This window comes from Nerophis ophidion, linkage group LG23, assembly GCF_033978795.1.
Source record: "Nerophis ophidion isolate RoL-2023_Sa linkage group LG23, RoL_Noph_v1.0, whole genome shotgun sequence".
NCBI classification, from domain to species: domain Eukaryota; kingdom Metazoa; phylum Chordata; class Actinopteri; order Syngnathiformes; family Syngnathidae; genus Nerophis; species Nerophis ophidion.
This window is the reverse complement of record NC_084633.1, coordinates 31,863,022-31,995,521: the sequence shown is the minus strand read 5'-3', so window position 1 is coordinate 31,995,521 and position 132,500 is coordinate 31,863,022. Positions and strand designations below refer to the sequence as shown.

General features: G+C 39.7%; 2 protein-coding genes across 3 annotated transcripts in view; both read right to left on the bottom strand.

Moving 5' to 3' along the window:
* Nucleotides 1-27,971: 27,971 nt before the first annotated feature.
* Nucleotides 27,972-87,127, bottom strand: LOC133541076 (homeobox protein Dlx3b-like). The gene is made up of 3 exons (XM_061884162.1): nt 86,566-87,127; nt 53,700-53,884; nt 27,972-34,644 (listed from the first exon to the last, which is right to left on the bottom strand). Exons 1-3 carry the CDS (start codon nt 86,885-86,887, stop codon nt 34,201-34,203), a joined length of 951 nt encoding a protein of 316 aa, XP_061740146.1. The 5' UTR covers nt 86,888-87,127; the 3' UTR covers nt 27,972-34,200.
* Nucleotides 87,128-99,535: 12,408 nt separating this feature from the next.
* The window catches only part of LOC133541075 (26S proteasome non-ATPase regulatory subunit 11A-like), a 42,039-nt gene continuing 9,074 nt past the window's right edge, over nt 99,536-132,500 (bottom strand). The window contains exons 2-13 of one of the 2 annotated variants that reach the window (XM_061884160.1): nt 131,249-131,350; nt 127,784-127,980; nt 123,787-123,844; nt 123,461-123,655; nt 123,162-123,306; nt 112,577-112,637; nt 110,498-110,560; nt 108,990-109,115; nt 108,827-108,862; nt 108,669-108,720; nt 104,906-105,049; nt 99,536-100,419 (exon numbers count right to left, since the gene is read on the bottom strand). In XM_061884160.1, the coding sequence (XP_061740144.1) occupies nt 104,907-105,049; nt 108,669-108,720; nt 108,827-108,862; nt 108,990-109,115; nt 110,498-110,560; nt 112,577-112,637; nt 123,162-123,306; nt 123,461-123,655; nt 123,787-123,844; nt 127,784-127,980; nt 131,249-131,350 (1,178 nt within the window). In that variant the 3' untranslated portion in view covers nt 99,536-100,419; nt 104,906. The remainder of the gene's footprint in view (nt 100,420-104,905; nt 105,050-108,668; nt 108,721-108,826; nt 108,863-108,989; nt 109,116-110,497; nt 110,561-112,576; nt 112,638-123,161; nt 123,307-123,460; nt 123,656-123,786; nt 123,845-127,783; nt 127,981-131,248; nt 131,351-132,500) is intronic. The other variant, XM_061884161.1, reaches the window with a different exon arrangement.

The window sequence follows — 132,500 nt, the reverse complement described above, 5'->3', positions numbered from 1 at the left end:
CAGTCAGCCGCGATTCCCCTCTAGAGGATCGCCAAAAAATATCTATTTCTCGGCAGTGGTCAGTGAAAGCTGCAATGGCACTCTGTTGTAATACACTTTCCCACCACTCGGGGCAGTAATGACAATATCAAACAAACAGAAGAAGTCCGGAACTAAAAATGGCCATGTCTTGTGATCATGTTGTGTTTAGTTATGTTCGGTTTTGTTTAACACTCCATTGCTTCCTGTTTTTCACTCCCTTGTTTTGTTGCCATCGTTACTTATTGTGCTCACCTGAGCACAAATCAGAGGTAGTATTTAACGCTTTCATTTCCAGTCTGTCCTTCTGGCGTCACTGTGTTCTTTTCATGCTCTGTCCATGCTAGTTTTTCATGCCAAAGTTCATGCTGCTCTTGTCAAGCCACAGTAAGTGTTTTTTTTTTAGTTTCATGTCCAAAGTTTAGTCTTAGTGTTAGTTTTTGTTTCCTTCGTCAAGTTGTGCTTTCACCTTCTGCGCCTTTTTGTTTTCACCTTTTCGGAGTTAAAGATTCAATTATGTTTATACCTGCACGCCATGTCCCAAGTAGTCCGTCTGCTTTCCTGGGAGAACGACAACCCTGACAGAAAAAAAAACACTTACTGTGGCTTGACAAGAGCAGCATGGACTTTGGCATGAAAATATTACGCCTGTGTGGCATCGTGGTACCGGGTTCGATTCCCTCGAGGATGCGTCAAAATTGAACACAGCAAAGGTAAGTTTTAACAGATTTATTCTACAACAATGATCTAAGAAACAAAACACTGGAGCTAACAAAAGGAAACCAAAGAGGCTAGTATGAGAACTAAGTGATACAAAATGCAAACTAAACTGACCCGTAGGCACAAAAGACAAAACAAAACCTTCAGCATGAGAACTGGAATGAACAATGGCTAGCGTGAAAAGCTTAGCGAGAATATACATACATGAAAGTATTGCAGGCGTAACTCGTTGCGTGAAAAGCAAATCATGAACCCAGAAAAAATAATGAAAAGGGACGGGCTTAAATAGGGAAGTAATCAAAAGTGACAGGTGTGCAGAAACCGGGATTAGCAGGTGGGATCAATGAGCAACCATGGTGACTGACTAAACAGGAAGTAAGAGGGTAGAACGACGGAGTGATATAACAACTGGAAGTATAAACAATATGTGGTGATCCAAGAAGCGGATCGCAAAAGAAAAAATAGCATGGACAGAGCATGAAAAGAACACAATGACGCCAGAAGGACTGACTTGAAATGACATGCTTAAATACTGCCTCTGATTAGTGCTCAGGAAGCAGGTGAGCACAGGTGAGTGAAAAGCAGGAAGCAATGGAGAGTTAAACAAAACCCAACATAACTAAACAAAACATGATCACAAGACATGACAGAACCGAACATAACTAAACAATAAATGATCACAAGACATGACAAAAATCATAGAGAAGTTTCTTAAGCGCAAAAATTATGACTACAGGGGTGAAGATGTATTTCAATCAATCACTCAATCAATGTTTATTTATCACAATTGTCTCAAAGCCACAACATCCTTTTCATTTGCACTCTAATTTCATCGGCAGCCTATCGAAGAAAAATATATATTATTATTATTATTATTATAATTGTATCTCAATTGCATTTAATCAGTTTTTATGACTCCCCTTCTTTTGCAGTATATTTGGTCAGTACCTTTTTTTTTTTTTTTAAATCAGCCTGACCTAAGCGTTGACGAAGATCATTGTGACGAACACATGGTTTCATATCATTTGACAAAAGTTTAATCTGTTAAAGTGTAAGAAGGTCAGATATAACTATTGAATACGATTAAAAGCAGTAGTAAGATCACTAATTCAGTGTTAATATTTGAGTGGGCCCCGGAGCCTCTCTGTAGTGGAAATGTTTAGCCTTGAGGTCAAAAAGATTAAGAACCCCTGTTTTAACGTAAACCAATTGTTTCCAAAGTGCGGTCTAGGGGCGTTTTTTTTTTTTTAAACAACAAATAAAGTCAATGTATTATAATTGTTACATGTTACACTATAATTGTTTCATGTTACACTAACATGTGCTTTGTGGCCTATAACAGTGATTCCCAACCAATGTGTGCAGTGAGAGATTATCATTATCCAATTTCACTTAATTGGCCTGAGAATTATTTATTTACGAAAATTAATGGATCTTTGTTCATTCTTTAATGTCAGCTGTGAACGATTACATGCTCTGCCACTAAATGGCGGAACGTACATAATTAACTTTAATTGTTGTTTGTGTGGAGTGATTCCTGGGTTTGCCTTCGTAAGCCATTTCACAATGTCAGATGAATACCGAATGGTACGAAATACGGAAGCAATGTTTATACATGTTATATCTTATGGTTATATATTGCTATAATAATGTTAAACAGATTTGGGAAGGCGTGGCGCAGTTGGGAGAGTGGCCGTGCCAGCAACTTGAGGGTTCCTGGTTCGATCCCCACCTTCTACCAACCTCGTCCCGTCCGTTGTGTCCTTGAGCAAGACACTTCACCCTTTTTCCTGAAGGGTCGTGGTTAGAGCCTTGCATGGCAGCTCCCGCCATCAGTGTGTGAATGTGGAAATAGTGTCAAAGCCCTTTGAGTACCTTGAAGGTAGAAAAGCAAAGCGCTATACAAGTATAACCCATTTACAATTTACAAAACAAATGTAGATTTTAAATATACTTAGTGCAAAAGGGCCGTTTTCCACCTGGCACTAGTGTTTGACTTGTCTCCATTCAATAGTGTAACATTATTTCTTGATGTGCAAATTCTTTTGCCTTATTTCATGTCTCAAAATACTGAAAGAAAAAAAAAAAAGCATCGTTGTTGTTGTTTTTTTGACAGAATTTACCTGTTTTCAATTTTAAAGAAGTACTGATTTGGGGTTCAAATGCAAACCACGGCCATCCCTACTGTCCACTGATAGGTCCCTGTCAATGTTTTTATACCCGGTCTCTCCTCACACAGAGCGCGAGAAACCCACCACCGCACTAGAAAAGGGAGAGCTACGGCTCAACGGGAAGGGGAAGAAGTCCCGAAAGCCTCGGACTATTTACTCCAGCCTGCAGCTCCAGACCCTCAACCAGCACTTCCAGCAGACCCAGTACCTGGCTCTGCCTGACTAACTGGGCTTGTCTCAGGAGCAGATACAGCGCACTCTCACACAAAACATTTTGTTCCTTCCCTCGCTAATTACAATGATTGAGTCACATGCTGCCTTTGTTTGTGTATTTATAAACGCTCAGACATGCGTGGGTGCATTTTTTTGCAAAATGTCATCACACTCCCTTAATTGCCATGTCAGGGACATCAAAATAGTACATAGCTGTTACAACCAGCTGCCACTTCTACATACAGTTCAAAGGTAACAATGGAAAAAAAACAAAAAAAATGGGCAATGACTAATACCAGTGATGTGCGGTGAGGTTCATGGCTGGTGAGGCACTGACTTCTTCTTCAGTCAGATTTATAAACATATGAACCCCAAAGAGTATCTTATTCACCATTTGATTGGCAGCAGTTAACGGGTTATGTTTAAAAGCTTATACCAGCATTCTTTACACATACAAACTGTAGCACACAAAAAAGCACATTTAATAAAAAAATCATCATTATGGTCTTACCTTTACTTATAAATGAAGTCCATGTGCCGCTCTTTCTGAACAAAAACATCGATAACTTGTTTATAGAAGTCTACTTTATCTTTCTTCGGTTTTAAAAGTCTCTCCGTTTCGATGGAGATCACTGTCTGAAGAAATTCTTTTAGCTCCAGCGTTGGTCTTCCTTTAATTATTACCTCCTGCTTCGATTGAAAGTCCAGTTTTTTATTGTGTCGAGTGATGTACAAATTCAAAGTCGGAAATTTTGCGTTGTAGCACGGTGTGGCTAACACAGTCAAGCAAACACAATTTACGATTTGCTGTCCCAAGACTTTTACAGAGCTGATAATATCCTGCGATGGTGTATATTAGGAATGGGACTCATAACAATTTCTACAACAAAAAAAAGAAAAAAAATTTAAATACATTTTTTGAAAATTTTACATTTATTTGGGATTGAAGTATGTATGTATATATTATATATATTATATATATATATATATATAATATATATATATATATAAAATACATATATACATACATATATACATACATATATATATATATATATACACATGTATATATACACATATTATATATATATATATATATATATATATATATATATATATATATATATATAATACATTGATACATACATATGTATATATGTATATATACATGTATAAATACACATATTAATCATCAGGAGATTTAAAAAAAAAAATCTCCTGATGATTGAGGGAACCCCTCATGAAACAGTTCTGTAGAGATGAAGTAGTCTTGTGATTTTTCCCACACCTACATATTGCGCTCTACCACGGTATCGAGCACTATTCTCTGGATAATCCAATCAAGATATATATATATATATATATATATATATGTATATATATATATATATATATATATATATATATATATATATATATATACACATACATATACAGTATATATTGTATATACTTTATAGCACTATTAGTGTATATTAGTCAAATCCTAACAAACTAAGCTTCACAATGACACATAGTAAGAAGGGGATTCATAAGTCCCAATTCGTCGCAGTTTACCTGACACATGAAAAGTGACGAAATGGTATCACATGGTATCACAACCACACTTCAGCCGCCAGATGACTGTAGAGTGTTGAATCTGTTACCTGTGTCAATATTTGCCTGTACTTATTTGACTGATGCCTTTTATATATATATATATATATATATATACACTCAGTCAAAGGCTGGACTCCAGGGAGGGGTTCCAGACTGAGGCTAAGAAAAAAAAAGTCATAGCCATAGCACTCATAAACATGTTTTAATTTCCCCTCGGGGATTAATTAAGTATGTCTGATTCAGATTCTGATGTTACATAGAATCAACAAAACCTGCAACAGAGGGGAGGGAGCGGCAGCAATTGTTTAAGCGCTAGTCAGCCGTCCATCACTCCAAAGGGTAATCAAGCAATATGTCAAGAATCTAAAACACAAAAGCATAAAGAAAATAAAATAAAAAGTGTTCTGTGGCAATTCAGACTTTGACCACAGCGCCAGTTGCTATGTAGAGTGGCGCTTTCCATTATTTTCAGCAAACACGACCCCGAAAGGGTTTGATCTTGCGTGGAAAGATAAAAAACAATCAGCGCCATCCACAATGTCATTGATTGAAATGTGACGAAAGCGTGTACAGTATGTACTGTGTAATTATGCTCAGATGACGCTATCAAGGTGTGCAATCATTCTCCTGTTAACACTGAAAGCATTAGATTGTGTTTTTATAGAGTAAAGTAGGCGTGGTTGGGTGTCAGCGTCGTCGTGTCTGTTAAAAAATAATATGGGGAACCAGTACTTTTCAAACAGAGTATAGTACCGTTTTTGATGCATTAGTACCGCGATACTATACTAGTACCGGCATACCGTACAACCCTAGTTCAGTGTGTGCAAAATCAATCAATGTTTACTTATATAGCCCTAAATCACTAGTGTCTCAAAGGGCTGCACAAACAACAACACAACACAAACCACAACACAACACAAACCACTACGAAATCCTCGGTAGGCCCACATAAGGGCAAGGAAAACTCACACCCAGTGGGACGTCGGTGACAATAATGACTATGAGAACCTTGGAGAAGAGGAAAGCAATGGATGTCGAGCGGGTCTAACATGATACTGTGAAAGTTCAATCCACAATGGATCCACACAGTCGCGAGAGTCCAGTCCAAAACGGATCCGACAGCAGCGAGAGTCCCGTTCACAGCGGAGCCAGCAGGAAAACATCCCAAGCGGAGGCGGATCAGCAGCGCAGAGATGTCCCCAGCCGATACACAGGCAAGCGGTACATGGCCACCGGATCGGACCGGACCCCCTCCACAAGGGAGAGTGGGACATAGGAGAAAAAGAAAAGAAACGGCAGATCAACTGGTCTAAAAAGGGAGTCTATTTAAAGGCTAGAGTATACAAATGAGTTTTAAGGTGAGACTTAAATGCTTCTACTGAGGTAGCATCTCGAACTTTTACCGGGAGGGCATTCCAGAGTACTGGAGCCCGAAATGAAAACGCTCTGTAGCCCGCAGACTTTTTTTGGGCTTTGGGAATCACTAATAAGCCGGAGTCCTTTGAACGCAGATTTCTTGCCGGGACATATGGTACAATACAATCGGCAAGATAGGATGGAGCCAGACCGTGTCGTATTTTATATGTAAGTAGTAAAACCTTAAAGTCACATCTTAAGTGCACAGGAAGCCAGTGCAGGTGAGCCAGTACAGGCGTAATGTGATCAAACTTTCTTGTTCTTGTCAAAAGTCTAGCAGCCGCATTTTGTACCAACTGTAATCTTTTAATGCTAGACATGGGGAGACCCGAAAATAATACGTTACAGTAGTCAAGGCGAGACGTAACAAACGCATGGATAATGATCTCAGCGTCTTCAGTGGACAGAATGGAGCGAATTTTAGCGATATTACGGAGATGAAAGAAGGCCGTTTTAGTAACGCTTTTAATGTGTGACTCAAAGGAGAGAGTTGGGTCAAAGATAACACCCAGATTCTTTACCGTGTCGCCTTGTTTAATTGTTTGGTTGTCAAATGTTAAAGTTGTATTATTAAATAGAGGTCGGTGTCTAGCAGGACCGATAATCAGCATTTCCGTTTTTTGGGCGTTAAGTTGCAAAAAGTTAGCGGACATCCATTGTTTAATTTCATTAAGACACGCCTCCAGCTGACAACAATCCGGCGTGTTGGTCAGCTTTAGGGGCATGTAGAGTTGGGTGTCATCAGCATAACAGTGAAAGCTAACACCGTATTTGCGTATGATGTCACCTAGCGGCAGCATGTAGATGCTGAAGAGTGCAGGGCCAAGGACCGAACCCTGGGGAACTCCACATGTTACCTTAACGTAGTCCGAGGTCACACTGTTATGGGAGACACACTGCATGCTATCAGTAAGATAAGAGTTAAACCAAGACAGGGCTGAGTCTGACATACCAATTTGTGTTTTGATACGTTCTAATAAAATATTATGATCGACGGTATCGAAAGCAGCGCTAAGATCGAGGAGCAGCAACATAGATGACGCATCAGAATCCATCGTTAGCAATAGATCATTAGTCATTTTTGCGAGGGCTGTCTCCGTAGAGTGATTTGACCTGAAACCGGATTGAAAGGTTTCACATAGATTGTTAGACGCTAAGTGTTCATTTAACTGCTCCGCAACAATTTTTTCGAGGATTTTTGAAATAAAGGGAAGGTGAGACACCGGTCGGTAGTTTACCATGAGGTCAGGATCGAGGTTGTCATCATCATGTTGTCATATAGTCTATTGGGGTCTATGTGTGGGCCCTTAGATTAGTCACCCCCCCCCCCCCCGTGCAACGTCAATAAGCTCCTCCTTTTTCTCTACCCTCTTGTTGGGGGGCAGACTGGCTCGTACATGCACATGCATCCCCCGCTGTTGCCATACCTCACACACAGTTGGAACTTATACCTCTCAGTAGCCCGGCTACGTAAGCGCTAAAAACAAGGATGAAGCGGGAGAAGACGCTGTCACAGTGGAGGCACGTAAATAAGACCGTCCACACCCTATACTGGGGATTGATTAACGTGGACTTAAACAAGTTAAAAAACAAATTCGGGTGTTACCGTTTAGTGGTCAATTGTACGGAATATGTACTGTACTGTGCAATTTACTAATAAAAGTATCAATCAATCAATCAAAGTGGTCAGTAAAACATCATCTATGCAACATTTTCACCAAAACAACCACCTTTACATGTTATGTAGACCACCAGGACTGTGGAGGGTGGGGGTTGGGGGAGGATATCATAATAATACGACCCCACACGTGCATAAAAACATAAATACAGACATTTGAAGATTGCCATCATACATCACATCTTCACGCCATTAGGATGCCAGCCAAACACTGAACACTTTTCCTCCGCTGTTCCCAGGCGCAGCTGCAAAGTTAATGTTTCCATGAAACGTGTAGTCCCTCTGTTATTGTCCGTCACACACACACACACACACTCACACACACACACACACACACACACACACACACACACACACACACACACACACACACACACACACAACTCCCAAGCATATTGAGATTTCTTGTTTTTTGTAAAACAGCAAAGTGTTCAGATTAATGTGTTGAGGAACACCATTATCTTGGGTATACCCCCTCAACACACACACGCACACACACACACACACACACACACACACACACACACACACACACACACACACACACAGACCGTGATACCTGGCATCTTGGAGCAACGTGGGCGTCATTAGCCACTTATAGAGAGAAGCCGTCATGCTGCTGTTGGAATATGAAACCAATAATTAGAACACAATCCTCTCAGCGAGGCGGCGTTGAGCTAACGTGCTGGTGATTGACTCCATGGCACAAAAGCACCACTTAGCGCCGCTTGCTACTCGTTAGCGTTTCCACTTTATATCGGACTGCAGGCGACTGCTGTAAAAACTCCTGACAAATAGATTATGATAAGGACATGCTTGCAGTGATCTCGTAAGCGCGACTGTGACAGATGTGACAAATGTATTTGTTTCTCTCTTGGCTGCGTTAAGGACTAAGGCAGTGCTGGAACGGTGTTTATTCTGCAAGTATAATACAGAACAAGTATGATGGAAATCCACCAAAAATACAACCTCCAAGCAAAATGGCCATCTGTGTCAAACTTCTTGGATTGTTTTTGTGTGTCCTGACATTAACATGCAAGATATTCCCCTTTCTGATTATAATATGGACATGTTTGACAGGATATATATATATATATATATATATATATATATATATATATATATATGTATATATATATATATATATATATATATATATATATATATACATATAAACAAACTGACAGTTTGTGTTTTAGTTTCTCTTCTGTGTTTAGTATTTCCTGTCCTTAGTTCCTGTCTAGTGCTCTTATGTTGGTTCAGCTTCCTGTTTTCACTCAGCTGCGGCTGATTGGCATCTGGTCACACCTGATGTCAATCAGCCAGCTCCTAATTTACCTGCTTTGTTCCTGCAGTCATTGCTGGATCATTGTATTGTCAATCGGACTTGTCGTTGTCATATGTTGCCCTTGTCGTGTCTGTGATTCTTTTCATCTATTACCTGTCGTGCTACATTTTGTCCTGGTCGTCATAGCGGTAAGCTGTTCTTGTTAGCCATTAGTTATTTCCAGTTTTTCTGTTTGCTATCCTCTAGCTTCCATGCTAAAGTTCCTTTTTGTTTTCTAGCTTCCAGTGCTAGCTCCCTTAGTTTGTTATTCCGCCCACGTGCGTGCTTTTTGTTTGTTCTTGTTCTATTATTTATATTAAATAATGTCTTCATATCCAATGCCTGCCTCCATCTCTGCATCTTGGGGTTCAACAACAAATACCTCTGACACAAACCCCATTTCCATATGAGTTGGGAAATTGTGTTAGATATAAATATAAACAGAATACAATGATTTGAAAGACATTTTCAACCCATATACAGTTGAATATGCTACAAAGACAATATATTTGATGTTCAAACTGATAGACATTTATTTTTTTTGCAAATAATCATTATTTTTAGAACTTGATGCCAGCAACACGTAACAAAGAAGTTGGGAAAGGTGTCAAAAAATACTGATAAAGTTGAGGAATGCTCATCAAACACTTATATGGAACATCCCACAGGTGTGCAGGCTAATTGGGAACAGGTGGGTGCCATGATTGGGTATAAAAGCAGCTTCCATGAAATGCTAAGTAATGCACAAACAAGGATGGAGTGAGGGTCACCACTTTGTAAGCAAATTGTCGAATAATTTTAGAACAACATTTCTCAACAAGGAATTTAGGGATTGCAAGGAATTTAGGGATTTTAACATCTATGGTCCGTAAAATCATCAAAAAGTTCAGAGAATCTGGAGAAATCACTGCACGTAAGCGATGATATTACAGACTTTTGATCCCTCAGGCGGTACTGCATCAAAAACCGACATCGGTGTGTAAAGGATATCACCACATGGGCTCAGGAACACTTCATAAAACCACTGTCAGTAACTACAGTTGGTCGCTACATCTGTAAGTGCAAGTTAAAGGCCTACTGAAACCCACCACGCAGTCTGATAGTTTATATATCAATGATGAAATATTAACATTGCAACACATGCCAATACGGCTTTTTTAGTATACTAAATTACAATTTTAAATTTCCCGGGAGTTTCGTCTTGAAAACGTTGTGTAATGATGACTTGTACGCGTGACGTCACAGGGTTTTAGGAAGTGTGAGCGCTGCACACACACACAGCTAAAAGTCGTCTGCTTTAACCGCATAATTACACAGTATTTTGGAGATCTGTGTTGCTGAATCCTTTGCAATTTGTTCAATTAATGTTGGAGAAGTCACAGTAGTAAGATGGAGTTGAGAAGCTTTAGCCTTTAGCCACACAAACACACGGTGTTTCTTTGTTTAAAATTCCCAGGGGTGAAACTTTCCTTTGGATCAGAGCGCGGTCAAGCAGACATGGATCCCTACCAAATGTCAACCAGCAGGTTTCGGTGAGAAAATTGTGGTTAAAAAGTCAGTTCTTACCGGAGAAAAGCTGAGCTTGTGCCGTCCATAGCTGCCGTCGACTCGCCTGAGACATTGGCGTCAACACCCGGCCATGGACACACCCTTCCGACTATCAGGTACTATTAAACTCACTAAAACACTAGCAACACAATAGAAAGATAAGGGATTTCCCAGAATTATCCTAGTAAATGTCTTTAAAAAACTCGGAATACGTCCCAATGCTATCGCATTTTTTTTTTTAACTTTTTTTTTTTTTTGTAGTCCGCACTATCAATATCCTCAAACACGAATGTTTCATCCTCGCTCAAATTAATGGGGAAATTGTCGTTTTCTCGGTCCGAATAACTGTGCTTGTTGGAGACTCCCATTAAAATCAATGTGAATATGTGAGGAGCCATCAACATGCGACGTCATCGTCTGCGACTTCTGGTAAAGGCGAGGCTTTTTCAGGAAGTACCAAAATGGGCGAACTTTATTGTCAATTTTCTCTACTAAATCCTTTCAGCAAAAATATGGCAATATTGCGAAATGATCAAGTATGACACATAGAATGGACCTGCTGTTCCCGTTTAATTAAGAAAATCTAATTTCAGTAGGCCTTTAAAACTCTACTATGCAAAGCTCAACCCATTTATGAACAATATCCTGAAACGCCGCCGGCTTGGCTGGGCCCGAGCTCATCTCAGATGGACTGATGCAAAGTGGAAAGGTGTTCTGTGGTCTGACGAGTCCACATTTAAAATAATATTTGGAAACAGAGTCTGTGGTGTCCTCCAGAACAAAGATAAAAATAACCATTCGGATTGTTATAGGCGCAAAGTTCAAAAAAGCTAAACGTATTATTTTCGGGTCTCCCCATGTCTAGCATTAAAAGATTACAGTTGGTACAAAATGCGGCTGCTAGACTTTTGACAAGAACAAGAAAGTTTGATCACATTACGCCTGTACTGGCTCACCTGCACTGGCTTCCTGTGCACTTAAGATGTGACTTTAAGGTTTTACTCCTTACGTATAAAATACTACACAGTCTAGCTCAATCTTATCTTGCCGATTGTATTGTACCATATGTCCCGGCAAGAAATCTGCTTTCAAAGGACTCCGGCTTATTAGTGATTCCCAAAGCCCAAAAAAAGTCTGCGGGCTATAGAGCGTTTTCATTTCGGGCTCCAGTACTCTGGAATGCCCTCCCGGTAACAGTTCGCGATGCCACCTCAGTAGAAGCATTTAAGTCTCACCTTAAAACTCATTTGTATACTCTAGCCTTTAAATAGACTCCCTTTTTAGACCAGTTGATCTGCCGTTTCTTTTCTTTTTCTTCTATGTCCCACTCTCCCGTGTGGAGGGGGTCCGGTCCGATCCGGTGGCCATGTACTGCTCGCCTGTGTATCGGCTGGGGACATCTCTGCGCTGCTGCTCCGCCTCCGCTTGGGATGGTTTCCTGCTGGCTCCGCTGTGAACGGGACTCTCGCTGCTGTGTCTTGGATCCTCTTTGGACTGGACTCTCGCGACTGTGTTGTATCCATTGTGGATTGAACTTTCACAGTATCATGTTAGACCCGCTCGACATCCATTGCTTTCCTCCTCTCTAAGGTTCTCATAGTCATCATTGTCACCGACGTCCCACTGGGTGTGAGTTTTCCTTGCCCTTATGTGGGCCTACCGAGTATGTCGTGGTGGTCTGTGAAGCCCTTTGAGACACTAGTGATTTAGGGCTATATAAGTAAACATTGATTGATTGATTGATGTGATGGTATGGGGGTGAATAATTTCGCCACACCTAGTGTGTGTTTGACTATCATCCATCCATTTCCTACCGCGTGTCCCTATCTCTGCTGCATTCTGTCAAAACGTGGACTTGAGGGTTTGTTTTCTCAGAATGCAAAGGAAAGTTGGAGCGGGCAAGGCGTGAAGGTAAGGAGATATTTATTAATTAATATAAAAAAAGGAACAAAAGGTGCACACAAGGCGGAAGTACAAAAACTTGGCTAATAAAACCAAAACTTGCACGAAGGCAGAAACTATGAAGATGAAACAAAACTCGATAACTGTGACATGAAAAACAAAAACTTACGTGGCATGGCAAGAAGCATAACTATGGACCGTATCGGAGGTAAAGTCGCCAGGCTGATTTCCTGGCGACTTTCGGTTTAAATAAGTGACCTGGTTAGTGAAAACAGGTGCGGACTCCAAATGTGACACAGGTGAAACTAATGGTTGCTATGGTGACATAACAAGAGTGAAAAAGCAGGAACTGAGTGTCCAAAAACCAAACAAAACACTTAAACCAAAACATAATCACAGACATGACACATTCAGGGGGAAGGCGAAGTACACCCTGGACAAGTTGCCCGCTAATCACAGGGCCAACACATATAGACACAAATTCACACTCACATTCACACACTAGGGCCAATTTAGTGTTGCCAATTAACAAATATTCCCAGGTGCATGTGTTTGGAGGTGGGAGGAAGCCCGGGTACCCGGAGGGAACCCACGCAGTCACGGGGAGAACATGCAAACTCCACACAGAAAGATCCCGAGCCCGGGATTGAACTTGTTTTAGAAAGATGGCTCACGTCCGACTTGTTGGCTACGACTGGCTGTGACGGAGCAACCGATTTTCACAAGCACTAAAGCACCTTGCCTTTGTTTTGAAAATACCAGAGAAAAATGGGACAATTTGAGGATAAATGGTATACAAAAATATATACTAATATGCACATGTTTTTTGAGACTAAATTGAAAATATAAAAATGGATTTTATCATGCTGTTGTCTGTGTAAAAAGTTTGGACACCCCTGCACTGAAGGATAACTGACATGTTAGAAAGGGGAAAAAGAATAACAGTCAGCTTGTGATCATTATGGAAATAATGGGCACTTCCCTTTGACCCCCACTGCCCAAATACAGTGTTTTCTGTGCAGGGTATTTGCACTGTTTTCAGGGATTGTGTGCCTCACACCATGTTGCACTTCATTCATCGAGCGCTACATCTCATCCACAGCGCTTGTGAATCTCATTGTGTTTCTTTGTGATTTTCTATCATAATTACATGTGGAAACGGGCTTCTGTGAAGATTTTCTATTGTTTCACACTTTGGTTTTGGTGAAGTTTAAAAAAAAAAAAATCAAATTACAGAACCAAAGGGAAAAAAAATATCTAGGAATTACAATTTTTACTATTGTGAGTGTTTTTAATCATTCTAAATTATAAAGCCATATTATTATTTATGAGGGATAAGGAACTTCAAAGGCAACAGCTTCTCCTTCCTATGAGTTTTAATACTATCAAGGTCTATTTTAGTACTTGCTCAAAAATGTGGTTTAGAATCAAGAATGTGCCTTTTTCCTTGTTTGGGGTTGCACACAATGTTATTTTCTTATATTTGGACACTGTGACATATTGGGTCCTAAAGAACAAATAATACAATTATTTTTGGCTTAGTAACATTCTGCTTTCATTTTCTTTGTCAATGAACGCGCCTTTTAATTCTGGTACATTCAACACCGACGCCCAGGTGTGTCGGAAAAAGGTTGTTTACAAAGAGCGTGTTTTGCTTTTGATATTAGTGGCTGCTACACCTGTCGGTGATGAAATCACCCGCCTCGCACTGCAGAATTATCTGGAAATACTTTTATTTCAATTGATTTAATGAGTGTGAATGTTGTCTGTCTATCTGTATTGGCCCTGCGATGAGGTGGCGACTTGTCCAGGGTGTACCCCGCCTCCCGCCTGATTGTAGTTGAGATAGGCGCAAGCGACCCCCGCCACCCCAAAAGGGAATAAGCGGTAGAAAATAGATGGATGGATGGATACTTGTTTAAAGGAATATTGCACTTTTCGACCCTCTTTCACAATCCTTATGAGACAAGAATACGCATCTTTCCCTTTTATGTATTCGTGTTCCAAATATTGAAAAACTGCTAGCACGAGGTGGCTAACAACGCAGAGAATTAGCATAAGGGTCTTCTAAAGATCCCCAAAACTCGTTTTAAAACCTGTGAAGACCTGACATTCCAGGCTAGAGCTGCAAGACTCTGGAACAACTTGCAGCAGTCTCTCCGTGATCTTGACTGTGTTGAAACATTTGAAAACTTCTCTTTTTAGTATAGTTTTTAGTTAATGCACCTTTTAACGATCATTTTTTATCCAGTTCGTATCCTTTTTATGATGTTACCCCTGTTTGAATTAATTATTGTTTTACTTTACCTATGTTTTGTAAAGCGCTTTATAAATAAAATGTACTTAGTTACTTATATTAATCAATTCCGCCTATAAAGCGCTCTAAAATATAACCCAACAACGCTGTGTTGACATGCAGAGCGTCTTGCATATTGACCAAGCTGTAGCGACGTTGTTATTGTAGGAGCTAACACCGAGGAACTACTTTTCTGGCGTAGTGACACAGCGCCTACTAGTGAGTTTGCACCACTAATAACGTTGGTTAAATTAAAGGAAAAGAATAAGCTTGAGCTTTCGCCTCACTCCCTTTGAGTAATGAAAAGTTAATGGAAGGTTATAAATAGGGATGTCCGATAATGGCTTTTTTGCCGATATCCGATATTGTCCAACTCTTAATTACGGATACCAATATCAACTGATATCGATATATACCGTCGTGGAATTAACACATTATTCTGTTGCGATGCCCCGCTGGATGCATTAAACAATGTAACAAGGTTTTCCAAAATAAATCAACTCAAGTTATGGAAAAAAAAAAGGCCAACATGGCACTGCCATTTTTATTATTGAAGTCACAAAGTGTATACATTTTTTTAACAGGCCTCAAAACAGCAACTTGGAATTTGAGACATTTTGAGAGCATGAGGCGGTTGAAGTGGGCGGGGGGCGGGGATGGGGGGGGGGGGGGGTGTAAATTGTAGCATACCGGAAGAGTTAGTGCTGCAAAGAGTTGTGGGTATTTGCTCTGTTGTGTTTATGTTGTGTTACGGTGCGGATGTTCTCCCAAAATGTGTTTGTCACTCTTGTTTGGTGTGGGTTCACAGTGTGGCGCATATTTGTAACAGTGTTAAAGTTGTTTATACGGCCTCCTTCAGTGTGACCTGTATGGCTGTTGAGCAAGTGTGTCTTGCATTCACTTGTGTGTGTGAAAAGCCGTAGATATTATGTTACTGGGCCGGCATGCAAAGGCAGTTCCTTTAAGGTTTATTGGCGCTCTGTACTTCACCCTACGTCTGCGTACACAGCGGCGTTTTAAAAAGTCATATATTTTACTTTTTGAGACAGATACCGATAATTTCCGATATTACATTTGAAAGCGTTTAGCGGCCGATAATATCGGCAGTCCGATATTATCGGACATCCCTAGTGATAAATCAAGCATGGCGGAAATTTGTGGCAACAAGCCGGGAACTTGGTCAACTTTGAAATGTGAAAATCCCCTGAAGAGCAGGGATACCAGCCAAACAGGCTTGTAGGGATGAAATAGCCTCTGTGTTTTCCCCGACCTAACGTATATTCCGTTCTACTCTGGTATTTAGCACGGTATAACGGATAAAACACAGTAACCTTGAATATATATATATATATATATATATATATATATATATATATATATATACATACATACATATATATATATACATACATACATACATATATATATATATATATATATATATATGATATAGTCGCACCTTCTCATATAATGCATTTTATTTATTTTCATGACTATTTACATTGTAAATTGTCACTATTCAAAACTATGAACGAACACGTGTGTAGTTATGTACATAATAAAAAAAAAAAGGTGAAATAACTGAAACATATTTTATATTGTAGTTTCTTCAAAATAGCCACCCTTTGCTCTGATTACTGTTTTGCACACTCTTGGCATTCTCTACATGAGCTTCAAGAGGTAGTCACCTGAAAGGGTTTTCACTTCTGAGGTGTCATAGTTTTGATGCCTTCAGTGACAATCCACAATGTAAATAGTCAGGAAAAGAAAAGAAAACGCATTAAATGAGAAGGTGTGTCCAAACTTTTGGCCTGTACTATATATATATTTGAAGTTGTCTTTATTTTAAAGTTTTCATCCTGTGTGTGTGTGTGTGTATATATATATATATATATATATATATATATATATATATATATATACATATTCACTGTATGTACAAACATCATAGGGTTTATTCTGTACATACAAAGCATCATTTACTACAAAACGTGTGATTTTGCACAAATTTTATGAATCACACATGAAGTTAGAAAAGGCTACTTATTATATCAGCATATTTATGTGCACCCAGAAAAAGTGTCCCCAGTCATATAGATTATTTAAACATTGATTTGTGTAGAAATATAACAAGTTACATTACCAACAACTTTTCAATCAAGGCATGAACGTAACGATCCACATGTTGTAAACTATCACTAATCAGCAGCATAAGTGCTTATTAGTGTCCATTCATGCAAGTGTTGCCCCATGTGACAATTCGACACATAGCTCCGCCCCCTCTGAAGTGCGACATCCAGTGGATACATTTGGAACGGAAGTTGCTTTCATTTAAAAATGTCAGTTTATATTTGTATTTAGAAAAGTCGTCATGCGGGCTATGTGACACCTGTTCGTAGTTTGCCACCCCTGGTTTGGATAGGTTAGCATCTACAAACCATCCTTTTAGAAGCTTTGATGTCGAAAATTTATTATTTGTCAACCATTTAAACTGTCCAACAATATAAGACAAGGTGTCTGTATCAACACAACTCCCATGGTTGTCGTTGACTTTTTGTAGGATTTGTTTTTTGACGAGTATTTTAGGGTTATCCAATAATCTGGATTAGTTTCAATGTTCGATAAATTATTGTTCGATCAAACAAACTTGTCATTATCCGTGGACCGGATCATGTTTTTGTTATGTTCCCTTAGTTCCCGTTTTGTGCACCTCTGGGTTTTGTTTTGGTTTCTATGGGGATTAATTGGGTTCACCTGCCTTTGGTAAGTGGTCAACTGCAGGTGAGCGTGCCAACCACAAACCAGAAGCAGGTGAACCCAATTAATCCCCATAGAAACTAAAACTATTTTCCAGCATTCTTCCAAAAGCACATTGGTGAGGTCACTCACCGATGTTGGTCGAGAAGGCCTGGCTCTCAGTCTCCGTACTAATTCATCCCAAAGGTGTTCTATCGGGGTCAGGTCAGGACTCTGTGCAGGCCAGTCAAGTTCATCCACACCAGACTCTGTCATCCATGTCTTTATGGACCTTGCTTTGTGGTCTGGTGCACAGTCCTGTTGAAAGAGGAAGGGGCCCGCTCCTAACTGTTTCCACAAGGTTGGGAGCACGGTATTGTCCAAAAATGTTGGTATCCTGGAGCATTCAAACTTCCTCTTACTTGAACTAAGGAGCCAAGCCCATCTCCTGAAAAACCACCCCACACCATAATTCCTCCTCCACCAAATTTCACACTCAGCACAATGCAGTCTGAAATGTATAGTTCTCCTGGCAACCTCCAAACACAGACTGGTCCATCAGATTGCCAAATGGAAACGCGTGATTCATCACTCCAGAAAACACATCTCTACTGCTCTAGAATCCAGTGGCGACGTGCATCCCATGCTTTGCATTGGACTTGGTGATGTATGGCTTAGATTCAGCTACACGGCCATGGAAACCCATTCCATGAAGCTCTCTGCGTACTGTACGTGGGCTGATTGGAAGGTCACATGAAGTTTGGAGTTCTGTAGCAACTGACTGTACAGAAAGTCTTTGCACTATGCGCTTCAGCATCCGCTGACCCCTCTCTGTCAGTTTATCTGGCCTACCACTTGTTGGCTGAGTTGCTGTTGTTCCCTAACTCTTCCATTTTCTTATATTAAAGCTGACAGATGGCTTTGGAATATTTAGGAGCGAGGACATTTCACGACTGGATTTGTTGCACAGGTGGCATCCTATGACAGTTCCACGCTGGAAATCACTGGGAGCGGCCCATTCTTTCACAAATGTTTGTAGAAACAGTCTCCATGCCTACGTGCTTGATTTTATACACCTGTGGCCGGGCCAAGTGATTAGGACACCTGATTCTCATCATTTGGATGGGTGGCCAAATACTTTTGGCAATATAGTATAGGAGAATTTAAGGTTTTGACCATCAGAGAGAGCTTTTCTGGCCCTGAATGATTCACCACAGTATATAACCTCAAATCTTTTGACACCTTTGTACAAAGTAAAAAAAAAACAAAAAAAACACTGTATGAAAATAAACACTTTTGCTCTGTTTTGAGAAGTGGATCTTTTAAATTAGTCAGATTTGACAGCATCAGGAAACAAGATTAAAACAGTGTTGTTGCTGTCATGGTAACTAACCTCCAACGGGGGAACGGCAATTCCTAATAGATCATGACAGATACATGTGCCATTACGTTTATAAAAATAATGTCATGAGTATTGCGACATACATTCGAACCAAATAAATGACAATGAGCGGTAATGATCATCCTATTTTTATCCTTCCTTGGATGTCAAACCAATTGTCACGATAATCATTTTGTTTGGTTCCATTAGCGCCAATTAACCTGCTAGCTGAGAAGACAAATTAAGCGCTCGTCATAAACTTCCCCTTTCTCGCCGTCCAACATCTGCTTTTCAAGTTGTAAAACAAGTACTAATTGTTATAATGACTTAATTGCTACATTTTACAATTACTTACCTTTAGCTCACCGGTTCGGGTAGCTACAGGTTGCTTTTCTTTTTAAAGAGAGAGAGAAACTTTTGAGCAGAGGATGAATAACCGCTTTTTTGAATGCTAGGGGAACAGTGCCAGAGGAGCAGTGCCCGAAGAAAGTGATAAGCTTATAATATTTAGCACTGGTGGATCCAACAAAACAAAGGGCTCCTTGATAAGTTTCCCAGGAAGTGGGTCAAGTAAACATGTTTGTTTTATTCCATTTGCATTCCAGCTTTCTACATGATAACTCATGAGCTCTAGTTGCTTCTGCAAACCATGGGGTACGCCTTTTAGTTAAAAAATCAAGCACATTTCGAGGCAATAATAATGACATATATATGTGTATGTATGTGTATATATATAATATATATATATATATGTATGTATATACAGTATGTATATATTTATATATTTGTAAACATATGTGTATATGTATGTACAGTATATATATATATATTCAGTATAGGTATATATGTACTGTATATGTATATTTATATATATATATATATATATATATATATATATATATGTATAGATAATTAGGAATTAATATAATTGGTGCATTAGCAACATAATTAAACAGAAATATCAAGCAGCTAAAATAAGCCAAACTTCGGAGAAGTGTGGAGAGTGTTTAGCCATTTTCCCAACATGCTTTGTAATAGATTTAAATGGATGTAATTTTTTTTTTAATTGTTATGGTTTATGGATATTCTTTATAATGTCCACAAAGTTGAGTCGCGGTTACTTTTAGACCTCCACCCCAGATCACACCTCACTCCAACCCACTTCTCCAAAGTGGGCTGGCTCAGGGTGGAGGACAGAGTAAAACAACTTGCACTGAGCCTAGTCAATAAAATCCGCTACACCTCCCTGATAGCGAAGTACATGTCAAACACCGCCATAACCACAACACCAGGGGGAGCTCCACAAACCACGTTAAACCCAGATTCTGATCCAACAAAGGTCTTAACTCATTCTCTTTCTATGCCACATCAATGTGGAATGCACTCCCAACAGGTGTAAAAGTAAGTGCATCTCTATATTCCTTCAAAACCGCTCTAAAACAACACCTCCAGGCGACTTAAACCCTTTACTAATACCCTCCTCCATTCACATCCCATCTCCCCGGATTATAAACAACTCAAATGTACTTCTAATGTATATACTTGTTCTTATGCTATCTGAACTCACTATATTCTCTGCTGGCTGTACATATCCTACTAAATAAGACTTACACTGTTTCAATGTCCACATTTCTCTGTTGATGCAATTGTTGATGACTGAAGTTCTGATATCAACCAAAGCTCCTCATCCCACCCCCCGGATTGTAAATAATGTAAATAATTCAATGTATATACTATGATGATTAACCTATGTGACTGTATTATGTTGATAGTATATATTTGTACCATGAATTGATTTAACGTGGACCCCCACTTAAACAAGTTGAAAAACTTATTCGGGTGTTACCATTTAGTGGTCAATTGTACGGAATATGTACTGAACTGTGCAAGCTACTAATAAAAGTATCAATCAAACCAATCAATCAATCAAAAAGAGTGAGCAGTTTGTGTCATGTGATAAAATGTCTGTTGATGTTTTGTGTTGGCTGGATTTTTTATTTTTTGCACCGTGACTAGGGAGAGTTGTTAGCATTGGGTCTTATAAATAAATACTGTTCAGAGTATCAATGGAGCATAATTAAATGTCACATGATGTCGACAATGCAGTATTAAAAATAGTTACACTTTTAAAATGGATCGACCAATATTCCCAACTTACAAACCCTGTTTCCATATGAGTTGGGAAATTGTGTTAGATGTAAATATAAACGGAATACAATGATTTGCAAATCCTTTTCAACCCATATTCAATTTAATGCACTACAAAGACAAAATATTTGATGTTCAAACTCATAAACTTTATTTTTTGCAAATAATAATTAACTTAGAATTTCATGGCTGCAACACGTGACAAAGTAGTTGGGAAAGGGCATGTTCACCACTGTGTTACATCACCTTTTCTTTTAACAACACTCAAAACGTTTGGGAACTGAGGAAACTAATTGTTGAAGCTTTGAAAGTGGAATTCTTTCCCATTCTTGTTTTATGTAGAGCTTCACTCGTTCAACAGTCCGGGGTCTCCGCTGTCGTATTTTACACTTCATAATGCACCACACATTTTTCGATGGGAGACAAGTCTGGACTGCAGGCGGGCCAGGAAAGTACCCGCACTCTTTTTTTTACGAAGCCACGCTGTTGTAACACTTGTCTTGCTGTAATAAGCAGGGGCGTCCATGATAACGTTGCTTGGATGACAACATGTTGTTCCAAAACCTGTATGGACCTTTCAACATTAATGGTGCCTTCACAGATGTGTAAGTTACCCATGCCTTGGGTACTAATACCCCCCCATACCATCACAGATGCTGGCTTTTGAACTTTGCGCCTATAACAATCCGAAAGGTTAATTTCCTCTTTGTTCTGGAGGACACCACGTCATCTTTTTCCAAATATAATTTGAAATGTGGACTCGTCAGACCACAAAACCCCTTTCCACTTTGCATCAGTCCATCTTAGGTGAGATCGGGCCCAGCCAAGATGGCGGCGTTTCAGGATATTGTTGATAAATGGGTTTTGCTTTGCATAGTAGAGTTTTAACTTGCACTTACAGATGTAGCGACCAACTGTAGTTACTGACAGTGGTTTTATGAAGTGTTCCTGAGCCCATGTGGTGATATCCTTTACACACTGATGTCGGTTTTTGATGCAGTACCGCCTGAGGGATCAAAAGTCCGTAATACCATCGTTTACGTGCAGTGATTTCTCCAGATTCTCTGAACTTTTTGATGATTTTACGGACCGTAGATGGTAAAATCCCTAAATTCCTTGCAATAGCACGTTGAGAAATGTCGTTCTAAAACTGTTCGACAATTTGCTTACAAAGTGGTGACCCACGCCCCATCCTTGTTTGTGTATTACTTAGCATTTCATGTAAACTGCTTTTATAACCAATCATGGCACCCACCTGTTCCCAATTAGCCTGCAAACCTGTGGGATGTTACATATAAGTGTTTGATGAGCATTCCTCAAATTTTTCCGTATTTATTGCCACCTTTCCCAACTTCTTTGTCGTGTGTTGCTGGCACCAAATTCTAAAGTTAATGATTATTTGCAACAACAAAAAATGTTTATCAGTTTGAACATCAAATATGTTGTCTTTGTAGCATATTCAACTGAATATGGGTTGAAAATGATTTGCAAATCACTGTATTCCGTTTATATTTACATCTAACACAATTTCCCAACTTTTATGGAAACGGGGTTTGTAATTAATGACTCCCATTTGGCGAACTAAATTAATGACGGACTGTAAAATCTGCAATTAGTTGTATTTTAGTACATCATTTAGATCTTGGACAGGTTAAACGGAACATGTAATTTTTGTTGTATTTTTTAAGTGCAATGACAATAACATTCCATTCCAAAACTATCGGAATGAAAAGAAATCAAAACGACGTTTGATCAGTTGAGTCATGTTCCGTCAGCCAGAACCCAAACTTGGGTGGAAAAACCACGTTTCCTGTGAGGGGAAGCAGCCACAGGTCACTACAAGTCCCTGTCAGCTCCCTTGAAGATGTTCAGACACATTCCTCTCTGACACCTGGAAGCAGAGGGCTCAGCGCAGGAAGGCACGTCCTTAATGAACATGGCAGGTGTCCTTCTAGGCCACGCCTCTTGCACTCCTGGTGTCAGACCCGAATGATGTCAGGACGAAATGAAGGAAGGTAAGGGTCTAAACTTTTGGGAAAGCTCTCGTCCACGGTTGCACAAAAGACCTCGGTTCCAATGATTATATTTTTACTTTGTGACACTGGTTGGACAAGAAGGACTGGCTTTGAACACGAGGAAAAGGATATTCAGTACAGTCGTAATCTTTAACAAAAGGTCCAGTCACGTCCAAACCGTACTAAAAAACCAAACATTTTTCATGGAAATCCTTATAGGCTGTTCCTGGCACTCCAAAAAATATGAACAAAAATAAATTTTATAGGGAATAATTATGATGAAATACATATAGAGAAAATTCCGGTCAAAAAAGCGCTCCTAAATTTAGGCCACACCCTAATTTCATTTTGCACAGTACATATAATGGCTGCACAAGTCTAAAGACCATAGGTGCACATTGAAGCATGAAATATTTACACTCACAAAATGTAATTGTAACACAACATACAGTACCGGTGAAGTCGCTGAGCATGTTCTTGGTCCTTCTCTTCTTCTTGCATGCTGAAGCCACTGAAGTCCTCTGTTTCGGCCTTTCGGAGCCCGTGACTGCTGGTAGATTTCCGTGTATTCTTTATTGATGGCCTGTTGGATGTTCTTCAGCTATGAGTGTATTCTGTCCTTTCTTCTCCACATGAGGAGAGTGAGTCCATAACGCGTTAAATGGCTGACAGAATGATTCTGTGAGTGCGTGTGAATCAAAAGTGCCCTATCTTGCAAAACCAACTTTTGTAACCCGATGGTACCCGTCCATGTGTATAGGGGATCTGCGTGAGTCCCGAAAATCTGAAATCAAAGCGTGGAGTCTTTGCATAGATATTTATAAAAAATAATCGTGCCTTCCTTCCTAATGTGGAAATACAGTCAAAGCGCTTTGGGCTCCTTAAAAAGGGGGTAGAAAAGTAATTTACTTCCTCCAAACGGTCTGTTTGGAATTTTGTTTGAGTGTGGCGTCAGCTGATTATCCGGTAGAGATTTAGCCAAACATCCTTGCGCGGGGTCTGTCATTTTTAATTTACGTAACTGTGAGCTGTAGTTCGAACAAAGACATGGTCAATATCCGACCCGGTGTTTCGAAAATGCTTCGTTGTTGGTTGTAACAAGTTGAAAAACTTATTCGGGTGTTACCATTTAGTGGTCAATTGTACGGAATATGTACTGTACTGTGCAATCTAATAATAAAAGTCTCAATCAATCAATCAATCAATCAATCATGTCACTACACGCAAGCCCCGGTCTCATCTTAAAGGCCTACTGAAACCCACTACTACCCACCACGCAGTCTGATAGTTTATATATCAATGATGAAATATTAACATTGCAACACATGCCAATACGGCCTTTTTAGTTTACTAAATTGCACTTTTAAATTTCCTGGGAGTTTTTTCTTGAAAACGTCGCGTAATGATGACGTCACGGACTGTTAGGAAATATGAGCGCTGCACACAAACACAGCTAAAAGTCGTCTGCTTTAACGGCATAATTACACAGTATTTTGGACATCTGTGTTGCTGAATCTTTTGCAAATTGTTCAATTAATATTGGAGAAGTCAAAGTAGAAAAATGGAGTTGGGAAGCTTTAGCCCTTAGCCACACAAACACACGGTGATTCCTTGTTTAAAATTCACGGAGGTGAAACTTTACTATGGATCACAGCGAACATGGATCCCAACCGAATGTCAACCAACAGTTTTCGGTGAGAAAATTGTGGTAAAAAGTCGCTTCTTACTGGTCATCAGCTGAGCTTGTGCCGCCCATGCAGCTGCCGTTGACTTCCCTGAGACACTGCGCGTCAACACACCCGACTATCAGGTACTGTTAAACTCACTAAAACACTAACAACACAATAGAAAGATAAGGGATTTCCCAGAATTATCCTAGTAAATGTGTCTAAAAACATCTGAATCTGTCCCAATGCAATTGTGTTTTTATTTTTTTAACTTGTTTTATTATTTTTTTTTCTAGTCCGTCGCTATAAATATCCTCAAACACAAATCTTTCATCCTCGCTCAAATTAATGGGGAAATTGTCGTTTTCTCTGTCCGAATGGCTGTTTTTGTTGGAGGCTCCCATTAAAAACAATGTGAAGATGTGAGGAGCCATCAACGGGTGACGTCATCGTCTGCGACTTCCGGTAGAGGCAGGGCTTTTCTCTTAGCACCGAAAGTTGCAAACTTTATCGTGGATGTTCTCTACTAAATCCTTTCAGCAAAAATATGGCAATATCGTGAAATGATCAAGTATGACACAGAATGGAACTGCTATCCCCGTTTAAATAAAACAATCTTATTTCAGTAGGCCTTTAAGAAGTAAGAAGCGCCTCGCTAACTTTTTTGTTTGGCGGCAACGTGCCTCCAACTGTGAAGCAATATCTCTTCGGGTGTGGCAACCACTTTGAAGATTTTTGCCTTACAAACCTGCGCTGGTTTTCCGAAAAAGTACTTCTAGGCTGTGTTCACACTGCGGGTCAATTCCGATTTTTTTGCCCGTGCGCTACCTGTATCGGATTTTTTTCATGTCAGTGGGAACAGTGCGATTACGATTTTTTTCCAGGCCTCTGTGGAAATGTATCAAATATACATGCAATGGGCCTTTAATGTGGTTGCATTCATCTGACCAGAACATCATCAAAAAGCGATACGCGTCATAATTTTTCCCCAAATTAGATGGTTATAAAATACGTACAGGTGAAAATAACATGTTTTAGAAACTGCAATCAATGTTCCACCACTGTGACGCTTCAAGCAGACATTGAAAAAAATAATCCTATAAAACTGCCAGAGACAAAATATGTGTCTTCTTCCTTCTTAATCTTCTAAGTAGTTCTGGGCGCATACTTGCCAACCTTGAGACCTCGATTATTTACATTAGGTTATTTACAATCCGGGGGGATGGGATGTGAATGGAGGAGGATATTAGTAAAGGGTTGAAGTTGCCTGGAGGTGTTGTGATACATGTACAGCAGATGGCAGTATTGTCCTGTTTAACAGTGTCACAACATTGCTGTTAACGGCAGACGAACTGGTTTACGGTAGACGAAAACGTGACTGCTGTTGTTGTGTGTTGTTACCGCCCTGGGAGGACATTAATGAAACTGCCTAACAATGAACCCACATAAGAAACCAAGAACTCGCCCTTGATCATTCTACAGTTATAATATCATTGAGCAGACACGTTGTTTGGATCGTGGGAAAGCGGACGTGAAAACAGGCTGTCTACACTCAGGTCCGCATGGAGCTGGAGGCAGAGCTGGAGGCCACGACCCCTCCAGCTCTGCCTCGATTTCGGGAGAAAATTTATCCCGGGGGGTTTTCGGGAGAGGCGCTGAATTTCGGGAGTCTCCCGGAAATTGCGGGAGGGTTGGCAAGTATGTCTGGGCGATATATCAAATATACTCTATATAACGCTGTGTTTTCATAGGATCTTCCCTGATCTGCTTTTACTTTCTGTTTGAAATCATTGCAGCACATTTACGGTCAGTTCTGTCATCACTTTGCTCTGCAACAATCATGACTTCAAGGTAGGGCTCGGCGACATACTGAATATACTCGATATATCACGGGTTTGTCTCTGCGTGATATAGAAAATGACAATATTGTGATATTCGACAATACGTTCTCATGCACTTGCTTTTAGCTGCTGGCATTTCACTTCAGGTCCTTGTATTTATGAATGGTTGATTTATATAGGCTAGTAAGGTAAAGTTTTGTACCTGACAAGTTTTGCAGCCTGATGAAGGCTGCAGAAGCAAGGTAGCCGAAACCTAACCCTAACTTTACCTTACTAGCCTATAGAAATTAACCCTTTATAACTACACGTCAATAGGCTAAATGAACCTCTTCAACGTACTTCAGGCTCTTGTCACCCTTTCTTGTCTCTCGTTCTCACGGAGACATAAAACAAGCGCACCTTCTTACATACTACACATACTGATGCGCGTTCAACTTCACACGCCCTCACGGAGCAGTGAGGTAGCGGCATGGCAACGTTAGCTGGGATGCTAGCCGAGCGGTGCGAGTGGTAATACAAGAGAGAGAATCTGCGAATTTGGTAAAAAATGAAGGAAGAATTCATTCCCAAGAAAAAACACACTGCGAACCCACACCAAACTAAAATGACAAACACATTTCAGGAGAACATCTGCATCGTAACGTAACATAAACACAACAAAACGAATACCCAGAAACCCTTCCAGCACTAACTCTTCCGGACGCTACAATACAACATCCCCCACACCCCCCATCTCCTGAATTCAGAGGTCTCATGGTTGGCAAGTATGCAGTCGTAGCTTTGGCCTATGTTTACACAGACTTAGACCGAGGCAGCAATTTCAATTCTCAGTAGCCTGCCAATGGAACGCACTTCTTGAGCACATATCTTGACAAAAACACCATTTTGGTCCAAAATAAATGTTTATATCGTCACAACGTTTCGAGTTCACAAGCGCCGCCGCGCCAAAAGACAAACTTCCCATGATGGCGTGTTGTTTGTGGCACCATTTTTTTTTAAGTTGAACCTGTGGGTTTGGTTTGTTGAGATCAAGGGAAGACGCTTGTTTGTCTCCCACACCCCAACACACACACACACACGCACACACACACACCAACACCACTCCTCCCCTTTCCAACTGTGTGCCACATGAAAGGAAACGTACCGGCCTCTCTGTGTTATTAGCATCCGACGACTCCAGAGTGTCTGCAGTGTTGTCGCCTCCCACAAAACCATGTGTGCGTTTGAGAGATCACCTACATACACAAAAACAGTTGGCTATTTGCCCAGTTAGTTGGACACGCACACAAAGAAAGTCAAGTCAAATGTTTTATTTCGACAGTTCTGCCTCATTCGATCTCAAATTGATCCAAAAAATATAAATAAGAGGCAATAATATAATATATATAGCAAGTCCATATACAACATTTTCTATTCAAATATTTTTGCACCATTTATTGTTGTTGTGCATTTTGGGCTGCATTCAAAGGATTGTGTAAAAGTGAGTTGTCTCCACGAGGAGAATATAGCCATCGTACAATTTGAAATTTTGTCCTACAAGCCAAAAGTTTGGACACACCTTCTCCTCATTCAATGCGTTTTCTTTATTTTCATGACAATTTAAATCGTAGATAGTCACTGAAGGCATCAAAACTATGAATGAACACATGTGGAGTTATGTACTTGACAAAAAAAGGGGCAAAAACTAAAAACATCTTCTATATTCTACTTCCTTCAAAATATCCACCCTTTGCTCTGATTACTTTTTTGCACACTCTTGGCATTCTCTCTATGAGGTTCAAGCCTGAAAGGGTTTTCACTTCACAGGTGTCATAGTTTTGATGCCTTCAGTGACAATCTACAATGTAAATAGTCATGCAAATAAAGAAAATACATTGAAATAGGAAGGTGTGTCCAAACTTTTGAAATGGTTTTCACTTCACAGGTGTGCTTGAAGCTCATGGAGAGAATCCTATGAGTGTGCAAAGCAGTAACCAGAGCAAAGGGTGGCTATTTTGAAGAAACTAGAACACAAAACATGTTTTCAGTCATTTCACTTTTTTTTTTGTTAAGTACATAACTCCACATTCACATTTTTGATGCCTTCAGTGACAATCTACAATGTAAACAGTCATGAAAATAAAGAAAACACGTTGAATGAGAAGTTGAGTCCAAACTTTTGGCCTGTACTGTACGCCAGAAAAATGAATGGTACAATGACGTTCTGTCGTCACATTCTTACTAATAAATGTAATATAATTGTTGCTGTTCAAACCAGGGGTGTCCAAATGCACAGCGAGAAATCAAGGTTTACGGGGGGGCATTTTTATACGTGTCGTAAACAGGCTAAAACCAAAAGTCGTGCACAGGCGGTCCTCATGTCACCATGTTTCTTGGTTATGACGCACGCCTATAAATGGTCAGTAAGGAAAATGCGTGCGGCAGAAGGATACGTAGTCGCGCGTCGCTACCCTGAGACAAAAATGTGGCTTTACACCTTTTAAGTTTTTCCCTTAGTCAAAGAAAAGGAAAGACGAATGAAGCGAAAGCGCACGGACGCAGTGGCCATCATCAAGGATGAACGTGCCAAACGGTCTTTAACCTCTTAATGCCCAAGCTCTTTGTTTACATACTTTATTTCTCTTTGCTATTTGGGATTTTTGGACCCTAATTAGAATAAAATCTAAAAATCATCTTTTGATATGATGTACTTAGTCCATAAGTACACAAATGTGTACTTCATGTGTAGTGACATGCAAATTTGTATTTTTACACTTTTTTTTTCAAATTCCATTGTAAGTTATACTCTTCTGACTCTTCTGGGGGGGGGGGGGGGGTCCTTTTTTATTTTTTCTTCTTTGTCATGAAAAAGGGACATTTTTGTCATGAAAAAGGGAGGTTTTTGTGGTTGGTGCACTAATTGTAAGTGTATATTGTGTTTTTTATGTTGATTTAATAAAAAAAATATAAATAAAAAATTATTCTGCGGCCCGGTACCAATCGGAAACAACCACACCGGAAATGAGTGGTTGGGGACCACTGCATATGTCGGCATAAGACCCCATTTCAGTAGCATACACAATTTTGGAAATAAGAGCTAAAAGGTGCTGTCCACCCACGTGGCCACTAAGGCCTTTAGAAGTTGATGATTACTGTCATTGTCAAACTTTTTTCACACGCTTTGATCCCTGCGGCTTATAAAATGACGTGGCTCATTTGGGGATTATTATTGTTTTGTTTCACAAGATTTGCACAGCCAACAGATTATATATTTATATACTGTGTATATAATATGTAAATATTACATATATTACATATATGTTGTATTTGTTTTATTTTATAATGTTTCTATGCTACTATTGCTACTATGGTAGATAGATAGAACTTTATTGATTCCTTAAGGAGAGTTCCATACATTTCTATTCTATACCTGCATTATCCTTTCCATCCTTAACCTTTCAATCTTGTGAAACTGAGCTACTGAATTGAACAATTTCCCTTGTGGATAAATAAAGTTTGTCTATGTCTGAAATTTCAAAAATCAAAGACGACTTTTGAAGAATTTTCCTCCGGACAAAAAGGCTGAATATGTTGGATGAGACGATATATCGATATCAGCTGTTTCGGTGCTCATAATGACTTTTCCAGGGTCCTGTGTGCCGGGTAACAAGCAGCGACTTTTGGGGAACATTTCATATTTCAATGTGTACACCTGTGGCTTTTATATGCACACAATAAACAGGGCCAAAAAATTAGATGGGTGCGTCTTATATTTAGGTATTTTTTTTATAGTAATTTCGGTAAGCGTTGTCTTGGTCTCATTACTGGGACTTCCTCCTCCCAATAAGCCTGTCTCTCCCTCACTTGCAAGGTATTGCTGTATTTTATACGTCCTTGGTGTGCTCTGTCAAATTCTGTCGCAGGAATGGGGCATTTAAAAATAGCAACTCACTTCCAAATACTCCGATTGTAAATCAATTTATAATTTTTGAGAATCATTGTAAACAAAAAATATATATATACATTTTTGCTTTTTAAGAATACATTTTTGGAGTAACAACTGCAAATGACAATATCATTATATTTATCGATACAGGTGCTTTTCTTCATTTTTGTTGGTATTATATTTAATAGGAATATGTCTCCTCTATTGCTGTGTGGATTTCTAAATCCGGGTATAGGTTGGAATTACTCCTTTTTTTTATATTATTAGAGCAGGGGTGTCAAACTCTTTTTAGATCGGGGGCCACGTGGAGAAAAATCTACTCCTAAGTGGGCCGAACTGGTAAAATCCTGGCACGATAACTTAAAAATAAAGACAACTTCAGACTGTTTTCTTTGTTTAAAAATAGCACATTCTGAAATTGTGCAAATCATATTGTTGTTGTTGTTTTTTTACAATTACCTGTCGCAGTTAATAGTATACATACTTAATTTCTTGTTTTTTCTGAATAAATGATGTGATAATGTTCATCAGTCAACTCATTGAAGTTGATTTTCAATCTATCAAGATAAAAAAATATATCAAAATGAAATGACAGGATGTTATTTATGTAGTTTGATCATTTTCCTCGACTGATGTACTAACATGTGGTTTATTTTGTACATATGTGGCATCATCTACAAAGATACAAAGAATTGATATTGCGACATCTAGTGGACACTTTTAGAACAACATTTCAGGTTAATTTTTATACTTAGCAAACTCATCCCGCGGGCCAGATAAACCATGTTCGCAGGCCTGATCCGGCCGTCGGGCCGTACGTTTGACACTCCTGTATTAGAATGATTTTTGTAAATAAAATGTAGAAAATGCATTAAAAAAAACAACCCTTTTAGGCCAACATTGCACAAATAAGTTGTATGTCAGCAGCAAAGAGGAGCTTTTTAAACGTGTCTTGTAAAGGTTTTATTATCATTTATATACCAAATAATATAAAATGAGAATGGTGTTAAATCGAGAATGGATTTTGAATGGAATCTTCAAGAATCGGAAATGCGTCTCTAATATTTCCATGTATTGTTATTATTACTAATAGGGTTGGCGTATCAACATTTCAACTGTTTAGATTTTTTTATTTATTTTTTTTTTACATTTTTATATTGAATTGTAATTCTAATTCTACAAAGTGACGCGGGCCGATAAATAAGGTGTGAGACACTTTGAACACACCTGGTTTAAAAGCAACTGTAGCACAGAGGCTTGTCCTCGTTAAAGGTTGAATTACACGATGCATCCTCATACCTAAATGACAAAATGAGGTGACACGAATGACAACGCCCTCGTCACTTGATTGAAGTCCAAAATACTTGCTGAGGGTTCGGTAAACTTTATGGTTTGCTCGTTATGTAATGACGATCGCAGCTGTCAAAAGGCCGTCCCTCCCCATTGCCGGCAGCCAAAAATGTAGCAGTTCACAAAAGAAAAAAAACATCAAAAACATCTCAAAGTTCACCTTCCGTGGAATGTGACAATAATCAAAAAGTGGATGAAAAGGAAGTCAGGGTTGACTTGTGAGTAATTTTCTCACATTAATTAGACGTCACCTGACGAGAGGCATGATGGATACCAGTTACCTTGGGACTTAAGTTTGCAGGAGGACAGCCCAAAAAAGTTACGTACAGTGTGGGAAATACTGTTTACCTCCTTATGAAGACACAAACAGAGAGAGAACATCAACAACAAAAACATTAAATAAAAGTTACACATTAATTTGTATTTAACAGGTGACATTTAATCCTCTACCAACTTGCAAGAATTCCGACCACTACAAACTGGATCATGAAGCACACAACATGATCCAGTGGCCTGATCTCAGGTAGTTGAAACTTGCCAAGTGACAGCCTCAAAACTTTTAAGATATTAAGAATATTTGGAAATACCTCTTAAGATGATCCCAAAGCTGGTGAATATTGACAATACATTTCTGACATCTATACTTGGCAACAAGGCTTTCAAAGATCTCTTTAAATATTATATTTGTATGCCCTTATACTCTATGTGTGTGTATATATATACTCTACACATACATGCATACATATATATATATATATATATATATATATATATATATATATATGAATAGGACATAAATAGGTTTTGTTCCATGTTTCATTTATTTTGTAGGCCCCGGACCTAAGGATCACACTATTAGTCTTATTTTGGAAATTCCTGAGAACCAGCGCCCTCTGGAGTGGACATTTGTTTATGGTCCATTTCTTTTTTTGGGGAAAGATAATTCCTGTTAATGCAAAAAAAAAGTCCACTGCAGTGGACTTTCAGGAGGATAGAACGTTGTACTTCACCAAATAGCGATTCATCAATTCAAACAGCAACATGTCCTGGTCCATGTTCCTCTCAATATCAGGAGTACTGTCAAAGATCATCTATACAACAAACAGCGCTATCGTGCTTTAAGGAATCAGCTGTACAAAATTAGATTATCCCGAGTTTTGAACTGAAAGTGGATAGCCTGCGCGTCTTCTCCAGTGGACGTTTGTTGATGGTCTATTTCTAAAAGGTCAGGGTTACAAATTTTAGGAAAAAAAAACAAAAAACTACAAATGCCCACTACAGTGGACACTAGTTCCCAGGATATATAGTACAAGTTATTTGCCCCGTGCCAAGTTTTAAAAGTTTGTTTCTAGAAATGTCCCTAGTTTTAAGAGCTATTTACTTATTTTTTAGTCACTGACTAATCTCAATGTCAGCATGAATAAATATATATTGTTCTATTCTACTTAAAAAATGTTAAAATTGAGAAAATAACTATTCTCATAAGATATTTCTTCCCCCCCACATAAAAATGTTTTGTTCAAAGATTCTGCGACATCTCGAAGATGCTTCATTCAAGAATTGCACGTTAAATAATGCTGGTTTTCAGAATAAAATACTTAAAAGTCCTGCTAATTTCTCGATATACAAATATACATTTTGTATGTCTTATCGAGTAAAATGATCCGTCCATGCAGCTACAGTTCATTTCCCTAGTTTTTTTTATAAATGTTCCCCTAAAATCTAGTCTTATCTTATATTTTGACAGCTCTTTTTTGCAGCGTCAAGATTTTTGCCACATTTTGTAAATGAAAGACACTAAAAGCCATCCAATGTTTGTCTATGTTAATAACTTGTTGTTATATTGTAGGCGACAAAGCAAAACGAGTGTAAAATCCTGCAATATATGTTATTTTCATCCTAAAATTGTGAAGGGAAAGATATGTGTCATTATTATTTACAAATGATGCAGATTACAGGCAACTGCAGGAATACGTGTGATAGTTTATAAGGCAGTGGACTCCCAACCACTGTGCCAGTTTTACTTAAATGGTCCGAAAATGAGTCTTAGTCATGGAACTATGCGAGTGACGCACGGCAGCAGGGAGAATATTAAAATGTTCCTCCACTAGAGGGCAGTAGGTACTTACCTACAGTTTTGCTTGTGATTTAAGGCACAGTGTGGATCGATGTACGACAAAATATATATTACCACTTCAGGGGCAGTAAGTTGGAGTTGGAAAGATCCATTGAAAGTGTTTGTAAGGGAGTCAGTAAACGGCGCCCATGCTTTGCGTGGATGCCGGTGCCGATGGGGGTGCGTGGTGGGCGGGGCCAGCGGCTGGCAGACCTAAATGTGTGTCTTGCTGCTGGTACCAATTCTGGTGCGTGTACTCATCCATGTAGACTGAAGAGGAGTCATCCCCCTGAGGCTGGTAAGATTCCTGCCCCCTGCTGGTGGGGTCCAGCATTGTGTTGTTCTTCATGCTGCTGCTGCTGTTCGTGTCGTTGTTGTCGTTGTCGTCGTCGTTGTTGTTGTTGTTGGGGTTACTGCTGGTGTTGTTTTCCCAAGCGGCGGGGGACGGAGGCGAGTTACACGCCATTGAATCACTGGCCTCTGGGCTGTGTTCCAAAGCCATGTCCCCCAGGGGAAACTCTCCGTTCTTGTAGAGTTTCTTGAACTTGGAGCGACGGTTCTGGAACCATATTTTCACCTGAAATCACAATCATTGAATGAGTGAAGGCCAGAATTAACCAGCAAGTTCATTAAATCCAGAGGTGGTGCATTTAATAAAAGGGAAACTGCACTTTTTTTGAAACGTTGCTTATTGTTAGCATTTATATTAGCACAAATTAAACCATAGCCATAACCATAACACCTCCAATATGATGTCAAATATCAGAACAGGGACGTTTTTTTTATCAACACTTAAACAAGACTTAAACAAGTCAAATACCGTATTTCTTGGAGTATAAGTCGCACTGGAGTATAAGTCGCACCTGCCGAAAATGCATAAAAAAGAAGGGAAAAAACATATGTACGTCGCACTGGAGCAGGGGTCGGGAACCTTTTTGGCTGAGAGAGCCATGAAGCCAAATATTTTAAAATGTATTTCCCTAAGAGCCATATAATATATATTTTTTTTAACACTGAACACAACTAAACGCATGCATTTTTAAGTAAGACCAACATTTCCAGAGTATAATAGGTCTCTTATTCTTTGTAATAACATTGTTATTCAAAGCAAACAGTGGAGGGGGCGTGACCTGCAGCAAAGCGGGATGTTACCAGGACCGGCCTCGAATTCAGCGAAAGGTGCGTAGACGGCCCACCTGGGCCTTTTTATCAAATCACCTGTCGCTCTGTTGTAAGCAGCAGCCAGGAGGAGAGACAGGGTTGGGGCTGGAGCCAGAGCGCGAGTGAGGACGAAAGAGAAAAAGACAATTGCTGGAAAGCAACTGAGAGACTAATAGAAAAACAACAACAATATTTTACCCTAAAACAGGCTCTCGTGTCGGTGTTTGGTGGTCTGAAGAACCCCTAGAAGGGCAAGCCCAACACTAACCAATAATAAATAAATTACTTCTTACCATTAACGCAACTTCTTGAACATAAAAATACATGAGAATGTTTTATATTTTGAATGTTATTTTTAACACTATGATTACAAATAGAATTATTAATTACTTATCCTGTTAAGCATTGTCAGCTCAGATTTATCCGAGAGCCAGATGCAGTCATCAAAAGAGCCACATCTGGCTCTAAAGCCATAGGTTCCCTAACCCTGCACTGGAGTATAAGTCGCATTTTTGGGGGAAATCCAACAAGAACAGACATTTGAAAGGCAATTTAAAATAAATAAAGAATAGTGAACAACAGGCTGTTGTATGACACATAAATAACCAACTGAGAAAGTGCCTGATACGTTAACATAACATATTATGGTAAGAGTCATTCAAATAACTATAACATATAGAACATGCTATACGTTTACCAAACAATCTGTCACTCCTAATCGCTAAATTCCATGAAATCTTCGTTTTCTGTGTCGCTTCGAAAAAATTCTGCCAACTCCAAAATAAGACAATGCGCCGCTTCCTCCTCTATAGGTACGTCGTCAGGTGCAGTTCCAATTATTGCAGCCTTTCTGAATCCGGACAGGATGGTTTCGGTTGTCACTGAAGCCCATGCTTTGTCGATCCATCCGATGACATCCAGAAAAGTTGCATGGCGCATTCTCCCGGTTGCCGTGAAGCTGTGCTCTCCTTCCATCATCCACTGCTCCCACAGGCAGCGCAGGACTGCCTTAAAGCTCCCAGAAACTTGCTTTCTGCTGCTCGATTGCAGTTTCCTGCTGCGTATTTCACTACTTCCAGCTTGTAACCTACAGTATATGCTTTCCTTTTCGGTGCCCTTTTTGTTCAGCCCTTTGTTTTTATAAGTTACCAGGTAGCATCTTCTTTCCCACAATCCATTTCTGCCATGACCCGCCTCTGCCGAATTTTCATTGGTTGACGTGTGTGTGATTGCTGACATCCGGCTAGTCTCATACGTGAATGAGATAAATAATATATGATATTTTACGGTAATGTGTTAATAATTTCACACATAAGTCGCTCCGGAGTATATGTCACACGCCCGGCCAAACTATGAAAAAAACTGCGACTTATATTCCGAAAAATACGGTATGTGTACGGTGCAAAGTGGAATGCAGTTACTTCAAACTGACACAACGTGCGTGACTTTGAGGAACATTTGAGGAGAAACCATTTTATGTGTCACAAACTTGTGTGTGGTGTTGCTCCCTTATTTGTCATTACTCAAAGCTGATTGTGACAGCGTGTCGTAATAACATCGGTCAGCTGGAAGAAAAAAAATATCGATAGCAGTATAGTTAGTCCAGACTCTTCACTATCCTCATGAACCCAACTCAGTACGAACCGATACCAAAAATACCGGTATTCGCTAGGGTTGTACGATATACCGGTTTAAGTATAGTGCCGCGATACTGATGAATCATATTCGGTACTATACCGCCACTAAAAAGTACCGGTCATGACATTGCTGGGTTTACGAGCAGAGGAGCATGTTCGGCAGCACACAATCAGAGAGTACTTACAAGCAGACACAGTGTGTAGACAGAAAATGGAGAACGGACGCATTTTGGCTTAAAACTAACAATAAAGGTGAAGTTATAACACTGTAACGCCCTTAGGAAGAGGTGCTTTAAGACACAGCTGGCTAGCTAGCCGCTAACGTCCATCCGTAGTCTGAAAAGTTTTAGCTACTTCTAGATCACTAATCCTCGTCTCCATGGCAACAATTTAAATACGTTTCTTCCAAGTATCATTCCTGCAGGACGAGGAATAGCTAAACATGCTTCACTACACACAGTAGCTCACAGGCGTCACAATGTAAACAAACGCTATGGGTGGATCTATACCTGACATCCGCTGTAATGATACCAAGTATCGCAGCATGCTGTATCTAGTCAACACTACTATGATGACATTGATATTTTTTATAATCACAACATTTTTTTTTGCTTAAAAAAATGTATTTTATGTTTGAGGGAACTCTCCTGAAGTAATCAATAAAGTAATATCTATCTATCTATCTATCAACTTGAGAAATACGTCCCTGGACACATGAGGACTTAAATTATGGACAAAATATATGATCCGATAACTAATTGGTATCGGATCGATACCCAAATTTGAGGCATCATCCAAAACAAAAGTAATGTATCCAAACAACAGAAGAATGAGTGATTATTACATTTTAACAGAAGTGTAGATAGAAGATGTTAAAACAGAAAGTAAGCAGATATTAACATTAAATAAAGAAGTAGATTAATAATTCATTTTCTACCACTTGTCCTAAATAATGTTGACAAAATAATCGAATGATAAATGACACAATATGTTACTGCATATGTCAGCAGACTAATTAGGAGTCTCTGTTTGTTTACTAACTACAACAAGACAAGTTGTCTAGTATGTTCACTATTTTGTTTAAGGACAAAATTGCAATAAGAAACATATGTTTAATGACTGTAAGATTGTTTTGGTAAAATAAAGCCAATAATGCCATTTTTTGTGGTCCCCTTTATATTTAGAAAAGTAGTATATATATACATATTATATAAATATATACACACACATATATATATATATATATATATATATATATATATATATACTGTTATTAATAATAACATAGAGTTATATATATATATATATATATATATATATATATATATATATATATATATATATATATATATATATATATATATATATATATATATATATATATATATATATATATATATATATATATATATACTGTATGTATTATCAAAAAGTAGTACCGGTACCAAAATATTGGAATCGGGACAACACAAATACTCGACATACATATCCATACTGAATACTTACTTTTACTCAAGAAATGATTTAGATTATTACTTTTCACACATTTGCACATGCATATTATGTCACATTGCTCCAAAACTACAGTACTTACTTGAGTATAATTTTTGGCGACTTTACCCACCTCTGATCAAATCTGTATAAGGTCTTCTAAATACATCTCATTGCTTTTTGTAATGATGCAGTGGCGCATATTTCACATGAGAAAAATTTCACAGCGTGCAATGACTGATTGTTTGAATGGCTGTAGGTGGATACAATGGCTCCCCATAGAGCACTAGTATCAAAATCAAGGCCCGGGGGCCACATCTGGCCCGCCTCGTTATTCTTTGTGGCCCGCGTTTGCCTGGAAAGAATGTCCAATAATATCGGACTGCCGATATTATCGGCCGATAAATGCTTTAAAATGTAATATTGAAAATGATCGGTTTTAGAATTATCGATATCGGTTTCAAAAAGTAAAATGTATTACTTTTTAAAACGTCTCTGTGTACACAGACGTGGAGAGAGGTACAGAGCGCCAATAAACCTTAAAGGCCCTGCCTTTACATGCCGGCCCAATCACATATTATCTACGGCTTTTCACACACACAAGTGAATGCAAAGCACACATGGTCAACAGCCATACAGGTCACACCGAGGGTGGCAGTATAAACAACTTTAACACCGTTACAAATATGTGCCACAGAGTGAAAACACACCAAACAAGAATGACAAACACATTTCGGGAGAACATCTGCACTGTAACACAACAGAACAAATACCCAGTGTCACGCGTTCGGCGCACTTGTTGCGCAGAGTTGCCACTTCGTGGATGCACACACTACCAGTCAGCAGGATTGCAGGTAAGAATACGTTTTAATATAATAAAACAAAAGAACACTGGTGCAAAAAAGGGGAAAAACAAAGCGCGTGCTAATGCTAAAAACGTAGCAGGAAACAGAAAACATTAAACGAATTGCCACACGCACGTGAAGCTAAGGTGGAACTTAGCACAAAATAATCGAGGGCACAAGGATACAAAACGTGACGTGTTGCGAAAAGCAAGTAATGGACCGAGGACGAACTAAGGAACCAGGTGGGCTTAAATACACAAATAATTATTAGAAACAGGTGTGTGACAGGAGCCCGTGAGGAGGAACACAATACGTTGCCATGGTGACTAACACAAACAAGGAAGTGCTCAAACAAGGATCGGCAGAGTCCAGAAACAAAACATGAACAAAGAGGGCAAAACCATTAACGATCCGAGTCACGGATCGTGACACCCAGAATCCTTTGCAGCACTAACTCTTCCGGGAGCTACATTATACACCCCCTCCCCCACCTCAACCCCGCCATCCCCCCAAGCCCACCCACCACAACCTCCTCATGCTCTCTTCAGGGAGAGCATATACCCCAAATTCCAAGCTGCTGTTTTGAGGCATGTTAATAAAAATAATGCACTTTGTGACTTCAATAATAGATATTGCCATGTTGGCATTTTTTTCCGTAACTTCAGTTGATTTATTTTGGAAAACCTTGTTACATTGTTTAATGCATCCAGTGGAGCATCAAAACAATATTAGGTATAATAATGTGTTAATTCCACGACTGTAGACTGTATATATCGGTATCGGTTGATATCGGTATCGGTAATTAAGAGTCGGACAATATTGGAATATCGGATATCGGCAAAAAAGCCATTATCGGACATTTCTAAATGTGCATCAACTTCATTTCATCTTTATTGATTAATGTATCTACATTTTGACAGAAAAAAAGTGTGAAGGCAGGCAAATGCAGCTCTTAACTCTATATTATTTGATGCAACAAGCTACAGTAGGAAAGGAATTTATACAGCCCCATTCCTGGGTGGATCTCGCATGAGAGGAAGAGGAGGTGTGAATCCTTTTGCAGTCTGCTGAAAATGAGGGAAAATTCCACTCTACATAGCAACTGATGCTGTGGTCAAAGTTGGAATGGCGGCTAATGTGGATAGTGCATTCCCGCAATTTGTCATGTTTCATGTGTCAGGTAAACCAAATAGTGCCCTCTCTATCCCGTTCCTAGTTGTATGTCTTGCCTTTGTGTCATTCAAACCCTTTTTCTTATCAAAATCGTATACAAGCTGAAATTGTCACTTTGACTTTTGATTTCAAAGCAGGTTTTCCCTTAGTTTTGTTGGTAAACAACGATAATAATGAAAAAAAACGGTTCGCAGCCGAGTGTGAAGCGACCGGAATGAGAATCAGCACCTCCAAGTCCGAGTCCATGGTTCTCGCCCGGAAAAGGGTGGAGTGCTATCTCCAGGTTGGGGAGGAGACCCTGCCCCAAGTAGAGGAGTTCAAGTACCTAGGAGTCTTGTTCAGGAGTGGGGGAAGAGTGGCTCGTGAGCTCGACAGGCGGATCGGTGCGGCGTCTTCCGTAATGCGGACGTTGTATCGATCCGTTGTGGTGAAGAAGGAGCTGAGCCGGAAGGCAAAGCTCTCAATTTACCGGTCGATCTACATTCCCATCCTCACCTATGGTCATGAGCTTTGCGTCATGACCGAAAGGATAAGATCACGGGTACAAGCGGCCGAAATGAGTTTCCTCCGCCGGGTGGCGGGGCTCTCCCTTAGAGATAGGGTGAGAAGCTCTGTCGTCCGGGAGGAACTCAAAGTAAAACCGCTGCTCCTCCACATCGAGAGGAGCCAGATGAGGTGGCTCGGGCATCTGGTCAGGATGCCACTCGAACGCCTCCCTAGGGAGGTGTTTAGGGCACGTCCAGCTGGTAGGAGGCCACGGGGAAGACCCAGGACACGTTGGGAAGACTATGTCTCCAGGCTGGCCTGGGAACGCCTCGGGATCCCCAGGGAAGAGCTGGACGAAGTGGCTGGGGAGAGGGAAGTCTGGGCTTCCCTGCTTAGGCTGCTGCCCCCGCGACCCGACCTCGGATGAGCGGAAGATGATGGATGAAAGAAATGATAATTTAAAAAAATTTTAAATAAGGAAACTGTGTAATATTATCATAAAGTGGTATCTGCGATGTGGCCCACGATGAAAATGAGTTTGAGGCCCTTGCCCTAGAGAATGCCACTCTGGCCAATTGACCATGTGACCCATAGCTACCATTGTAGGTCGGGGCCAAGTTCCCCAAAAAAGGATTGCATGCATATTAAAAAAGAGATTGTAAAAATTCTCAAACAATTCGCATGCAGTTTACTTTTTTGTACATGTCAAATCATGTGCTCTTAAAACACATTAGAGATTAAAAAAAATAATAATAATGAAAAAAAATAAAAAAAATTAAATATACATATATATAATAAAACTATAAAGGGTTATTTATTAGTATGATGTGATGTGCAACAGTGAGCACTGCAGCACCATTTGCAAACATTCTTGTTGTTTTAGTCTACAACCACAGACTGCCCCCACTAGCTTAGGGCTCGCTATAGGCACACACCTAAAAAGGGCATGTCCTATTGACCTATTTTTAACTATGGCAATAACCGCCAGGTTATTATAGTAGTCATACTTCTGCCATCTAGCGGGAAAAGCATTTAATTGTTCTGTCAGTATGCATGGCTGGCATAAGTAAATAAACAAAACCACATTATTTGTAGTAAATCATTTATCATTTTCAGACCATCCATCCATCCATCCATTTTCTACCGCTTGTCCCTTTTGGGGTCGCTAGAGCCTATCTCAGCTACAATCGGACGGAAGGCGGCTTACACCCTGGACAAGTCACCAACTCATCACAGCATTTTCAGACCGATTAAGTTAAATTGGTTCATTTCGGGTATGGCACCGAACGGGGATGTTGACATGCAGTTTCAAGCACTCCTTGTCTAGAGGGTGACTTTTCAAATGATGCTACAAATTAGCAGTAGGTGTAACTTTTTGTAACAACGCTTTTGCCGCATACGTGTTCGACATACAATTAAACAAGGCGACACGGTAAAGAATCTGGGTATTATCTTCGACCCAACTCTCTCCTTTGAGGCACACATTAAAAGCGTTACTAAAACGGCCTTCTTTCATCCCCGCAATATCGCTAAAATTCGCTCCATTCTGTCCACTAAAGACGCTGAGATCATTATCCATGCGTTTGTTACGTCTCGCCTCGACTACTGTAACGTATTATTTTCGGGTCTCCCCATGTCTAGCATTAAAAGATTACAGTTGGTACAAAATGCGGCTGCTAGACTTTTGACAAGAACAAGAAAGTTTGATCACATTACGCCTGTACTGGCTCACCTGCACTGGCTTCCTGTGCACTTAAGATGTGACTTTAAGGTTTTACTACTTATGTATAAAATACTACACGGTCTAGCTCCATCCTATCTTGCCGATTGTATTGTACCATATGTCCCGGCAAGAAATCTGCGTTCAAAGGACTCCGGCTTATTAGTGATCCCCAAAGCCCAAAAAAAGTCTGCGGGCTGTAGAGCTTTTTCATTTCGGGCTCCAGTACTCTGGAATGCCCTCCCGGTAACAGTTCGAGATGCTACCTCAGTAGAAGCATTTAAGTCTCACCTTAAAACTCATTTGTATGCTCTAGCCTTTAAATAGACTCCCTTTTCAGACCAGTTGATCTGCCGTTTCTTTTCTTTTTCTTCTATGTCCCACTCTCCTTTGTGGAGGGGGTCCGGTCCGATCCGGTGGCCATGTACTGCTCGCCTGTGTATCGGCTGGGGACATCTCTGCGCTGCTGATCAGCCTCCTCTTGGGATGGTTTCCTGCTGGCTCCGCTGTGAACGGGACTCTCGCTGCTGTGTTGGATCCGCTTTGGACTGGACTCTCGCGACTGTGTTGGATCCATTATGGATTGATCTTTCACAGTATCATGTTCTCATAGTCATCATTGTCACTGGGTCATTATTGTCACCGATGTCCCACTGGGTGTGAGTTTTCCTTGCCCTTATGTGGGCCTACCGAGGATGTCGTAGTGGTTTGTGCAGCCCTTTGAGACACTAGTGATTTAGGGCTATATAAGTAAACATTGATTGATTGATTGATTGATTCCCATGTGAAGCCAAACCACTGTCAGACGATGGATTCCGTGCTGTTTTTCTTAGGAATTAATTCTTCCTTCATTTGTTCCCATATTGGCACCTTCTTTCTCTCGTATTACCGCTCGCACCACAGCTAATGTTACCCAATCTGCTCCCTCTCACGCGAGGGCGTATGACAGGACAGTATGTGACGTATGTAAGAAGGTGCGCTTGTCTGTGAGAAGGAGAGACAAGAAAGAGTGGGAAGAGCCTGCAATGTAATGCCTGCAGCTAAAAAGCAACTGCGTAAGAATGTATACTCGAATATCACGATATAGTTATTTTCTATATCGCACAGAGACAAACCCATATCGAGTATATCGATATATCACCCAGTCCTACTATTAGCTAACTGTCATTTAGCTGGGGACAACCTACAATGACCTCTAGGGGTCCCCGCACTCCACTGTATGTATTTATTTATAATATTATTCATTTTCACTACCACCAGTAAAAAGACAGCATTTTCACAAAAACAACAATGGCGTGTGTGTTGTTTGGGAACAATTGGTAATGTTTATGTGCAGTAAACCTTTTCATGAACTCAACTCACCTTCATGTGTTCCTAAATTTATGTTCCACGTCTTAGATGAAGAGAGCAATTACGATTTTGGTTTACAGACCAAACAACTAAAAAACTAAGGTTTTGGGCATTGTTTTCTCTGAACGCATACAATTGTCTAAGTATGGCCAAGTCATTTTCATCACTAAAGAAAAATGTTTATCTGTGGGAGAGAATTCCTCTGCCCCTTTCAAATATGTTTCCTTTTTTTTTGGTCGTCCATCCATCCATCCATCTTCTTCAGCGTATCCGAGGTCGGGTCACGGGGGCAGCAGCCTAAGTAGGGAAGCCCAGACTTCCCTCTCCCCAGCCACTTCGTCCAGCTCTTCCCGGGGATCCCGAAGCGTTCCCAGGCCAGCCGGGAGACATAGTCTTCCCAACGTGTCCTGGGTCTTCCCCGTGGCCTCCTACCGGTTGGACGTGCCCTAAACACTTCCCTAGGGAGGCGTTCGGGTGACATCCTGACCAGATGCCCGAACCACCTCATCTGGCTACTCTCAATGTGGAGGAGCAGCGGCTTTACTTTGAGTTCCTCCCGGATGTCAGAGCTTCTCACCCTATCTCTAAGGGAGAGCCCCGCCACACGGCGGAGGAAACTCATTTCGGCCGCTTGTACCCGTGATATTATCCTTTCGGTCATCACCCAAAGCTCATGACCATAGGTGAGGGTGGGAACGTAGATCGACCGGTAAATTAAAAGAGCTTTGCCTTCCGGCTCGGCTCCTTCTTCACCACAACGGATCGGTACAACGTCCGCATTACTGAAGACGCTGCACCGATCCGCCTGTCGATCTCACGATCCACTCTTCCCCCACTCGTGAACAAGACTCCTAGGTACTTGAACTCCTCCACCTGGGGCAGGGTCTCCTCCCCAACCCGGGGATGGCACTCCACCCTTTTCCGGGAGAGAACCATGGACTCGGACTTGGAGGTGCTGATTCTCATTCCGGTCGCTTCACATTCGGCTGTGAACCGATCCAGTGAGAGCTGAAGATCCCGGCCAGATGAAGCCATCCGGACCACATCATCAGCAAAAAGCAGGGACCCAATCCCGCGGCCACCACACCGGAACCCCTCAACGCCTTGACTGCGCCTAAAAATTCTGTCCATAAAAGTTATGAACAGAATCGGTGACAAAGGACAGCCTTGGCGGTGTCCAACCCACACTGGAAATGTGTCCGAGTTACTGCCGGAAATGCGGACCAAGCTCTGACACTGATCATACAGGGAGCAGACCGCGAAAATAAGACAGTCCGATACCCCATACTCTCTGAGCGCTCCCCACAGGACTTCCCGAGGAACACGGTCGAATGCCTTCTCCAAGTCCACAAAGCACATGTAGACTGGTTGGGCAAACTCCCATGCACCCTCAAGAACCCGGCCGAGAGTATAGAGCTGGTCCCCAGTTCCACGACCAGGACGAAAACCACACTGATCCTCCTGAATCCGAGGTTCGACCATCCAGCGTAGCCTCCTCTCCAGTACACCTGAATAAACCTTACCGGGAAGGCTGAGGAGTGTGATCCCACGATAGTTGGAACACAACCCCCAGTTCCCCTTCTTAAAGAGAGGGACCACCACCCCGGTCTGCCAATCCAGAGGTACCGCCCCTGATGTCCACGCGATGTCTCGTCAGCCCCACAGCATCCAAAGCCTTAAGGAACTCCGGGCCTCTATGGCCCCTGCTATGGGTGGTGAGCCTATTGGAGGGGGGACCCATGTTGCCTTTTCGGGCTGTGCCCGGTCGGGCCCCATGGGAACAGGCCCGGCCACCAGGTGCTCGCCATTGTGCCCCACCTCCGGACCTGGCTCCAGAGGGGGGCCCCGGTGACCCGCGTCCGGGCGAGGGAAATCTGGGTCCTCGATATGTCTTCTTTATAAAAGATCTTCGAGCTGCTCTTTGTCTGATCCCTCACCGAGGACCTGTTTGCCTTGCGAGACCCTACCAGGGGGCTCAAAGCCCCCGGACCACATAGCTCCTAGGATCATTGGGACACGCAAACTCCTCTACCACGATAATGTGGCAGCTCAGAGGGGAGTTTTTTTGGTCGTCGTCAACTTGAAGCGTCCCTCTGTCTCCGACTCCCTTGTCGTTATGTGACATGAGTGACACCTGTCTGTTAGGATTTTGCTTACTAGTTTTGATGTCCCACCTTATCTTGCTTCTGATTGGCCAGTCCGTAATGTTCCGCCCTAACCTTAGCCAATTGTGACTCATCATCTAAACACCATGGATTTTCTTCGTATGTATGAATGTTCTCATTCATCTAGGTCACAGGTTTCAAACTGAAGGCCCGGTGGCCAAATCTGGCCCGCCACATTATTTTATGTGGCCCGTGAAAGCCTGGAAATAATGTGTGTTAATAAAATGCTGAATCTTTTCTTACTAAATGTATTTGTTCTTTCCCTTTTGACATGAAAAATCCTGTACTGCATTCAATTGCATATCTTTTAAAATACAATATTATCAAAATCTAAATAGTATATTATCATCCATCCATCCATCCATTTCCTACCGCTTATTCCCTTTTGGGGTTGCGGGGGGCGCTGGCGCCTATCTCAGCTACAATCGGGCGGGAGGCGGGGTACACCCTGGACAAGTCGCTATGTCTTCTAAAAATATTTTTTGTCAAACTTCAGATAAATACTGTACTTAAATATCTGCTCGACTTATGACTCCAAAACAAATGATCAATCAAATTGTAGACAATAGATTTTACGGTAAAATTCTGCCGACTGAGTTTTTTTTTTTTTTTTTTACGTAAAATCAACTTAGGTACTGTTTTCTGTCCATGTACAGCAAGACATTAAAACATAAAAAAACAAAAAAACATTAAAACAACATTTTACGGTTAAAAAAACAAAAACAGTGGTATTGTTTTTCCATTCTATTCCATTTATTAAATTTTTTTATATGCTGTAAAACAGACCACTGTTCTTACTGTAAAATTCTGCTGACTGAGCTGCCAGTTTATAAAGTAAAATTTAAGTTTTTTTTTGCAGCTTATGTAAAAAAATATATTGTTAAGGTATTATATATACATACATGCACATTCATTTATTACTCATTGTTAAAAGCGTCCTTCTGAAGGCAACCGTAATTGCGATGTGGCCCTAGATGAAAACGAGTTTGACACCCCCACCACTCTAGGTCATTCGATTTCCCCATATTTGTTTGACCTGGATTCACAGTCTATTTTCTCTCTTTGTAGCTTGTAGCTTTGATGTACGCTACCTAGCGAAATTGGTCTAAAAGTAGCAAAGCTAGAGGAAAAGCTATTCGTTAAAAAGTAGCTAAAATATTGGAAAATTGAGTTAAGCTACGTAGCTATGCTACATGTAGCTTGTTACTGCCCATCACTGCAAACTATTGCTACCAAGTATCGTCATGGCGAATGTAAGTTTTGTATACAAGGAACAATTCAATACACAATATGGAGAAAATGGAGCCGCTAGTTTTTTTCCCCACGCTTTGAACCCTGCAATTTTATACATGGCTGCGGCTGACTGATGGATTCTTCCGGGTTTACAAGCTTCACATGCCAACGATAAAATCAGCCTTGTCATATCGGAACAATGCCATTGTTGAACAGGTCACGTTGAACCAATGAAGTTGTTCACATTAAATCAGATGCACTCACACTATCAACCATTTAAGACATTATGGACTCAACTTTGTCATGGAGAAGATTTAGCTACATGCTAGCCTCCATGATATCCTTCTTTAATTCAACAAATGTCATCCAATTAGTTGAATTAAGTTTTGTCTTTCTAGGTAGCCATGTAATACGAGCTAACAAGCAACCAAGTGAGACTCTGGATGTTTTGGTCTGTTCTTACAGGGTTAATTGAAATTCGCTACAGCAACTAGTGGTGGAGAGGCCTGTAACGCTAACTTTTGCTAGCAGCCTAAACCAGTGTGTCTTAACCATAGGGCTCATTGTTGGGTTGCAAGCGTGGTATAGAGGCCCGCCAAAAATGTGTGTTTCTCAGCTGGGGTCCATATAGGTACTCAGTTGTAATACACTTTTTCACCCCTTGATGCAGTAACTACAATTCCAAACAAACCGAAGTCTGGAGCTAAAGCCATGGAGAAGTTTCTTAAGCGCATAAATTATGACTAAAGTGGTGAATATGTATTTTCATCTGCACATAAAATGTATTTACAGTTTATTTAAGAAACATGTTATCACTATTCATTATTGTCAGATTTTTTTGGACGTATATTTGAGTGGGCCCTGGGGGTTTTTCTTTAGTGGAAAAGCTGGATCCTGAGATCAAGCAGGACTTTGATGGACAACACAAAATGATCTAAATGAGTAGCCAATACTAGTTTTTGCTTTATTTGACTGTGTTTTGCTTAAACAATTGTATATACATAGCAACTGGCGCTGTGGTCAAAGTTGTAAATGCCTCAAAACACATTTTAGGATATTCAACATTTTACTGCCATGTGGTGGCTAAAGTCGATAGTGCACCCCACCAATTGTTTCATGTCTCAGGTAAACCGTAAAAATGTGGCAGTATGAATCCCCTCCCAAATGTAGGTCATTTTATTGAGGTGTGGGGTCAACAAGTCTTGTTCTATAGGAAATCATGAGAATGGGAATATCAGACAAATGACAAATGAGGTCTTTAACTTATGAAGTGATGAACAATTTCTATGACTTTAAAATGTAGTTTTAAAGAAATGTACAACTCATTTTTTGTTCGCATTTTAATGTTTGGATTAGAGTTTGGTTAATTAATCAGCACAACATAAAAATATTGTTTGTGATATTTTGTATAGGTTGATGGATTGCATAAGGCGATCAATTCGATAACCCTACATTAGGAAATGTTTAAAGTGGCTTTTTAGTCTGAAACCACGCACAAAACGCAAGAAACCTATTATATTTAACCGTACTGATAACACAAGTTTTAGTGGCGTTCAAGTGCACAAACAAGACATAAAAACAAGTCAGAGCTTTTCCTCCGCACTCGAGCCAAAATTCTTACCCACAGTGTATGCCAGATTTTTTTTTGTCACCATTTTGGTATTTTTTTTCCATGTATTGAACTTGTCTGTGTATTGTACTTGTTGATTATTACACTGCCGTATTAGACATGTGTAATATATGTGCAAGAATGTTCTGAGTCCAGTTGTTATTAACTGTGGGAAATGATTACGCTTTTAACATGTCAATCATTTTCACAACTCACTTCTACCTGAAGCATTGAGGAGGCAAATGTACATACAGTTAGAATATTTATTACATTGCAGTAATATTGGGAAAAACAAAAAAACAAACAAAACAAAAAAAAAAAATATATATATATATATATATACGAGTCTGTTTGTGTGTATGTATATATATATATATTAGGGGTGGGCAAATTAATGCGTTAATTACGAGTTAACTCATCAATCTATTAACGCCGACAATTATTTTATTATTTTATCGCGTATTAGCGTATGTTGTTTACATGCTTTTATTTTGTTAACGCCTTTTCTTATAAAGATCGCGGCGCCCGGACGGGCTTCGGCGTGGAGGGGCTCTTGGTAAAGATGGAACATTTGGCAAAAATACCGGACAATTCTGCAAATTCCATGGCTGGCTTACAGCGTGGTCACTCCGGGATCACTTACGACCGCCAGACAATTCTGGATGTGGATAGATCGGGCCGTTTTGGACTGAATGACGCGTGTTTGCTAGACCGGCTGGCTAGCATGGGAATACTTTGCCGGCTACATCCAGCGGCCTGTGAAGCAGCGGAGTATTTGTGTTGTCTGTCTATTTATGAATAATGCAGACGAGGAGTGTTGGCTGAGTTCTTAACGTTTGCTTTCAGAGCGTGCATATCACAACATACAAGATGCCGTCATGGCAACACACAACCTTTACCGGGCGACCGCGCATGCTCGTCTCTCCTGTTGCATGCTGGGTAGGGTAGTTCTTTTTTCCCTGGCTCATAACATCACAATATAGTACCATGTATACATATAAGAGTATATATACATATACATACATATATATACATACGTACATACATACATATATACATACATGTATACTCACACACATATATACTTATATATAAACACATATATATATATATATATATACACATACATACGTACATATATACATACATAAATACATACATATATACCCACTAGGGGTGTAACGGTACGTGTATTTGTATTGAACCGTTCCGGTACGGGGATTTCGGTTCGGCACACGGGTGTACCGAACGAGTTTGTAAGCAAAAGTCCTCACAAGCTGCTCTGCTTTCTGCCTCTGTCTCCTACACAGCACCCAGCATTTACCAACCCACACAACTGTTTGATTGGTTAGATACAAAGCCAATCAGCAGTGCGAATTCAGAGCGATGTAACAGCCAATCAGCAGTGCGTATTCAGAGCGCATGTATTCAATGCTTCAGCGTCGAGCAGACAGGTGTTTAGCAGGGGAGCAACGGACAGCGTACTCTCCCCAAATTATAAAAAACACTTCCCAGTCACAACTACTACTAACCTCACTATGAGCCCGTTGACCTTCTAGAAACTCGCAGTTCTGGCTTGAGGTGAAGGCTAATTAGCTTTTAGCGTAACGTTAGCTAATTTTGCTGTGTGTGTGTGTGTGTGTGTGTGTGTGTGTGTGTGTGTTAGGGGCAGCAAAGCCCTGTCTGCCTGTTATTACATTGAACTCTATGGTGTTCAGGGATGATAGTCTCTCCAATTGCTGTTGTACTATTTTTCCAGCTATAGTTATATTAATCATTATTAATGTAGCAGCCTAGTTTTGAATGGCAGGGTCCCTGCTATCACATGTTGACAAAAATATAACATTTACATAATAAAAGTCACCTACAGGCTTCCCAAATGCTGTAATAAATTAAGCATGATGAGTTGACTTGAAACTGTTTAATGTTGCACTTTTTATATGTAGAACAAAGGTTTATTTAATCAAAGCAACAACTTGAGGCAGTTTAATGTGGATTAATGTGGGCAGAATGATTATAGCGTTCCCAATGTTAAAAGGATAAAGCCATTGTTTACAAATTTGGTAAATAAATAACCCAAAAATTTAGATTTTGTTGTTTTCTTACTGTACCAAAAATGAACTGAACCGTGACCTCTAAACCAAGGTACGTACGAAACCAACATTTTTGTGTACCGTTACACCCCTAATACCCACATATACATATATATATATATATATATATATATATATATATGTATGTGTGTGTGTGTGTGTTAATGCGTGTGCATATATATATATATATATATATATATATATATATATACATACATACATATTTATACGTACATACATACATACATATATATATATATATATATATATATATATATACATACAGAAATACATACAAATTTCCCCACATACATACATATATACATATATCTATACTTACATATACATATGTACTTATATATATATATATATACTTACATATATTTATAAATATACTTACATATATATACATACGTATATATATATACATACATACATACATATATATGTACATACACACATAAATACTTACATATATACACATACATACATGCACACTTATATATATATGTATATATATATATATATACTGTATGTATGTGTATACATATATACACACACATACTTACAGTATATATATATATATATACACACACACACACACACACACACACACAGGTATATACAGTATATATAACAGTTATAACAGTATATATATATGTATATATATATATATATAAAACTGTTAATTGTAATAATTCAAATATCGTTATAAGTGCTTCCTAACAGACTGCAATCTATTTGTAGTGGTAGAAGTTGTAAGGTAATTACATCATTCTCCAATTTGCGTGGTTGGCCGTGACGCATTTGAGTGGAATTTTTATGAGCGCTGTATGAGACAGTAATATTGTTGTGTTAGACAGTAAACAAATACCTTTAAACATACAAACGACAATTTCCCCATTAATTTGAGCGAGGATGTAAGGTTCGTGTTTGAGGATATTGATAGCGACGGACTACAAAAAAAAAAAAGATTAAAAAAAAAAAGTTAAAAAAAAAAACGCGATTGCATTGGGACGGATTCCGATGTTTTTAGACACATTTACTAGGTGAATTCTGGGAAATCCCTTATCTTTCTATTGTGTTGATAGTGTTTTAGTGAGTTAAATAGTACCTGATAGTCGGAAGGGTGTCTCCACGGATGTCTTGACGCGCAGTGTCTCAGGGGAGTCGACGGCAGCTTTATGGACGGCACAAGCTCAGCTTTTCTCCGGTAAGAACTGACTTTTTAACCACAATTTTCTCACCGAAACCTGCTGATTGACATTTGGTAGGGATCCATGTTGGCTTGACCGCGCTCTGATCCATAGGAAAGTTTCACCTCCAGGAATTTTAAACAAGGAATCACCGTGTGTTTGTGTGGCTAAAGGCTAAAGCTTCCCAACTCCATCTTTCTACTGTGACTTCTCCAATATTAATTGAACAAATTGTAAAAGATTCAGCAACACAGATCTCCAAAATACTGTGTAATTATGCCGTTAAAGCAGACGACTTTTAGCTGAGTGTGTGTGCAGCGCTCATATTTCCTTAAAACCCGTGACGTCTTGCGTACACGTCATCCTTACACAACATTTTCAAGATGAAACTCCCGGGAAATTTAAAATTCTAATTTAGTAAACTAAAAAGGCCATATTGGCATGTGTTGCAATGTTAATATTTCATCATTGATATATAAACTATCAGACTGCGTGGTGGGTAGTAGTGGGTTTCAGTAGGCCTTTAAGGCAACGGGAGTTGTGTAAATCCTTCAGGGAGATATGTCGGATATTTGATTTGTTTTTTTAAGGGAGATAATTACCCTCCCTGGTAATTAATCACAATTATCAAAGAGTAATTCTATTAGTATTTTTTTTGATCAAGTAACAAGTAACTATAATTTATTACTTTTTAAAAGTAATTTTCCCAAAACTGCAAACTCATTCATTCACTCACAAGATGAACTGTTAAAATAACATAGTCAACAAAACCAGCAGGACCAGAAATAAACTGGCCAACCTGTTTTGATTCTTGAGATGAAAAGGTATGAATATTTGATGAAAGTATTATTATTGGACCGGCCAATATGAGGAATTATGATCCATCCATCCATCCATTCTCTACCGCTTATTCCCTTTTAGGGGTGGCGGGGGGCGCTGGCGCCTATCTCAGCTACAATCGGGCGGAAGGCGGGGTACACCCTGGACAAGTCGCCACCTCATCACAGGGCCAACACAGATAGACAGACAACATTCACACTCACATTCACACACTAGGGACAATTTAGTGTTGCCAATCAACCTATCCCCAGGTGCATGTCTTTGGAAGTGGGAGGAAGCCGGAGTACCCGGAGGGAACCCACGCATTCACGGGGAGAACATGCAAACTCCACACAGAAAGATCCCGAGCCTGGATTTGAACCCAGGACTGCAGGAATTATGATGTCACACCAAAAAATCCAATACCATAAAAAATAGCTCTGATAACTGATATTGCGGTAAAATTACCCTTGCTGTGCTGTAGGTGGGTAAGGGTGAGGGAATCAAGTGCTCCTTTCCGCCTACTTACGCACTGTGAGGCTGTCGTAGACCTACCCCAAAACAAACATGGCGTCGAGCGTGTGGAAATTCTTCCCTGTATAAATGATAAAATGGCCATACAGATGTCGCCGGTTGTCGTGTGGGTGGCCTCACCTGTGTCTGTGTCAGACCCAACTGTGCCGCAAGCTCCGCCCTCTCCGGTAGGGCCAGGTACTGGGCGGACTGGAATCTCCTCTGCAGGACGGCCAGCTGGTAGCTGGAGTAAATAGTCCGGGGCTTCCGCACTTTCTTCGGCTTCCCGTTGACCATCCGCACCTCCATTTCCGGTTCTTCTTTCACTGTAAGAGGACACTTCTCGTGAAATCGGTTCATGTCATGAAAAAAATATATATTTTAAGTTATCACTATGTTAATTTTCTAAACTTTACTTCTTCTCTGAAGTTCTATGCGGAACCCGTTAAAAATGCCGCCACATGGAGGGGGTGAACATACCGTATTTCCTTGAATTGCCGCAGGGCATATAGTATGCGCCTGCCTTAAATTATTGCCGGGTCAAACTCGCTTCGCAAAATAATTAGCGCATGCTTAGTATTACTGCCTAGTCAAACTCATGACGTCACGAGTGACACTTCCCCTGTCATCATTTTCAAAGTGGAGGAGGCTGATTTTAATACCGGTAATTTGAAATCGCATAAAGGGAAGAAGATTAAGAGCTATTCAGTAGGATTTAAGGTCCAAGATTACATCACATTCAAATTTTTACTGCATGCCTTTGGTAAGTGCCGTAGTGAGAAGAGGTTTTAAAATAATTAGCGCATGCTTACTTTTACCGCATGCCTTTGGTAAGCGCAGGAGTGAGAAGAGGTTTTAAATTAATTAGCGCCCCGGCGGCAATTCAAGGAAATACGGTAAGCGAGTATTGACATGACCAAAATCAAAACTGTAACTAGCCGTTGTCTGCAATTTTGCCAGCAATATAAAAAGAATGCGCAATAATTAAGGATTTTTGAAACTACTACAGTTTTTTCTCAATGTGTGCCTATTAGGGTTGTACGGTAAACTGGTACTAGTATAGTACCGCGATACTAATGAATCATATTCGGTACTATACCGCCTCTAAAAAGTACCCAGCGGGAAGCAAACAGGTGGATCTACACATGACATCCACTGTAATGATACCAAGTACAGTAGCATATCTAGTTGATACTACTATGATTACATCAATATTTTTTAGCATCACCAAAAAAAAATAATTATATTATCTTTATAAATTCAGGAAATATGTCCCTGGACAACTGGTACTAGTATAGTACCGCGATACTAATGAATCATATTCGGTACTATACCGCCTCTAAAAAGTACCCCGCAGGAAACAAACACATAATAATAATAATAATGGATTAGATTTATATCGCGCTTTTCTATTGTTAGATACTCAAAGCGCTCACAGAGAAGTGGGAACCCATCATTCATTCACACCTGGTGGTGGTAAGCTACATCAGTAGCCACAGCTGCCCTGGAGTAGACCGACGGAAGTGTGGCTGCCAGTCTGCCCCTACGGCCCCTCCAGTGTGAGCGGCACCGGGGGCAAGGGTGAAGTGTCCTGCCCAAGGACACAACAGCAGCGATTTGGATGTCAGTAGGTGGGAAGCGAACCTGCAACCCTCAGGTTTCTGGCACGGCCGCTCTACCCACTACGCCATGCCGCCCCACACATGACATCCACTGTAATGATACCAAGTACAGGAGCATATCTAGTCGATACTACTATGATTACATCAATATTTTTTAGCATCACAAAAAAAAAAAAAATGAAAAAGAAAATGTATATTATCTTTATAAATTAAGGAAATATGTCCCTGGACACATGGGAACTTAAATGATGACCATTGTATGATCCTGTAACTACTTGGTATCGGATTGATACCAAAATTTGGGGTATCATCCAAAACTAATGTAAAGTATCCAAACAACAGAAAAATAAGTAATTATTACATTTTAACAGAAGTGTAGACAGAACATGTTAAAAAAGAAAGTAACCATATATTAACAGTAAATGAAGAAGTAGATTATTAATTCATTGTCTACCACTTGACCTTAATATTGACCCAATAATAAAAAGATAAATGACACAATATGTTACTACATACGTCTGCAGACTAATTAGGAGACTTTGTTTGTTTACTTACTACTAAAAGACAAGTTGTTTAGTATGTTCATTATTTTATTTCACGACAAAATTGGAAAAGGAAACATTTATTTGATGTACCGTAAGATTTTTTTGTATAAATAAAGTCAATAATGCCTCGTTCTGTGGTCCCCTTTATTTAGAAAAGTATCAAAAAGTATCAAAATACAATTTGGTACCGGAACCAAAATAATGGTATCGGGACAACCCAAGTGCATATTTTTATCTAGATTTTTTTTTCTTAACATTTATTTACAGAGGAATATCCCATTGGGATTAGGATCACATCAAAAAAGATTAACAATGATCAACTTTTGGCGGAATATAGAGCTTTGAATACTATTGTGATAGCATGATAAAGCAATTTGATGACATGTTCTCGCTGGGTCCCACAATTCTGATGGCAACAAGGGAACGAACGCATCCTTAAAAACAATATGGCATTCATAATTAGGGGCTAATGTCCCTCCACAGTGCAAAGCCAAATAAAGTCAGTAATACTTGCCTGCATGGTGACAAATAAACTACAGTATTTTTCTCACAAGCACCACACACAAGGAGGATATGCTAACAGCAAGCTCGAGCTTTTGAAGGTGGGCCAGAATCCGTCCTGTATATGGTCGATACTACAGTGATTAGGTCGTTTTTTTTTGTCCTTTTTTTTTTTATTGTTTACAAACTCTTGAAATAAGTCACAGGACACAGGAGGGCTTTAAGGGCAGCAACCAAAATATTTACATCAGAGCCAATAATAGAAAATCATTAATCTTTTCAATCAATCAATCAATCAATGTTTACTTATATAGCCCTAAATCACTAGTGTCTCAAAGGGCTGCACAAACCACTACGACATCCTCGGTAGGCCCACATAAGGGCAAGGAAAACTCACACCCAGTGGGACGTCGGTGACAATGATGACTATGAGAACCTTGGAGAGGAGGAAAGCAATGGATGTCGAGCAGGTCCAACATGATACTGTGAAAGTTCAATCCATAATGGATCCAACACAGTCGCGAGAGTCCAGTCCAAAGCGGATCCAACACAGCAGCGAGAGTCCCGTTCACAGCGGAGCCAGCAGGAAACCATCCCAAGCGGAGGCGGATCAGCAGCGCTGAGATGTCCCCAGCTGATACACATGCAAGCAGTACATGGCCACCGGATCGGACCGGACCCCTCCACAAGGGAGAGTTGGACATAGAATAAAAAGAAAAGAAACGGCAGATCAACTGGTCTAAAAAGGGAGTCTATTTAAAGGCTAGAGTATACAAATGAGTTTTAAGGTGAGACTTAAATGCTTCTACTGAGGTGGCATCTCGAACTGTTACCGGGAGGGCATTCCAGAGTACTGGAGCCCGAACGGAAAACGCTCTATAGCCCGCAGACTTTTTTTGGGCTTTGGGAATCACTAATAAGCCAGAGTCCTTTGAACGCAGATTTCTTGCCGGGACATATGGTACAATACAATCGGCAAGATAGGATGGAGCTAGACCGTGTAGTATTTTATACGTAAGTAGTAAAACCTTAAAGTCACATCTTAAGTGCACAGGAAGCCAGTGCAGGTGAGCCAGTACAGGCGTAACGTGATCAAACTTTCTAGTTCTTGTCAAAAGTATAGCAGCCGCATTTTGTACCAACTGTAATCTTTTAATGCTAGACATGGGGAGACCCGAAAATAATACGTTACAGTAGTCGAGGCGAGACGTAACAAACGCATGGATAATGATCTCAGCGTCTTTAGTGGACAGAATGGAGCGAATTTTAGCGATATTACGGAGATGAAAGAAGGCCGTTTTAGTAACGCTTTTAATGTGTGCCTCAAAGGAGAGAGTTGGGTCGAAGATAATACCCAGATTCTTTACCGTCTCGCCTTGTTTAATTGTTTGGTTGTCAAATGTTAGAGTTGTATTATTAAATAGAGTTCGGTGTCTAGCAGGACCGATAATCAGCATTTCCGTTTTTTTGGCGTTGAGTTGCAAAAAGTTAGCGGACATCCATTGTTTAATTTCATTAAGACACGCCTCCAGCTGACTACAATCCGGCGTGTTGGTCAGCTTTAGGGGCATGTAGAGTTGGGTGTCATCAGCATAACAGTGAAAGCTAATACCGTATTTGCGTATGATGTCACCTAGCGGCAGCATGTAGATGCTGAAGAGTGCAGGGCCAAGGACCGAACCCTGGGGAACTCCACACGTTACCTTAACGTAGTCCGAGGTCACATTGTTATGGGAGACGCACTGCATCCTATCAGTAAGATAAGAGTTAAACCAAGACAGGGCTAAGTCTGACATACCAATTCGTGTTTTGATACGTTCTAATAAAATATTATGATCGACGGTATCGAAAGCAGCGTTAAGATCGAGGAGCAGCAACATAGATGACGCATCAGAATCCATCGTTAGCAATAGATCATTAGTCATTTTTGCGAGGGCTGTCTCCGTGGAGTGATTTGCCCTGAAACCGGATTGAAAGGTTTCACATAGATTGTTAGACGCTAAGTGTTCATTTAACTGCTCCGCATCAATTTTTTCGAGGATTTTTGAAATAAAGGGAAGGTGAGACACCGGTCGGTAGTTTACCATGAGGTCAGGATCGAGGTTAGGTCTTTTAAGAAGAGGATGAATAACCGCTTTTTTGAATGCTAGGGGAACAGTGCCCGAGGAGAGTGATAAGTTTATAATATTTAGCACTGATGGACCTAATAATACAAAGAGCTCCTTGATCAGTTTCCCAGGAAGAGGGTCAAGTAAACATATTGTTTGTTTTATTCCATTTACACGTTGTAACAATTCCTCTAATGTTATTTCCTCAAAACGAGAGAAACTATTTTGGAGGGCAGTATCCGCCGTATATACCATCGTATCAGTGTTAATAGAACCCAGTTGTAGCTGGGACGCATTGTCTTTAATCTCCTTTCTAATGACTTCAATTTTCTTACTAAAGAATTGCATAAAGTCATCAGCTGAGTGGGTTGAGCTACTGGAGGGGGTCCCTTGTTGGGTTAGCGATGCTACCGTACTAAACAAAAATTTAGGATCGTTTTTATTGCGGTGGATGAGATTTGAGTAATATTTAGCTTTAGCTAAGGTAAGCATGCGTTTATAAGTTATTAAACCATCACTCCATGCTTGATGGTGCTCTTCAAGTTTAGTCGTGCGCCATTTGCGTTCCAGCTTTGTACATAATAATTTCTGAGCTCTAGTTTCTTCTGTAAACCACAGGGTACGCTTTTTTGGAGCCTTTTTTAACTTTAGCGGTGCTATGTTATCAATGGTTTCACGCAGGGCGTCGTTAAAGTTGTTAGTGAGGTTATCAATAGAGCCCACATATTTTGGGAATGGTGCCATTACCGAGGGCAGTAGGTCAGCAAGAGTTGTCGTTGTGGCCGTATTAATGTTGCGGCTGCTATAGTGGTTATTATTATCATTAGTTTGACGAACATGCGTCTGAACCTCGAATTTTATAAGGTAATGATCGGACAATACTTTAGTATACAGGAGTATCGTAACTTTGGAAACGGTGATACCCCTGACAAGCACTAGGTCTATCGTATTACCGTTGCGATGCGTGGGTTCATTTATTATTTGTGTGAGACCACAGCTATCAATTATAGTTTGGAGCGCTACGCACGGTGGGTCCGATGGGGTATTCATATGGATATTAAAGTCCCCCATTATGATTATATTATCGGCGTGTGTCACTAGATCAGCAACGAACTCTGAGAATTCATTGATAAAGTCCGAATAAGGCCCTGGGGGGCGGTAGATAACAGCCATGTGTAGAGGGAGCGGTGTGACAGACTTCATAGTAAGCACCTCAAACGATTTATATTTATCATTTATGTTAGGACTAAGGTTAAAGTTTTCGTTGTATATTAGTGCGACCCCCCCCACCCCTTTTAAGCGGACGGGCAATATGTGCATGTGTAAAGTTAGGAGGACATGCCTCATTTAGCGCAAAAAAGTTGTTTGGTTTAAGCCAGGTTTCGCTGAGACCGATGACGTTAAGATTGTTGTCTCTGATGATATCATTAACTAACAACGTTTTGGGAGACAATGATCTTATGTTTAAAAAACCTATATTATAGGTAGTGGGCTGTTTCAGGGAATTTTTGATCAAATTATCCGTAGTAGCAATATTAATAATGTTGTGTTTATTATGCCCAGTGCATTTAGTATAGTTACGACCATATCTAGGAATTGATACGACGGGAATTTTCCGGTTGTTTGATTGTTGCTTTGATAAACTGCACGCATCATGGTTAGCCACCTCAGTAACGGGGATTTTCCGATTGTTTGTTTGTTGCTTTGATAAACTGCACGCATCATGGTTAGCCACCTCAGTAAAACACATGTCCAACTCTGAAACACTCAAAGCAGAAAAAACTTGTTCTAATTTAACAGACTCCTTACCCAGACCAGTAGTCTCGCATCTTCCATTTAAATGCGGCTGCAGGATGGAGGGAAGTGGTGTTCTGTGGGGATTAGCCTTCTGCTTTGTTTTTAGCCCCGCTCGACATCCGCGTTTCCGATCACACCGCTGGCGTCTGCTCCGTAGACGGCCCCCGCTGCTACTAGACTCCCCTGCTTCACAGGCCGCTGGATGTAGCCGCCGACGTATTCCCATGCTAGTTAGCACGTCGAACAAGCACGTGTCTATCAATTGTTACACTTTCATCCTTTTATTTGTCTGATTATAATTGCTATCAAAAATGATCTGGAATATTTAAAGTACAGTATCAATATCAGCATTGGTAGGACCAATACTGCCGCTGTAACTGCTTGGTATTGGATCGATACCCAAACTTGTAGTATCACCCAAAACTAATGTAAAAGATGCAAACAACAGAGGAATACGTGTTTATTACATTTTAACACAAGCGTAGCGAGAACCACGTTTCAACAGAAAGGAACCATATATCAACGGTAAATTATCGAGTAGATTCTTAAAGTTTTCAGAAAATAATACAACTGGAAATGACGCAAAATGTTACCACAAGTCAGCAGCCAAATAAGGAGCCTTTGTAACACATTTTGAAATGCTTTTATTAAAATTGATATACCAAATAATATATCTTGATACTGTATTTATCATTATTGCAATGTTACGGTAAGTTAAAGTACCAATGATTGTAACACATACTAGGTGTGGCAAAATGATTCTCTGCATTTGACCCATCACCCTTGATAACCCCCTGGGAGGTGAGGGGAGCAGTGGGCAGCAGCGGTGCCGCGCCCGGGTATCATTTATGGTGATTTAACCTCCAATTTACAACCTTTAATGCTGAGTGCCAAGCAGAGAGGTAACGGGTCCCATTTGTATAGTCTTTGGTATGACTCGGCCGGGATTTGAACTTACGACCTACCGTTCTCAGGGCGGACACTCTTCCATACTGTGATATAGATTTCAAGCCACATCGCCCATCCATAAATGAAATCAAGAATCTCTTTTGGTGCATTCTTTAATTGCTGTGATAGAGGGTAATAAATCCATGCTTTTATTTTGAAGCTCACTTTGCACTAAACAGGAAGTAACTATGTGCATGCATTAATAGTAGGTATGTTGTTGTTGTGTCACGCCGCTTAGTGTCGACACACGTCAACATAAACAGACCCATTCCTCATAGAAATGATTGCATCATATATCAACATAAGCGTGTATCTCCATGTCGACTAAAACAGGCACTTTTTCATAATACTAAGAACACAGGGGCTGTCCACTGTCTTCTCCTCACGCTTCACACAATAAAAGCAGCTTTAAATGGGTCCCCACGGAGAAGGCTCCACAGCAGAGACGTAGCACAGAAATAGCCGTGGCTGCTACAACTCCTACATTTCAAAGAAAATTCCACCAGCACTCTCAACTTATAATTTTGGTCTGAGTGTCCCACACAGTCAGGGAGGGAGATGGAGATTTATTGCTGCTTTTCATGTTGACTGGAGAACAGCTTCTATACATACATCGCTCCCATTGAGTGGCCATAGCATGACTCTTGCATCACTTTTTAACGTACTGGCTTTTCCTGAGGTAGATCAGTTTTGTTTAGATACATAATACTACATATATACTATATATATATATATATATGTATATATATATATATATATGTATATGTATATATATATATATATATATATATATATATATATAGTACATATATATACACACACACATATACTGTATATATACACACACATATATGTATAAATATATACATACATATATATATACATACCTACATAGATATTTATACATACCTACATCCATATATATATATAAATACATACATATTTATACATACCTACATACATATATACATACCTACATACATATATACGTACATACATACATACATACATACATACATACATACTTACATACATTCACATACATATATGTATATATATATGTATAAATAGATATACACATACATATATACGCATATATAAATATATACATACATACACATCTAGATATATAAATACATATATACATATCCATACATATACAGTATATATAAATATATACATTTATATGTATATATATATATATATATATATATATATATATATATAGATGGGTATGTACTGTATGTATATATTTATATATGTGTATATATATAAGTATATATATATATATATATATATATATGTGTGTATATATATATATATATATAAATACATATATATATATGTGTATGTGTATATTTTTTTATTTGGCTGGGTTTGCACAAACAGCGAAATCAAGTAAATATAATTACTCTAAATTCCGGACTACAGGCCGCTACTTTTTTTTCTATGCTTTGAATCCTGCGGCTTTTAAGACGGAGCGGCTAATTTATGGATTTTTCTTCGCGGACGACAATAATAGAAATAATTTTAATAATAAAAACAAGTAAAAACACTGACAGGGTGTTTCATTCGTTGTGCTATGGCACCATATTTTAGACAAATTCGCTCATTGTAGGGGCTGCAGTGTTTTTTCATTAATCAGTGGCGCTTTTTTTTTTTCCAGTCGGAGTGCTGGTTAGTCTTCTAGCCGTCCATAGCGTTTCTGCTCGTATGGATTCTTCACTCATTACGCCAATCAACGTTTGTAAGTTTGACAGTATCCGAAACTGAAACTATAAGTTGTCCCATGTGTGACATCTGCAGGAATGTTTTCATGTATATACTTCTACATGCATTAGTAATGTAATCAAGCTAGCGTTGTTAGCATTAGCTAAAATGTTCACAAGTGTCTGTGTTAGTATTATAAACTTACAAAGGCAAACTTTTTGTATTGTGTCAGTTTCACAAATGTGTCAGTAAATTCACCAAAACGTCACCGTAGACTTATTGAGTCTGTTTAGGCGATAACTTGTATTTTGTTTGATCAGCCCTTGTGTTAGCTCTGATATATAGCTCCCGGTTTGTAGCGTGCACAAAAAAACAAAATGTACGTCTTCAATTCCTCTTGCACGGCTGGACGGATATGCTTCCGACTATCTAAAAAAACGAGAAAAAACAAAAACTTCTGACTGCGATTTGACCGCGAGACAGCTTTTCTCTTAACAACAAATATCGTCACTAGGGTGGTATGGTATACCTGTACTAATAAAGTACTGCGGCACTATCCATCCATCCATCCATTTTCTACCGCTTATTCCCTTTCGGGGTCGCGGGGGGCGCTGGCGCCTATCTCAGCTACAATCGGGCGGAAGGCAGGGTACACCCTGGACAAGTCGCCACCTCATCGCAGGGCCAACACAGATAGACAGACAACATTCACACTCACATTCACACACTAGGGCCAATTTAGTGTTGCCAATCAACCTATCCCCAGGTGCATGTCTTTGGAAGTGGGAGGAAGCCGGAGTACCCGGAGGGAACCCACGCATTCACGGGCACTAATGAATTAAAAATAATACTATACTGTCTCTGAATAATACCGGTACTTTTTTTTTCTTAACGGACATAACGGTGAGCTGTTGTCACGTCGTGAAATTGCTGTTAAGGCGCATTCAAGGCAACGCCCACGCAAGAGTACTTACAAGCAGAAACAGTGTGAAGACAGAAGAGGGAGATTGGATGCATTTTGATTTAAAAACTAACAATAGAGGTGAAGATATAAACACTGAAGCGCCATTGTGCAGGCGGTGCTTCAAGACAGGGCTATCTAGCTAACAGCTCACATCTATCCGCAGTTTGCAGTGTTTGCCTACTTCTAAATCACAAATCCTCACCTCCATGGTGACAAATAAAGTACATTTCTTACAGGTATCATCCTCGCAGGACGAGGACATTCTTTACTACACACCCCAGGAGGATACAATAGTTAACCGCTAACCACTAACAGCAAGCTCGCGCTCCCGAATGTTAACAAAATCCATCAGCAGATCTACATTGACTGTAACGATACCAAGTTCAAGAGGTGTGTATAGTCGATACTATAATGATTACAACAATATTTTTTATTATCACAAAATATTTTGTCTTTTTTTATTGTATATTAGGTCAGAAAATATATCCCTGGACACAGAAGAAATGTAATGATCCTGTAACTACTTGGTATTGGACTGATACCAACATTTGTAATATCACCTAAAACTAAAGTAAAGTATCAAACAACAGAAGAAAAGGTTATTGTAACATTTCAACAGAGGTGTAGATATAACATGTTCAAATGGAAAGTAAGCAGATAACGTATTAACAATAAATGAACAAGTAGATTAATAATCAATGTTCTATTGCTTGTCACTCATAATTTTGACCGAATGAGCAATAACACAATATGTTACTGCATACGTCAGCTGCCAAATTAGAGCCTGTTTGCTTACTTACTAATAGAGAAGTTGTCTAGTATGTTTACTATCTTATTTAATGACAAAATTTATCTTGAATTGCAATAAAGAAAAAAGCATGTCTAATGCATCAAAAGATTTTGTCAAAATAAAGCCGATAATGACCTTTTTTAGGTGCCTTTTATTTTGAAATGTATTAAAAAGTATCAAAATACATTTTGGTGCCGGTACCAAAATATTGGTATCGGGACAACCCTAATCATCACATTTTAATCTCACGACAGCTGGTGCGGAAAACGCAGATGTTAGTTCTGTTTGTTGTTTGCGAGCCCTCGGCTTGATGCATGCACATAGCACTCAATGCACGGTTCCAATTCCTCGTGCACATCCAGACTGATATGCTCTTGACAAAATACAAGTTTTTTGAAGAAATATTGTCACGTTTTAATCTCGCGAGACCTCGTCACTCCTCGACTATGTCAGTTGCTATTAATCCTTATTCTTTAAAGGGGTTTGCCACTTGCTCAAAGCTACATTTTTTAAACCAAAAATATAACAATAAACACCACTGGTCAGTTCATGTTACAAATAGTGGTTTAATTGTTATATAGTTTTCACAATTCAAAAACGATATTTTTCCGATTCAAAAGGATTCTGTATTCATTCAATACATAGGATTTCAGCAGGATCTACCAGTCTGCTCACATGCAAGCAGAGTAGTAGATTTTTTTAAAAAAGTTTTTATAATTGTAAAGGACAATGTTTTATCAACTAATTGCAATAATGTAAATTTGTTTTAACTATAAAACGAACCAAAAATATGACTTATTTTATCTTTGTGAAATTATTGGACACAGTGTGTTGTCAAGCTTATGACATGCGATGCAAGTGTAAGCCACTGTGACACTATTGTTCTTTTTATTTTTATAAATGTCAAATGATAATGTCAATGAAGGATTTTTAATCACTGCTATGCTGAGATTATAACTAATATTGATACTGTTGTTGATAATATTCATTTTTGTTTCACTACTTTTGGTTTGTTCTGTGTCGTGTTTGTGTCTCCTTTCACTTGCTCTGTTTATTGCAGTTCTGAGTGTTGCTGGGTCAGGTTTGGTTTTGGAATTGGATTGCATTTTTATGGTATTGCTGTGTATTGGTTTGTTGGATTGATAAAAAAAAATAAAAAAAATTTGAAAAATAAAATATAAAATAAATTTTTTTAAAAATGAGAATCGATTCTCAATCGCACAACATGAGATTCGCGATTTCTATTCGAATCGTTTTTTTCCCACATCCCTAATATATATATATATACATACAGTATATATATATATATATATATATATATATATATATATATATATACATATATATACATACACAAACACATACATATATCCACACACATATACATGTATACACACATATATATACGCACACACACATATATATGCATACACACACATATATATACATATATGCACACACATATACATATATACATACACACACATATGTAATTATATATATATACACACACACACACATAGACACACAAACATTTATATATATATATATATATATATATATATATATATACATACACACACATATATACACATAGACACACAAACATATATATATATATATATACACACACACACACACACACACACACACATATATACACACACACTTATATATACACACACACATATATATATATACACAAACACATTATATCTATATATATACACACACACACACACACACACACACACACACATATATATATATATATATACACAAACACACACATTATATCCCTCTATCTATCTATTATATATATATATATATATATATATATATATATATATATATATATATATATATATATATATATATATATATATATATATATATATATATATATATATATATCTATCTATCTATCTATTATATATATATATATATATATATATATATATATATATATATATATATATATATATATACCTACATACCTATTTGTCTGGGGGTGTTGCTGCAAGCCTTGCGTGATAAGAAGCCTGCGTTGGTGGATGATTCAAAGACCGAGGCTGACTGACATGTCGTGACACCTGATGTACTGCGTGGCTGAGGGCCAAAGTCCCCCGGAGCCATTTGCAGTGCTCCCGACTGGAATGTCAGAAAAACAGTGCACCAGTCTGTCGAGTTTGCGTTTCTTCAAGTAATTCACACAGAGATGACTTACCAGCTCAAAAACCGCTGAAGGACGATGTTTTTGAGCCTTGTGGAGAAGGACGTGGTGAGTTCAAGTGTTCAACCATGGGCCATATTGTTTGAAAAAAATCCAAAATAAATTGTAATAGTCTCTATTCTCTACATTGCAGGTCTACATTGGTATCAAAATAAATCTGTTTATTATAGATATGAAAATGTAGATACTGTATAACAGTAAACGCCGCTTTATCATCGCATTTTAGCGGAAGACGAATGATACTTACACCATTGGAACATCTAAGTGTAAGCTTTCCAGCTAGGCTAAGTTTGTCACCCTAGTCTTTTGTTCGCTTATGTCCGACATTTAAGTGCCTGTGGTTTGAATTGTCTGCAGTTTTCCTAAAAATCGGTTATGTTTATCTTGTAAAGGCCTGTCATTTAGTTACATGGACATGTGTTTATTGAGACTGAACAATTACCATAGCAACACAGACACTAAAATGTAGCTGACCGAGTAGACCTCTGCCAAGAGGTCTGTAATTAACTGTTAACAAAAGTGAAAAAAGATTGTATTGGATTTGTGTTTAGTCAACAATCTACTTTCTGGTCCATGGAGAAAAAGCTGATGGCGAGTGCCATTGTGATTTCAGGAAGTTGGTCTCTTGATACCTAGTGTTTCGCATATTTTTATTTCTTTATTTGTGTCAGTCATATAAATTTGATGCTATCTGGCCGCCATTACTCATAAACATACCTCTGCACACCAAGTCTGCCAGAGAATAAGAAGACACAGCAGAAGGGATCAGTGTTGCCATCGTACTAACAATGTCCCTATTTCTAGCAAACAATCAGACCCTTCTAGATTGTTTTTCTTTTTTTTGTTTGTTTTTTCAAAAAAGTGACAAACATAGCATCTTGTTTTTGTGTTATTTGAGAGTTTTGAACATGGAAATATGTATAAAATGATCACACGTTCAAATGTTGATTACCTGTGATAATCAGAGTTGATTACTTGCTTGCCTAGTTTAAATTATCTTTTAAAAAGACCCCGGTATTTGGAAACAAATGCTATTCTATTGTCAGGAACCTTATTCAATGTTGTACCACAATTATTTGCTCCAGCAAGTTTTATCTAAAACCAGTCAGGTGTATTTTGAAGTGAAGTTTGCCAGTCTTCCCACTCATCTTTCCACTGACGTATATGCATTGATTTGTTGACCATGTAGCCCTACAGGTTAACGGCGCTAGCGCGCTCAAAACTAATAACCGGATTAATCTGTGTTTACACAGAATTAATGCAATCATTTAATGTGATTAATTGCATGCATCATCTTCGACAGTCTTTTTTTTCTTTTTTTTAATTAAATCAACATAAAAATATACAAGATACACTTTCAATTAGAGCATCAACCCAGCCCCCCAAAAAACCCATCCCTCCCCCATTCACACTCATCCACACCCACTCACACAAAAAACGTTTTTTTCTTTCTGCTACCAAAATTCTGGTTCCCACAACATATATAGTACTGTCTGCAAGGGACACAGTCCCTGAAACACACATGATTGTGTGTGCCGCAGGTCCACTAACATTATCATTAATTACTATTTTTGATGTAATTGTTTTGTATTATTTTACTTTCCTTTTTATCCACAAAAAAGGTTTTGACATGTACATGTCCCACGTAATGAACCACACATTTTTTTTTTTTGTAGATAATCTACCAACATTATTACCATTGACATGTAATGTAACCTGCATGCAAAGAACTCGGAGAATGTTTCCCATTTGGCAACTCTACCCTGTGGCCACGCCCTCTCGGGTAATACTCCTGTTGTTTTGATCTCTGTTCAAAATTGAGTGGTTGTCAAACATTTTTCAGCAAACTCAGCTCTCCAAATACCACCATAATGACCAACATTAAAATACAATAGCGTAGTAGGCCCACGTATCCATTAAAAACGAGGCCGAGGGGATATTTTTGGCCACTGTAACATTAAACACAACACACAAACATCTTCAACAATGATATCCATATGCAGTACACATTTACAGACGTGTTTGGCTTACCGCTGGTTGGAGGACAGTATGCGAGTCACTGCTCTCCAACCGCAACTGGTTTGGAACGAACAGTGTTCGGATTGTAATCATCCGAATATGATTAGCAGCAAAGTGGAGAGCCGTCAACGTTGTGGCTCGGAGAGCTAGTAAGCTAGCTCGATGATTAGCCAACTAGCTACTCAAATATGTTCATAATGTATTCTTATTCATATACTTTTCAAATATTCTTGTAATTACACCATATTTTCGGTATATTACATGGAATTTTTACCTGACATGTTTCGACTGTCATCTGCAGTCTTCTTCAGAAGACAGACCTAACAAGTATATCAATCATTCAATCAATCAATGTTTATTTATATAGCACTAAAACACAAGTCTCTCAAAAGGCTGCACAAGCCACAACGACATCCTTGGTTCAGAGCCCACAAAAGGGCAAGGAAAAACTCACAACCCGGTGGGACGTCAATGTAAATGACTATGAGAAACTTTCACTAATGTGAAAGTCCAGTCCATAGTGAATCTAACATAATAGTGAGAGTCCAGTCCATGGTCTACCTCATTGGCCATGCCTATAATAACGGCTGATAAGCAACAGGTCACAGTGGTCAGGCCTGAAGAAGACATGTTAGGCAAAAATTTCATCCAACATGCCAAAACAAATTCTCTGATTACAAGAACATTTAAAAAGTAGCCAACATTCTACCTCTGGGGTGTCAAACTCACGAGGGCCAGACTATTAAAATAATGGCATTATAATTAAAAAATATCTTTAGCTTGTTGTCTTTGTCTTACTTTGGCCGAAAATAGAACAAACACTTTTTGAAAATATTACAATAAAAATATAGAAAAAAAAATACCAGCAGCGGTAAAGTTTACTACTCAGTTGCCTAGTCGTTAAAGTGTCCGCCCTCAGATCGGTAGGTTGTGAGTTCAAACCCTGGCCGAGTCATACCAAAGTCTATAAAAATGGGACCCATTAACTCGGCATCAAGGGTTGGAAGTGGGGGTTAAATCACCAAAGTGATTCCCGGGCGCGGCCAACGCTGCTGCTCACTGCTCCCCTCACCTCCAAGGGGGTGATCAGGGGTGATGGGTCAAATGCAGAGAATAATTTCACCACACCTAGTATTTGTGTGTGACAATCACTGGTACTTTAACTTTAGATCCATGAAGGAAAGAAGAACGTGAATGAATGTTTATAACTGAATACATTTACATACGAATAAAAATGTGTTTTCTTTTGTATTTTGTTTTTAATATATTAAGTAATGTTTATGACAACCTTTTTCCAAAACACAATAAAGAATGTGGGACATAACAGGATAATGCATACATTTATCACTTGTTTTCAAAACGTTTACATAAAAGTGGGGCCCCATAAATTTACTGTGGGACACATTTTATGATTTGATGGGGTCACTGGGACTCCATTTTAAAAATTCTTAGCGCCAACACTGATGGGAGTATTGGTGCGTTCAAAACAGCAGCAGGCGGCTGTGGCCTGCGGGCCGGTTCTAATACCATCATCCCTGTAACGCCGATTCGGCATCGTGGTACCGGGTTCGATTCCCTCGAGGATGCGTCAAACGAAGAACACAAAGGTAAGATCTAACAAATTTATTAACAAAAAGTGAGCTCTGAACAAAAACACTGGAGCTAATAAAAAGGGAAACAAAAGACGCTAGCGTGAAAGCTAGGAAATATAAAGAACTAAGATTTGGCACGATGGCACAAAAAATGAAAACAAAGATGATTAGCATGTGAGCTAAAGATGATAACAAAGTGGCTTAGCTAATGAGCTAGCGAGAAAAACATACCTGACGTTACTTGTTGCATGTGAGCAAATTAGAGTCCCAGAAAGAATAAACAGAAGAGGCTGGCTTATAAAGGGAAGGTAATTAGCAGTGAACAGGTGTGCAGGAACCGGGAGTAACAGCTGAAACTAATAAGTAACCATGGTGATGGACTAAACGGGAAATAAACGGATCAGACGGAGAATGAGAACAAAGATGGAAACATAAACAATAATATTTGAAGATCCGAGTCACGGATCGCAACAATCCCAGGGGCTTTGACTTTGAAACATAGGCTCTAGCTTGTTTCGGTGCTTCTAATTGACTCTCCGTCCTTCAGGTAAGAGAAACAGCGATTCCCTGCGGCTGAGGCGAGCGTTAAATAAATGTTTACATTGTATATTTTTTGATATTTCATTAAAAAATAGGGAAAAAAACGCGGAACAGATATATTTACCCTAAAATGAATGTTAAAAATTGGAGATTGGGTAAATCCAATCCAATCCACTTTATTTGTACAGCACATTTAAACAACAGAAATGTTTCAAAAGTACAACAATATTAAAAACAATATTCAAATATTATCCTTGGCTACACCAATGACTGAATAAAAAAAAAAAACATATATAAATATAAAAGCAATATAAAAACAATATAAAAATAAAAATGATTGAAAACGAATTAAAACAATAAATAGAAATCAACATTTTTAAAACAGAGTACCACAGAGGACCACATAAATCACGTAGTGTTAAAAGCCAAAGAATAAAAGTGGGTCTTAAGACGACTTAAAACACTCCACTGTGGGAGCAGTTCGTACATGGAGTGTTCCAGAGCTTAGGACCAACCACAGACCCTGGTTTTAAGTCTCGTCTTGGGCACCACGAGCTGAAGATGGCTCTCGGACCTCAGAGCGCGCGCAGGATTGTAAATTTGGATGAGCTCCGAGGTATAATGAGGTGCCAGTCCATGTAAAGCTTTAAAAGCAAACAGCAATGCTTTAAAATCAACTCTAAAATGAACAAGGAGACAGTGCAAAGTCTCAAGAATTGGGGTTATATGCTCGCCTTTCCTGGCCCCTGTTAAAAGTCGTGCTGCGGCGTTCTGGACTAACTGCAATCAGGAGAGAATAAAGTGGATTGGGTAAATCATACAGATGTCACAGAGTCCTCATAGAAAATAAGGCCCTCTATAAGCACCATTTTCAAGATTCCCACCATCACCGAAATGATTCTTCCATAAAAAGTTCTGTAAGGTTCTTTAAAATGTGTTGTGTGATCCCCAAGAGCAGGCCTGGGCAATTATCTTGACTCGGGGGCCAAATTTAGACAAAAACATGTCTCTGGTGGCCGGTATATATATTTATTTTTAGGAACGCTAATACAAAACCTCGCAATAATGTCAGGTCGAATGCTAAAAACGGTATGACAGACCGCCTTAAAAAACAGAATGCAATTTTAAATTTTTTTACTAGAAGAGACACCCAGAATGTACATGAAAATAAAGAATGTGGGATTTACAATATTAACTATGAAGGGTAAAACACTGAATATTGACAACATCTGAATGTCACACCCCCTCTCCATCCACATATTTTACAATCAAGGAAAACACAACAAAAATTCAACAAACAGTGAAATATGAACATCAAGGGTAAGAAATAAACCCACCTACAATCTGATATATCTGATAAATCACTAAACTTTAGAACTTTGTTGTAAAAATCTCCTTTCGCAACTGTCCCTGACACCCAAATTTCAGGCTCTGGAAACACTCTGTGGAAACGCTCCCCACCCACACTGCTTGGTGCCTCGTCTGAGCTGCTGTGACTTAGATGACAATAGCAACTAATTAGATTACCATGGTAACTAATTAAATGACCATAGTAACTAGTGAATCATGCAAATGTGCAGATTCCAACCATTGAAATACTTTGTATAGTTCAAGACTTCCGGACATTAGAAAACATGAGTGCACATCATAATGGCAGCTACACTTTCCATCTTAAAGATCTAAAAAAATCATTTGGGAATGTCCAGCGGGCCACATTGAAAAGCCTAACGGGCCGCATGAGGCCCCCGGTCCTTGTATTGCCCAGGTCTCCCCAAGACTGTGTCCTCCTACTGCTGTCGTGGCTTCAGTACATTATCTTGTAAGAAAGTAGCTTAAATGCACTCCCTAGTCTTCACACGTGTCATTTTTCCTTTTCACCCACAGACGTGGCAGACATGGCGGCCAGAGCCGTGACTTTCCTTTCATTCTGGTTTGAAAAAGTGCTTTGAAGTGGAGGACCTGATCCTGCATGAGCCCAACTAATATTCCTGCCAGCGTGTGACATCACTGCGGCGTGTACTAAGAAGCGGGTCCACTGACATCAAATTGTGTGCTTGTTTGTGTTAAGATTGTATACTTCTGTGGTATGTCATGATGCAACATGTGTGTTAATGCAGAGTGACACAAACTATTTATTTGTAAATGCACAAAGACATGCATGTTCATGGAGAAGCTATTGGCCATCAGGTGTGCGTTAATCATGCACGATGCTAACTGATTAAACAAAGACATGTCTTTGACACATTTTATAATGTGCGCTGTATGGAAAAAAAATACATTATTATACTTGGAAAGGGATAATGCATTATCCCCTAAGGTCTATTTTTGTACCATTTGTGTTGTATATTTAGGAGTTTTACCATGAATTGATTTACGTGGACCCCAACTTAAACCAGTTGAAAAACGTATTGGGGTGTTACCATTTAGTGGTCAATTGTACGGAATATGCACTGTACTGTGCAATCTACTAATAAAAGTTTCAATCAATCAATATATATGTCATTCGGCCTGGGAATGACGTATACCAGCCTCTGAGTTCAGTTCAAAACTTGGTAGGCAAAAATTTTTGCAGCAAATTCCTAAAAAAAAAAAAAACACAAGCTCCTGTTGTTTATGTCAGTGTTTTTCAACCTTTTTTGAGCCAAGGCACATTTGTTTGCGTTGAAAAAATCCGGAGGCACACCAGCAGAAATCATTAAAAAACGAAACTCAGTTGACAATAAAACGTCGTTGTCGCAATTGTTGGATATGACTTTAAACCATAAACAAGCATGCATCACTATAGCTCTTGTCTTAACGTAGGTGTACTGTCACCACGTGTCACATCACGCCCTAACTTATTTTGAGTTTTTTGCTGTTTTCCTGTGTGTAGTGTTTTAGTTCTTGTCAGGCGCTCGTATTTTGGTGGCTTTTTCTCTTTTTTTGGTATTTTCCTGTAGCACTTTCATGTCTTCCTTTAAGCAATATTTCCCACATCTACTTTGTTTTAGCAATCAAGAGTATTTCAGTTGTTTTTATCCTTCTTTGTGGGGACATGTCATGTCATGTTCGGATGTTACCATGAATTGACGTGGACCCCAACTTAAACAAGTTGAAAAACTTATTCGGGTGTTACCATTTAGTGGTCAATTGTACGGAATATGTACTGAACTGTGCAATCTACTAATAAAAGTATCAATCAATTAATGATTGTACAAAACCCGTTTCCATATGACTGGGAAATTGTGTTAGATGTAAATATAAACGGAATACAATGATTTGCAAATTCTTTTCAACGCATATTCAATGGAATGCCCTACAAAGACAAGATATTTGATGTGCAAACTCATAAACTTTATTTTTTTTTGCAAATAATAATTAACTTAGAATTTCATGGCTGCAACATATGCCAAAGTAGTTGGGAAAGGGCATGTTCACCACTGTGTTACATCACCTTTTCTTTTAAAAACACTCAATAAACGTTTGGGAACTGAGGAAAATAATTGTTGAAGCTTTGAAAGTGGAATTCTTTCCCATTCTTATTTTATGTAGAGCTTCAGTCGTTCAACAGTCCGGGGTCTCCGCTGTTGTATTTTACGCTTCATAATGCACCACACATTTTCGATGGGAGACAGGTCTGGACTGCAGGCAGGCCAGGAAAGTACCCGCACTCTTTTACTACGAAGCCACGCTGTTGTAACACGTGGCTTGGCATTGTCTTGCTGAAATAAACAGAGGTGTTCATGAAAACGTTGCTTGGATGACAACATATGTTGCTCCAAAACCTGTGTGGACCATTCAGCATTAATGGTGCCTTCACTGATGTGTAAGTTACCCATGCCTTGGGCACTAATGCACCCCCATACCATCACAGATGCTGGCTTTCGAACTTTGCGTCTATAACAATCCGGATGGTTATTTTCCTCTTTGTTCCGGAGGACACCACGTTCACAGTTTCCAAATATAATTTGAAATGTGGACTCGTCAGACCACAGAACACTTTTCCACTTTGCATCAGTCCATCATAGATGATCTCGGGCCCAGCGAAGCCGGCGGTGTTTCTGTGTATTGTTGATAAATGGGTTTTGCTTTGCATAGTAGAGTTTTAACTTGCACTTACAGATGTAGCGACCAACTGTAGTTACTGACTGTGGTTTTATGAAGTGTTCCTGAGCCCATGTGGTGATATCCTTTACACACTGATGTCGGTTTTTGATGCAGTACCATCTGAGGGATCAAAGGTCTGTAATATCATCGCTTACGTGCAGTGATTTCTCCAGATTCTCTGAACCTTTTGATGATTTTACGGACCGTAGATGGTAAAATCCCTAAATTCCTTGCAATAGCTTGTTGAGAAATGTTGTTCTAAAACTGTTTGACAATTTGCTTACAAAGTGGTGACCCTCGCCCCATCCTTGTTTGTGAATTACTTAGCATTATCAGTATTTATTGCCACCTTTCCCAACTTCTTTGCCACGTGTTGCTGGCATCAAATTCTAAAGTTAATGATTATTTGCAAATGGAAAAATGTTCATCAGTTTGAACACCAAATATGTTGTCAAATATGGGTCTTTTTCAACCCATATTCAACTGAATATGGGTTGAAAATTATTTGCAAATCATTGTATTCCGTTTATATTTACATCTAGCACAATTTCCCAACTCAAATGGAAACAGGGTTTGTACATTGTGGAAACCATCTTTGCTACACAGTATGTCTTTGCTGTCGTCCAGCATTCTGATTTTATTTATTTTGTAGCCAGTTCAGTTTTAGTATCGTTCTGCATACCGTTGTAAGCTTTAATTCCTTTTCTTAGGGGGAATCACTTTTTCGTTTATGTTTGGTTTAAGCATTAGACACCTTTTTACCTGCACACTGCCTCCCGCTGTTTCCGACATTTACAAAGCAATTAGCTACCGGCCGCCACCTACTGATATGGAAGAGTATTACACGGTTACTCTGCCGAGCTCTAGACAATACAGACACTCAACAACGACACATAATTTTCAGACCATAATTACTGGTTTGCAAAAAATACTTTTAACCCAAATAGGTGAACTTAGATAATCTCCCACGGCACTCAAAAATGTATCACACGGTATACTCGTGTGCCGCGGCACGGTGGTTGAAAAACACTGGTATAAAGGAACTTGGACCACAGTCAATACAGTAGTAGATCTTTGCATAGACATTTTGACTTAGCAAGCAGTACAGTGGAACACTGCGGCCTACTTTGTGATTTATTGAATGAGGCGTTCCTCGAGGCACCACTTTCAGTCCTCTCCTTTTTGTCAGCTATTTTTTGGAATGGGATTTATGTAACTTACGTTTTGCTGTAGCTTATTTACTTCAGATACATTTCTCGATTCAAAATCTATACTTCTTGAATGACATTGGGTGCCAGTGCTGAGATTTCTACATTCCTCCATATAATAGATAAACAAATACAACAAAAAAAGAAGAAATAATAGTAAAAAAAAAAAAAAAAAATTTTTTTTTTTTTTTATTGATTAAGAATAATTACAAATAAGAATCACAATTCATTCGAAAATCTTTTTTTTTTTGACACCCCGGACGTAGGCCTTGCTTACCACGGTGGTGTCCAAAATGCAGCCCACGGGTCTTTAGTGGGACCAAATTTGTTTTTTTTGTCTGCATGTGGCCTTTTTTTTCCCAACATTAAAATGTAACTGCATAAAAACTTTACCAAGGATAGAAAAGTTACACAACAAGGATTTAATTGTATTCATTTATTTATTTTACTTAATTGCCATTGATTGTTCATTAGCCGGAAGTTATTTAAGATTTTTTTTTAAAAGTAATGAATATTGTTAGATTGGACTTGGTCCCCCCTCAAAAAAAACATCCCTAAAATTGCATTGACTGATATATAATCTATATAATATTGGGATAGAAGCTGCAGTCATTGATTATTTTAATAATCAAATAATCTATTCATCTGTATCATCCATCCATTCATTCATCCATTTTCTACCGCTTATTCCCTTTTGGGGTCGCGGGGGGCGCTGGTGCCTATCTCAGCTACATTAATCTTGTAATCGAATTAAACACACTTTATATAGCCTCAATTCTTATTTCATGGAAAGTAGTAGAAATAAAGATGTTTCTACTTGCCATCACCTTCATTTTTTTTTTCTAATAAATGCACATCATCAACATTGAAAATGCACTTTTAACATGCGTGCATTAGTTGAAAAAATGTTTTGATAAAATTATCTACCACACTCTATTCACACACCACCACTCCCTGTCCATGTATTTAAAGTTCCAGGCACTGTATGTGGTCCAAATTTCATTCTTTTTTTTTTTGTTACAATTAAAAGATTAAGACTTCATACACTCACACAAGAATAATACTTTGATATTAGTTTTGGTCAATTTTTGGTTTCTAACTGAATTGTCTGGAAATAATTTGTACTTCTTGCTTTGAGAACAATATTGTGTTTTTATGGCTGTTGTGTGATCTTATACTAGCACGATTGTATGTAATTGACGTGGAGCAATTGTTTATTTTGAATATGGTTTTGTTACCTACTAATGTGTGCCTCAATGTTGTACATAAGGATGTAACCATATGAATATTTCATATTATGGTTCTTACCGCGGTATTGTTGAATGTGCTCAAAATGTACTTATACACACGGATATATTTTTTCAATAACTAAAATAAACTGACACACTGTAAGAAAAGCTATTTTTTTTCATGTTTTGTTTTTATGCTTCACTGAGTTCTAGTATTTTATCTGTTTTATTGGCTAAGCTTTTATTGTTTTAAACAGTGTGTACTGTAGCAATTTAAGATTCATTTAAATGAAAAGTGCACATAAAATAAAATATGCATATTATTTATTATTTCTGGCGTCCTAATGTGTTCAGCGGTTCTTGAACGCACCGTAAAAACACCTGCGGCCTGGTATTCTTTTGAGTATAGAATGATTTATGTTCTGAAAGAGCACAATTAAGGTTCCATGCACACAATTGAATATCTTAGCCGCTCAGAGAATAATGTCTTTATATAAGTAAAAAATTGGGGTATATTGTTTCTTAAATGGGAAATATCTTATTGTCTCTTGTTTTCATGTTAGCATTTAAACAAGCAAGTAAGTTGTGAATTGTATTTATATAGCGCTTTTCTCTAGTGACTCAAAGCGCTTTTACATAGTGAAACCCAACATCTAAGTGACATTTAAACCAGTGTGGGTGGCACTGGGAGCAGGTGGGTAAAGTGTCTTGCCCAAGGACACAACGGCAGTGACTAGGATGGCGGAAGTGGGGATCGAACCTGCAACCCTCAAGTTGCTGGCACGGCCATTCTACCAACCAAGCTATACCGCCCCAAGTTTTTCAAAGTGCAGTTATCAATCACGTTTTGTCAATCCTTTTAAATCAAAAGGGTAATATTAACTATCAGGAATTTTATAATTTATCGTTACATCCTGAGTTGAGCATTTCTAAAAGCATTTTTTTCTTATTTTAGACCCAAGGAAGAATACCATCTGCTATTGCAGTAGCTAATGGGGATCCTAATAAACCAACAAACGAACGATCATTAAACAACATTAAATTAATCTATTAAATGTTGAGATAAGCAGGATATATATTAATGGACATTTTAGGTGAGTGATTCTGAAACTATGCCAAAGAATCGCTTGATTAAAGTACAGTGTTGTATTTTCCTATATACAAACACAGTGTTACTGTTCAAACTGTGTGTAATGTTACAGCGTACGAAAATATACAAATTACTTTTTCAATAAAACTTTGCCTTGTTTTTAATGATTTCTTGGGTCTACTACGCTACTGAATTTTAATGTTGCTCAATATGCTGGTACTTGGAGGAATAGGTGTTTTCTGAATGGCACTTGGTGAAAAGAAAATTGCGAACCACTGGTATATACTGTATGAATAAAACATCAAGGAAGTTATTAGGCACAAATTTAAATGCAAAAAAACCTTAATGAGGTAGTTATTGTTATTATTTATTATTAATAGTGTTATTTCTATTGGTATTTGTATTGCTTCATTTCTAGTGTAGAAATGTTCATTATCATTTCTGTATTATTTATTTCACTAACTGCTACTTTGCGATCACTTTTACCATCATATTTGTACATATCCTATTTGCTGATGTTGTTCTATTGTTATTGTCGTCTCTATGTCTTATCCCCCTCTTATACCCACAATTCCCCCCTCTGTCTTCCTTTTTTACCTCTTTACTATCCACTCCTGCTCCGGCCCGGCTGCGCCAAATAATAATATAAATCCATTTAATAAAGTCAAATACAAATAAGGCAAGAAGAGAAGTATCCCACACTTCTCTTTTGTAAAGTAAATTTGTACATCCGATATGGGCATCTACATCAACTATATGATTTGCCTGAGAAGCAGGACAGGACAAAAAAATAAACAAACCAAAAAAAAATAATATCTTAGCCGCTCAGACTATAATGTGTACATATACTAGTGTGTGAATGTGAGTGTGAATGTTGTCTGTCTATCTGTGTTGGCCCTGCGATGAGGTGGCGATTTGTCCAGGGTGTACCCCGCCTTCCGCCCGATTGTAGCTGAGATAGGCGCCAGCGCCCCCCGCGACCCCGAAAGGGAATAAGCGGTAGAAAATGGATGGATGGATGGATATACGTTTAGATTGGGGTATGTTGTTTCTTAAAGGGGAAATATCTTGTTGTCTCTTGTTTTCATGTTAGCATTTATGCCGGCAAGTGAGTTTATCAAAGTGCGGTTATCAATCACGTTAATTTGAAATTAAAAGGAGTTTTACTATGGTTATCATTAATATGGTTAATTTTTACATCCTCCGTTGTGCATTTATAAAAGCGTTTATGAAATGTTAAACCACAGGAAGAATAGCGGCTACTATTGCAGTAGCTAATGGGGATCCTAATAAACCAACAACAACAAACACTCAGTAAACAGGATCGAATTCATCAATTAATTGTTGGGATAAGCAGGAAATGTAATAATAGACCTTTTATACGAGTGATTCTCAAACTATGCCAAATAATCACTTGATTAAAGTACAGTGTTTTATTTTCCTATATACAAACACAGTGCTACTGTTCAAACTGTGAGTAAGTAATGTTACAGTGGCCAGAAATATTACATTTACTTGTTAAATACAGGGTTCGTACACCTTTTCCTTGGCCAAATTCAAGCACTTTTTAAGGACTTTCAAGATCAATTTCCCAGTTTTTCCAGAACTCTTCAAAAGGCGAATACCAGTGTGAATCAATCCATAGCCATGTTGTTTGAGGTCACCAAATGCTGTCTGTAGGAAAAATACAGAAAATCTGCTAAAACCTAAGCCTGACATTTAAGCAGCAGTTATCATTATCACACTGAATGGGGCATAGAAAACGAAATAGTGTTTCTGGAGATTATTAAAAGTCATCGGTGTTTGCAAACGTGTTGTTTTTTCACATTTCGTGTTCTTTTTCTTACTTACAGCACTCAATGATATCGAACAGCACGGATTGATTCGCACCATGTTTATGCTTGTAAACTGTATAATGTGATATAAATACACGCACCCTCAAAATGTAAATTTCACTCATTTAATAACAAAACTGTTCCACATTGATATAAGGATAATGATTTAAAGGAAAATATTTTGTTTGTTTCACCACACCTCAGTCACCTTTCATTAAGCATATGGAGCCTTATAACCGTGGCTATGATAACAAATGAACAAAAATGCTTAGACTTAGACAAACTTAACTGATCCACAAGGGAAATTGTTCCACACAGTAGCTCAGTTACAATGATGGAAAGTGTAAGGATGGAAAGGACAATGCAGGTATAAATAGACTAAATATGGCAATATAAAATATAACATATATATGTGGTATATACATAATATATGTACAGTATATTATGTATATACTGATATATTATGTCGATATCATATATACAGTATACAACAATTACCATGTACAATATTACAGTATATGTGAAATTGTACATGGTAATTGTTATATATTGTATATATGATATAGACATAATATAATATAATATAATATATCAGTATATATTATATACAAAAAGAAAAAAGTTAACTTTGTTTTGCTTTCACTGAGGTAGCCAGACAGGTTATGTACATAATGAATATAATGGAGTAAAAAATGCATACAACCACGTTGTGCAAAAACTACAAAATCCTTCATTAAACTCAGCTGTAAGTTGTGAAAAAGGTTACAAATTATACATTATATTACCTTCACAGTACAAACAAGTCGAATAATTTAACCATTTTAATGTAAATAATTAAAACGACAAAATGTAACTTGTTTGTTTTAACTGAGGTTGTCAGACAAGTTAAGTAGACAACCAAAAATGTTTTAGCAAAAAACATACCATGTGACTGCGGGGCAGGATAACGATCACACTGTTATTTTTTGTGTTGAAAAACTTATTCGGGTGTTACCATTTAGTGGTCAATTATACGGAATATGTACTGTACTGTGCAATCTACTAATACAAACCCCGTTTCCATATGAGTTGGGAAATTGTGTTAGATGTAAATATAAACGGAATACAATGATTTGCAAATCATTTTCAACCCATATTCAGTTGAATATGCTACAAAGACAACATATTTGATGTTCAAACTGATAAACTTCTTTTTTTTTCCCAAATAATCATTAACTTTAGATTTTGATGGCAGCAACACGTGACAAAGAAGTTGGGAAAGGTTGCAATAAATACTGATAAAGTTTATGAATACTCATCAAACACTTATTTGGAACATCCCACAGGTGTGCAGGCTAATTGGGAACAGGTGGGTGCCATGATTGGGTATAAAAACAGCTTCCCAAAAAATGCTCAGTCTTTCACAAGAAAGGATGGGGCGAGGTACACCCCTTTGTCCACAACTAAGAGAGCAAATAGTCAAACAGTTTAAGAACAACATTTCTCAAAGTGCAATTGCAAGAAATATGTGAGGATTTCCACATCTACGGTCCACAATATCATCAATAGGTTCAGAGAATCTGGAGAAATCACTCCACGTAAGCGGCATGGCCGGAAACCAACATTGAATGACCGTGACCTTCGAACCCTCAGACGGCACTTTATCAAAAACCAACATCAATCTCTAAAGGATATCACCACATGGCTCAGGAACACTTCAGAAAACCACTGTCACTAAATAGTTTGTCGCTACATCTGTAAGTGCAAGTTAAAGCTCTATTTTGCAAAGCGAAAGCCATTTATCAACAACATCCAAAAACGCCGCCGATGGTCTCTTGGCCCGAGACCATCTAAGATGGACTGATGCAAAGTGGAAAAGTGTTCTGTGGTCTGACGAGTCCACATTTCAAATTGTTTTTGGAAATATTCAACATCGTGTCATCGGGACCAAAGGGGAAGCGAACCATCCAGACTGTAATCAACGCAAAGTTCAAAAGCCAGCATCTGTGATGGTATGGGGGTGCATTAGTGCCCAAGGCATGGGTAACTTACACATCTGTGAAGGCACCATTAATGCTGAAAGGTACATACAGGTTTTGGAACAACATATGCTGCCATCTAAGCACCATCTTTTTCATGGATGCCCCTGCTTATTTCAGCAAGACAATGCCAAGCCACATTCAGCAACACGTGCTGAATGTGGCGCATTATGAAGTGTAAAATACAACAGCAAAGACCCAGGACTGTTGAACGACTGAAGCTCTCCATAAAACAAGAAAGGGAAAGAATTCCACTTTCAAAGCTTCAACAATTAGTTTCCTCAGTTCCCAAACGTTTATTGAGTGTTGTTAAAAGAAAAGGTGATGTAACACAGTGGTGAACATACCCTTTCCTAACTACTTTGGCACGTGTGGAAGCCATGAAATTCTAAGTTAATTATTATTTGCAAAAAAAATAAAGTTTATGAGTTTGCAAATCAAAGATCTTGTCTTTGTAGTGCATTCAATTGATTATGGGTTGAAAATGATTTGCAAATCATTGTATTCCGTTTATATTTACATCTAACACAATTTCCCAATTCATACGGAAACGGGGTTTGTAAAAGTTTCAATCAATCAATCAATCAATCAATTCAATCGAAATTCAAGCATTTTTCAAACCTTAAAAAACACAACATTAAAATCCAACCATTTTCAAGGTTTTTAAGCACCCGTACGTACCCTGTCTAATGAGGACAAGCGGCACGGGAAATGGATGGCTATTTCGTGACGTCAAAACAGGACGTCGCACGGATGTTTGCACACAAACTCACATGTTTTAAATTGTCATTCTTTATGCAAAGAACACTGCAGAAACGCTTGACATTGCTAACATCATGTGGGCTTAATATATCAGGGGACGAGAGTGTCATTTGATGACGTAAAACGAATACGATGACGTCAAAACAGTCGAATATAGCGTTACTTTTACTTTTTTCTTTTTTTACTTTACTTCCTCCTGTCAACATAATTGACCAATACTAAAATGGTAACACATGGATGTAACAATTATATTTATAAAAATGTGATACATGCCAGGAACCTATGCAACCTTTTTTCCCTCATTTTATAATTAGCCTATTGAGGCAGACTGTCTAGGTGTACGATGAACATTTACAAGCATTTACAACCGCTTCACCCAAAATTCAAGCATTTTCCTAACCTTGAAAACACAATATTTAAAATCCAAGTATTTTCAAGGTTTTTAAACGCCTGTGCGAACCCTGTCAATCAGGGGTCTCAGACACGCGGCTCGAGGAACGTTATTTTGCGGCCCCCTACCTTAAAATGAAAGTTTAATGTTAGTGCGGCCGGCAAGTTTTATATAAATGGCGCTTGACAGCGTTGTGACATTTGGGTCCAAAATGGGTCTTTCACTGTTCTGGGTTGCCTACCCGTGCGTTAGTGGAAAAGCGGCAAATGAGTGAAAGCGACAGAGACGTTGCCATGGAGAGGAGGGTTTTCTTACGTGCCTGGCTGCAGTCACACCGCGACACCTGTCCGTCAGTAATAGCAGTCCCCGATAACCTGGACCAATTCAAACCGTTATTTTTTTTTTTTTTTATTGATTAATGAACACTACATATATTTCTATATGACACCAGAAAACACTCCGGGAGCCGTCCCTTTTTTGCGCTCTCTATCCCGATACTTTCCCTGCTATTATCCGCCAACCGCCGTGTTGCTGTAGGGAGGAAAAGCGGAACGACACACATTGTGGAAATAACATTATTCTCCGTGCGTCAACTAAATACAAATATATTCCACAACCCAAAACATGTCTTTTTCAAAGCCTGCAGTTAAGAGAAGGGTTCGTGATGAGCAAAGACAATTCCAGGAAAAGTGGGAGATGCAATATTTCTTTGTTGAGCACAGGGGCACCCTAACGTGTCTTATTTGCACAGAGAAAGTTGCGGTGCACAAGGGATACAATTTGAAACGTCATTAAACAACTAGACATGCAAAAAAAAATTTAAGAAATCTTTTCTTGCGGCCAAGCTACACCCAGACTCTGCATCCAGTGGCCCCCAGGTGAATTAAGTTGGAGACCTCTGCTGTAGATAAAACCTCTGCCTTGTGTTTAATGAATACTTGGGCCTACTACACTATCCATCCATCCATCCATTTTCTACCCTTATGGGGTCGTGGGGGGGGTCACAACCTCATCGCAGGGCCAACACAGATAGACAGACAACATTCACGATCACATTCACACACTAGGGCCAATTTTAGTATTGCCAATCAACCTATCCTCAGGTGCATGTTTTTGGAGGTGGGAGGATGCCGGAGTACCCGGAGGGAACCCACGCAGTCACGGGGAGAACATGCAAACTCCACACAGAAAGATCCCACGCGCAGGATTGAACCCAGGACCTTTGTATTTTGAGGCAGACGCACTAACCCCTCTATCACCGTGGTGCCCCCTACTACAGTTTTCACTAAATACCACCTCAGAAAACACCTGGCTCTTCAAGTACCACCATATTGACCAACATTCAAATTCCTACTACTACTGAATTTTAATTTTAATTTAAATTTAATTTTAAGTGCCACGTGTTTTCTGAGGTTGAAAAAAAGTTTTAGAACCACTGGTATAGACCAGTGGTTCTCAACCTTTTTTCACTGATGTACCCCCTGTAAACATTTTTTTAATTCAAGTACCCCCTAATCAGAGCAAAGCATTTTTGGTTGAAAAAAAAGAGATTAAGTAAAATACAGCACTATGTCATCAGTTTCTGATTTATTCAGTTTTATAACAGTGCAAAATATTGCTCATTTGTAGTGGTCTTAAACTATTTGGAAAAAAATATCTATAACATTAACTAAAAACGTGTTGAAAAATAAACAAGTGATTCAATTATATATAAAGATTTCTACACATAGAAGTAATCATCAACTTAAAGTGCCCTCTTTGGGGATTGTAATAGAGATCCATCTGGATTCATGAACTTAATTCTAAACATTTCTTCACAAAAAAAGAAAACTTTAACATCAATATTTATGGGACATGTCCACAAAAGAAATCTAGCTGTCAATATTGAATATTGCATTGTTGCATTTCTTTTCACAGTTTATGAACTTACATTCATATTTTGTTGAATAATTATTCAAATATATTTATAAAAGATATTTGAATTGTTGCTATTTTTAAAATATTTTTGAAAAATCTCACGTACCCCTTGGCATACCTTCAAGTACCCCCAGGGGTACACGTACCCCCATTTGAGAACCACTAGTATATATATTTGAGAACCACTGGTATAGACCAGTGGTTCTCAAATGGGGGTACGCGTACCCCTGGAGGTACTTGAAGGTATGCCAAGGGGTGGATGAGATTTTTTTTAAATGTTGTAAAAATAGTAACAATTCAAAAATCCTTTATAAATATATTTATTGAATAATACTTCAACAAAATAGGAACATAAGTTCATAAACTGTGAAAAGAAATGCAACAATGCAATATTCAGTGTTGACAGCTAGATTTTTTGTGGACATGTTCCACAAATATTGATGTTAAAGATTTCTCTTTTTGTGAAGAAATGTTTAGAATTAAGTTCATGAATCCAGATGGATCTCTATTACAATCCCCCAAGAGGGCACTTTAAGTTGATTTTTACTTCTATGTGTAGAAATCTGTATTTATAATTGAATCATTTGTTTATTTTTCAACAAGTTTTTAGTTATTTGTATATCTTTTATTCCAAATAGTTTAAGAAAGACCACTACAAATAAGCAATATTTTGCACTGTTATACAATTGAATAAATCAGAAACTGATGACATAGTGCTGTATTTTACTTCTTTATCTCTTTTTTTCAACAAAAAATGTTTTGCTCTGATTAGGGGGTACTTGAATTTAAAAAAATGTTCACAGGGGGTACATCACTGAAAAAAGGTTGAGAAACACTGGTATAGACAATCATGGGTAAAAAGTAAATAAATAAAAAATAATAAAGTAAGTAGATAAATAAAACATCGAGGAAATTATCAGGCACAATTTTGAAAGTAAAAAAAAACAACTTTTTTGTATGCGATAGTTTTACGAACACACGTGGAGATTAATATTAACATGTTTCTGTATTTATTGGTGTAAACTAACATGTTCCCTTACAAATACAAAGATAAAAGTGTTGGAATGAAGCATGAGTACTTTAATAGGAAGAAGTCACTCACCTGTGTCCGGCAGTGTTGGTGGCGCCTCTCTGCTGAAGCACCCCGGCTCTCTGTACACCGAGTGCGGGTAGGTGTACTCACTTTTGCCGCAAGAGAAGGCTCCACTCGGGACCATCCCGTTCAGGTTGTAGTGGCTGTACGAGTACGGGCTCATGTGCTGGGCCGAGTAGGGCTGCTGCGCCGCGTAAAAATCCTGCGAGCCATGGAGCGCCCCGTGGCCGCCGTAGAAGCCCATGTCTGCGGGGGAGGGCTCCGGAAGGCTCGGGGACGCGCGGAGGTTCGGCTTCTTGTCCTCGAACGCAGGTGACGGCTGCCCGTTCATTGTTGAGGATGTCGACGTCCCGGCGAGTGTTTGGAGGAGAAAAGAAAAAGAGTGTGGAGCTGGCCTTCCTAAAGCGGTCCACGGTGGCGGCGCCTAAGCCACAAGTGGAGCTCCTAATTACAGGGCGCGCCGAAGTGAGCCAAGCCCGGCAGGAGAGAAGGAGTGGAAGTCTTCTTCTCATTGGCTCAGCCTCTCACTCCCAGCCTTTACCCCGCACTGCTTGTCGCCTGTCTGACTCCCTTCGTCTCCCGCAGAAACCTCCAGTCAACCTCCCCCTTCAAGCCTTAAAGGCCTACTGAAATGAGATTTTCTTATTTAAACGGGGATAGCAGGTCCATTCTATGTGTCATACTTCATCATTTCGCGATATTGCCTTATTTTTGCTGAAAGGATTTAGTAGAGAACATCGAGGATAAAGTTCACAACTTTTGGTCGCAAATAAAAAAGCCTTGCCTGTACCGGAAGTAGCAGACGATGAGCGCGTGACGTCGCGGGTTGTAGTGCTCCTCACATCCTCACATTGTTTATAATCATAGCCACCAGCAGCAAGCGGACTGAGAAAGCGACGATTTCCCCATTAATTTGAGCGAGGATGAAATATTTGTGGATGAGGAAAGTTAGAGTGAAACACTACAAAAAAAAAGGGGGGGGGGAAGGCGACGGCTATTCAGATATTAGACACATTTATTAGCATAATTCTGGAAAATCCCTTATCTGCTTATTGTGTTAATAGTGTTTTAGTGTGATTATAAAGTCATACCTGAAAGTCGGAGGGCTGCGGTGAACGCCAGTGTCTCTAAGGGAAGCCAATGGAGGAGCCAAGATCACAGCTGCCTTTTTGACAGCTGCAGGAGGAGGTCACGTAATCCGCTGAAGTCTCCGGTAAGAGCAGACTTAATACCACAATTGGTTGACATGTGGTAGAGAAATATGTTCGCTTGACCGCTCTGTGTTAAAGCTTCACAGCAAACAAAGAAACACCGGCTGTGTATCAGTTGCTAAAGGCAGCTGCAATACACCACTTTCCACCAACAGCATTCTTTATAGTCTCCATTATTAAATGAACAAGTTGCAAAAGATTCAGCAACACTGATGTCCAAAATACTGTGTAACTGCACGATGAAAAGAGACGACTTTTAGCCGTAAGTGGTGCTGCGCTAAAATGTCCCCTCCAACCAATAACGTCACAAACACTCGTCATCATACGAGTCATCTGACTTCCTTCGTCTCCCGCAGAAACCTCCAGTCAACCTCCCCCTTCAAGTCTTAAAGGCCTACTGAAATGAGATTTTCTTATTTAAACGGGGATAGCAGGTCCATTCTATGTGTCATACCTGATCATTTCGCGATATTGCCTTATTTTTGCTGAAAGGATTTGGTAAAAAACATCGACGATAAAGTTCGCAACTTATGTTCGTTAATAAAAAAAGCCTTGCCTGTACCGGAAGTAACGGACGATGTGCGCGTGATGTCACGGGTTGTAGGGCTCCTCACATCCTCACCTTGTTTATAATCATAGCCACCAGCAGCAATTGCAATTCGGACCGAGAAAGCGATAAGTTCCACATTAATTCGAGCGAGGATAAAAGATTTGTGGATGAGGAAAGTTAGAGTGAAGCACAAAAAAAAAAAGGCGACGGCTATTCAGATGTTATTAGACACATTTACCAGGATAATTCTGGAAAATCCCTTATCTGATTATTGTGTTAATTGTGTTTTAGTGAGGTTATAAAGTCGTAACAGTTCGAGATGCCACGTCAGTAGAAGCATTTAAGTCTCACCTTAAAACTCATTTGTATACTCTAGCCTTTAAATAGACTACCTTTTTAGACCAGTTGATCTGCCGTTTCTTTTCTTTTTCTCCTATGTCCCACTCTCCCTTGTGGAGGGGGTCCGGTCCGATCCGGTGGCCATGTACTGCTTGCCTGTGTATCGTCTTGGGGACATCTATGCGCTGCTGATCCGCCTCCGCTTGGGATGGTTTCCTGCTGGCTCCGCTGTGAGCGGGACTCTCGCTGCTGTGTTTGATCCGCTTTGGACTGGACTCTCGCGGCTGTGTTGGATCCATTATGAATTGAACTTTCACAGTATCATGTTAGACCCGCTCGACATCCATTGCTTTCGTCCTCTCCAAGGTTCTCATAGTCATCATTGTCACCGACGTCCCACTGGGTGTGAGTTTTCCTTGCCCTTATGTGGGCCTACCAAGGATGTCGTAGTGGTTTGTGGTTTGTGCAGCCCTTTGAGACACTAGTGATTTAGGGCTATATAACATTGATTGATTGATACCTGAAAGTCGGAGGGCTGCGGTGAATGCCCTCTGACTCTAACTTTCCTCATCCTGATACACAGCCAGCACCGGCTGTGTATCAGTTGCTAAAGGCAGCTGCAATACACCGCTTTCCACCAACAGCATTCTTCTTTATAGTCTCCATTATTAATTGAACAAATTGCAAAAAATTCAGCAACACAGATGTCCAAAATACTGTGTAATTATGCGATGAAAAGAGACGACTTTTAGCCGTAAGTATGTGGATGAGGAAAGTTAAAGTGAAGCACTAAAAATAAATTGAAAAAAAGGCGACGGCTAGTCAGATGTTATTAGACACATTTACTTGGATCATTCTGGAAAATCCCTTATCTGCTTATTGTGTTAATAGTGTTTTAGTGAGATTATAAAGGCATACCTGAAAGTCAAAGGGCTGCTGTGAACGCCAGTATCTCTGAGAGAAGCCAATGGAGGAGCCAAGATCACAGCTGCCTTTTTGACAGCTGCAGGAGGAGGTCACACAATCCGCTGAAGTCTCCGGTAAGAGCCGACTTAATATCACAATTGGTTGACATGTGGTAGAGAAACATGTTCGCTTGACCGCTCTGTGTTAAAGCTTCACAACAAACAAAGAAACACCGGCTGTGTATCGGTTGCTAAAGGCAGCTGCAATACACCACTTTCCACCAACAGCATTGTTCTTTATAGTCTCCATTATTAATTGAACAAATTGCAAAAGATTCAGCAACACAGATGTCCAAAATACTGTGTAATTGCACGATGAAAAGAGACGACTTTTAGCCGTAAGTGGTGCTGCGCTAAAATGTCCCCTCCAACCAATAACGTCACAAACACGCGTCATCATACGCGTCATCATTCCGCGACGTTTTCAACCGGAAACTCCACTGGAAATTTAAAATTGCAATTTAGTAAACTAAACCGGCCGTATTGGCATGTGTTGCAATGTTATTATTTCATGATTGATATATAAACTATCAGACTGCGTGGTCGGTAGTAGTGGGTTTCAGTAGGCCTTTAATAACCAGGGCCTTCCAAACTGTGGCCTGGGGGACATTTTCCAACAACACAGGAAAGTAGAAGGATGTGCATGGGGGGTAACTTCTTATACATTTAGTGCAGGGGTCCCCAACCGGTTTAATTTAGGCATTATTTTCACGGACCGGCTTTCCACGTGTGCCGGATGAATAAAGCAAATAAGTGCATGGAAAATGCCATCTCCATCCCTCCATCTTCTTCCGCTTATCCGCGGTCAGGTCGCGGGGGCAGCAGCCTAAGCAGGGAAGCCCAGACTTCCTTCTCCCCTACCACTACGTCCAGCTCTTCCCGGGTGATTCCGAGGTGTTCCCAGGTAAGCCGGGAAATATCAATCATCCATCCATCCATTTTCTACTGCTTGGCCCTTTTGGGGTCGCTGGAGCCTATCTCAGGAAGGTGGAGTACACCCTGGACAAGTCGCCACCTCATCGCAGGGCCAACACAGACAGACAAAATTCACACTCACATTCACACACTAGGGCCAATTTAGAGTTGCCAATCAACCTATCCCCAGGTGCATGTCTTTGGAAGTGGGAGGAAGCCGGAGTACCCGGAGGGAACCCATGCAATCACAAGGAGAACACGCAAACTCCACACAGAAAGATCCCGAGCCTGGATGAAACACAGGACTGCACAGGACCTTCGTATTGTGAGGCAGATGCCCAATCAATGTTTATTTATATAGCCCTAAATCACAAGTGTCTCAAAGGGCTGCACAAGCCACAATGACATCCTCGGTTCAGATCCCACATCAGGGCAAGGAAAAACTCAACCCAGTGGGATGAAAATGAGAAACCTTGGAGAGGACCACAGATGTGGGTTCTAGCATAATATTGTGAAAGTCCAGTCCATAGTGGATCTAACATAATAGTGAAAGCCCAGTCCATTGTGGGGCCAGCAGGAGACCATCCTGAGCGGAGACAGGTCAGCACCGCAGAGATGTCCCCAACCGATGCACAGGCGAGCGGTCCACCCCGGGTCCCAACTGAACAGCCAGCACTTCATCCACGGCCACCGGACCTGTGCTTCCCCCTCCACGCAGGAGAGTGGGGCACAGCAGAAAAGAAAAGAGTGACGACAGATCAACTGGTCTAAAAAGGGGGGTCTATTTAAAGGCTAGAGTATACAAATTAGTTTTAAGATGGGACTTAAATGCTTCGACTGAGGTAGCATCTCTAACTGTTACCGGGAGGGCATTCCAGAGTACTAGAGCCCGAATAGAAAACGCTCTATAGCCCGCAGACTTTCTTTGGGCTCTTGGAATCACTAATAAGCCAGAGTCCTTTGAACGCAGATTTCTTGCCGGGACATATGGTACAATACAATCGGCAAGATAGGCTGGAGCTAGACCGTGTAGTATTTTATACGTAAGTAGTAAAACCTTAAAGTCACATCTTAAGTGCACAGGAAGCCAGTGCCAGTATAGGCCTAATATGATCAAACTTTCTTGTTCTTGTCAAAAGTCTAGCAGCCGCATTTTTCAATTGACCACAAAGTGGTAACACCCGAATAATTAATTCAACTTTTTTTATCCGGGGACAATTGTAGGTTATTTCAAGCCTTCGTTGCTGAAAACCTAAATGCATACTTGCCCAATTCAGTTCTTCATTTAGGGATGACAAATTGCAGAACATTCATTGAACGAAGATTGTGACTTCCTTGTTTCTTCTTTAAAAGACAAGATAGATAAGATGGACTGATACCCAGAATGGTTTTGTGGATGAAAACATACCAATGATCTAGGCGTCGAGCACATAAAGACGTCCAGTTAACCGTTGAGTATAACACACAATGGTGAGTAAGGGGAGCGCAGTTGGTGATGAATCTCAGTGTGCTGTGGTGCACACTATCCAGCTTGTGGAGACAACCAGCAATAGCATTCATGTACAAACGCTCTTATTTTCAAAATTATGTACACTACTGAATTGGGGTCTTATGGCCACTTATGTGGACACTTATACTGCCATCTGGTGGTGTCAGAAGAGTATAACATACAATGGAATTTGGAAGAGAAAAAAGTGAAAAAATAAGAATTAGCATGTCACTAAATATGAAGTACACTTTTGTGTACTTATGGACTAAGTTCATCATACCAAAAGATGATTCTTAGTTTTTATTCTAATTATGGTCCAATGAGCAAGGAGAAATCAAAAAAGCATGTAAACAAACAGCTTGGGCTGTTTGTTTACATGGTTAAGCAAAATTCCGGTCATCTGGACCTTTAAAGATGCTTTCAAACTACGTCTGGTCTAAACACTTAAAAGGATCATTCATGTGCATTTGAGTTTGAATTAGTTGGCGTATACACGTGTATTTTTCGCACGTTCCAACAAGATTCAAGTAATTCATTCCAGCCTCTCACTGCTACTAAATAATACGCCACACTAACACACACACACAACTGCATTCTGGGCTTCTTTGATGATTTTCGCTATTGTACAAGCAAATAATGCTTTGTTTTCATATCAGAATATGCAAAGGGTAATGAAAATAAAAGAGCTGCATGTGTTTTTTTAAAGAGACACTTGTGCAATGTAGTAAATAAATAAAGCTTGCCTAAACACACACATACATAATGGTGTTGTGATAAGGCATGTTTACACATGAGCTTTGCTCCTATTCAAATGCAGAAGCTGCTCCAGACTGGCATTGGGATTCGTTTGCAGCCAATCAGGGTTTCTTAAAATAAAGCTGTGTGTCTTTTACGTGTGTTGACTTGAGCCCCAGGCTTCTCCCGAGCCGCCTGGCGGGAGACTGCCTTTACAAGTTGACCTCCACCTAAAAGTGGAGGTCCACAATCATCCCCTCTGGGATTCCCTAACGCGGGGGTCAGCAACCCGCGGCTCTTTAGTGCCACCCAAGTGGCTCCCTGGAGCATTTGTAAAAAAGGATTGAAAATGGAAAAATATGGGGGGAATTTTTTTTGTTTGTTTTAGAGAGCTTTTTGTTTGAGGACAAACACGACACAAACCTTCCCAATTGTTAGAAAGCCCACTGTTTAATATGATTTTCTTTATGTCTCACTCGTTTTGTCCTACTCATTTTGGCAGTTCTTGAACTCGCCATAGTGTGGACTCTGACACAACAGTTTGTTTACATGTAAAATATTCCACTCCTTTGTCTCATTTTGTCCACCAAACGTTTTATGCTGTGCGTGAATACACAAAGGTGGGCTTTGTTGATGTTATTGACTTGTATGGAGTGCTAATCAGGCATTTTCATACTTGCCAACCCTGCCGGTTTTCCCGGGAGACTCCCGAATTTCAGTGCCCCTTCTGAAAATCTCCCGGGGAAACCATTCTCCCGAATTTCTCCCGATTTCCACCTTGTCAACAATATTGGGGGCGTGCTTTAAAGGCACTGCCTTTAGCGTCCTCTCTCACCTGAAACCTTCACCCTTTAAAAGCCGCAGTATTTAACAATTGTCTTTACTCGAAGATGTCAAGAAATGCTGATATGTTGTATGATCTTTTAACTGGTTTAATGATAATGTTAATTTCAAGCACACACACACACAGAAGTGAATGCAAGGCATACTTGGTCAACAGTCATACAGGTCACACTGAGGGTGGCCGTATTAACACCTTTAACACTGTTACAAATATGCGCCACACTGTGAACCCACACCAAACAAGAATGACAAACACATTTCGGGAGAACATCCGCACCGTAACACAACATAAACACAACAGAATAAATAACCAGAACCCTTTGCAGCACTAACTCTTCCTGGACGCTACAATAACATCTACGGTTTTTGGAGCTCAGTGCACAACTGCACACACAACAAGAAGGAGACGAAGGAGAACGAAGAGACATGGACTCTCACCGTTATGTTGGATCCACTATGGACTGGACTTTTATAATATCCCACATATGCGGTCCTCTCCAAGGTTTCTCATAGTCATTGTCACTGACGTCCCACTGGGGGGAGTTTTTCCTTGCCCTTATGTGGGCTCTGTACCGCGGATGTCGTTGTGGCTTGTGCAGCCCTTTGAGACACTTGTAATTTAGGGCTATATAAATAAACATTGATTGATTGATTGATTGATTGAGACATGGCGACGACGAGTAAGAAGAAATACACTCGCAAATTCCAAAATTATTGGAAAAAAATGAATTTAATTTCATCCAGGACAACCACATTCCCCCCTGCTCCCCCATCTCCCAAATTCAGAGGTCTCAATGTTGGCAAGTATGGGCATATTTGGTCAGCACATGACTGCAAGCTAATCAATGCTAACATGATATTGAGGCTAGCTGTAGGTACACATTGCATCATCATGTCTCATTAAGAGGTATATTTGAGCTCATTTAATATCCTTTACTTTTATCTTCTTTCCGTATTCGGCAGCCTCCTGCAGCTGTGAGGAGGTGCCGGTCGTCCTGGGTTTCCCTGGCCAGAGGACACAGCTCCCCACAGCGAAGAAGTGTTGCTGGAGTCGGCGCGTCTCCCTCGTCGAAAAAGACCTCAACGGCGGAGTGGGCGGATGGATGGTTGCATAGAAGCTCTACAACGGTCACAAAGGCGGGGGAAGGCTGCAGCAAAGGTGGGCCCCCAATTATCTTGGTCTCCATGCCATTGGACCCTGGCCTTCTCTTTGCCAAGGACAGTGTGCTGGCTGTCTGTGCACCAGTCTCCCCACTTTAAAAAGATTCCACGCCTGAAGGCAATCCCACCAACAGGACAATCATACTCGTTTCGAATGATCGCCGACGAACGGACGAAAAATGTGTAGAATAAATATTACCTTTCAACATTTCTGTCATTGAAGATTTGCTTCAGCCAGCAACACACATTCATTTTGATAGTAGGCTATTACAGCACATATTGACACTTATGTAATGTGTTGCCTTCATTATAAGACTTATATAAGGCTTTTGCACTTTTTGCGGCTCTAGACAGATTATTTTTTTGTATTTTTGGTCCAACATGGTCAACATTTTGGGTTGGCAACCCCTGCCCTAACGTGATCTCCCTCACATATTTCTGTGAAGTGCAAAACGTGAGTCCATAAACATTTTTTAAATTCAAATATACAATCATTGAACTCAAATGTGTCCAAAATATTGTAACACTAGATGACTTTGTCACTGCAGATACATACAGTACACTGTATACACACATGTGCAATATGTATTTGCGCTAGAAGATCCCAATCTATTCTATTTGTCTATTCCTATTAAACCATGCTATTTATAACACTCTATTCACATCCTATTCCATAAAAAATTGCATTTATTGCAATTGTATAATTTCAATATTGAGACTCAGAAAATCAATATTACATTGTTGGAAAAATATCGCAATATATTGCCATATTAATATTTTTCACATCCCCGAATGATGAGAGTATCGCATGGCGGTTATCATAGCAACACAAATGTAATCACACTACTGGTGCCTAGCGGTTGTAAAAGGTTAAAATAAAGCGGGACCAACTTGTGTTGACCAACTCCTCAAGACCTGGGGCCTTGTGTTTCAAGCGTGTGCACGCACAAAACCCGGGCATACACCCTTCATGACAAAAGAGTTAAGACGCATCAAGAGTGAACTTCTCGTGCCAAATGATAATATAAATACATTTAATGAAGTCAAATACAAATAAAAAAAGATTAAGGCCAGGAAACAAAATTCCCTTTTTTACCAATGCGTACAGCAGCTACTTCAGGAAGCTCTCCTGTGTTGTAATAATACATTGAGTAATCAAACAAGAGTCAAAGTATTATGCATCCTTTGTCACGGCGCGGACTCTAACCTGTGTTGCTCCTGCAACTGATTGTCAAGATTCCTCCTCTGGCTGCTTGCCCGGACGCGCCCCTGCTCGTGCCGGGCACAGCGCGCCCACGCAGCGACAAGGCTGCAGACAATCACGCATCAGCGCACCTGGGCCTGACAAGAGGGAGCGGCATGAAGGACCAGCGACGCCAGGACAGTAAGCATCACGTCTGGCACCCCCACCCCTTGTTCCTTGCTCGCCTTCTTGTGCTCTCCCTCGATCTCGACTTGATGTCTTTTGTGTTTTCCGTGATCGTGTCTTGCCTCACAAACTTCTCCCGAATTTTGCTTTCCCCGATCCTCGACCACTGCTTGGACCCGGACATCATTGCCTCTCTCCAGCCCCCGACTGCTTGCCTCCCTGCTGACTGCCTCTTTGCCTTCCCCCTTGGATTTGATGAAAGATACATCCAACACGCACCAACAACACCCTCTGGCAAATTCCACATTGTTAATTCCACACATCGTCCGCATTCATTCACTAGTGGTAGCATACACACCCCACACATTCATCACAGGTTTTAATAAACTTTCTAAACCACAATTCTGCCCTGGTGTTGCCTCCTTCCCTTTGCCAAGTACACACCCTCCTTTTTAATAGCGTTGTCATGTTTAAAATTAAAAATGATTGCAAACTAAATATTTTTTTACACGAAACCAATCTGCATGTGAGCACTTTTTGTTGTAATTGACACACAGTAAATTTATATTCCAGGGTAATCCGAGTCACCCACCTCTTCTAAAGTTGTACATGTAATTGCAAGGACTATCTTTTCAAACAGGGTGCAGCACTACTTTATCCCCGGGCTGTTTTGGCCATGAACATCCATCTTCGTCTTCACCTTCTTACATTTTTTTTTTTTATTTCAGCCTGTGTTCAAGTATTGGAGCACAGCACTGACAGCCTGACAATCACCAAATTGTGATTGGGCAGAGCTCAGGCCAATTCTGATGAATGGCTATTTTTAGTAGGAACTACACACAACTCTTAATACATGAGGCCCCTTGTTCACCGTGTTCTTCTTATTGAGAAGAACTTTCTTAAGCCGATGTCGTCATAAAATTTAAGCCCCAAGGGAGTTATTTCTCTGAAAAATTGGTCAGTTTATTAGGGGTGTCAAAAAAATTTAATTTTCGAATGAATCACAAAGTTTATTTTGTGAGGATTCTTAATCGATTAAGAAAAATATATATATGCATACATAAATCTTGTTTTTATTTATAATTTTCTGTCCAGTCGATCACCAAATCATATTGTTGATGTAGATGATCAGACCTGTTGTACAGATGTACTAAAAAAAAAATTATGAAACAATACTAGTTTTCTTTTAAGTAATATAACAATTTATCAGAGATGTTAATCTGTTCTATGGAGGAAGGTAGTTAATCATAGAACTGCCACCCAATGTTGATTAAAAAAGTATTAATTTTGAATCGAGAATAGATTCTGAATCAAAATCGTTGTCCCCAAGAATTGAATGGGGCCCAAAGATTCACAGCCCTAAAGTTTATGTTCACGTGTGTTCACTGTGTTGTAGTATTGTTAACTTCAATGTCATCGCTAGGCATCAAACAGTAGCAGCATAACTTCGGTCAAGTTACGCAACATTGCACACAGTTACTTCCTGTTGGAAGTAAGCTTCAAAATCAATGCAGTGTTATATAAGCTGGAGCTAACCACTACAATTAACACAATGTATTTAGTTTTGTTTTTCTTTCAGATTGTTAGCCATTGGAAAAAGAATGTATGAAAGCTTTATTGCATAGTTGATCAACAGCCACACAGGTCACACTGAGGGTGGCCGTATAAACAACTATAACACTGTTACAAATATGTGCCACACTCTGTTCTGTTGTGTTTTGGTGTGGATGTTCTCCCAAAATGTGTTTGTCAATCTTGTTTAGTGTGGGTTCACAGTGTGGCGCATATTTGTAACAGTGATAGTCGTTTATACGGCCACCCTCAGTGTGACCTGTATGGCTGTTGACCAAGTATGCTTTATTGTCATTGATGTCAAAACATGTACTACAAAAACAGACACAGCACCTCTGTTAGATAAGAGTATAAAATATATAAAAGCACAATAGTTGAAATAAAAATGTGCACAACTGTCATAGGTTGAAAAACCCTTTATTATTATTAGTGTCCAATCAAGTGACAAGTACACGTATTTGGTTTTGTTAGCGCTTGGATTTTGTCCACAACCTCTTATGTCAATGGCAGATGTATGGATATGAACGTTTTAAAATCACGGTTAGTTCGACCCAAATTATAAAGGTTATTATTGCTGTATGATTGGATGTGTCCAAAAACTATATTTACACACACACTGAAATCTTTAGATCTTTTTTTTAATATTTAAAATAAGACTCAGAAAGCCCATTATTTTGTGCATTTTGGGTTTCTTATGCTTCACCGCTAAAAAGGGTTCTGACGGGCATTGTGGTGTCCTACTTTTTCAGCGGTCCTTGAACGCTACATGTAAGAACATTTTTGTGTCATATTCCTCCGAGTATCTATCAGTCACTGTTCTAAAAGGGCACAGCTTGTAGGTTCAACGTACACAATGGAAGATTTTACTTGCTCAGACAATGTTTTTTATATCAATTTCGATAGGGGTTTGTCATTTCTTCATAGGGAAATACATTAATGTTAGCATTTGGTCTGTCTGTGAGGTTATCAAAGTGCGGGTATCAGTCACAGTTTCTCAAGAATTTTGATTTAAAACAGTAATACTAACCAACTGTCAAGAGTTTTATCATCATTATTACAGTTTATCATTGAGCCAAAATAAACAAGCTACACAGTACTTTTTTTAATCATTAAGCAGATCATCGAGAGTCAGTTGAGTTGTTCATCTTTACTTTCGAGTTCCACGTCAGTTTTGTAGTATTACAAACCCTGTTTCCATATGAGTTGGGAAATTGTGTTAGATGTAAATATAAACTGAATACACTGATTTGCAAATCATTGAGCATTTTTTGGGAAGTTGTTTTTATACCCAATCATGGCAGCCACCTGTTCCCAATTAGCCTGCACAACTGTGGGATGTTCAAAATAAGTGTTTGATGAGCATTCCTCAACTTTATCAGTATTCATTGCCACCTTTCCCAACTTCTTTGTCAAGTGTTGCTGGCATCAAATTCTAAAGTTAATGATTATTTACACAAAAAAAAAAATGTTTATCAGTTTGAACATCAAATATGTTGTCTTTGTAGCATATTCAACTGAATATGGGTTGAAAATGACTTGCAAATCATTGGATTCTGTTTATATTTACATCTAACACATTTTCCCAACTCATATGGAAACGAGGTTTGTATCGACCAATTCTGTTAGTATTGAGTCCAGAAGGAAAAATAAACATTTCTTCCATCCTTAAATGATGTTTCCCAGGTTCGATGTTAAAGTAAGGCAAGGATAATTGGGACAATGAAACAAAACAAATTACACAAATTAGTCAGAAATGGTTACAGCACAGTGCACACCTCAGCTGGAAAGAAACATAACGGCTCTAAGCGCAAAATCAAAACACTTTGAACCCAAAGTCAAATTTGTCTTTATTAGCACTTATTTAATGTATGTTAAACCCTCGGTTGCTGTAAAACGACATTTTCAGGGTTCCACAGGTTGAATTTGTCAAGGTCCCTCGCCTGCTCAGACACGTGAGCACTGCAAGCACTGCTCGTGCCCTCACTGGTGAGATTGACATGTTATAAAAAAAAATAAAAAAAAGAGACCTTATAATTACATGGGACATTGCATGAACTTGGCCAACAAGCTTGGCCATGTTATATACAAAGAGGAGGTCAAATGAGGGTGAGTGGCACGACGCTAACATGATGAAGGTCTTCTTGCGGCGCCGTCTTAAAGCAACAGTGTAGTCCACTCCCAAAATACTTTTTGTGGCTGAGCCTGTTTAAAGGGGGCCTGTGCCGCCGCGTATGCTAGTACTAATGCCGGGACGGGCAGAGTCCATAGTCGAACAGACCGTTAACAAGTAAAATAGGTAGAATCCAATCGAGCCATATTTACATTTACATCTGTATGTTTCTTTCTAATTGTTGTTTCTTGTTGATTTTATGATAAACTTATGTGTTAGTGCTGTGTTGGTGTATTTTTTTCTTTCACAAGACTCCGTGGTGGCCAGCACAGAAAGAGAAGGAAAGTTGACCTATTTTACATACAATAGAAACAGCTGAAGAAAAAGGGCACAGTGCCTAGATATGTCCACAAGGAGGAGCACCTGACCTGATTGGGCCAAGCAGACGAAAGGGGCCGAGTATAGAAGGGAGAAGTGTGTCCATCTCACCAGTCTCCAAGTTTTGTTATTTTAAGTCCTTGCCCCCTCATCTCCTTCCTCTTCCCTGCAGGGGTTGAAGTGTGTCTGACTGGCCCTGATGACACCAAAAGACTGCTGTTTTACTCTGAGTGAAGAAAATAAAAGGCAGATAGCAGAGACTGAATAGAGATACTTCAGTTACAGTATTTTTTAATACATTGCTGTCACACACAAAAATATTTTGGGGACTGGTTTAGTTATCAAATCCATAACCATTGTGGCATAAATAAAGTATTCTCAAATAGTGGGGTGGGACCCCTAGGCAGGGGGGGCATGTGTGACTCTGAGGGACATGCTTAATCAGTTTCACACACTATAATAATATATTTTTAAAAACTATGCACTATAAAACAATCCTAACTAATAAAGATTTAAAAAAAAAAAACGCACACATTTTTTGTTTATTTTTGTTTTGTAGGTAAAAGTATTTTATATAATTATGCTGAATTAATGTTTCTAATCAAATTTAATTTGTTATCATTTATTCAGTTTTTTAAATTTTATTTAGCAGCTTCAAATAACTCAAGGGTTCAAAAAAGTGTTTAATTTGAATAAGGATTTTTTTATTTCAGACGGATGCACTTTGTCTTTTTTCGATTACAGACTAAAAAACAATGTTAATACCATCCATCCATCCATCCATCCATTTTCTACCGCTTATTCCCTTTGGGGTTGCGGGGGGCGCTGGTGCCTATCTCAGCTACAATCGGGCGGAAGGCGGGGTACACCCTGGACAAGTTGCCACCACATCGCAGGGCCAACACTGATAGACAGACAACATTCACACTCACAATTTAGTGTTGCCAATTAATACACTTATTCTTTTTGATTGATTTATTGATTGAAACTTTCATTAGTAGATTGCACAGTTCAGTACATATTCCGTACAATTGACCACTAAATGGTAACACCCGAATAAGTTTTTCAACTTGTTTAAGTCGGGGTCCACGTTAATCAATTCATGGTAATTTGTAGTAAATTGATCAATAAATATTTATTTTTTGTATTTTTAACAATAAGGATACGTTGTTGTGCAGAGGTGTACTCATAAAAACGTTAGAGACAAATGATAGTATTTACTGTATAGTCACGGTGGAGTGGCCAGGGGGCCCTAACAGAAAATAACTAAAGCATAATCCTAAATCAACCATGTGGTTTTAGCGACACAAAACACTAAGTCCTTTTTCTCGTTCATTCAAAAAATAAAATTCTCGTCTGATTAGACCTGCCAACCATCCCATTTTTACTGGGACAACTGATTTATGTCCTTCGTTCCCGGTCCTGTTTTTTTTTTGTTTCCCCCAGTAGCAAGACACAACTGTAAAAGCCTGTTTTTTTTTGTTTCCCCCAGTAGCAAGACACAACTGTAAAAGCCTGGAGGTACCACAATACACCTGAACGCATGATACACTTGACAGTTGCCATACCAGAGATGCAGAAGACCTCGCAAAGATACTCAAAACAGACATTTAATCTTATTTACTTGAATTTTTAGTGGAAACAAGTTAATAAATAAAAGCTCATGTATGCAATCTATAACATACATTAAAGTTCATCTACATTGTTTTGTGACCTTGCCAAATTAAAAAAATGTTTACTTGTCCAGTCATTTACTTTGTTATAGTAATTTTCTTAAACGCAGGGGTCAGTAATTCTAGTGCCCATGAACCCCACCCATACACAATCTAACAGCCGACACGGTGGCCCTGCTTAAAATGTTACATTTTTGTCTCGTGAATCTCCCATTAGCGCTGGACAAGTAATCAAATTTTGAGTTTGATTATGGCTCAACATGGTCATAAAAATATGATAATCAGAAGAAAAAAAAAAGAATAGGCTGCAGAATCGGGGAGCGAATGAATGAAAGAGCACGTCGACTAGAAATGTGGGATCTAAACATGGTTGCTACTTTTTGACACAGTACTAGTACGCCTAATAAATGATCACAAAACTCAACAAAAAAACAAAGACATTATGATTCCCGCGTTTACGTACCCGCGGATGGAATCACAGAATTGGCAAATATTGTAGCTGAGATAGGCGCCAGCGCCCCCCGCAACCCCAAAAGGGAATAAGCGGTAGAAAATGGATGGATGGATGGAGATTAATCCACTGTCAAACGCAGTATATTACAGCAATTGATATACATGTGAGTGAAATGTTGTCATTGTGAGGAAAAGGAACATTTGTCTGGGAAAATATTGTGTTCAGTACCGCTCATTCATCCCCGACACACTAAATTGCCCCGTCTTGAACTTATTAACATTGTGGAGACGGTCACTTGAAATAGCAACTAAAATACCAAACTCAAGATAGTTACACAACACATTTCATTTGCTTGTGTTGTTGTGAACGACATCATCGATGTAAGATCAATGTACAAACAGGAGAGCAGTTGCAACTTCAGGGAAGATGCTCCCTCTGTCTTTTTTTCTGTTTTTTTTTTTTAATTAAAATTGCTTGCTTCAACTCGTCTCAAAACTCGAAAACAGCAAACTTCCCCCCTTCCACAATAACAGAACTGCTGACGAAATAAAGATTTCAAAAAGTACCTTACACAAGAATAATGTACTTAAAGCACTTATTGATGCATTTACAAAATTATGTTGACTTAAAATAGAGGTCAAAATTGTCCAAAGATGTATTGCATCAATAAATGAGAGAATTATCGCATTATATTTTATTGAATTTAATTTATGACACAAAAAGCACACACACTATGGTGGTAAAATGCCTTTCTCTCTGGCACTCAACGAGGGTGGACGCTCCCCTTTCCTCTCCCTTATCTCTCCTGCTTGCTTCTTTGTTTTGTCTTGTCTTAACTTTCTTGTTGCCTCTTTTTGCACTGCTCTCCAAATCTAAACATTGGAACTATTTAACTGGCCTCAACAAGATTGACAAGATCTTGGGTTTGGGGGAACCTGCTGTCGTGTTGTTGCTGGACACACGACGGACTCTTGGGAGAAGAAGGAGGGCCGCGTGCCTAACGACCCTTTTCTGTCCGGGACGTGAAGATATCCACCTATTCGGAATTATGACAACAGGACATTTGCTGATTGGAGTAAGTGTTGCTCTGGTTTGTCGACAAATTGGAAGTTGCTGGCAGTCCTCAAAGTACCCCAAAGCTGCCATAAATGATTGGAGGATGCGGGAAGAACTGTGGATTACATCGGACTGTCTACCCCACAGGTTTTGAGGACCAGTCATAGACAATTTAGAGTGAAAAGCATATTTTATTTTCACTCGCATACAAAATCATTCTAACTTGGATTGTTTCCCTGGCTTTGAGACTCTCCCGAAGAACAGCGCAGCGAAGACACAACAAACTCCCTTCTTGTCTCTCATGGACACACACCTGTTGTTGGTAACTTTGGACTAGACGGCACAATACATCAAAGCCGCGGAACAGAGACACACTACGGGCTTATACACACACACACACACACACACACATCAAAAAAAAAATATATGCCACAGATACACCCCCCACAACCCAACGCCCTCGATGCAAATCCCGTAGGGGTGATGAATGGATGGTTAGCGCCTGAGAGCTGCGACCAACCACCATGACCTTGAACTACCTTCCCTCTGTTGCTAGATATCTGGAAATGTATGTTGTAATATGTATATGTGCTTTGCGATGGTGTTTTTTTTCTCACTCCGAACTGGGCCCCCTTAGGAGCCCAGTCTGGATTGTATTTTTTTACTCATCCTTCCCCAGCGGTTTACCTTTTTCCCATCTTTTACGGGGCGCTTTATGGCGACTCATCAGCGTTCTTGTTCTGTAACCCTGTACACTGTTTGTTTGTCTGATCTTGAACAGGTTTGTGCTGAAAACAAAGTTTTGTTGTACTTGTTGCAATGACAATAAAGACCTATCCTATCCTAAATCGTAAAAAATGGAAGGAAAAAAAAATTATGGAAAAAATTACTTTTATTGATTTGTATATTGCTATTGTTATTAAAATGTATTGTTATTACTATTATTATTTCACCTGTGTTTTTTATCATTTTTGCCATTATCGCCCAGCCCTACCTGATATTGTGTATAATTTGCAAAGGAACACTAATTTGTGCCAACATTGTATGCTGTTAATGTTATAATTCTGGAAATACTACCAGATTTACACTATGGGTCCCTTGGCTCTGGCAAAGCTCTCTGGAACGTCTTGTAATTGCTGTTGTGTCTTGTCTGTGTTTGGAACGCTGGAAGCAACCATGGAGAAGACTGTAGCTTGGAAGCAGAACCATCTTCAAGTGGATTTTAGAAGTAGTTTGACCCTTTTTTGAACTGCAAAAATGCTTGCGTCAAGTTTTAATGGCAAAACCAGTATATGTAATGGACTGAATAAGACCAGCCACATTTGAACATCAATCTACATCATTCTTTAATGAGCTTGTTTCCATCAAGTCAACCACCACTCAGCTTTAAGCAAAGTTAAATAGATTTGCACTAACTTGCTCATATTCATTACTTTAAAAAGTATCTTGAACATGTTTCAATCTGACAAATATGGTATGGCTTACACCAACAATGACAACACCTGCATCATTGGTTGGACTGGACTGACCTTAGGTTAGCTTCTTGGCTTTGTTGTAAAGCGAGTCCACCACCTTGCTCAAGTTGTGAACCGTCTCCAGTGCTGCCTCGTACGTCTTGTCCACCACAGGTTCCTCAAAGACAATGAGCACGCCTTCACCTTGGTCTAAAATACCTGTCAACAGAAGCAAGGATAGTGAATATGAAAACTTGGGGTCAGGTGGCTGAAGTTGGCCTACAGCACAGGTTTTGAAAGTGTGAGGCACACTTTCCCCCCCTTGAGGATCCCAGGGTACTTCAGGTGAGGTATGGGATGGAGTGGTGCTGTAAAATGACAGGAAAATGCTGATACGCCTTAATGCCACCAGGTGGCGACACAGGCCCAGATGACTCAGAGCCATGTATGGAGAGTATGGCCAACATGTTTGAAAGTTGGCCTCAAAATGGCACTGTGTAGTCATAACTACAGACCGTGGGCCAAGTGCGGCCCACCCGCATTTTCAAATTGGCCCGCGAGACATAAGTTTAATAAAGATTTGGACCAGCGAGGTACCTCCAGCTTAGTTTTAAATTTCTGACAGGCTAAATGCCGCTAATATGTCGCCATATTGTAGACAATATGAGTAAATCAGGTCAATGACCAGTAAATGTTCTTTGAAGCAACCACATAATTTACTTGTACGACCCAATTTAAACAACTTTTCCCACTCATGGCGCAAATAAACTCCCAGAATTTTTGTGATAAAATACAAATAAAAATCAACACAGTCAGACATAACACACCCTGCTCACTGAACTTTGTGGATATCATGAAAAAGGTTCAAAGATCACTCATAATTCAAAGTTACAATCATTTAAATTCAATGCAAAACACTCTCTCCACACTTATACTGTTTGGCACATTTTAGCTGCTTGATATTTCTGACTGATTACAAAACTTTAAGGAGGTCTTCACGGAAGTAAACAAGGTAGGAGTCAAACTTTCACATACTCTTAATATCCATATATATACATAAATATATATACATATATATATATATATATATATATATATATATATATATATATATATATATATATATATATATATATACATACATACACACACACACACACACACACACACACACACATACATATATATATATATATATATATATATATATATATATATATATATATAAATATATATATATATATTATATATATTTATATATGTATGTATACACATATGGAAATACATACATACATATATATATACAGTCAAGAAAATAAGTATTTGAACACCCTGCTATTTTGCAAGTTCTCCCACTTAGAAATCATGAAGGGGTCTGAAATTTTCACAGTCGATGCATGTCCACTGTATGAGAGATAAACTAGAAAGAAAAATCCAGAAATCACAATCTATGATTTTTTAACAATTTATTTGTGTGATAAAGCTGAAAATAAGTATTTGAACACCTGTCTATCAGCTAGAGTTCTGACCCTCAAAGACCTGTTAGTCCGGCTTTAAAAGTCCTCCTTCACTCCACTGTATTATCCTGAATCAGATGCACCTGTGTGAGGTCGTCAGCTGCATAAAGACACCTGTCCACCCCATACCATCAGTAAGACCCAAACATTCAGCATGGCTAAGAGCAAAGACCTGTCCAAAGACACCAGAGACAAAATTGTACAACTCCACAAGGATAGAAAGGGCTCTGGAGAAAATGCCAAGCAGCTTGGTGAAAAAAAGGTCCACTGTTGGAGCAATTATTAGAAAATAGAAGAAGCTAAACGTGACGGTCAATCTCAATCAGAGTGGAGCCCCATGCAAGATATCACCTCGTGGGGTCTCAATGATGCTAAGAAAAGTGAGGAATCAGCCCAGGACTACACAGCAGAACTTGGTCAATGACCTGAAAAGAGCTGGGACCACTGTTTCCATGGTCACTGTTGGTAATACACTAAGACGTCATGGTTTAAAATCATGCATGGCACGGAAGGTTCCCCTGCTTAAATCAGCACATGTCTTAAGTTTGTCAATGACCATTTGGATGGTCATTGGCAAACTGCACCACGCCGTCCCCTTTGGGATGGCGTGGCGCAGTGGGACAGACAGAGGCCGTGCGCAACCCGAGGGTCCCTGGTTCAATCCCCACCTAGTACCAACCTCGTTACGTCCGTTGTGTCCTGAGCAAGTACAATCCATTTATCATTTACCATTTAGTAAGTTAAAGTGCTGGTTTTACTGCACATAGTCCTATTACACAATAGTTAGCAATAATAGATGTAATTACGCATTGAAAATTGGATCAAAAGAAGCTAACATTGCTATATATACACATATACACAATTTTGCTAACATTCAAAGATTAGCATCCATATGAACGGCCCATCAAATCTTAAATAACACCGCACCAGCGTCACTAAAGCACTTTGTCCAGTTTACATCTGCAGTGACAAGTAAAAACACACAAGCCTCCACCAGGATGCAGTGTACCATACAAGATGTACAACCTCTTTTGCACAATCAGCCTTTTCACATAAAGCGATAAAGGAATGGAGAGACCAAACAACAAACTTGAAAAGTCAAACAGAAGAGACTTCATTCACTGTTGAACTTAAAAACTGGCTTTGGAGCAATCAAAGCTGCTCACACAGTCACTGAGGTGGACATTATGTTTGACCCACATGTCAACTTAATGTGTATTATATTTATGCATGGGAGCCCTGTTGTAAGCTTTTAGCTGTGTCTGTTAAAATTGTGGTTGTTTTTTATACAAATGATGACAAATGCATTGTCTATGTGTGATGATGTAAATGTGGTGTGGTTGTAATGTATAAGTATGTGTCAATGAAAGGGCATTTTATGACTTTTTCTTATTTTGATTACATGCTATAGTATAATTGTATTGTTATAATTGTATTTCATGTTTTTGTGTATTTTTAATTTAGGTCACCAGGGACTGTAGATAGAAATTAGCTATTTAAATATAGTCTAGTGCAGAACACATATGTCTTTGAGCTTAATGTCTCTGAGCACTGACCCTTCAAATAAAGATTAAGCTCAACAAAATATCAATACATAACTTTTAGAATGGAAATAGAAGTCCACATACATCTATTGGAACTAATGGCAATAATTTCTAGCTTTATTATATATCCATGCTCTTGTCCTTGAATGTGATGTATCACCTATAACCCATCAGATACTAAAGCCAAAAAATAGCCTACTACTAGCAAAAAATAGTAAAAAACTAAAACTCAATGGAAAGCTTTTTTGCATTGGAAAAAGGTCAGGGGTTTCCCACTAATTTAACGCTACGGTGTGTTTTTTCATGTATTATTTTTTATCCACGTATTTGCTATATTTATCTGCCACATGTGGAGGGCCGGTCCTTGAAAACAAAGCCCACATTAAACCGGTTCCTGGTGCAAAAAAGTTTGGGGACCTCTACTGTATAGCACTTTATATTGCATTCAAAGTTTACAACCCTTCACTAAAATAGGAAAGTTTGTTGAGTCTGGAACCCATAATCATATTTACATTGTTGCTTATGGAGAAATTATACAAACTTTTCGATTCACAAACCCCGTTGAAGAACCAAATAAGTTCGTAAATCGAGGCTCCAGTGTACACAAATCTGAAACCTCGAAAATGTATCAGATAATTCCTATTATTCGAAAGAGAAGCTTCCGCCATTAAAGGCAGGCAGTTACAGTAAAAGGGTTCTGCTTGTGTGTGGGTAGTCACCTTTAATAAATAATTGGAGCCTTATCATTCCTAACTGGAAAGAGCCTCAGTAACATACCATGAAACTTTTTGTCCAGAATCATCTGCGATAATTTCTTCTCGACATCTCCCTAGAAGAAAGACCCTGTCAGATTCTGCTCATTTCACTGCACACACTAAAGGAAATTCTACTTATTAGTCATGATCAAGCATATTACACACGTTAAGGACAACTACCTTGGAGAGTTTAATGAGGGAGGAAATGTGTGCTATCTGGTAGAGAAAAGACAAAATATATTTTAAATCCGGCTCTTCAGATTGACTGAGATGATCAAATTATGCAAATGAAAACTAACAAAATGAAATTGAAAATGACTTTGACCGGATTTGAAATGCTCACCTGCACTCTGGAGAAAGGTTCAATGACCCTGATGAGGTTCTGCTCCAGCAGGTTGTCGTATAGTTTGGTGAGATGGGTTCGGATGATGGGATCCTCCCTCAGTTCTGCTTTGTAATCGGTGAGTGCCTGTGGAAGGACGAGGTCAGAATATAATAATAATAATAATAATAATCATAATAATAATGGATTAGATTTATATCGCGCTTTTCTATTGTTAGATACTCAAAGCGCTCACACAGAAGTGGGAACCCATCATTCATTCACACCTGGTGGTGGTAAACTACATCTGTAGCCACAGCTGCCCTGGGGTAGACTGACGGAAGCGTGGCTGCCAGTTTGCGCCTACGGCCCCTCCGACCACCACCAATCATTCATTCATCATTCATTCACCAGTGTGAGCGGCACCGGGGGCAAAGGGTGAAGTGTCCTGCCCAAGGACACAATGGCAGCAATTTGGATGTCAATAGGTGGGAAGCGAACCTGCAACCCTCAGGTTTCTGGAACGGCCGCTCCACCCACTACGCCATGCCGCCCCACACACATTATGTTCTTGACTGGCTCAGTAACCTGAGATCTGTTGGTTGTGAGTTCAATCCCCGGCCGAGTCATACCAAAGACTATAAAAATGGGACCCATTACCTCCCTGCTTTGCACTCAGCATCAAGGGTTGGAATTGGGGGTTAAATCGGCAAAAATGATTCCCGGGCGCGGCCACCGCTGCTGCCCACTGCACCCCTCACCTCCCAGGGGGTAATCATGGGTGATGGGTCAAATGCAGAGAATAATTTCGTCACACCTAGTGTGTGTGTGACAATCATTAGGAAGAAATAAGGCGCCCAAGCAGAAAATAAGCTAAACCAGGGGTTTGCAATGTGTGGCTCTTTCATACCTCTCTCATGGCTCCCTTTGGATTGCCTTTGACACAAAATTTCAATAAATAATGGTAATTTAATTATATTTAAATGTTACAGTTGTTATTTGAGACTTCTGTGATCTTCTAATATAAACATGTTTAACATACTTCAATATTTTATCAATTGAAATGTATGTCCCAACCCCCAAGTGTCATCTTTTGTTGCCAAGCCATTGTATTGTTTTTTAGCGGTCAACATCCAGTAAGCTGGCAATTGACGGAAATGACAACATTTAATGCTTCAACAACAAACCAAAAAACACATTTTCAAGACATTTCCAGAACAAACACACAGCATTTGCGAAAAAATACCCAGCTGGAGATGACCGAAAAAGAGCAGTTTTGGAACTGCGGCGGAAAGGAGCTCAGAGCAAAAATACTTGGCGTGTCGTTTTCTGTCTAATGTTTGATTTCATAAATGCTATTTCATATGTGTAGTAAAACTATCAGTGGCGTTATCGTCATTTTAGGGATCAAACCGGGTTTGCGGCTCTCGGTGGGTTTTATTTAATTGGAAATAGGCTCAAATGGCTCTTTGAATGGTAAAGGTTGCCGACCACTGAGCTAAATGTTGTCTGTATGTGTATTTACTAACCTTTTCAAAGTCTGCAAGTGACCGATTCTTGCTAGCCAGTGCCACACATTTCAGAGAATCTGTCTGTCAAAAAAGAGAAAGAGGAAAGTTGCATACAGTGGATGAACTGAAAATAAAGTTAAGACCCTTTTAGTGACCCTGTATATATGATTGTCCCCCCACATTTTTTAATGATGGTTTAAATGACACAGAAGTCCAGGGTGTACGATGCCTTCCACCCGATTGTAGCTGAGATAGACACCAGCGCCCCCCGCCACCCCAAAGGGAATAAGCGGTAGAAAATGGAGGGATGGATGGATGGAGTGACACTGCCTCTCTCAATGGGCGAGTTACATTAACAAAAAAAACAAGACCAATACTGCATATCAGGAAGCGTATCTTTCAGCTCACATTTGACCATCACCAATCGAACTACAACAAAGAAAAGGGGAATTTTCCAAAGCGTAGGATCATTTTAATCTTATAGAACTAAATAAGGTTCATGTTATTTTTCTGGCTCATTGATCAAGAGTTGCATGTTTCACATTCCTTTCTGCGCTGCGATTGGTTTGAAAAGAACATGTATAAAGTAACTTGGTTAACTGTTAAATGTATTTGCAGGTCAAATGTACTGACTTCTTTAATCTAAAAGATGACAACAACACGGTGTCAAAATGAGCATTAGCACAGGTAGTAAGTGGGCCTTACACTCACTTTGGCGTCATTTACCCAACATGACTGAAATCTTTAATACTTTAAATGTTTTGATCTTTTTTTTCCTTTTACATTTCTGAGCCATTTTTTAACAGTATTACATTTTACTAATTTACCAAAAAACTCATAAAATATAAATTATGAAGTGCATAGTAGAATGTTTCTATAACCAACAAATATAAATAGCAGTGGACAGTGATTTTGATGTGCTTTGACCGTTTAAAAAAAAATATATATATATATATGTATATATAGATATATTTATTTAATAAAAACTCACAATGAAGACATATGGTCATGGTCCCTTCAGAAAAATTTAAGTATATAATTTTTTCCTCACTTTCAAAATATGTATATTTCAATTAGCTTCTGGCGCAATTGGAAAAAAAGTTTTTATTAATTTTTTTTCATATGCAATTTAAATTTTTGAGTGTTATTTTATAATGACAGTAACTCTTTGGATCTCTCCTGTGCCAGGCACAGGGTCAAAAACACTGTCGAAAAGGGCATCTTATAATAAATCTTTAAAATATAAATGAATAAGTTAAAAATAATAATTACATAAAATGTGCCATGCATAAAATATATATATTAATAGCAGCAAAGCTACAATAACTTAAACATCAAGGAGGTGCCCAACCACGACAAACTACAAGTACAAAAACAAACATTGCAACATGTCTCTATGATAGGTTACCGGTACTTGAAAACTGAGCATTATCTTTAGAGCAAAGGAACAATTGATACAGCTCTTGTACGGTATTGTTTTACCGTAATAGCAGGTTTTTCCTTTTTCGATGGCTGGGGCGAACTTATCCGGCTTCGGAGTCTGTCGCGTGCATTTCAACAACGTGCAGACGAAAAAAAATAATTTTACCAATTCAGAAGCGATGACGCGGTTTGGTTGGCAGGGATAGCACGGCATGTCAGGTAAGTTGTGTCCGCATTTAAGTTGTATTTAATAGTTGAAAAAGAGAGGAAATTACATTACTGGTGTCCGAAACACTGTAAAGTGGCCTTGATGGAAGAAGGAAAGATGTGCGAGGGAATTAAAGTTAAGTGTGGGTACACACCGGAAAAATCCATAAATGAGCCACAACTTGTACTAAGTACAAGGTTCAAAGCGATGGAAAAAAGTAGGGTCTTATATACCGGAAAATTTGGTCATTTTGCAAGTGTTAAGTTAAAGTTAAAGTACCAATGATTGTCACACACATTGGGTGTGGCGAAATTTCTCCTCTGCATTTGACCCATCCCCTTGTATTTAATAATGTGGCTGATCTGAAATTATACACCAACCTTGCTTAGCCATAAACTGATAACAATTTAGCCAACACTTATTTAAATCAATATGAAATGTCTTCTCAGAAATGAAGAAAGGGTTACCTGTCTGCCAGCATACCGCAGCACAAGCTTGCCACTGATGAGGGATTGGACATCCTCTGGTCTGAAACCAAAAACATTACAATTGGAATGTGACCGTTTACAGTAGCAGTTGTTGTTCAACTACAGTGACACCTCAATTTACGAACGCCTCTATATGAAAACTTTTCGATTTGCAAACTTTTCGATCAAGTCAAATATGGCTCTATGTGCGAATCATGTCTCTGTGGACAAACGCTTCATTCAGGCGCCTGCAGGCAAGAAAACTGGGCGAAACATTGCTGTGTAGGAGAAGTCACATCTCGACAATTCAGCATGTGTGCCTTTTCTTTGTTTTTTCGCCTTTTGACAAGTGTAGTCCATTTTGTTAACTCAATAAGAAGCCCAAAAACTCAACAGACCAGCGTGGAAAGAAGGAGGAAAACGCTGTGGAGTTAAAAAAAAAAAAAAAAAAGACTATTTGAAAAAGAGTACATTCATGGCACTCACAAGCATGACCACGGCAAAGAACAGAACGTAACCACTACAAGTCTTAATTCTGATGAAGCCGAAATTTTCTGGGAAAAGATACCAGAACAGAATAATAAAGAAATATCACAGCAGAGTAGAAGACAATATCTCTTCTCTTGTTCCAGAGTGGACCCTACCACTTCCACAGAACAAACACACTCCTACCTCTTCCCTTGCTCTCCCTCTGCACTGCAAAAACTGAAATCTAAGTAAGATTAAATATCTCAAATAAGGGTGATATTTGCTTATTTTCTGTCTAATAAGATAATTCTTCTCACTAAGCAGATTTTATGTTAGAGTGTTTTACTTGTTTTAAGTGTTTTGGTCCTAAATGATCTCAGTAAGATATTACAGCTTGTTGCTGAGATTTTATGACCTATATTGAGTAAAACATGCTTGAAACTAGAATATCAACTGTTGCAAAGCTTTGTCATCAACACTCACAAGTATAAAACTACCTTTATAGAAGTAATAATTTCTTCTTTTAAGCATGTAGAAAAAAACAATCATGACTTTGACACAATTGTGTCTCATATTAAAACAGATGACAACCAAATGGACTTTCCTGGTTTTTTTTAATGGAATAAGAGAAAATACGTACTCATATAGTGGTACAGTTGTTATTAGTGAGAATATATCAATCAATCAATCAATCAATGTTTACTTATATAGCCCTAAATCACTAGTGTCTCAAAGGGCTGCACAGACAACCACGACATCCTCGGTAGGCCCACATAAGGGCAAGGAAAACTCACACCCAGTGGGACATCGGTGACAATAATGACCCAGTGGGACGTCGGTGACAATGATGACTATGAGAACCTTAGAGAGGAGGAAAGCAATGGATGTCGAGCGGGTCTAACATGATACTGTGAAAGTTCAATCCACAATGGATACAACACAGTCGCAGAGTCCAGTCCAAAGCGGATCCAACACAGCAGCGAGAGTCCCGTTCACAGCGGAGCCAGCAGGAAACCATCCCAAGCGGAGGCGGATCAGCAGCGCAGAGATGTCCCCAGCCGATACACAGGCGAGCAGTACATGGACACCGGATCGGACCGGACCCCCTCCACAAGGGAGAGTGGGACATAGAAAAAAAAGAAAAGAAACGGCAGATCAACTGGTCTAAAAAGGGAGTCTATTTAAAGGCTAGAGTATACAAATGAGTTCTAAGGTGAGACTTAAATGCTTCTACTGAGGTGGCATCGCGAACTGTTACCGGGAGGGTATTCCAGAGTACTGGAACCCGAACGGAAAACGCTCTATAGCCCGCAGACTTTTTTTGGGCTTTGGGAATCACTAATAAGCCGGAGTCCTTTGAACGCAGATTTCTTGCCGGGACATATGATACAATACAATCGGCAAGATAGGATGGAGCTAGACCGTGTAGTATTTTATACGTAAGTAGTAAAACCTTAAAGTCACATCTTAAGTGCACAGGAAGCCAGTGCAGGTGAGCCAGTACAGGCGTAATGTGATCAAACTTTCTTGTTCTTGTCAAAAGTCTAGCAGCCGCATTTTGTACCAACTGTAATCTTTTAATGCTAGACATGGGGTGACCCGAAAATAATACGTTACAGTAGTCGAGGCGAGACGTAACAAACGCATGGATAATGATCTCAGCGTCTTTAGTGGACAGAATGGAGCGAATTTTAGCGATGTTACGGAGATGAAAGAAGGCCGTTTTAGTAACGCTTTTAATGTGTGCCTCAAAGGAGAGAGTTGGGTCGAAGATAATACCCAGATTCTTTACCGTGTCGCCTTGTTTAATTGTTTGGTTGTCAAATGTTAGAGTTGTATTATTAAATAGAGTTCGGTGTCTAGCAGGACCGATAATCAGCATTTCCGTTTTTTTGGCGTTGAGTTGCAAAAAGTTAGCGGACATCCATTGTTTAATTTCATTAAGACACGCCTCCAGCTGACTACAATCCGTCGTGTTGGTCAGCTTTAGGGGCATGTAGAGTTGGGTGTCATCAGCATAACAGTGAAAGCTGATACCGTATTTGCGTATGATGTCACCTAGTGGCAGCATGTAGATGCTGAAGAGTGCATGGCCAAGGACCGAACCCTGGGGAACTCCACACGTTACCTTAACGTAGTCCGAGGTCACATTGTTATGGGAGACACACTGCATCCTATCAGTAAGATAAGAGTTAAACCAAGACAGGGCTAAGTCTGACATACCAATTTGTGTTTTGATACGTTCTAATAAAATATTATGATCGACGGTATCGAAAGCAGCGCTAAGATCGAGGAGCAGCAACATAGATGACGCATCAGAATCCATCGTTAGCAATAGATCATTAGTCATTTTTGCGAGGGCTGTCTCCGTGGAGTGATTTGCCCTGAAACCGGATTGAAAGGTTTCACATAGATTGTTAGACGCTAAGTGTTCATTTAACTGCTCCGCAACAATTTTTTCAAGGATTTTTGAAATAAAGGGAAGGTGAGACACCGGTCGGTAGTTTACCATGAGGTCAGGATCGAGGTTAGGTCTTTTAAGAAGAGGATGAATAACCGCTTTTTTGAATGCTAGGGGAACAGTGCCCGAGGAGAGTGATAAGTTTATAATATTTAGCACTGATGGACCTAATAATACAAAGAGCTCCTTGATCAGTTTCCCAGGAAGAGGGTCAAGTAAACATGTTGTCTGTTTTATTCCATTTACACGTTGTAGCAATTCCTCTAATGTTATTTCCTCAAAACGAGAGAAACTATTTTGGAGGGCAGTATCCGCCGTATATACCATCGTATCAGTGTTAATAGAACCCCGTTGTAGCTGGGACGCATTGTCTTTAATCTCCTTTCTAATGACTTCAATTTTCTTACTAAAGAATTGCATAAAGTCATCAGCTGAGTGGGTTGAGATACTGGAAGGGGTCCCTTGTTGGGTTAGCGATGCTACCGTACTAAACAAAAATTTAGGATCATTTTTATTACGGTGGATGAGATTTGAGTAATATTTAGCTTTAGCTAAAGTAAGCATGCGTTTATAAGTTATTAAACCATCACTCCATGCTTGATGGTGCACCTCAAGTCGTGCGCAATTTGCGTTCCAGCTTTCTACATAATAATTTCTGAGCTCTAGTTTCTTCTGTAAACCACGGGGTGCGCTTTTTTGGAGCCTTTTTTAACTTTAGCGGTGCTATGTTATCAATGGTTTCGCGCAGGGCGTCGTTAAAGTTGTTAGTGAGGTTATCAATAGAGCCCACATACTTTGGGAATGGTGCCATTACCGAGGGCAGTAGGTCAGCAAGAGTTGTCGTTGTGGCTGTATTAATGTTGCGGCTGCTATAGCAGTTATTATTATTATTAGTTTGACGAACATGCGTCTGAACCTCGAATTTTATAAGGTAATGATCGGACAATACTTTAGTATACGGGAGTATCGTAACTTTGGAAACGGTGATACCCCTGACAAGCACTAGGTCTATCGTATTACCGTTGCGATGCGTGGGTTCATTTATTATTTGTCTGAGACCACAGCTATCAATTACAGTCTGGAGCGCTACGCACGGTGGGTCCGATGGGGTATTCATATGGATATTAAAGTCCTCCATTATGATTATATTATCGGCGTGTGTCACTAGATCAGCAACGAACTCTGAGAATTCATTGATAGAGGCAGTGGTGTGACAGACCTCATAGTAAGCACCTCAAACGATTTATATTTATTATTTATGTTAGGACTAAGGTTAAAGTTTTCGTTGTATATTAGTGCGACCCCCCCACCCCTTTTAAGCGGACGGGCAATATGCGCATGTGTAAAGTTAGGAGGACATGCCTCATTTAGCGCAAAAAAGTCGTTTGGTTTATGCCAGGTTTCGCTGAGACCGATGACGTTAAGATTGTTGTCTCTGATAATATCATTAACTAACAACGTTTTAGGAGACAATGATCTTATGTTTAAAAAACCTATATTATAGGTAGTGGGCTGTTTTAGGGAATTTTTGATCAAATTATCCGTAGTAGCAATATTAATAATGTTGTGTTTATTATGCCCAGTGCATTTAGTAAAGTTACGACCATATCTAGGAATTGATACGACAGGAATTTTCCGATTGTTTGATTGTTCCTTTGATAAACTCCACGCGTCATGGTTAGCCACCTCAGTAACGGGAATTTTCCGATTGTTTGTTTGTTGCTTTGATAAACTGCACGCATCATGGTTAGCCACCTCAGTAACGGGAATTTTCCGATTGTTTGTTTGTTGCTTTGATAAACTGCACGCATCATAGTTAGCCACCTCAGTAAAACACATGTCCAACTCTGAAACACTCAAAGCAGAAAAAACTTGTTCTAATTTAACTGACTCCTTACCCAGACCAGTAGTCTCGCATTTTCCATTTAAATCCGTCTTCAGGATGGAGGGAAGTGGTGTTCTGTGGGGATTAGCCTTCTGCTTTGTTTTTAGCCCCGCTCGGCATCCGCGTTTCCGATCACACCGCTGGCGTTTGCTCCGTAGACGGCCCCCGCTGCTACTAGACTCCCCTGCTTCACAGGCCGCTGGATGTAGCCGCCGACGTATTCCCATGCTAGTTAGCACGTTTAGCACGCACGCGTCTATCAGTCCAAAACAGCCCAAAAGCTTCCCGAAATGAGATTTTCTTATTCAAACGGGAATAGCAGGTCCATTCTATGTGTCATACTTGATCATTTCGTGATATTGCCATATTTTTGCTGAAAGGATTTAGTAGAGAACATCGACGATAAAGTTCGCAACTTTTGGTTGCTAATAGAAAAGCCCTGCCTTTACCGGAAGTATGTGCGCGTGACGTCACAAGTTGCAGGGCTTCATACGTATTCACATTGTTTTTAATGGGAGTCACCAGCAGTAAGAGCAATTGGGACCAAGAAAGCGACAATTTCCCTATTAATTTGAGTGAGGCTAAAAGATTCGTGAATTAGGATATTGATAGTGAAGGACTAGAGAAAAAATAAAAAAATTCAAAAATTAAAAAAAGCGACGGCTCCGGGCGGCAGCAGTGTGTGCGTTTCAGATGTAATTAGACACATTAACTAGGATAATTCTGGACGATCCCTTATCTGCTTATTGTTTTAATGGTGTTTTAGTGAAATTTTAAAGATTGTAAAGACATACCTCAAGATCGGAAGGCTGTGGTGAACACGAAGTGTCTCAGAGAGAAGCCGAGGAGCCAAGCTCACAGCTGTCTTTTAAACAGCTACTGCAGGAGGACGAATAATCCAATGATTTCTCTGGTAGGATATAGATCACAATTTCCCCATCCAAAAACATGCTGGTTGACGTAGAGAAAACATGTTCGCTTGACCGCTCCGTGTTAACGCTTCACAACAAACAAAGAAACACCGGCTGTGTCTCGGTGCTAAAGACAGCTGCAATCCACCGCTTTCCACCTACAGCATTGTTCTTTATAGTCTTTGTTATTAAATGAACAAATTGCAAAAGATTCAGCAACACAAATGTCCAAAATACTGTGTTATTACGCCATGAACATAGACAACTTTTAGCAGTGTTTGGTGCAGCGCTAATAATTCCTTACAGTCTGTGACGTCACGCGTACGCGTCATCATTCCGCGACGTTTTCAACAAGAACTCGCGGGAAATTTTAAATTGCAATTTATTAAACTAAAAAGGCCGTATTGGCATGTGTTGCAATGTTAATATTTCATCATTGATATATAAACTATCAGACTGCGTGGTCGGTAGTAGTGGGTTTCAGTAGGCCTTTAAGGTATTTTTGGGTTAATTGAGGTTAGCTAATTTTACTTGTTTTGGAAAGTCTTGACAAGCCAGCTTTGCTTGTTCAATTGGCAAATAATTTTGCTCAGTTCAAACGAAATACCCTTAATTTTTGTAATTGTATTTGAACACTGACTTTTTGCAGTGTGTCTGCTACTTTCTCGTCAGTTCTCTATTACTCAGAAAGTAGATTAATCACTACCTTGTTATGTTTGTTTGAAATAGTGTACTGTGTAGCATTTCATATTGTGTTCATAGTGTACAAACCTTCACTCAAAATTGGACTTTTGTCAAAGCTGTAACCCATCCATCCATCCATCCATCTTCTTCCGCTTATCCGAGGTCGGGTCGCGGGGGCAACAGCCTAAGCAGGGAAACCCAGACTTCCCTTTCCCCAGCCACTTCGTCTAGCTCTTCCCGGGGGATCCCGAGGCGTTCCCAGGCCAGCCGGGAGACATAGTCTTCCCAACGTGTCCTGGGTCTTCCCCGTGGCCTCCTACCGGTTGGACGTGCCCTAAACACCTCCCTAGGGAGGCGTTCGGGTGGCCTCCTGACCAGATGCCCGAACCACCTCATCTGGCTCCTCTCGATGTGGAGGAGCAGCGGCTTTAATTTGAGTTCCTCCCGGATGTCAGAGCTTCTCACCCTATCTCTAAGGGAGAGCCCCGCCACACGGCGGAGGAAACTCATTTCGGCCGCTTGTACCCGTGATCTTATCCTTTCGGTCATGACCCAAAGCTCATGACCATAGGTGAGGATGGGAACATAGATCGACCGGTAAATTGAGAGCTTTGCCATCCGGCTCAGCTCCTTCTTCACCACAACGGATCGGTACAACGTCCGCATTACTGAAGACGCCGCACCGATCCGCCTGTCGATCTCACGATCCACTCTTCCCTCACTCGTGAACAAGACTCCTAGGTACTTGAACTCCTCCACTTGGGGCAGGGTCTCCTCCCCAACCCGGATATGGCACTCCACCCTTTTCCGGGCGAGAACCATGGACTCGGACTTGGAGGTGCTGATTCTCATTCCGGTCGCTTCACACTCGGCTGCGAACTGATCCAGTGAGAGCTGAAGATCCCGGTCAGATGAAGCCATCAGGACCACATCATCTGCAAAAAGCAGAGACCTAATCCTGCGGTCACCAAACCGGAACCCCTCAACGCCTTAACTGCGCCTAGAAATTCTGTCCATAAAAGTTATGAACAGAATCGGTGACAAAGGACAGCCTTGGCGGAGTCCAACCCTCACTGGAAATGTGTTCGACTTACTGCCGGCAATGCGGACCAAGCTCTGGCACTGATCGTACAGGGAGCGGACCGCCACAATCAGACAGTCCGATACCCCATACTCTCTGAGCACTCCCCACAGGACTTCCCGAGGGACACGGTCGAATGCCTTCCCCAAGTTCACAAAGCACATGTAGACTGGTTGGGCAAACTCCCATGCACCCTCAAGAACCCTGCCGAGAGTATAGAGCTGGTCCACAGTTCCACAACCAGGACGAAAACCACACTGTTCCTCCTGAATCCGAGGTTCGACTATCCGGCGTAGCCTCCTCTCCAGTACACCTGAATAAACCTTACCGGGAAGGCTGAGGAGTGTGATCCCACGATAGTTGGAACACACCCTCCGGTCCCCCTTCTTAAAGAGAGGAACCACCACCCCGGTCTGCCAATCCAGAGGTACCGCCCCCGATGTCCACGCGATGCTGCAGAGTCTTGTCAACCAAGACAGCCCCACAGCATCCAGAGCCTTAAGGAACTCCGGGCGGATCTCGTCCACCCCTGGGGCCTTGCCACCGAGGAGCTTTTTAACTACCTCAGCGACCTCAGCCCCAGAAATAGGAGAGTCCCCCACAGATTCCCCAGGCACTGCTTCCTCATAGGAAGACATGTTGGTGGGATTGAGGAGGTCTTCGAAGTATTCCTTCCACCTATCCACAACATCCGCAGTTGAGGTCAGCAGAACACCATCCGCACCATACACAGTGTTGATAGTGCACTGCTTCCCCTTCCTGAGGCGGCGGACGGTGGTCCAGAATCGCTTCGAAGCCGTCCGGAAGTCATTTTCCATGGCTTCCCCGAACTCCTCCCATGTCCGAGTTTTTGCCTCAGCGACCGCTGAAGCCGCACACCGCTTGGCCTGTTGGTACCTGTCCACTGCCTCCGGAGTCCTATGAGCCAAAAGGACCCGATAAGACTCCTTCTTCAGCTTGACGGCATCCCTCACCGCTGGTGTCCACCAAGGGGTTTTAGGATTGCCGCCCCGACAGGCACAACTATCTTGCGGCCACAGTTCCGATCAGCCACCTCGACAATAGAGGTGCGGAACATGGTCCACTCGGACTCAATGTCCAGCACCTCCCTCGTTACATGTTCGAAGTTCTTCCGGAGATGGGAATTGAAACTTTCTCTGACAGGAAACTCTGCCAGACGTTCCCAGCAGACCCTCAAAATGCGTTTGGGCCTGCCAGGTTGGTCCGGCATCCTCCCCCACCATCGCAGCCAACTCACCACCAGGTGGTGATCGGTAGAAATTTCTGCCCCTCTCTTCACCCGAGTGTCCAAAACATAAGGCCGCAAATCCGATGACACAACTACAAAGTCAATCATGGAACTGCAGCCTCGGGTGTCCTGGTGCCAAGTGCACCTATGGACACCCTTATGTTTGAACATGGTGTTTGTTATGGACAATCCGTGACAAGCACAAAAGTCCAATAACAAAACACCACTCGGGTTCAGATCCGGGCGGCCATTCTCCCCAATCACGCCTCTCCAGGTTTCACTGTCGTTGCCAACATGAGCGTTGAAGTCCCCCAGTAGGACAAGGGAATCACCCGGGGGAGCACTTTCCAGTACTCCCTCGAGTGTACCCAAAAAGGGTGGGTACTCTGAACTGCTGTTTGGTGCGTAAGCACAAACAACAGTCAGGACCCGTCCCCCCCACCCGAAGGCGGAGGGAGGGTACCCTTTCGTCCACTGGGTTGAACTCCAAAGTGCAGGCTTTAAGCCGGGGGGAAACCAGAATTGCCACCCCAGCCCGTCGCCTCTCACTGTCGGCAACGCCAGAGTGGAAGAGGGTCCAGTCCCTCTCGAGAGAAGTGGTTCCAGAGCCCTTGCTGTGCGTCGAAGTGAGTCCGACTATATCCAGCCGGAACTTCTCCACTTCGCGCACTAGCTCAGGCTCTTTCCCCCCCAGTGAGGTGACGTTCCACGTCCCAAGAGCTAGCTTCTGTAGCCGAGGATCGGACCGCCAAGTGCCCTGCCTTTGGCTGCCGCCCAGCTCACATTGCACCCGACCTCTATGGCCCTTGCTATGGGTGGTAAGCCCATGGGAACAGGCCCGGCCACCAGGCGCTCGCCATCGTGCCCCACCTCCGGGCCTGGCTCCAGAGGGGGGCCCCGGTGACCCGCGTCCGGGCGAGGGAAATCTGGGTCCATGTTTTCTTTTCTTCATAGAGGTCTTCGAGCTGCTCTTTGTCTGATCCCTCACCTAGAACATGTTTGCCTTGGGAGACCCTACCAGGGGGCATAAAGCCCCCGGACAACATAGCTCCTAGGATCATTGGGACACGCAAACTCCTCTACCACGATAAGGTGGCAGCTCAGAGAGGAGAAGCTGTAACCCATTATTCATATTTGTTTAAATTCAAAATTGTTTCATATGGTGACTCTGCTTCACTATACAAACTTCTATATTTATGAACCATAGTTAAGAACCAATCAAGTTTGTAAATCAAGGTTCCACTGTACACTACATTTAGCAGTTTCCCCACTACAGTACAGGCCAAAAAATTGGACACTTTCTCATTCAATGCTTTTTCTTTATTCTCATGACTATTTAGATTGTAGATTGTCACTGAAGGCATCACAACTATGAATGAACACATGTGGAGTTATGTATTTAACAAAAAAAATGTGAAATAACTGAAAACATGGTTTGTATTCTAGATTCTTCAAAATAGCCACCCTTTTTTTCAGCACACTCTAGGCATTCACTCGATGAGCTCCAAGAGGTAGTCACCTAAAATGGTTTTCACTTCACAGGTGTGCTTGAAGCTCATCGAGAGAATGCCAAGAGTGTGCAAAGCAGTAATCAGAGCAAAGGGGGGCTATTTTGAAGAAACTACAATATAAAACATGTTTTCAGTTAGTTCAACAAGTACATAACTCCACATGTGTTCATTCATAGTTTTGATGCCTTCGGTGACAAAATGAAGAAAACGCATTCAATGAGAAGGTGTGTCCAAAATTTTGGCCTGTGCTGTACGTGAAGACAATATGCTGTATTGCACGATGCAAAGCATGTTGCTGAATTTAGGTGTGTCCAACCTAGCACCGCATCACTTACGCGTTGAGCATGATTTTGCAGAGCAGCATATACTTGAGTCCTGTAATGGCTCGGGGACTGTCGATGGAGTTGTAGCCCTCAAAGGTTTCATAAAAGTAGGAATAAGCCGTCTTCCAGTCTTTCTCCCCAGCGGCATGAATGATCCCTTGAAAATACACATATTGATATTAGGCAAACAGCAGTGAAGGACAGTAGAAAGCATCTTGCCATTGTTAATTTCGCCAAATCACCATCTCCAGAAGCTTTTTCTTGACTGGTAAATCTAACTTTAATACATTTTGGTTTCTTCTGCTTTATACCTGACTGCATATCTAAAGCTGCTTGTAGTTTTGGCGGGCAGTAGATTGCGTTGGCGGTTGTCCTGGCTGAGGTGAGCGCAGCTCGAGCCTTTGGCAGGTTACTGAGGGCGTGATATGTTTTACTCTCCAACAGCTGGACCTCCACCAGCAGGGCTTTGTCATCCATTTTCTTCAGCTCCTGCAGCAACTGGGAGCCTGGAGGTGGAAAATAAACATAACACATAACAAAATCACAAAAAGTGCCACAGTTCTGCATAAGAAAAAGCTTACTAACATACTGTAGGGTAAAGACGGGAGATTGTAGGGAAATGAATCACGACACTCACCGAGTTGTAGAGCTTCCTGGTAAGACTTTGTGTCGAAATAGAGTGAAATAAGCCGAGCCTATGGAGAAAAGAAGATAGGAGAATTGTGTATTTAAGACCAAAACATAAACCATCATGTTTCAAAGTGCTGTACAGCGCGACAGTAAACTAGAAATGCATTGTAACAGATGGCAAATATAATATACAAGATTATTTTGATTGATATTGTAATCACGATTAATTACACGATTATTCATTAATTTGAAAATATAAGTATTTATTGTACCAACAAAACTCAACTTCAAATAGCGTTAAAAAACAGATATAAATTAGTAAAGAAAAAACAATAAAAAGCAAAATAATAATAATGATAGCAATAACAATACATTTAAATAATAGCAACACAAAAAACACCAATAAAATTATTTTTTACCGGTTTTTTTTAATTCAGTTTTTTTCCTTTTTACACTTATTTTACCACCAGAGAGTGTGCACTTTTTGTGTCGAATACAATTCAATTAAATGCAAACATCCTCACATTTATTGGTGCAATACATCTTTGGACAACTTTGACGAGTATTTTAGGTCAAAGCATTGTAATTGTCTAAATATATCAATAAGTGTTTTAAGTACATTATGCTTGTGTAAAGTACTTTTTTGACACATTTATTTTGTTAGTGCAGTCAAAGGATGGTTTCCTGCTGGCTCCGCTGTGAACGGGACTCTCGCTGCTGTGTTGGATCCGCTTTGGACTGGACTCTCGCAGCTGTGCTGTATCCATTATGGATTGAACTTTCACAGTATCATGTTAGACCCGCTCGACATCCGTTGCTTTCGTCCTCTCCAAGGTTCTCTTAGTCATCATTGTCACCGACGTCCCACTGGGTCATCATTGTCACCGACGTCCCACTGGGTGTGAGTTTTCCTTGCCATTATGTGGGCCTACCGAGGATGTCGTAGTGGTTTGTGTTGTGGTTTGTGCAGCCCTTTGAGACACTAGTGATTTAGGGCTATATGAGTAAACATTGATTGATTGATTGAAACTAAATATGGCACACCACGCTATTATCGTGAAGGCGGAAGTGTGCTTTGCTGTTTTCAGTTTGTCAAGTAAAAAGTCGACTCACTTGAGGATGTAAAAATCGATTAATCAATCAAAGTTTACTTTTATAGCCCTTAATCACAAATGCCTCAAAGGGCTGCACAAACCACAAAGACATCCTCGGCTCTGATCTCACATCAGGGCAAGACAAAACTCAACCCAATGGGAAAATGAGAAACCTTGGAAGGGGCCACAGATGTGGGGAGGTAAATGGAAGTTCCACCGTCGGTGCATAAAAATATAGCATGAAAGTAAATTTCCATCCTTCCATTTTCTACCGCTTATCTCTCTCAGAGGAGCTGAGATATCTCATTGACAGATCCGACCAGCTCCTTATTTTAAGGCACTTATGGTCCAGTTTTGCACACATTTTCATTAACTTAAAGGCCAACTGAAACCCACTACTACCGACCACGCAGTCTGATAGTTTATATATCAGTGATGAAATATTAACATTGCAAAACATGCCAATACGGCCGGTTTAGTTTACTAAATTACAATTTTAAATTTCCCGCAAAGTTTCTTGTTGAAAACGTCGCGGAATGAGGACGCGTGCATGTGACGTCTCGGGTTGGAGGGGACATATTAGCCAGCACCACTTGCGGCTAAAAGTCGTCTCTTTTCATCGCGCAATTACACAGTATTCTGGACATCTGTGTTGCTGAATCTTTTGCAATTTGTTCAATTAATATTGGAGAAGTAAAAGTAGAAAGATGGAGTTGGGAAGCTTTAGCCTTTAGCCAAACAAACACACAGTGTTTCCTTGTTTAAAATTCCCGGAGGTGAAGCTTTACTATGGATCAGAGCGGTCAAGCGAACATGGATCCCGACCACTTGTCAACCGGCAGATTTCGGTGAGAAAACTGTGGTAAAAAGTCGCCTCTTACCGGAGATCTGCGGAGCTTGCGCCTTACATGCAGCTGCCGTGACTTCCCTCAGACACTGGCGACAACACACCCGTGGACACACCCCTCCGACTATCAGGTACTATTTAACTCACTAAAACACTAGCAACACAATAGAAAGATAAGGGATTTCCCAGAATTATCCTAGGAAATGTGTCTAAAAACATCTGAATCGCTCCCAATGCAATCTCCTTTTTTTTTTTTTTTACTTTATTTCTTTTATTTTTTTTTTCTAGTCCTTCGCTATCAATATCCTCATCCACGAATATTTCATCCTCGCTCAAATTAATAGTAAATTTTCGTTTTCTCGGTTCCCATTAGTAACAATGTGAGGATGTGAGGAGACCTCACACCGGTGACGTCATCGTCTGCTACTTCCGGTAAAGGCAAGGCTTTTTTATTAGCGACCAAAAGTTGCGAACTTTATCGTCGATGTTCTCTACTAAATCCTTTTCAGCAAAAATGTGGCAATATCGCGAAATGATCAAGTATGACACATAGAATGGACCCGCTATCCCCGTTTAAATAAGAAAATCTAATTTCAGTAGGCCTTTAATGAATGTGGGAATTCCTTTAACTGTTTCTTATTCCACTAATGAATTGTTTAAAAGTTGCATGTGATAAACGCTTATTTAGTGACACAAAAATAAATGTAAAACTGCATCAATGTACATAAATTAAAGCTGCATCAGTAATTAATTTTCAATCGAATAGTAGCTCCTGACTCATAATCGAATCGTGATGTGGCCAAAGATTTCCACCTCTAGTTGCTATTAACATTTAACAATATTTCAACGAGTTCCTTATTCTCTTTTATTACATACAATTGAGAAAATCCAAGTTAATAGCACACGATAACTAAACAAAAGTAAGAATTACTATCTCAAACTCATTTATTTTAACCTCTAAGTATTTTTGTGTCCAGGGAATTATTTTGTAAGTTTGTAAACATTAACAAAATGAACAACAAAATTATTTAAAAAATTTAAATACCCATTTAATTACTCTTGCATCCGTTATATAGTGATACTATTTGTGGTATAGATTGATCCGCCCTCCTCTTACATGTCATGTACTGACTGTGACAGTGCTTACACACCAATAGTTGTTGTATAATCCTCTGTTGAACTCATATTAATATACTTCTTAAACTTTACCAAGCATTTATTTCTTTGTGTTGTTTCAAGCTACGTTAGCTTTGCTTTTGGCATGCCTGCTCCTGGCTTGCTCTCGGTGTTTAGCCTCGTCCTAGAGTGTTAATGGTACGTGATAATTATACTTAAGGAACTAAAACAAATTAAGTTTATTTTCCCTAATAAAAGATTCCAACTATTAATCTAGGGGATCAGCTACACACTGTGTATGGAGACACATAATTAGCTTAATTGCTTTCTGCTTAGTCAAAAAAATGGTGTCAGTCAAACGGGATCTGTGTTTATGGTCGTCATTAAAAAAATACACACATCAGCAGTGGCCTATCACAAACTTTTTCATGAAAATCGGCCGAAATTGATCGGCAGCAAAACGATTGGCACTTCTTTAATACCCAGAAAAAAAATCATTACTATACATCCATTACCCAAAGATTTGGTAATAGTAATAACTAATGATAAAAATTTGTTTTTGAATTATTGCAATATTAGCCTGTTTCTTTTAAAATAGAGTCAATTATATGAGGACATCATCTGCCTCAGCCACAACCCCGCTGCCATGAATAGATTATGGTTCTTGGGAATCACTATTTGGTTTGCTTGTTATGTTTTTTACTCAATATTTTTACCTCCCTCAAAGGTTATTCCTCTCTCCCATAGTGTCAATAACTATCACGTTATTATGCATAAAGCCAAATATGCAAATTAGACAATGAGGTCAGTTAGTGAGAGGGTCTTCCATCGCATTAAAAATATATTTCAACATCAACGATAAAGGTTTTAAAAGTTGTTTCAACTGTTTGATGGATCGACTAACCACTCAATCCTACTTTCTCTCTCTTTATTTGAGTTTTTCTCACCTCCAAAGCTTGTCGGAGGAATGTCCTCTTCTCAACCTTGGCCCAGTCAATGCACTCCAAGCAAAGCTCTACTTCCTGACCTGTGGCAGCATCCATGTCCAGGAACAGGTCGAGCAAGGAGCGGACCAGTCGGGCGGCTTTGGCCTTAGAGATAGAGTTGAGGAATGGTCGCACATACTTCAAGAGACCACCAAGCTCTGAAGGCAGAGAGAAAATGATGAGCTGTCAATAGTACAGGTAAAATAAGAGGTTTAAAGGTTGTTTTTTTTTAATAAAGCTTTTGTTTAGTTGTTGTGTGATGTAACTGTAGACGAGCAATCACATTACAGGCTGATGTGTTTTATATATATAACAGTACACAAAAATTTTGGTTCAGTACGTACCTCGGTTCAGAGGTCACGGTTCGGTTCATTTTCGGTACAGTAAGAAAACAACAAAATATACATTTTTTGATTAATTATGTAACAAATTTGCTAAATCTTCCACCAAAAATATTTTTCTTAGTGGAATATTTGATGTGAAGTAATGGGAACCTTGGATAGGTCAATAATTCATAATAACATTGATTTTGATTCAGTATTATGTTTTGAGCAATGACAGTTTGAAAGAAAAAAAAACAGCTTTGTTTTATTAGTCAACGTTGCAACTTTTTCTAAATTACATTTAGCCTTTAAGCTTTTTTATTTCACTTTTATGTTTTTGTTTATTTTAATAGTATATATGTACATATATACACACACACACACACACACACACACATATATATACATATATATATATATATATATATATATATATATATATATATATATATATATATATATATATATATATATATATATATATATATATTAGAGGTGTGGGGAAAAATCGATTTGAATATGAATCGAATCGTTTACGATGTGCGATTCAGAATCGATCCTCATTTTTGAAAAATCTATTTTTTTTATATTTTTTATCAATCCAACAAACCACTACACAACAATACCATAACAATACAATCCAATTCCAAAACCAAACCTGACCCAGCACCACTCAGAACTGCAATAAACAGAGCAATTGAGAAGACACAAACACGATACAGAACAAACCAAAAGTTGAATTGAGTTTAAGTTTATGTGAAACAAAAATGAATATTATCAACAACTGTATCAATATTAATTATAATTTCAGCATAGCAGTGATTAAAAATACCTCATTGACATTATCATTAGATATTTATAAAAATAAAAATAAAGAACAATAGTGTCACAGTGGCTTACACTTGCATCGCATCTCATAAGCTTGACAACACACTGTGTCCAATATTTTCACAAAGATAAAATAAGTCATATTTTTGGTTTATTTAATAGTTAAAACAAATTTACATTATTGCAATCACTTGATAAAACATTGTCCTTTATAATTATAAAAGCTTTTTATTTTTTTTTTTTAAATCTACTACTCTGCTAGCATGTCAGCAGACTGGGGTAGATCCTGCTGAAATCCTATGTACTGAATGAATACAAAATCGTTTTGAATTGGAAAAATATCGTTTTTTAATTATATTATATTATACATATGGATTGCATTGTTATGGTATTGCTGTGTAGTGGTTTGTTGGATTGATAGAAAAATAAAAATAAAAAATAAATCAAAAAAAGTTTTAAATTTAATTTAAAAAATAGATTTTTTAAAAATGAGAATCGATTCTGAATCGCACACCGTAAACGATTCGATTCGTATTGATTTTTATATATATATATATATATATATATATATATATATATACATATATATATATATATTAAGGGTGTAACGGTAACAAAAATTTCGGTTCGGTACCTACCTCGGTTTAGAGGTCACAGTTCGGTTTATTTCCGGTACAGTAAGAAAACAACAAAATATAAATATTTTGGTTGTTTATTTACCAAATTTTTAAACAATGGCTTGATCCTTTTAACATTGGGAACACTATAAAAATTCTGCCCACGTTAATCCACATTAAACTGCCTCTAGTTGTTGCTTGGATTAAATAAAATGACAACTTTTCTTCTACATATAAAAAGTGCAACATTAAACAGTTTCAAGTTTACTCATCATGCTTAATTTATTACAGCATTGGGGAAGCCTGTAGTTGATTTTTTATTATGTAAATGTTATATTTGTATCAACATGTGATAGCAGGGACCCTGCCATTCAAAACTAGGCTGCTACATTACTAATGATTAATGTAACTATAGCTGAAAAAATAGTACAATAACAATAGGAGAGACTATTCATCCCTGAACACCATGGAGTTCATGTAGGCTATATGATGCACTTACATTATTATATACACTATCAGATACAAAAACTCTTCATTTAACATAATGTCCTTTTTTGCTGCTTCAACACACCTCAATCAACACTGTCCAAAACACACATACACACACACACCGCAAAATGAGCTAACATTACACTAAAAGCTAACCAGCCTTCACCTAAAGCCAGGACTGCGAGTGAGTTTGTTTCTTGAAGGTCAACGGGCTCATAGTGATGTTTAGAAAGTAGTTGACTTGGAAGTGTTTAGTATAATTTGGAGAGAGTCCGTTGCTCCCCTGCTTTTGGTGATTTAACCCCCAATTCCAACCCTTGATGCTGAGTGCCTATTTGGCACTCAGCATCAAGGGTTGGAATTGGGGGTTAAATCACCAAAAAATGATTCCCGGGCGTGGCACCGCTGCTGCCCACTGCTCCCCTCCCCTGCCAGGGGGTGATCAAGGGTGATGGGTCAAATGCAGACAATAATTTCACCACACCACGAATGTGTGTGACGATCATTGGTACTTTAACTTTATCTAAACACCTATCTGCTCGACGCTGAAGCACTGACTAGATGCGCTCTGAATACGCACTGCTGATTGGCTTGTTATCGCTACTGTTGTAACCAATCAGATGGTTGTGTGGGAGGGACAATGCAGGGTGCTGTGTACAGACGGAGGCAGAACAGAGCAGAGCAGCTTGTTAAGACTTTAGCATAGGCGGATGAGATAGGCGCCAGCGCCCCCCGTGACCCCAAAAGGGAATAAGCGGTAGAAATGGATGGATGGATGGATACTTCATATGTTCGTGTGGAACCCGTTTGGGGGACCGGTACTTTTTAGAGGCGGTACATTACCGAATATGATTCATTAGTATTGCGGTACTATACTAATACCGGTATACCATACAACCCTAATATACACATATACACAGATATTTAGACATTATTCAAATAGTATCGATATTTTTGATTTGAGAAACAACATTAAAGCCTGAAGATTTGGTATCGGCATTATAACAAGGTCAACAAGGGATAAAAAGGCTATCGATTTCGAGAGTGGAACTTCCGACCTTCCGGTCAGAAGGTTTCCCATTGTATGAATTATGAACATGACTAAATGATTACACAACACAATGATGTAATCAAAGAACACATTTTTTTGTAACTACAGTTGTGCTTACCTGTAGCTTGTCCTGTCTTGGCCAGCAGTCCACCCAGTTCCAGGATGCTTTGCTCTTTAACACGCAGAGCCTCCTCATCGCTAGCCTGGATGTCACGTTTCACTGCAGCACACACAAACATGGTCATATTTAAATTAATTCAATGACATTGAAAAAGAAAGTTACATCAGAATTACTTGGGACTAAGGTAAGATAAATGGTCTAAATAATAACCGCAGTAAAACACCCGACGGTTAGTATTACCATTTTAGAATAAAATTATCAAATAATCTTGATTGATAACCACACTTTGATAAAGTCGTGGACTATTATTTGTTTTACACACAATTTTAGTAGTTTGAAAATGCTCAAAACTATGCATTTCAGTATTTTGTGATTCTTGAAAAATGGATTGAACTATGGATTGTCCTAACTGATATATTCTGCAGTAATGTTAGTGATTCTTTTATCAATTATTTCCACCATATCTCTGCAGCAGCCGTGTCGCCAGACAGACTTCACTTTAGTACTGGCTGTTCAGAGTCGGGACCCAGGATGGACCGCTCGCCTGTGTATCGGTTGGGGACATCTCTACGCTGGTGATCCGACTCCGCTTGGGATGGTTTCCTGTGGACGGGACTCTCGCTGCTGTCTTGGATCCGCTTTGAACTGAACTCTTGCGGCTGTGTTGGAGCCACTAAGGATTGAACTTTCACAGTATCATGTTAGACCTGCTCAACATCCATTGCTTTCGGTCCCCTAGAGGGGGAGGGGGGGGGGGGGGGGGGGGTTGCCCACATATGAGGTCCTCTCCAAGGTTCTCAGTCATCATTGTCACTGGCGTCCCACCGGGTGTGAGTTTTCCTTGCCCTTATGTGGGTTCTTCCAAGGATGTCGCAGTTGTAGTGGTTTGTACAGTCCTTTGAGACATTTGTGATTTAGGGCTATATAAATAAACATTCATTGATTGATTGATTGATTATAGTTTTAAGTTTACATAGCAAAGACTACAGCGCACATACTACCGTATTTTTCGGACTATAAGTCGCAGTTTTTTTCATAGTTTGGCCGGGTTAGCGACTTATACTCAGGAGCGACTTATGTGTGAAATTATCATCACACTACCGTACAATATCAAATAATATTATTTAGCTCATTCACGTAAGAGACTAGACGTATAAGATTTCACCGGATTTAGCAATTAGGAGTGACAGATTGTTTGGAAAACTTGTAGCATGTTCTATATGTTATAGTTATTTGAATGACTCTTACC

Excerpts from the sequence above, each read along its gene's own strand:
- LOC133541076 (XM_061884162.1), bottom strand. The coding sequence starts at position 86,887 with ATGAACGGGCAGCCGTCACCTGCGTTCGAGGACAAGAAGCCGAACCTC. Across the intron at positions 53,885-86,565 it reads ACCAACACTGCCGGACACAG|TGAAAGAAGAACCGGAAATG; the intron begins GTGAGTGACTTC and ends GTCCTCTTACAG. Across the intron at positions 34,645-53,699 it reads TGGGTCTGACACAGACACAG|GTGAAAATATGGTTCCAGAA; the intron begins GTGAGGCCACCC and ends TTGTGATTTCAG.